We start from the raw sequence: 144,179 nt of genomic DNA on the forward strand, positions 1-144,179 counted from the left end.
CGCTCACTAAGTGACTCAACATTTTTGCTGGTGCCCCCCCCCCACAATGCCATGACCCACGGTACGCCACTGAGTCCAACCATAGGATACACACATATTTTACATGCTTAAACATGATAAGAAATATAATAACATGATTATATATATATATATAATTTTGAAACTTCACTTTCCCACAATATATTCGTGAAAAGTGGTATACAAAAACATTCGAGTGCTTTAATTGCATTGATGAAGTAATTTCATATTGGGGTAAATAATGGTATCAATATAATACAATGTCGGTAAATTATATACTTTCATGTTATGAACTACAATTTCATTATAATCGCATTACTGTTTATTTCTACTCGCTCATGTCATTACATTGTCGTCGAGTATACATTTTAGTGTAAATACGTTGTTGAATTTAGTCCATTTACCATTTCGTCTAATTAGACTAAGGGGGTGTTTGCAAGAAAATATTTGCAATTAATTGCAAATATTCTGTTGCAATTTTTACAATGATTGATCACTTTAACTGTAGCAAATGAGATTACACTCCTTGTTCCAAAGAGTAGATTAGCAATCAATCACGAATTCGCCATTAATTGCAAGATATAAGATTGATATAGAGACCAAAAATAGACTTGCAATTGATCACAAGTTCCTTGCACTACACCATAATTGTTAATTGGGCAAAATGAATGAAATTAAAACGAATATTAGACCAACTGGTTATGAGACGAAATGGTAAAAGGATGAAATGGTGATTAGACGAAGTGATGATTGGACCAAATGGTTACTGGACCAAGTGGTTTTTAGACAAAATGTTGATGGACGAAATGGCATTAGACTAAATGAAGGTAGACCATATGGTGAGTTGACGAGTTGGTATATAGTGGACGAATTGGCAATTTACCGTAGGAGACGAACAGAAGTGGGCGAAAACGAATCGAGATGTCGGGTTGTATTCCTTTTTACAAATCGTCATTTTTTCCACGGGGGCGGAAAGGGTATTGGGAGGGGAGACCACCTAAAAATCGCTTCATGTTCATTTTCCAAATTGAATCATAGAGTATCATAGAGTTACATGACTCGGGGTGTTTCACAAAGATTTTTTCTTTTTATATTATCCCTTCTTCTTTCTTCTCTCTGCTTCCTTTTTCTGCCTTTTCTCCTCTTACCCTCTTACGTTCACGCCTTGCAAAAATCATCCCAGCATGGTTAACCGCTTCGAAATGCAGTCTCGAAACGAAATGCATAGTCTCTAAAAAAAAGGAGAACCTGTCCCTGTTTTAGGGAACATTGAAAATACAATAATAAGCACTATAAGACAGTGGATAAGTCAGATTTTATGGGTAAAATGGGTATCATCATCGTCTTCTTTCTGATCCATCTACCGCATTCACCCCCCCAAAAAAAAAAAAAAAAAAAAAAAAAATATTTGATAAAGCCCACCAAACATGCCAAATAAAATCGTGTTTTTTTTTTTTTTTTTACTTTTCTATCTTCATTATGACATTATTGGAAGCTGAGGATATTCTCCATTGATATCCTTATGATATCAAATTACACTACAAAATGTTTGGGATGAAACATTCAAAATAATGCCCCCTCCACCATCTCTTCTCCCTTTTCATCTCCTCACCTCCTCTTCCCCGTTCTCCGTCTTTTTTTCTTCGCACACCAATATTTTATATTTCATTTCTTTAAAAAAATCTGAATGTGTCTCTCTTTCTACCCCTCCCTACCCCCTCTCTTCCCCTCCCTCTCCCTCTCTCTATCTCTCCCCCTCTCTCTCCCCCTCCCTCTCTCTCTCACCCTCTCTATGCAATTTCCCCCTCTCTCACACACTCTCTCCTTTTCAGCACCCCCCCCCCCCGCCTTGTTCCTCCGCACTCTCTTCTGACGATAAAATTAGACAAGCGCGCATGTACATGCGGGATGTGCTCAGCATCGCATTAAAAAAAAAAGACATCTCATTTTCCGCATCCTTACATCCATCCCTCAGACAACTTCCCATTATTTTCATTCCACAACGGAAATAGTACTTCCTGAAGGAGCACAGTTGTTTAGGGTTAGAATTCATTGTACATTTACCCTGACTTGATTTTCTCAAGCAACGTCATTTTTATATTATTATCATTTTATCTATAAAAAAAACCCCATTGGTACATGCATCTAATCCACGTTCAATACAAATTTTAATTTGTCGACGAATGTTGTTTCATAGAAAAAGTGAGTGATTACAATTTTATTTTTCAATCTAAAAGATGTTTTGCGTCTAGCAAAAATGGAGGGAAAGATATTACAATCTATTGTGATCGTCTGCTTGAGCGTCCCACTTTGGCCTTCCTATTCGGCAAGTTCGTCAACTATCATGGTCGGTAAGTTATTGCTGCTTTTTACGGAATTTACAGAATTTTGAAGACAGATAAATTTCCTCATAATTTGGTTTACAAAACACGAAACCAAAATAGTTATTGGGATGCCAGTCAGTTGCCTAATGTGAATTTCCATCCTTAAAAAAACTTCTGATCCCATTTCAAGACGGCATTATATATTTTTTTTCCTAGATGATTCACAATTATAATCAGTTAATGTACATGGAATTTTTAGCTTCTTCAAAAGGCATGAAACTATTCACATATCTCTTGCTACATATCACTATGACATATTTATTCATTAATTATATATAGCATTTACGAGGCGTCAAATATCTAGTTGCCTATTCAATGGTGCACTACATTACCAGGGCTTTAGGGCAATTCCATAAAATATGTACGTCCGACCCCCATGTATGTGAGACCTTCATGAAAGTTTCTTTTTTTTCCTTGTTCTTTTGGCTGTATAATGTATAAGGACCATGACTTGGTCAGTTTATGAAGTGATGTAAGACTTTAGAAAAATGGGGGTCGGACGTATAAAATGGTTGAATATTTTATGGAATTGCCCTCAAGTTTAGCTCCAGCTGCTAAAGGCGTTTGGAGCATTCAATGAATTAATCCTGCCCGGTACCCATGCATCACCTGTGTTGAGTGCAGCACAATATGGGTGAATTTCTTGCTGAAGGGAAACACGCCACGGTTAGGAATCGAACCCACGTTCTTCTGATTGAAAGACGAGAATTGTAACCACTTGACCACGACGCCCCCACACTGAATAGTATGTATCACTGGCGTTTAGATGGGGTGCTGTAAGTTCCATGACCAAGAAAAGGAAAGAGAAAGGAAAGGGTCGGAAGAGTGGCGAAATATGATATAATTTTCACATGTATTATGCCATAAAAAACAATAGACTGTTATTTGAAAAAGTTCAACATTTTCGCTCACTCGCGACTTTTTAGAAATGTTGCTCCACACGCTATGTTGTGGCCCCTCATTTTTGGCTCATCGCGCTACTGATACGTATCAAAAGTTACGTAACAAATTTTCATCCTGATAATATCACCGATATCATGAAAAGGAATAATATGATATGTAGATGATTAAGTCACAAATGAAGCCGTTTGCTTTGCCAAATTTCCCGAAAGTATAACTTGTATGAAATGCGATGTATAATTTTTTTTTAACCTCGGTAATTTTGTCACAAGCATGACAAGGGAGGAACTCAGTTATTATTTTTCAGCATGAAATTTATGTATTTGGGGATAAAATAAAACTTTTTTATGATTCATCTTCTTATTAACCATGCTTTTGTCTTATATTTATTCAACATACCATGTGGAATGAAATAAGCATTACCAATAAAAAACAAATAATTGAGGAGAAGATGAATATCCTTATAATCGCAGGCTAGTAATACCTTGAATATACTTTATTTGAAGAAAAAATGCTGACGTATTTTAAAAGTACAGTAATTGTCTAATTCCTGAACTAGCAGAGGGACATGCATGAACTTTTGAAGTTACTTATTTTCTTTTTCATACGCATATTCTAATTGAACTCTGTTGCTATCTTAATATAAATGTTATCATAACGGGGACATAACCAAATGTTTTTTTTAATTGTTATTATTATTTCAAGGTGGTGTTTTCGATAGATATCGTGACTTTGGTTTTGAACGTGGTATCATCGCTCACAATACCCAGAAGAATAAATCAAGTGCTTTTCAGTTCATGGCTTACGTACTGCCAGCTCTATTGGAAGATCCATTCAATGTTACCAGAAGGCGTGAGTATTATGGGATGTATTACACATTGTGCTGTGTGTTATAACCGGATTATAATGCAAGTAGTCACTATTTTAAATTGTGATATTTTGTTGATGATAACAGCGAATTTGGATGCATGAATTTATGCCTGTTTTACATGATAGTCGCGAAAATGATAAAATATATATGTCAAAACCTGCAAATATAAAAGGTGAAAATATTGTCCATAATATTTTTCGGTTTAATTTCTGTTTTTAAGATTGACTTGATCCCATATCGACTGACATGAACGAATTCGACCGTTGATTCCCCTTTGCTTCAAATTGCCACTATTTCTCTTTCTGTTTGTTCGTTTAATCTCTCTCTCTCTCTCTTTTAGGGGGGCGGATTGGGTTGATTTGTGTTCGTCTGAAGTCCCAATCCGTCTCTCTCACTACAGTGAACATTCTGTCAGTTTTCTTACTCAACCCCGATCGTCATACTTCTTTCCCCTTCTCTCCCTCTCTTGCCCCTCTTGACTCTTCATTCCAGTCTCCGTTTTGTCATAAATCATTTTCAAACTATGCATCCTAAGTCCCTCGTGATATTAGGGAGATGCGAAGCTTGCATGTCTGAGGCATGTATCTTTGATACAATCTTGTTAATATTTGATAACCGCCATAGCTCAACTCGGTCATATTGATTTCCCTTGCTACCCGACCCGGTGTCCGGATCACCGCGTTATGAAAATCCCGGATATTGATATTGATGGCGCTACATGTATAACGCTGTCTTTAACACCATTATCGGATGATAATCAGTCACAAAATAAAACAGGACATCAGCTAAAGAGCCAAAGAGATATGACGCTATGGATACAGTGTTTTATAAATTGAAGAGCCAATAAAAAATCAGCCTCGACCACGAGTGTGTAGAATCGGTCGACATTCAGTGTCAGAAAATCTAACATGCAACCCCGAAGACGCCATCAGGATCATTGGATATTTTCAAAAAAAGTCATATACCAACATTCAGGCATATAAAAGAGACTTCAATAAATCTGCAAAGTAACTCCAAACAGAAAACCTAAAATTTGCTCGCGCATGTTTTGGCATAACATGGGTACCTACTCCCCTTGTTCCTGCACATTTTCTTAAATAAATTGCACATTTTTGTTAATCTACTAAAATATTTCGTCACATTCCCTCGTTTACTTAACATGACATCATTAATGCGAGTTCTTTCTTAATGGTAGGTTCTTCTTTTTTAAGAAAATGCACGAGACATCATGTTTCATCATGTTCCTTTCTCAAAATATTTCCCTCTTCTCTTCGTTTTCTACGCAAAACTTGTAAGCGCTTCGGACTCTAGCTTGTGTCGGCGTGAATCCCAAGGGGGGGGGGGTGATCTTGCAAGGAGTCGAAGGCTTATATGAGATTTTAGAAATAATCTTGAACTCAAACTCTTGAGAGGGCAAATGACGTAATCAATCTGTTATTTATACATACATAGAGGTGACAACCTGTAAGATATTATTTTTTCATACCAAGACAGCGATCGAAATGTCAGTGGTGATGGTTAAAGCAACGTAGGGTTGTTCGACATGCAGGTTTATCGATGAAAGACAAAATGATCACTGTTTCTTACATAATCGGAGAACTGTCACAGAGTAACACAGGTGTGACGAAAATGACGTAATGGTTTTTTACAACGCACGGACTCCAACGATAGCGAAGTAACAAGAAAGGAAGTATAAAGTGTGTATCAATAAAAAATTTACCGTCTGAAAATTTTCGGGAAATTGAAAAAAAAAATATATGGAGATATTTTTAACGCGAATCACTGCTACGTACAGTTAAAAAATATATATCTCGCTGTTTAAACCCGTCACGCTAACAACAAGTTGTATAAACTTTTACACAATTGTTAAAACTTTTTCAACATCTTAAAAAATAAACAACTTGTTTCAAACTTTAAACAATTGATGCTAGAGTGACGGGCTTAAACAACCTGCTTGAAATTTTATACAGCGTTTTTTACAGTGTATAGGGCAGATAATTAATCGCGATGACCTATAAGTGTGTGGAGCGGGATGGGGGGGGGGGCAGTGGCGATTGAGGGGGTCCGTGTATGGGTGAGTAAATAAGTGAGAAAGGAAAAAAATATTGAAATCAATCTTCTGAGCTAAAGTCCATGTTCTTTTCATAATTGACGTCTCCTTTCATCTGGGTAACTATTTCCAATTTTTGCACAAATCACAATTTTTACGAAATTTCTAAAAGTGGTGCTCACTCAAGCAGAAAGAGTATCGTCATTCGCTTTAAAAAAGAGACCTGTTCCATTATATAAACGTGGAAAAGGCTTCAAGATATTTTTATTCTATATGATTATAGTCAGAGTGTAAATTCTTTTGGTACACACTGTACATTAATTACCACGAACACATTTGATATGATAAACACGTGTCCGTCGCCGAGCGAGTTGGAAGTGTTATCTGCATGAGCATTTATTAGAGTAGCATAGGCATGAACTCCATTTTCATGAAAATTATATCATTAGGTAAGTTGACCCAGCTACTGAAGATGGTAATTCAAGATTCATGTTGTGAAATAATTAAGCGAAAAATATGATGATGCTTGAGTGTTAGTTGACTCTTTGTAAAAGTGTCCTCCTGGAGTCATTTGAAGGAAGTGAAACTGTTAAAAACCCTGGATACATGTGTAAATCACACACTTGGGACTGATATGGCGTGATGGCGTTTATAATGCATGGATTATAACGCAAGCGAACTAAACGGGAATGGGGGGGGGGTAGATTGCCATGGTCGTATATATGCGAGATGATACATGATTTCTTTTGTGTCGCCGCTGAAATCGAGCTGGAAGTGTTTGGGGCATGAAAAGCTATTTTGGAGAAGAAAAAAACGTTTCTCGCTGATGGAAGTGCATAGATTACCTGGCAATTGAAGATGTTTTTATTTTTCAAAAGAACTATGTGCCCGTTTATAATTATATGAAATCATAAAGATGCTGCTTTAAATAAACGTTTCATTGTCATTTAACTTTTTTGCAGTGTTTTCCTGGAGCTATTTGAAGAAAGTTAGACAAATAGTCCTTTCAATTTTACTTTGAAAACCATGGAAAAATCTTATTTTTACTCCCCCTTTCTTTTACAGTTTTAGTCTCTTGCACACAACCACTCACACACACACACCCACTCATACCCACCTCTCTCTCCCTCTTTCGTTCTCTCTCTCTCGTCCAATTTCTTCGCAATATCCATCATAGCAACTCGAGAATTCAGACAGTTTTCGCCAAAAGTTCATAATGCCGTGGAACAACGAGTCATGTCAACTTCTTCTTCTTCTTCTTATGTTGGTTTGAGTGGCGATTAGTCATATTTGACTATTGTCGCCATTGACTCTATTAATAAAAAATCTCACTTCTCACATAATGATATTATTACCAATATGATGTATACATATATGAAATATTATTCTTGTGTATCCTTCTAATATGAAAAAGGATAATTATGGTATGTACAAAAGTTTGTCGTAACTCTTGTCAAAATGGCATATAAACAAATCTTCACCAAAAACAAACCGCTATCTTCAGCTCAGTTCCAACTAGTTGCGCTTGCCCTGCCCTTTCAAAGATGCAATCATACCGGTCAGCACGGTACATAAAATATGATGGAGAAAGAGAAAGACAAAGACAAAAGGAAATTGGAAATATTGAAATTGACTAATTGTGTTTTCGTTTTTTTCTTTGAAAAAAAAATCTCTAGTCTGCAAGCTCTACGATCAGAATACCCTAATCACTGGAGGCCATTCCAAACTGGTCTGTCTCCCGACCCTGCAGTCTTACGCCAACAACTTCCTCATCCCCTACGTAACTGCCAGCCAATCCAAATCAGATATGGGTCTGACCATCGGCAGCAGTGACTACCTGGTGTCCATGATGCCCTCTCTGGTCCCACCCGTAGAGGATTGTGTCAGGTACTTTGGTTGGGACAAGTTCGTCTATATCTACAGCTCGGCAGAAGGTAATGTGTTGTAGTGTTCTTCAGTCTTGTGCACGGACAGATCCATATAACATGATACCTCACTGAAACGAATCTTTAAAGCAGTTTACTTTAACTCTACTTTTCTTTTGTGCTTGGCGCCCTTTATCAATGACATCATTACATATTTCTGTAGATTTGATTAAAATACACATAAACAGACTGGTAAACCAGACTGAAGTGTTAAAAGTTAAACTATAATTAATTGGTTTTTATATTGACGTGTTTTTTTTCTTTGACTCAGTCACATGAAATTTTGCTGATATATTTTTTAGCAACAGACCGTTCCACTTACTTGTTTATTATTTACTCCTCTTATTTTGTATCTTTGTCAGGACTACAAAGGTACCATACCCTCTCAGCCCGGTTTCCCCCGGATAAATATGACATCCTGGTTCGTCGGGTCGGATCCGAAATCGAGACCCGAAATCTTCTGAAGAGATTTCGTGATTCTGGTCATCACCGTATCATCTTCGACACCACAGGAAACGCCACTCAACTCGTGCTGAAACAGGTATTTTACCACGCAATAGTGGGTCTGAATTTCATTAGCATATTTTTATTTCAAGAATAACCGCTTTGAAAATAATCACATTAGGCAGACGTCAACTTTGCCATTTTTTAATTATTGTAAAATTGTCTGCGTCAATCAATCTGTGTATAATGAATTAATGTAGACGTCAAAGTAATATTAAAGAAAATGACAACAAGTATTCAATTATATTTTTTACTAGACAAGCACATAGATGAAGATACAGCACTTATTTCTCATCCTTTGTTCCAATTATAAGGTAGATGCACTTGGCATGATTACGAAGTCGTTCCATTACATCTTTCTGGATCTGGTGAGTACGGAACATTTAAAATATAACTAAGAACAATTCAATACGCAACCGACTTTATTGTAAGGTTCAGAAGGAAAAAAAAGGTGCTTAGGAGATAAAGCTACATTGTCGTCTGCTGAAATAAAGGCAAATCCATGTCTGTGCCCAACGGAGAGGGCGTTTGTCAGCGGGACCAAGGACTGACACATTTAGGAGTTTAAGGATAAATTTTGCTGTTTTGCTCATATTGAAAGCTTTCCTAATTGGTCAGAGCGAGGATACAGTCACATTCTGTAATCTGAGAAGAAAATAGTAAATTTTTAGACAAATTTTCACTGCATCTTTCTATCATAAGTGACGCATATTTTAGCATGTTCTTTCTTCTTCAAAGATAGCAGCACATAATAAAATATAGTTGCTGTTTGTGCGAGGTAGTGGTCTTCAAGGAAGGGTTTCATCAGAATTTGTGTCCGACAAGTTGTCAGATCTGACAACTTTACTTGATTTTGATTGGCTGAAAAGCACTGTTGCTATGGTATTTGTCGGATGAGTTGGGATTTGTCGGATAAAACGTCCGACAAGTCCATTCATTAAACGCTCCCCAGGTCTACCGTTCGAAAAGACGTTTTAGTTTAAAACCAGTGTTAGCAGCGCCATAGAGTAGAAACAGTTGACTCGTCAGGGTTTTAATGATTCCATTCTTAAAATAATAGTTACTAGAAATCAAGAATTACATGTAAATACCAAGGGCTACTTTAAAATGGAGTTAGGGATTCGCAACAAACTAAAAAAAATTAAAAGATAGAAAGTGATCAAACTCATTTTTGTTTTTTATTTGCATCCGTCACATAACGATGTCAAATGGGACCGAGGTGATCTCTTGAAAGGATCCCTTTATAATCATGTGAGTATTTTCTTAAGCAAGTGTCACATGATTCTTTCTCTGGATGTCTGACTAAATCAGGATCTAGCTGATGTCAGCGTCGATGAATTTTTATTCGGAGGGATGAACATTACTGGTTTCCAGCTCGTTAACAAGACCGACCCCTACTACCAGAACATTGAGAACATATGGTACAAACGTCAGACATATCTCAGACAAGGCAACGTCACCTCAAACCCAAGTTCGGCTTTGGGTTACCTCCCATTAAAGGTGATGTAATTCATCATTATTCATTTATCAGTCAATTAAATCGATCATCCATTGTTCGTTTATTCATTTCATCCATCATACATCCCTTCAGAAATTGATAGTCAAATAGTATATACAAAATACAAACGTAATTCCGATGAAATTGCTGTTTTTCATTTAAAAAAAGGGTTTTGGAGGGGTGAATAAATTAAATTGTAGCAATCTCACTTATCATGATTATCATGGTTGTTTTTGTGTTACATTCGAGAACTGGAATGATTGGTCTTAATGATACATTAGCATTCAATGTGTCCGAATCAAGTTCCCCTCTTTCTTAGAGAGTCATGTTATCAACAACAATTCACCTTTTATTATTTTTTTCTTTCATTTTTATGGGGGTGGTCACTCCTAACAATTTCTGAATTCTGATTATCTCAACTTTGAAGAATGATTGTCTATCGCATAAAGATTGTCACTTCGTGCATATACAGACACCTTCGAGTAACCAGGTCCCGGGGAACGATTTTGAAAATGCGGGGGGTGAAAATATATACCATCACTATATCATGGTAATTTTTACGTGTTTGTAGATGATTATAAAATGAAATAATCAACTTTATTGTGTTGTAGACGTTGACGGCGTTGACCTACGACGTCACGCGTGTGTTCTGGGAAACAATCGTTATGCTCAAAACGACTGGTAGGTTACCTATCCTGACGGCCAGGCAACCAAGGTTGTGCTCTAGCGCAGGATTTTTAAAAATCCCACAGGACAGAGAAGTACTGGAGTACATCAAAAAGGTATGTGTCCCAAATGGTTCCATGGCATTTGCTCCCGCGACAATTGCTCCAATGGAAAATCTGCACTTTGAGCCAAACATTAAACCTAACCCAGTATGCCCCGCTCTGAGATATCAAGACCGGGGAGGTCTTTCATCAACATTTTGTCCGACAAGTTGTCAGATCTGACAACTTTCCTTGACTTTGGTTGGCTAAGAAGCACTATTACTATGGTAACTGTCGGATAAAATGGGACTTGTCGGATAAAACGTCCGACAAGTCTTTTCATGAGCAATTGTCGCAAGAGCAAATGTAGTGTCACCGTTGCAAATCACCCTAAAAAATTGAAAGTTGATAATTATGTAGTTTCTGGGAGCATTAACATCAATATTATACGTCTGACAAGTTGTCGGAACTGATAACTTTCCTAATGCCTCGTTCCCACCGTCGTGTGATCCGTTACGAACACCATGATTGCTACGATCTGATGCGGTCACTACGATTAAGACCACGATGTCAATCGTGCCACGGATCACGACAGTGGAAAAAAGTAATTAATTTGATTGGCTAAGAAGCACTGTTACTGTACAGTGTAACTTTAGGATTAAACTTTTAACAAGTCTTTTCATAAAACGCTCCCAGCTTATTATATTAGCCTTTATACATGCGACGTCATAATCTCACAGCGCCCTCCCTCAGAGGATATAGGAATACGCGTAAAAGGAGTTGTCAGAGATGAGCCAGCTGCAGCTCACCAACGCATGCAAGCCGATCGCACCGACTTCTAAGATGGCGGCGCGATGACGCCAAGGCATAGGGTCCATTGAGGAAAAGTCTCTTTCTATTGAGTCTCCCTAAAGTTAGAAGTAGTTCTCCCTTGACGCAATTTAATTTGTTCCGAATAAAGTAGGATAATTGCATGTTAATACTCCTTACAACACATTTGTTTGTGTTGTCTTCAATTGGGATTTTTGGATAGGTGCGGGAGAAAAAAAAACACGATTTGTACTCTACATTGTGGATGTGTCAAATTCAAATTCAACATTCTTTAAAAAAGAACCGTATTTTGCTATGCCGTAGTCGGCTGCATTCGAATGGAACATTCGAATTGAACATTGCAAACAGAAAATAATCGAAACATCAAAAATCAATATATCAACCAAAGGAAGTAGTAAAAACAATATGCAATGGATGTAGAGGATGGCAAAGGACAAAACCTATCGAGGCCAGTACCCCTAAGATCTTCGAATTGCTTGGAAAAAATGGTGATTAAACAACTGCATCGAAAACATAAACATACATAAAAAATAAAAAGGAACAAACAAAAACATTATTCTGTCTTTTTTACAAGTAGATAGAGAATTGACAAGATACTATTTATATTTATGTTTAAAAGACGGTATAATGATTGTCAAGTTTTGATTTCTTTTTGGCAAATCATTCCAGATGACAGGTTCTGCGTATCTCTAATATTCTAAAGCTGTCTCTATTGTTTGACTTTTAGCTGTCGTTCAAGAGTGCAACTGGTAACGTTGAGTTTGATGAAAACGGTGAGAGAAGCAATTACACACTCCGGGTACTTGGACTCAAACCTTCAGGGTTAAAAGAGGTTTGGACTAATATCATCATTTTTTATTTGAAATGTAGAACAATCTGCGCTGAAATTATTTCGTAATTCTCGTAATGCATCTTTATTTCTTGAAGTGCCCTGATAAAAACATCAATAACTTCATGCTTGATCTAGCTTCGACCTCCTTATTAATGTTTCTTTATGAAGCAAATTTACATTTGATTAGCATATTCTTTATTTGATATACTACCTGACAATAAGTGACAAAGCTTTTGGAAATTAAGATTTTCTATATTCCTCGCGTAATTCACCAGAAAGCTTCTATTACTGGACTTTACTAGTCTTATCTCTTTGTCACTGTTTGAAATCAGTTGAAATCACACCTTCGGAAATGTTGAGCATGAATGCAGGGGTGGCGCAAGTGTATTTTTATGGACCGTGGTGACGACATTTATTTTCTCTCGATCGAATTATACAGGGGTATTATAAACCTATACACTGCTATACGAATTATACAGTGCGTCCCAGAAAAAAAACGAAACCGAGATTAAGCGATGATTTATCATAACTTAATCACGAATACAATAGACAAATGACCTACCAATGTAAAGCTTAGAATCTCCTCTTTCATCTGATATTTCTTAGATTATTCCTCATTCACGCATGAGTGAGCAAAAACAATTTGAAGAAAGGATGCCAAAAACTCATTTGGCGGGGGGTATCTGAATTTCAAAAAGAAAATCACATGCCTAAAAAGTTCAATATCTGCTCTTTTATTTGATACCTTAATCACAAAAAATTGTCAAGAAGTAAAAAAGTTATGTTCCCTCGAAACAATGCTTGTATTTCCAAAATTTCATTAAATATAGTGTTTTCACCGGTTTCCCACAGAAGCTATCGCATGGTTAACAAAAGAATTAATGCATGGCTGATCGTCAACAAAACGGAGTGTCAAGTGAGTTTGAACGCTAGCCTGTAGAACCTCTTCATTTTATGAAATTATTGAAATTCAAGCCTTATTTCAAATAACCAGAACTTTGTTATTTCTTGACCATTTTCGGTAATTGAGGCATCAAATTAAAGAGCAGATATTGAACTTTTTTAAAATGTGGTTTTCTTTTTGAAACCCAGATACAGCCCGCCAAGTGGCTTTTTGGTATCCCCTCTTCAAATTGTTTTTGCTCACTCATGCGTGAATGAGAAATAATCTAAGTAATTTCAGATGAAAGAGGAGATTCTAAGCTTTACGTTGGTAGGTCATTTGTCTATTGTATTTGTGATTAAGTTATGATAAATCATCGATAAATCTCGGTTTCGTTTTTTGTGGGACGCACTGTATATGCCTTAATATATAATACCTTCCTTTTATGCAATTTTTCTTCTCTCTCCCATGTCATTCCTATTTTTCTTATTATTTTTCCTCGTCAGTTTTTGCAGTACTTGAAAGCTAAAAGGGGGCGGTCTTCCCTACCCCTCCCGTGACGATTCCCCCTACATTTTTATATAAATGCATCTTTCAATACCACGACAATCAAGCTTTTCTCCATACGCTAGCACATGATAGAAAATATTAACAAAATTATCTTACCTATTTTCCAGCCTGAGATGAGACGTGCATGGTTTAAGGAGCGCTTTCCCTTGGTATATTGTATCTGTAATCTAGATGTTTCAACAAGTTTTTCCTCAACATCCGATGTCATCATTCTTTCCCATTCCTCTGTCAATGCCATCATGATCCCGTGTCAATCTTGACCATTGCAATGGGTTCACCCTTGTCCATCTCAATTGAAAATGATTAACGTAGTTATCCCATCTTTTTACCTTCATGGTTGTACTATTCACTTTGTGCACTCTACCCTCCTCTGCTCTTTGTTATATGTTGTTCCCAGTTCATTCGAGATCATTATTAATACAATACCATCTCGGGGCCATATTGTTTTTGCAAGAATAGTTGGCCCCTCTTATCCGGCTCGATCCGGGCCCTCAGTCACAACGAGTCTGTTAGTGGGGGGGGGGGGGGAGGTTGAAAATTGAAAATTGTGATTGACTCTCTTAACTACTCAAATTCAACATTAAAAATATTATTTCACACTGTATTCCACACTGTGAACACACTATATGATTAAACACACCGTGTTCCACACTGAACGCATTGTGGAACTCACTGTGTGGCACGCTGTGGAACACACTGAACACACTTTGGGACACGCTGTGGAACACACTGGGAAGCACACTATACACACGGTAAACACACTGTGAAAGACATTGAGGGACACACTGAACACACTGGGAAACACTGTGAGACTCACTGTGTTCCGCGCTGTGAACACAATGTTCCACACACTTGTGGACACACTGTGGAACACTATGTTCTTTACAGAAGGGTTACTCATTTCTCGATCCACATCATGTTTTTTGTTTCCTTCCTCAGGTCGGTACCTGGCAGTCGAACAACAAAACCCGTCTCACCATCAACGAGGAGGACCCGAAACGCTTCTTGCAAGACATTAATAAGACTTTCATCATTACTTCTGTTTTCGTGAGTCATATCACTGCATGGGAGGTGTTTGACACTAGAGTAACGGTCAGAGTTGGCCATTGATGGTTGACTGACTGTCTGGAGTTTCTGAACGAAAATATTGAGTTCTTGTCTGTTCTATCGTTTACAAAGTCTACAGTATATTTTTTTGCAGGAGTTTCTGTATTTTATTCATAAATCAATAACAAATGAAAAAAACTTGATACAATAACAATGACATAAATGAGTACATTTTTTGCGTGACAATCGAAAAGATAAATAATGTATAAGACTGAAAACTGCATAAATAAAGCATGTAAAATAGTATAAGTGGAGCTCACTTATCATGGTCCACTACTGCTATAAGGCAACAATTTGGTCCTGAACGATGAAAGGGAGTTTCTTTTTTTCTCAGCGACGTACAGTGGGTTCAAGAACAGAGAGCGTGTATTGTCAATTGCCCTTCGTGACAATGAACAGCCTAGAAGCCTTTACCGAAAATTGGTGAATCAGAACCGCACTTTCCTCCTGGACTATGGTCATTATTTGCATCTTTTCGTCAGCTCTGAAACTTAAGGCGAAACTGTTGTTCCGGTACACCAATTTTCGACAAAAACCTATGCAGTTGTTCTTGGTCATATGACTGTTATTTTCAATTACATTTACTGTGTTTTATTAATCTCCCGTGCATCGAGGAGTGAAAATTCCCGAAAGACGATCAGGTTGAGCGTCGCTAAGAGTCCTGACCGACACTTGACTGTTACTCTAGCATGTATAGTGTGAACGTTAAAATACCATGCCGGGCTGCTGTTTCAGGTTACACTTCAATCTATTCGGCCATATTATTAACATCGACCTTTTACGGCATATTTCGTAATCCCTGATTTCACGTAAAACATCATCTTCAAATTTGATTTCGATCACATGCAGTTGTCAAGGGTTGGCCTTGGTTGCCATAAAAACTGTATAATTTCGCTTTGAAAATTTAATATTTGCAGTAATAAGTCATGATATGTTAGGTCGGAGCCGTGTTAGTTGCTCAAGGTAAACCCTTTCATTTCGACATACCATTGGGAACGGAATTACAATTAATTTCATTGTGTTGCTTATACATGTGTAATTGAGTTTTGTCCGACGTGCATTAATCAGATATGATTATTTACGTCTGAGACCGACCTTTAACGTCACCCTTCTAAAGCCATGACAAGGGCTCGAACCTCTGCATCACTTTGTAACTTCCCCAGGCGCAAGCCATAACACCCAGTTATATCAAAATAATGAAAAGGCACAACAATTATATTTCTTGCAAAAAACGTCATCCTGGTCATAGAGGTTGAATTTAACAATGTCATATGTCATTCTAATGTGAAAACTTAGAAGATTTAATACGTCAGGTATGTTTGGAAATATCAAAACACTTCTCTATAGATAGGCTACTAGTAATTAAACCAAGGTGACTCGTGACAAAATGAGAGATATTATCTTTTTATACAGGAGCCACCATTTATGATGCTGAAGGACGAGAAAGATCAAATCCCCGGCAATGGCCGGTATGAAGGATACTGTGTCGACCTCTTACACGCGATTAACGAACACCATCCCTTCAAATTTATTATCAGAGTGAGAAACGACAGCGCCTACGGAAACGCCGATGAGAATGGAACATGGGATGGCATGGTCAGCGACATAATGACCAAGGTCAGTTTATATCGGGCATTCGGGATCTGGGGTCCGTTTCTAAAAGATATACAACTATGGCAACTAGCCATTGTGGCAACTGCCATGCTAAAAGATAAAAGGGCTCAGCAGCTAATCAAAATAAAGGTTTCTGTGGTTGTTTCAATAATAAACAAATGTATAACTCTTTATGAAACGGTTAGAAGATATAAGTCGTCACATTTAGCAAGGGAGATTTTGCGAAGCACGGCCGGAAAAGCTTACATTTTTTTGTGTGCACAAAAGCGCTACAACATGTTCTTTTAATGACAGATGGCGTCTAAATTTATCACACGACAAAGGCCTTTCTCACCAAAGGAGACGCCTCCAACATACAATTTGTTTCGGCTTAACCACTGAGACATCTATGCGACATTCACAGACGTCTCCTGACAAGATGACAAGTACTTTGTCCGACAGTTGCGGGGATGTTGCTGCAGAGTCTCTAAGTAGTCATGGTAGTCGCTGCGTTGTCTCACAGACTTTGATTAGGTGCAGCGACGTCTCAAATGTGTTTCCGAGACGTCGTAGCGACTACATGGAGATTTTGCAGTGAGTGTCGTGCAAAGTGCTTACCTTGTCTGGAGACGTCTCTGAGATGTCACAAAGACTTCTCCTTGGTTAAGAAACTTTAATGTTGGAGAGGTCTCCTCGGCTGTAGCATCTGAGACGTCGCAGAGACTCAAAGAAGGTCATGCATGTCTCCGTGACGTCTTTGAGAGTTCCCTCTTACTTCGCCGAGCCATCAGAGACGCATCAGCAGTCGGGGGAATTCTCTGCAGCTGATGGAGATGTCTCGGAGACATCACCAAGACTGGAAAATTTCTATAAAAAACAAGCATGTTCTATTTTCTGAAACCCCTAATTCTTTAGCAAATGTCTCGTAGGCTTTGCGGAAACTTTTTTGCAACTAGCTTAATCTGGAGTCGCAAACTACACTCGCGAACTAGTTGCAAGCCGAGTGTGGTACCCCAGGGTGGTACCTCCTCAAGGGGAAAATGATGCACCCATAATGCAGGAGCGAAAGGTTGCTTAGAATTGAAACATAACCCCGTGATTTGCATAATTGCTCACGATTGATTACATAATTGAAACCGTTTTATAATATGGTTTGTTCTTGATAGGCATACATCGTATTTGTACGTCGATTTTTTTTAAGCAAATGCAATAAAACTACAGACGTGGTGCTATTGATAATGGTTACATCTTTTTATTTTTCAATACATGTTTAGAAGGCCGACATCGCCGTTGCACCGTTGACCATCAACTCTGAGCGCCAGCGGGTCATCGACTTCACCAAGCCTTACATGAGCTTAGGTATCAGCATCATGATCAAGAAACCCCAGCACACCCATCCCAGCGTATTCTCCTTCATGCACCCTCTGTCCTACGAGATATGGCTCTCCATCATCTTCACCTACCTTGGGGTCAGTGTGGTGATGTTCCTCATCAGCCGGTTTAGTCCTGACGAATGGTACCCTGTGGAAAAAGGTAATTGACCAAATGCTGACGTAACACTAATGAAGCCGACTCCAGACCGATCAAAGAAAATACCTTTTTTTGAATGGCTCATCATCGGTCGGTTTTGGGTCGGTCGTCTTAAGTATTACTGTAGCATAAAGATGGTCGAAAACCCAGAGACGCACCAAAGTTGTGCAATCTTTTAGGATACAGACCTATGCAGTTGTGTTGCCATAACACCCCCCCCCCCCGCAAAATAAAAATGAAACAACCTGCAAGAAGAGGTCATTGTGAAGTAGAATTGACTTCGTTTATCATGGTGTATATTGCCTAAGGCCTAAACGTTTACGGGCCTGAATAAGAGAACCGATAACATTCATGATGTCCTTGTCAATCATTAATCTTGCCTTTTAGTACAACAGTGTTGCAAATATATTGAGTTCACATAAGATAAGATCCCATGGTATCTTGCATGATGTATCACAACCTCTATGCATTTCTCCAACATAGTTCAGTCCCCGGGGGGGGGGGCACTCGACCAAAAAAGTGGTAGGGGTGTGCCGCGGGCGAGACAAAAAACGGGGGCCTTGGAGCGGGCTCATTGTAAAAAGGAGGGTCCTCGGAACGGGCTTCGGAACTACAAATGTTTGTGAAAACGGGGGTCCTTGGAACGGGTCGCCTGCGTGCGAGTGCGTATGCATCCCTATGGAACGTACTTGCAGCTAGCCCGGCGGCACGACTGACGGGCGCGCTAGCGCAGAGGCGATGTTCGGACAGCGAGCTGCGGCCGCTTTTCACCAAAATTGCGACCGGAACGGCGTAACAGAAAATATGCGAAGCCCTGGAGCGGTTTTTTTTTCTTCTTTTTTCTCGAGAAGAAGAAAATGCTATGCTCTGGAGCGGCTTTCTTTGTTCTTTTTTCAATAAGACAAAAATGCTATGCCTCGGAACGGAAATTTGAGTGTAAAAATGGGGGTCCCCTCCGCGGCACATACCCACTATGCATTACATACTGAGTGCCCCCCCCCCCCGGGGTTCAGTCGCTTCTGAAACCAGAAATCTTAGTATCAAGATAATCAAATATTATTCCTCTTCATCATCTGCAGGATCTTTAAAAAGTGCACCCTCTACGGAAGGTGATCTAGATCGTGTGGAACCAGGAGACAAGAAAGAGAACAACTTCGGAATTCAGAACAGCATGTGGTTCTCTCTGGGCGCCCTTATGCAGCAGGGCTGTGAGGTATCTCCAAGGTATGCGCAATAAAAGAGGGGTATTGTTGCATCAATCTCGTGTTTTCTCTTGTTTTATTGTTGGTTATTTAAAAGAAGAAATACAAATTAAGTATACTCTGGGTGTTGTCTCGAAGAAACTTTTGATGACGCTTGACAAAAGTTTTTCCAAGACCCTTTTTCGTAATACGACCTTTTATCTTTCCGACATTTTAATTAACCGTTCGAGATTATCATTGACAAATGCACTGCCTTACTAGAATCCTTGCATTTGACTAGGGGCAATTTTACCCGTAAAATTCAATAAAAAGACACTCTATCTTAGGATATCTCGTTTGCCAGTCATGTCTTATAACAAATTGCTTAAAAAAAGCTTCTCCCTATAACAAAAATGTGCAGAAATCTTTGAATTCTAACTTTTGATATCAAATGGTTGTCCTCCCCCCTCCAAAGCATATGCGTAAATGTATGTTTCATCCTGTTCTCTCGCATATCTTTGAAACAAGTTTAAACCCTCCATGGTTGCCCAAACACTGATAAATCCACTTTCTTTTCTTTCCTAGATGTCTTTCGGGCCGAATCGTTGGTGCAGTGTGGTGGCTCTTCACGCTCATCATCATATCGTCTTACACTGCAAATCTCGCTGCCTTCTTGACTGTCCAGAGAATGTCCACCCCTGTCAATTCGGCCGATGATCTCGTCAAACGCAAGGACATCTCCTATGGTATTCAGGGGGGCGGGTCCACCGAGAATTTCTTTTCCGTGAGTAGTATACTTTTCCAGAATCCGAAACACACAATTTTAGATGAGGTTGAAATACAACTCCCAATGCGGAGGAAAACTTTCCTCTCGGATTTTCAAATCGCACCATTTCAGTAGCATTTCAGGCAAACGGTATAACTTTATGATTTCAAGATCCTATAGCATTTTGCCACTTTCGGTTTAAATAAGTATTCGGTATAAGAGATAAATAATAATAAGAGTGCAGTTCTTGATAGACGCACAACACTTACACGTTTTGAAATTAAAATTAAACCTTATATGGCTACGAAACCTTGGTATACAGAGTGATAATTATTTCAAACATAGAATGATAAAGAAGATCCACTGAAGACATCGAGGAAAATGCCATCTACAACTTTATCAACGGTTTTCAACTAGCATAACTAATGCAATCATTTAGTTTGTGTTCCCTATGTGGCTATGATTACTACTTATATAGTGCTTGATCATAAATCGGTCGCTATTCTAACCCTAATGCTGACAAAATAGTTTTTGCTTGAAAAAAAACTGCAATTAACAGGTTTTCTATTTAAAAAAATGTTTTCCTCTTCGTTTTATATCTGGCTGCATGTATTACGAGATAGTCATCGAACATCCCACTATACATGACGATGTGGAAGTCAATGACCTCTGCCCAGCCGTCGCCGATCACGAATTCGTCCATACAGGGCATCGACCGCGTCCGCAACGCCAACGGCAAGTACGCCTTCCTGCTCGAGTCGACGATGAACGAGTATCAGAATCAGCAGAAACCTTGCGACACCATGAAAGTGGGATCGAACCTCGACTCGAAGAGCTACGGGATCGGGGTCGCCAGGGATCTCACCATGTTGAGGTAAATGGTGATTGTAAAACCCTAATATACCGGAGAGAGGGGAGGGGGCAGAGAGGGTGTATGAGAGAGGCTGGGGGTGAGAGATAGGGTGATGCTTACTTTGAAACGGACCGGCCGGTCAGTTGCACAATGTTTCAGACCATCTCTCAATTTGAAAAAAAAATAATTGTGTTTTATGATTATCAACAGAGAGAGAGAAAGAGAGAGAGAGAGAGAGAGAGGGGGGGGGGGTTGATCCCCCTATGACTGTACGAGAGACCTAAAATCACCCGCTGTAATATCCCGTCTATATCAACGAGAGTAGATGCACACTTGATTTATGCTTTAAAGTAGGTTAAACTACGTATTGGCCTACCGATATAATACAAAGAGCACGTATTCAACGGTATAAAAAAATGATGATGAATCTCATAAAACATTAATATGTGCACACTGGCAGATAATATGCAAATTATCTGGTTTCAATTGGATCCATTTGGGTAACTGGAAAATTTCCAATTGGAAATCATTTCCAGTTACCCAACTGGTAATTCCAGTTTTATTTCTAGTTACCCAAATGGTTCCAGTTTTTTTTCCAGTTACCCAACTTGTTCCAATTAGAATTCATTTCCAGTTTAATACCCACCTCTCCAGTTAGAAGTCATCTCCAGTTACCCAATTGGTTCAAGTTAGGATTTCCAGTTACCCAACTGGTTCAAGTTAGGATTTCCAGTTACCCAACTGGTTCCAGTTAGGATTCCCAGTTGCCCAACTGGTCCCAGTTACCCAACTGTTCCAGTTAGAAATCACTTCCAGTTGGAAGTCATTTCCAGTTACCCAACTGGTTCCAGTTAGAATTTCCAGTTGCCCAACTGGTTCCAGTTAGGATTTCCAGTTACCCAACTGGTTCCAGTTAGAAATCATTTCCAGTTGGAAGTCATTTCCAGTTACCCAACTGGTTCCAGTTAGGATTTCCAGTTGCCCAACTGGTTTCAATTGGTTTCAACTGGAAATTGTTAAATTCCAGTTAAAACCTATTAAAACCAGTTGAAACCATTTCCAGTTACCCAACTGGTTCCATTTAGGATTTCCAGTTCCCCAACTGGTTTCAATTGGTTTCAACTGGAAATTGTTAAAATCCAGTTAAAACCAATTGAAACCAGTTGGAAATCCAACTGGTTTCAATTGGATTTTGGTCCTGGATAGCACGTTAACTTGGAGCGCGTGATCTGGATGTGAGAGACGGTGGAGTGAGGATTAGAAGGTTCTGTCAATGGCCTTCTTGAATGAGTTTGTTTATGTTGAGTTGAGGACAGCGTCACTCAAGTGATTCCACTCAATGATAGTGATTTTGTAATAAGCTTTATTTCATGTGAAATTCCATTCTAAAATGTAAAATATGAATTTATTTCTTTCAAAAGTAGAGAAATGTCAGTATTACGTAATGTGTCGATGCTGTTTGAATAGAATTTGACTCTCATTGCAATATGATATTTCAATAGAGATGAATTGACTCTGGCTATACTGCAACTTAGCGAAGATGGCGTCCTTGATAATTTGATGAAGAAATGGTGGTACGACAAGGGAGAGTGTGAACCTGAATCAGAGTCAATAGTAAGATTTTAAATTTGATTTAATGTATCAATTTTAACTTAACTTGTTAAAAGATCTTCTCTGAGTGGGATACTAGCTGTCTTAATTTTGATGACATGTTGATTCTTTGTCTTGTCGTAGACCAAGATCTTATCAAACTCTCTAATAATATGTGTTATGGATCTTGCTTTAACTTTAAAATGACAAGATTATAATTCTTCTTCTTCTTTATCTTCTCCTTCTTCTTCTCCTCCTCCTCCTCCTCCTCCTCCTCATCATCATCATCACATCATGACGACGACGACGACGATGATGATGATATTACTATTATATATTATCATCAAAACTGTTCTTTAATTCAATTCAATTCAATCCTATCAAAATAGAATATTTTTAAGGCAGATGCTTGGGTTTGGTCGAAGCTCAGTCCTCTCAATCGGCGCCTTAACCATAAACATCATTATCATCGTCATTATTATGAATGCTTATACATAGTAGAGCGGATAAGCCGAACAATTGTGCAAATTATGACTAAAGCATGAAACTTTCACAAGTATTAGTATATGCCGTAAGATTTATTTTAAAGATGGGAGGTAAATTTATAAATGCCATTTTCGGCCGTTGCCATGGCAACGGATTAATTTCTCCAAAATCACATACATTCCCATGTAAATGGTAAATAAACATAATATAGATGACCAAAATGATAATTTTCAGGCTCCCAATTGAATACATATGAAATTTAGAAATATTCAAGATCATCAAGACAGTCTCAATTGGTCCGTTGCCATGGCAACGGCTTGTTTTTCCCCAGAAAAATAAAAATTTTGATTAAAAAAAAGTTGTAGAATATGATTTATCTTTAATTTCCTCTAATTCTACAGTGCTTAACAAAGATATTTTGGTTGCTAAATGGGTAAATTACATCTCAAGCCATTGCCATGGCAACCAAATAAAATCTAATTTACAAAAATAACATGGTTGACAAGACAATGGACAGGTGGAAAATACAAGTGGAATTGACTTAATCTGTCTGCTCATGTTTTGACCCCCTCATTTGAACAAAAAATACATAAATCGTTCTGCAGGAGTTCTTTATAAAGATAAAGAATTATGTTGCCTTGGTAAAGCTTGAATTAAATTAAAAAATTCAAAGAACCCGTTGCCATGGCAACAGCTTATTTCCCTCTAGAAAGGTAAAAATATTGATAAAAATGTAGAATACATGTATTATCATCATTCAATTTTCCCTAATTTTAAGGTACTAATCGAGATATGTTTGTGACTAAATTTATAAATATAACATCTTAAGCTATTGCCATGGCAACCAGTTAACATCTAATTTAAAAAAAAACATGGATGATAAGGTTATGGACAGGTGAACAATACAATGAAAATTAACATGTAAATGCGTAAGGATTGACCTACTCAATTAATTTAGGGGAAAATAATACAGTGAGTGTTCTGCATGAACTAATTAGAATGATAAACATTGATGTTGCCTTGGTAATACTTGAATTCAACGATAAATATTAATGTTCCAAATGGCCTGTTGCCATAGCAACGGATCATTTAGTACCAGTTTTGATTAAAAAAGGGACTGTAGAATCTGATTTTTCTTGCATTTCCCCTAATCTTAGTGTGCTAAACATCAATAAGTTTGATGCAAAATGTATAAATAACATCTGAAGCTATTGCCATGGCAACCAAATAATATCTAATTTACAAAAAAAAAAGATAATTTGGATGACAAGATTATTATGGACAGGTGGATAATACAATTACAAATAACTGAATATGCGAAAGGTTTGGCCAGTCATTTAATTTTGAAAAAAAAAATCAGTAAGAGTTCTGCATGAGTTCATTAGAATAATAAAATGATGTTGCCTTGGTAATACTTGAATTTAATGATAACTATTAGTGTTTCAAATGTCCCGTTGCCATGGCAACAGCTAATTTCCCCCCAGAAAAGTATCAACTTTGATAAACAAAAAATTGTAAAATCTTATTTTTATGATTTTTATTTCATTTGCCCCAATTTTAGGGTGCTAAGCATATATATGCTTCCTGTTAAAAAATAAATAACATCTTCAGCCATTGCCATGGCAACCAATTAAGATATAATTTTTAAAACAAAAATATAACACAGTTGAAATGACAATGGACATTTGGAATGTAAAGTAAAGATTTACGTAATCTACATAAGGTTTGACCAGTCATTAAGTTTTAAACAAAAATTGCAGTAAGTGTTCCGCATGAGTTCATTAGCATGATAAAAACTGATGTTGCCTTGGTAATGCTTGAATTTAATTATATCAATGTTTGCAAATGTGTGTTCTGTTGCCATGGCAACGGATCATTTTATTCCCCCCAAAATACAATCTTTGATTAAAAAAATACCTTGTAGAATCTAATTTTTTATTCATTTCCACTAAGTTTAGGGTGCCAAACTTACACGTATATCTTTGTTGTTAAATGTATAAATAGCATCTTAAGGCATCGCCATGGGCATAAAATAACATTTAATTTACTAAAAAATAACATGGCTGATAAGATAATGGACAGACGGAAAATACAATAAAATTAACTTAATATGCGTAAGGTTTGACCTACTCTTTTAATTTTAAACAAAAGTTACATTAAGTGTTATGCATGATTTCATTACGATGTTGATTTGGTAATGCTTGAACATAATGATAAATATCAATGTTGCCAATGGCCCCATAAAAGTACAAATTTTGATAAAAATATGTTTATTTTATTTACTTTTCCCTTATTTGAACATAAATATGCTAAATGATAAGCACAATCTTATTTCATTATACATGGCATCGAAATAAGACCTACAAAAATCATATCAGCATTTTTTGGGCTCAAATAAATTCCCGTAACTCTAATTTCGACGCTGGTCAATTTCATTCAAAGTATTCGCAGGCTGCCATTTTGAAGAAAGCGTCTTGGTGTGATTTGTGCTTTAAGGCTGTTCATCATATCAATATATAAGGGGATTATAGGCTTTGATAAATCAAAATCTTAAGTCTATTTGAGGAGTTGACATGGTCTTGAGCTCCTAATCAAAGTAAATACAGTAAATCAAGTTTTACATGGAAATCATTAAAATTATGCTTTGTCTGACTGTTTTAGCATACTTGGCTTGAAACTTGATGGCAAAGCATTATCAAGCATCATCTGCCAGGGTACGCCTTTCAATTCCTGCATATATCAGAAAATTTTTACTTTTTGAAAATTCCCATCATTTCTTGAAAATTGCCGAAAATTAAAGAAATTCCCACAAAATTCCCGTTTATTCCCATGAAAAGATTCCATCAAGAAAATTCCCGGGAATTTGGCAACCCTACTCCCCCCAAAAAAAAAAAATCATTACCAAGAAAAAATAAAGAGAAAGTGAAAGAGAGATGGATGAAATATGATTATTTTACGAATACTATACCCAAAATCTTTTACAAAATTTTATTTTTGTAAAAACAATTAGAAAAATTTCGAAAGTTTCACTCTTTGGCTGGGTTCGCTGACCACTTTTTAAAATAAATTTTACTCGATACGTCATATCTGGCCCCCTTAAAATTACACTACTGATTTTGACGAAGAAACTTTTGAAATACTGTGATAATTTTTAAAGTAACATAATTATGAATCTATTCAACATATAGTGTAATCTATTCACTGGTTTATTTTACATGATAAGTAGACTTATTGAAATATTTAAATTTTTTAAATTTAGTTAAATACCCTTACTGGTTGAAAGGTTGAAAAGAAAAATTAAGCACTCCAGGGTAACAGGAAAATCCAAGATGGTGCCCTCACTGGCTGCCGTAGGCTAAAAATTCACAATTCACCCATTACTTGATAAAATGGCGTTAATTTAGTTTTTATTCATCGGTTTTAAGGATCACGTAGTACATAGGGCCAAGTTACAGGGACAGCCATTCAGAAAAAAACTAACACAATTTCGTTTTCGTTCTTTGTAGGACATGCAGGCCAGTGCTCTAAGCCTCAGCAGTGTTGCTGGAATCTTCTATATCTTGGTGGCAGGCATGGGCCTGGCCATTGGCGTTGCTCTTATCGAGTTTTACTGGCGTAACCGATCTCAATCAAATAAAGAGAAGGTGGGATATATGTATAAATAAAGGTCAAGTCCACCCCAGAAAAATATTGATTTAAATGAAATAGAGATGAATTAAACAAGCACGGTACTGAAAATTTCACCAAAATCGGATAAAATAAGAAAGTTATGGCATTTTTAAAGTTTCGCTTATTTTTCGCAAAACAATTATAAATTATGCACAACTCAGTAATATGCAAATTAGAGAGTCAATGATGTCCCTCACTCACTATTTCTTTTGTTTCTTATTGTTTGAATTATACATTATTTCAATTTTTAACGATGTGACAGTAAGGACCCACTTAGCCGAATCATAAAAATGTTGAACAATGGTAATTCTACACTGTTCTGAGAGAAACAAAACTTTCACAGGATAATGAGGAGAAAATTAGAATATTTCATATTTTATATCATAAAATGCAAAAGAATCAGTGAGTGGGTGGCGTCATCAATCACCTCATTCGCATACTGACCAGGATGTGCATATAACTGTTTTGTGAAATTAAGCAAAACTTCAAAATGTCATAACTTTCTTATTTCACATCCGATCCGATTTTCATGAAATTTTCAGTGTTACGCCTGCTGGATTTTTCTCTTTTTATTCAAATCAACTTTTTGAGGGGTGTGGACTTGTCCTTTAAGATAGACCTAACTCTTTTCTTTGCACCTTCTCCATCTCTGATGAAACTGATTATTTTTTTTTTGTCAAGGTTTGCAATCTTTTATTTTAAATAATATACAACATGCAATGCAACATACTGAAAATGTAATCAGACACTTGCGCAATTTGCATTCTTGTTAATTTCCTCTGATCATGCTGATAGTTAATGTTTTTTTTCTTCAAAACTATAACTGAAAAGGGTAACATCAGGGCCCCATACAACATAGCTACTTGAAATTAATTAAATGACCAATCAAGATCATCGTTGCATTTGCTCAGTACACTATAGGAACCAATCAGAATTGTTCTTTAAAATTAACGATTAATCGCTAGCCTTTGTGTTACGAGGACCTGACAGATAAGCTTAATAGAATATTCATGATGTACTTGAAAAAATTAGGATCACCTTTGCTTTAGCTGTACGAGATTCATAGCTTTTTTGACACTATAACTTTGGAAATGTAGTTGTTTTTATGACTTGATATATTTAAATAAAAGTAGAGACTATACACTTTCGACACTTTTAGCCATTTCCTCTTCTTAAGGGCAAAATGCACGCATTATTTATTTTCAATAAAAATAAATACCACGAATTTAGTTCAAATGGGGAAAGGAGGATTTAACAAGCCCTGGTCTTAGTGGATATATTCCATCAAAACACCGGTAGGGAGTGGATATCAAGTATTTCAGAGATTAAAATATGTAACCATGGTAACTGTTTATAAATTGAGGATTATTATTTTAAAATTCTCTTGCAGACATCACTATCTTTGGCTTTGAAAGCTAAGATTCGTATGTCAGTGACGGGTGAGAAAGGAATCCCGACGTATCCCATCATGAGAGAGGTGAATGCGATGGCGTGTGAAAAAGCGGTAGGTATAATGGAAACATTAAAAAATTTATGTGAAATATATAACCATAACATAACGGATGATTCTAATTGTTCGACCACCTATTGTAAAAATTATAAAACAGACCTGCCTAATGTTGTCCTGTATGCTGCCTTTTTGAGCGATGACACTATACATGTATGTGGCAAAATATCTAAGTTTTATTTTTAACAATGGTAATTTTAAATCTGCGTGATTTGAATTTACATTTCTTCTCGTAATAAAGTATTGAATTGAATATTGCATAATAATAAAACTAAACCTCAATTATACTTAATGAATAATGCTTGCAGAATTTGGAATATTGTTTCTATTTCCAAAGAAATTTAATATTTGGAAATGATTTGATTTGTAACATAGTTAAATGTAAAAGGTATAGTTAATTTAACCGTCCCTTATTCTCTCTTGGTAGCTCTTGTCGAAGGACCGGGAATCTCCGTCGGCTATCCGAAGAGGGCAGACATCGGTTTGAAAGATATCCGTCGAAGGGCTCGCTATCACCTGGTTGTCAGAAAGAGAGAGGAGTTTTTGCAACTGTTGCATTATTGCAACGAAATTCACTTCAGATTCAAAGAAACAATATGACAATGGACACATTGGAAAAATTGAACAAAATGTATTGTTGTTGATCATGATTCCTAATCATTGTTGTTCGATAATGCCTATATTAAGGATTTTTTTTTTTTTTTGGGGGGGGGAAATTAATAGTTGGTGGAGTGGGAGTTTGTACCAAAATCGATGTCACATTTTTGTTTGGATTCAGAAATAGTGGAAACGGTGCAAAAATTGTATAAAGCGCTGAAAGACATTTTTGTGATGTATTGAGCGCTACTATAAAAGAAATATTATTCTTATAATGAAATAGAATGTTTCGGTACGCCCATCATTCCATACATGAAAAGGAGGCGCGATGGTTCAGGCGGTAGAGTCGTAGCGGTCTTGGTTGCAATCCCACGACCTTGCATTCAAAGCTATGTTATTGGCATTATTATTCTACATAGCCACTGATTTATATATTTTTTTAATCTCACAGTCTACCAAGTGAGTAAAATCTATTACTGCCAATATAATGACAGTCTTTGACATTATAGTATATCTTTAAAGAGTAGTTAAATGGTAAGTTTTTATTGATATTATGTTTACCCTTGTATTATCAGGAAAAAAAATATTTGCTATGTAATGAATGAATCAAGTTTACCATTCCACGCTGGCTTACAGGGGGGCTTGGACCCCCAAAATTTTCATGACCAAGAAAAGAACAGATGGAAAACAGAAAGGGGGTGAACTATGTTTTTGTCTGAGTAATAAGTCAAAATCTATCACAAAAAATAGTTTTTAATTAAAAGGGGTCAACATTCTAGTCGCTCGTTTCGCTCACTCGCAGCTTTTTATATATAAATTTTGCCCCGTACGACAGGTTTGGCCCCCTCAAAGTTTTTGGCTCATTACGCTCCTGCCATTCCATGAAAGTTATCAGCAATGACAATTTTTTACTACCGACAGTTATCAAAGTCAGTGGTGCATTCAGTCAAACATTCTGTAGAGAGTATACAGAACGCGGCGTACCGGCTAGCCTATACTCTAGGCGGAGGCTGCAGTTATTGTCTTTGCTGTAATGCTGAACGTAAGCGATAGTCTGATCTGTCGAAGACTACGCATTGTTAGCAGCCATCGGACAACAGTGCTTCTCAGACGGTCAGACCTAGTAGGGTTGTAATTTTTGAAAATTCTCCTTTGATTTCCATGAAGTCATAATCATGCAGTAAATTTCATTGTTGAATACCACGAATACCGTTTCAATTAAGTTAATATAGAGTAATAGAGAAATGATCCAAATAAGAACGTTTCATTACACTTGTTGTAATCACAAATTTGCAATTACAGTTTTTAATGCTACTCAAATAATTCAATGGCGTGTGATTCATTATCACATAATTTCAAGCCAGAAGGACCCGAAAGATATGATTAGTCACTTAAATCTATATTTTATTTTTCTTGATTTACCAGAAATGAAATACCATGGATTTGGCAAATCTTCATGCTCAATTGATACTTTTCAAAGTTTACAAGAGACATCTTTATGCGCCTCGGAAAAAAAATTATAACTAGATAGATGGCGCTAACAATAACAATGCCGATTAATATCATTTAGAGATTTCATTTTTTTCTGTATTCTTACCGTCTTACAAACATGACATGAATATATTCTTTTTTTTAGAATAATGGTATAACCTCTCTACATCTCTCCCTATTTAAAAAAATATTTTATATATCGATTTTATTAACTGCTCTGAAATTTAAAAAAGGCTTATGTCTTGGAAAAGTTTTCACCAAACGGTAAATACGAGTTAAATTGATTGCTCTCTGTTTGAATTTATGGGTAATTATAATTTTTGTTCAAGAAATTTATATCAAGATGTATATCATTTTCCTTTGTTATATTGCTGTATTCTTCATTTTGTATAAGTACTTTATTTACTATATTTGAAATATGTAATATTATTATCTGAATAAAAGCTAAAAATCATTTAAAATAAATACATTACTGTTAATACAAAAATGCCAGTTTTTTTTTAACGAAATCTGCATTCATTATTATGAACAAGTGATCAGGGGCCTGTTGCAGAAAGAGTTGCGATCAAACGCAACTCAAAAAATCAAGCGCAACTTGATCTTCAGCCAATGAAGCACCCATAATTGGGACTTGCGCTTGATATTTTGACTTGCGTTTAAACGCAACTCTTTCTGCAACAGGCCCCAGGGGCCTGAAGGGTTAACATCGGAAGTTTTCCCTTCAAACTACTTTCAACAATTTTTGTCTTTTTCATTGAAAAATAGGTCTATTTTATTCGAGGTAAACTTTTTTGTGTGATAAGTTCAGAAAATAAGTCATGACGAAATATCAAGCCATGCTGTTAATGATTATTATTGATTGTAACTTTGGGTATTTCACAGATGCATTTATTTTAACGTGCACTTTCCTCTACCAATTTCCCTCCAATTCATATTATATGATATTTCAATACTAAGTACTTCAAATTCCTATTTCAATGAAACTTTGAAATATCCCATTATGTGAGAAATGTTCACAATAATAACACAATATTACCGTTTGATTGTACAGTGAATTGTCGGTAAATAAATGATTGTGACAGTACACAGACATAACAGTGTATTGTGTTGAGATTTCTTATTTAATGCGTACACATAACCATCAAATTATTATTATAATTTATGATATTATGAAAGGATGAAATGTCACGGTGGAATCAGTTCCGAGCAACAGCAAAAGGTATAATGGAAATTTATGGTAAATATGGTCCGCCCCGATATAGAAATATATTTTTCCGTATTTTTTCAGATTTCATTATTTTGTAAAATTTTTTGAAAGAAAAACAGGCCGAAATATATAACTTGATATATCAAATACGAAACTGAATTGAAAAAAAGGGGAAACAAATTGAAATGTTGATGAATTAATTCTAAAGGATGCACTGACATGCGTTTTTCTTATTCTTTTTTAATTCAAACTGTTTGAGTTGATTAACTCCCATGCATGGCCCTGGAAAGCGAGGGTGCTGTGTGTACTGAAGCCCCCCCCCCCACAAGATTTTCCTGGGGGTGCTGCGTGTATTATTCTCCATTGGCAGCGCCCCTGGAATTCTAGTAGGTGTGAGAAAATTGATAAATGTAACACAAAATTGCCCCCTCCCCCTTTTTTTTTGCTTGTCGAATTTCTCGGGACCAAAATAACCCTCAGTTTTTAGTGATTTTTTAACGGTTTTTTTCTTTTTTGTTTTGCTTGTCAAATTTACATCAGCACCCCCAGTTAAAATACCTTTCCCAGAGACCTATACCCAACCCCGTGTATATTTACCAATGATCTCTACTCCTATATATAGGGAGGGCACAACCTTGCCATAGGCACAACCATCTCATGATAGATTCTGAGCTCAAGAACCAGTGACTAAATAGATATTTCTTTATTCGGATCGAATATTTTCACAGAATGTTCTCGATGGCATAATGCTAATCCAGGGGCCTGTTGCAGAAAGAGTTGCGTTAAAAAAAAACTAAAAATCAATCGCATGTCACTAACCGTGCATCCCATTGGTTTAAAGTCAAGTTTTTATGAGTTACGTTTGATTGCAAGTCTTTCTGCAACGGCCCCAGATACCGAAGGGGTCACGTGCCTCGACATTTCCACCAATGAGGAGGAAGGAGCGAGGTAAGGGCCACGCCCATGTTGTCTGCCCAGTTTCTTCTCCGTGTTTCTTATTGGTTTAATTTACTTTAACAATCTTTCCATTTTCACGTGTTTTTTTTTGTATGTCTTTATTTTTCGATGGGGGGGGGGGGGGGGGAGGTTGTAGCATTTCCCTGCTATCCCCATGATCCCTGTAGACAGGCTACCCTTCTGCCCTCTAGTGTTGTAAAATCAATCGGTGTCAGGAGAATCACACACCCTCAGGTTTAAAGTGATTGGTTAACATTGGTTTGACTTTAAAAAAATCTGAGCTAGAAGGTCACACTTGTCACCTGTGTCTGTGATATGTTACAAAAATGAAGCCCAGAAAAAATTGCGTTCGAAAATAATTATTTAGTGCTTCAAAAATTGAAATATAAAGTGACCGAAAACACCATCTTAATTTCATCCCATACACTTATGTGTACTATTTAGGCGTCTATAAGACGCCTATTTACAAAATCGGGGTTTGCCTTGTAGTTTTAGCTTTTCATTCTCAATAATGGTTGTTTTCAGGGTTTATTAGTTCTAATACATGCACTTGTACACATGTTTCATCTTAGTTTGAGAATTTTTTTAATCGGCTGCTCACAAAGTTAAATAATACCTTTAATTTGCACCACGGAGTTTGATCGTGACACTAAATGGGCCGGCCTAGTGTTAAAGTATCAAATGGAACGTGCTTATAGTACGCCAGTGGTATTGACCCAAAACCATGAATTTTATACTTCAGCTGTCCCACGAAAAATGTTAAGGGCGCTCTCGATGAGTATAACATTATAATTGCAACATTATATTGTTTATATTCTTTACGCCCGTAAACTACAATTCATTTCCTACAACTGGATTAAGTTAAATATGACATGATTCAATCATAACAAAGACATGAGCATTTGTTCATTACACATCAGGAAACATCTCCATCCAAATTTTGTATTAAGTAGTATGTGAAGTCAGGTTCAGCTAACAAGATTGTTATCTATTTACGCATGTTAAGTAGTGTAAATTATATTTATTCAAGTTCAGCCATGGGCGTCAATCTGCAAAGATTTCCATTTTCAGGATTTGGGGATGACCTCTTCATTCGTCCCCTATTTTGATGAGATCAAGATGAGATCAAGGATTAAAAAATATTTATGTTAATTAATTTCCTCGTTGTCCTTTAGTTGGCCTTTAATCAACCAATCAATTAATCGATTTGATGTGTGATTAATCACGTTCAATTTAAGATATCATGCCAATCTTCTTACACCTTCAAATTCCTTTTAAATTTAGGTATCGGCCCGCTAGTTGTTGGCCGAAAATCTAAAAAGGAAATTAAAAAAATGAGTGAATGAAGACGTGATTGGATTGCGTATTTCATTCAACGCAATAACGAAACTTGGATTGAGAGGTTTTCTGGTGAGTTCAGAGAGAAGGCTCATAGCTTTGTGTTTAATGAATCGTATCGCATGAAATTCAAGACCATGAAGACAGTTGTATGAAAAAAGGCTAATGTGCGATTATAAAGATTATATACAATATAAGATTTAGTAATTTTTACATTATACTCAATTAAAGTGCCATTAACATTTTGTGGGATACGCTGTACGGTACAATGCTTGGTGCGGCCATCGTCTCTTTAAACACCGGCGGTGTAGTTTTAACGTTAACTCTTGTAACTCTTTTTTTAAAGAATACACAAACAAAATAATTCTTGTTGTGGCCGTATGCTCATAATTGACAACACTCCAAATCTGAAGAACGGAAAGTGGTTGTAAACAAAGTCCTAGATCAGTGTGAAAACCGATTCAGTTAAATCCGCTTTTTTATAAATATTAACAGTACAATGCACAAAAAATTCAAAAGTTCATATATATAGCTAAATATTATAACATCATTGGTGTCTGAGTTTACAATCGAAGCAAAGGGTAGTTGTAATTGTTCAGTTTTCCCGAGATTGAGAATTGCGATTAAGTAATTGCAGAAGACATGGTAGAACAAGGCATATATGATATTCCAATATGTAACCTAGGGGGGGGGGGGCAAATATATTGCTGTACACATGCGGGACCAAAAAAAAACGTTTAAAGGGGTGTTTTTCAGTTTTGGACGAGGGCTGCGCGTGCATTCGTTAAGGGTATCAAAAAACCGATTTTCAAGAAAAAGGGTGGTTTTGAAAGACTGGCCAATGGTCAATCGCAGGGTCAAACGTATTTAGGGTATGTTTTTTCCCCAATCTTTTTCCCCGGAGTCATATTCTGGCGACAACTTGTTTAGCGGCCAAAATGTGTAAATGAAGCCCGTGAAAAACTTGTTTAGGGAGTTATTTTGCACACAGAGAAAAAAACTCGTTTAGGGGTGTTTGGAAATAATTTGGTCACGCATGTGTACAGCAATACATTTTGACTACCCCCCCCCCCCCGCAAGTAACGTCAAAGAAGCTATTCGGTATGCGTGTGACGAGATCTTTTCACAGGCACACTTGTTTAATTTTAGAGCGATACCGAACAATGTATACTGACAATATCCACGGTATTTTCGGGTAAACAGTTATATTTTCCATAAAAATGTAAAGATGGCCAATGAAAACGTATAAATTCATTCACTAGACACTTTAGATAATATATATTTTTTAATGGTTAAAATTTTTTCTGCACTGATACACCGGAAACCTTTTTCCGACTCAACTATTTCGGAATCGTCTGTAAATATTTGAAGATCATTATATTTCACTTTGTTTATATTTTTTGGAACTTTTCTCTTGCAGTGGGTTGAATGTTTTACTTACACGACTAGGCCAAGCTAGGTTCTGTCAACCAATGGAACAATATCCCTTTTCAGGTGTAATTGTCAAAATTCATAGCTCTGTATGCTCGCATTTTATGTAAACTTCTATATACATTCTAATTAAGTACTTAAAATCCCCCTTTCATTAAAAAAAATCGGCTCGCGCTTCGCGCACGCATTAATATTTAAAAATATTCATTAACATGCGCATCCTGTTTACGATTACAAAAGGTGCTTAAAATTAATGTCCCATTTTCAGGCCTGAATACATATTAAAAGATCGCACTCTCATTATAGGCCAATTAATTGATGAGATTATCTTTTTCATGAATTCCTACGAATAGTCCTAGATCAGAAATCAAATAATTCCAGATAGCAGCCACTTCAAGCTCGCATCATTGAAAAGATGTGATCTATTTTTTGTTAAATTTTCCCCTTTTCAGATCGGAATATCAACATTTTTCAGCTCGTGCTCACATAATTTATCTAGGAAGATATACTTATCCTTTATCATGATTACGGAGGGAAATGCAGATAAAGTTATTTTTCCGCCCCTCCCTATTGGTGATTGTTATATAAAAACATTAAATGATTTCAATTTCATGCAACAGAAAAGGGAATGTGTGAACATGACTTCATGAGCCCACCTATATATTATGACGGCGTACGTATAACCATTTTCACAATGTGAATTAAAAATTATGTCAGTTTTTATGACACGGCGTTTTGCGCAGTGAAAATCTATTTTTTGTTTACTTTATTTGCTTGTAAAATTTCTCAGGAGCAAAATGACCTTCATTTTTCAATGTACCCTTTCTATCTATCTATCTATCTATATAATTTTTTTGCTTGTCAAATTTACGTCAGCACCCCCAGTCAAAAAATCGTTCCCAGGGCCCTCTTAACTCCTTTATATTTGGTATTCTAATTGTTTGTAATAAGAGCGGAAAGATTTTTTTTTCAGCTTCAAAGTCTTCGTCAAGATTGCTAAGTTCGACTGCTAGTCTTGTTGGATTTTAATAAGTAGCTTAAGGTCTCGTGATATTAGCGTGAAGATGGGCACACGAGCGTCATTCAGGCTTTGAGCTTCAGCAAACAGGTAAACACAAATTAGATGTATCAATTAGTTTAAAGATCAAGTTCAGTTTTGGAGCTAAGATTTAAATGGGCGGGAGATGTGATTTGGGAAGTATTTATTACAATTATTATTCGAATAGATGTGCATTTTTAACCATGTATAGTCTCTTTAATCGCCAACGTGACAACCAAATTATATTTACTGATGTGATGGAACGTGAAGCAAATGTAGATTCGAATAAAACGAGAATTAAAAAAAAGCAAAATAATTATGAAAATGTCATTAAAATCAAATTTGACATTAACGAAGCATTTCGGTTTCAATAATTGCAATTCTGTCCGTTTTCATGAAAAAATAATAAATATGAACTTGTCGGACCCCCCTACCCCCCACACACAAAAAAAACTGGCAAAACTAATCCAAACTTTTCTATGGCTATAGAATATATTATACCAAACTATTGGTTTATTTTTATAATTTTACTTCCGGTCAGGCACGCATTCATTTTTAATTTCTTTAATTTGACTATACCCGTTGAGTTTATATCACTAGTGGGGATCCCTGGTTCGGGGCGGGAGCGTGTCCCCCTTCGTGGGACTAAGAATTTCATGACATCGGCCCCAATGGTTTTGATACAATTGGCGATATTATTCTGCATGACGACAAATAGACTAATTGTGATACGTATTATGTAGTCGAAAAAAATAAAAATAAATAAATTATGATGCAATGCAGCTGAGGAGTTGTCCATTTTTGATGTCTTATATACAGCATTCGTCACAAGACAACGGATGGCCGTCACAATTACGGATCGACGGCCACGGAATATCAGGCAATGCTCTTTTTCCTTCAAGGTCCTTGAATTATTCATTTTTCAGAAAAATGTTTTCAGGCATAAATTGCATTTTCAAAAGACGTACAAAATCAATAAATGAAGATAACCTAATAATAGGGATATTTTGGTATTTAATTTTTTCATTCTCTCTGATTCTCTCCGATTTTATTTGCAACTGCAAAACTAAACAAGTTTGCAAACTTTGGAATAGAATGGGGGGGGGGGGCGGGGGAATGGCCGTTCAAAGTCACAAGGGGAGCTTGTTTGCTGATGATTCTAATCTTTTTCTGTATCACCGTGACCCACATACACTACTTAATCTTTTAAATACAGAACTTCAATCAGTTCAGTCTTGGATTATAGAGCTAACAAGTTGTCACTTAATGTTAAGAAAACCAATTTTATGATTTTTTAGTAATTCTCTTAAAAGTTTACCTGGTGAAGTAGTCATTGATAATGTAAATTTATTACAGGTTGAATCTACCAAATTTCTTGGGCTCTATATCGATCATATTTGCCTTGGACAGTGTTGGAAGTGTCACATTAATTACTTGTGTAAATTGACTTCTAGAAGTATCGGTATCTTAAGCAAGCTAAAAAAAAATTTCCTGATTATATACTATTAAACTTAAATATGACTCTCATTTCATCCCGACTAAATTATGGTATATTGGCTTGGGTCAATACAAACAAGACATTATTAGAAATGTTATTTAAATTGCAAAAGCGGGCTACTGGTATTAGGTTGATTAACCAATCTGACTTTTATGCACACACAAATCCATTATTTATATATAAAAAAATAGAATCCTGAAAATTCATGATCTATACGAATTTCATTTGGGTACATTCATGTTTCAACTCTCAAAAGATAATCTACCGGAAATTTTCTCTTCCTTGTTTCAAAGAAACAACCTCATCCATTCTTATCTTACCCGCCAAAGGGACTCATTTCACCTGCCACGTACTCGTACGCTATTTGCTCAAAGAACAATTGTATTTGAAGGACCAAGGTTTTGGAATCATCTTCCAAACGAAATAACTAGCTGTTTATCCTTAAGTATTTTTAAATGTAAACTGAAATCATTTCTTTTGTCCAGTTATGGACCCCGTTAAGACGCACTGGCTGAATATATATGAAAAATTATATTTGCTTTGTACCTTTTAAAGGTATACTGCGGTATGGTTTTGATTTTTTTCATTCTTCGCTCACCCCCCCCCCCCCCCCCCTCTATTTCACTTTTGTCCACTATCCCTCTCATTCTTTACCCTGCGATTTATACGCTAATCTTTGGCTTTGGCTTTCCCTTTGTAGTCTGATTTTTTTTAGTGTCCGATCTCCTTGATTACTGATTTCATAATTACTCAATGTAACCTGCAGACATTACAAGCTCTGCTTTTTATGCAGGTTCCTTCATATTTCACTTAATTTACTGCCATTATATTTTGTATGTAATCAAATGTATTTCTTGTATTATGTCATTATTTTGCTATCGTGTGAAGTATGAAAATAAATTAAATTCAATTAAATCATAAAAAATGGGCGACACGAAAGACGGTCCTTGCAAAAACCCTTTCGTACAATCGGCCCCAGGTGCGAATCCAGGCAGGGGCGGATCCAGGATTTTTGGAAAGGGGGGGGGGGCACATTTTCCCGAGGAAAAATTTGACAAGCAAAAAAAAAAAAAAAGGGTTTCAACCAAAAATTAAGGGGATTTCGTCCACAAAAAGGTCTTCACTTTAAAAAGGGGGAGGGCACACTTCTGTCATAACGGCATTTTTACATTACAAATTTTAACCCAGGACCAAAATCCAATTGAAACCAGTTGGATTTCCAACTGGTTTCAATTGGTTTCAATTGGTTTCAATTGGTTTCAACTGGTTTCAATTGGTTTTAACTGGAATATAACAATTTCCAGTTGAAACCAATTGAAACCAGTTGGGCAACTGGAAATCCTAACTGGAACCAGTTGGGTAACTGGAAATGACTTCCAACTGGAAATGATTTCTAACTGGAACCAGTTGGGTAACTGGAAATCCTAACTGGAACCAGTTGGGTAACTGGAAATCCTAACTGTAACCAGTTGGGTAACTGGAAATGACTTCTAACTGGAAATGATTTCTAACTGGAACCAGTTGGGTAACTGGAAATCCTAACTGGAACCAGTTGGGTAACTGGAAATGACTTCCAACTGGAAATGATTTCTAACTGGAACCAGTTGGGTAACTGGAAATCCTAACTGGAACCAGTTGGGTAACTGGAAATGACTTCTAACTGGAAATGATTTCTAACTGGAACCAGTTGGGTAACTGGAAATCCTAACTGAAACCAGTTGGGTAACTGGAAATGACTTCCAACTGGAAATGATTTCTAATTGGAACCAGTTGGGTAACTGGAAATCCTAACTGGAACCAATTGGGTAACTGGAGATGACTTCTAACTGGAAAGGTGATTAAGTGGAAATTAATTCTAATTGGAACCTGTTGGGTAACTGGAAATCCTAACTGGATCCAGTTGGGTAACTGGAAATGACTTCCAATTAGTTTCCAATTGGAAATTTTCCAGTTACCCAACTGGTTCCAATTGAAACCAGTTAATTTGCATATTATCTGCCAGTGTGCACAGATTAATGTTTTATGTGATTCATCATCATTTAAAATGTATCTATTTAATTCTTTTCTAATTCAAGTACCATACTTGTTTCAGATAAGTGTTTAGAATGGTTAGCAGTGAAAACCATGTTCATAAATGTTATAGATTATAATTAAAACAGATTATAAGATAATAAGTACACCACTAACTGTTACCAAATTACATCAAATACAAATACATACATTTGAAGATCTTTCATATAAATATATATACATGAAGAAAGTCTATTTTATCAATGCCCTTTACATTGGTATTAATAAACATATAGCACTGCTTCTTTGTTGGCATGAGCAATAGTTAGTGCAAATTCTAATTAATTTGTCATTAATTAAGTCATTCCAACTGGAATTTCCAATTGGATCCAGTTGGAAACCAATTAGTTTCAACTGGATCCAGTTGCCTCCAATTGGTTTCAACTGGAACCAATTGAAACCAGTTGCCAACTGGTTGCTTAAATTGGTTTCAACTGGAACCAATTGAAACCAATTGCCAACTGGTTCCAGTTGCCCAATTGGTTTTAACTGGAACCAGTTGGCAACTGGTTTCAATTGATTCCAGTTGTTGGATTTTGGTCCTGGGAATTATGCCTCTCAAAGGGGGGGGGGGCACGGGCCGGCTTTGCCCCCCCCCCCTGGATCCGCCAGTGATCCAGGGGAGGGGTGGACTGAAAGGAGGGGGTGCACCACGTAAAATTGCCATCAAATGAAAGTAATTACCTCGAACGCTTCATCTGTGAGTGATGACCCCCCCCCCCCACCCCCCTTTTTTGGACCTCGGCCTCCTTTAGAAAAATAAAAATCTTAGATCCGCGGCTAGGCTGAGTATAATAAACGTATCGTAGAGGGCAGCATGCGGCACGGATATTTTACGACCGAATTTTTATCGAAGCTACACGTACATTAAGTCAGGACGGAAAAAAGCCACATGAATCACATCATTTGGAGAGCAATATATTAAAATTGTTTGGAGAATATCACGTTTTATACACAAACAGAAAATGGGCCTACGATCTAGGGGAAAATTGTTACTATTGATGACTGTCTTTGGATCATTTTCGCTCTTGTTTTTGCAGTCTCGAACCGGTAAGTGAAGTAGACCTGCAAGTTCAATGCTTATCACCGGTTCGTGGGATATGAACGTGCGGGGAGTTCCCCGCGATGTTATGGCAGCGCTTCGCTGTGGCTGTAGCTATTGGTTTCAAGGTTTCAAGCTACAATACATGCACTGACTGGGTGATTTCAAGTTCGGTGTTCGGTGTTGGTGTTGAGAGAGTAAAAAGGCCGCTGAACCATGGACCTATTACGAATGGACATTCAACGAGAGCATTTTATGACCACCACCTGTTTCCAGCTGTCAAAATTGCTGTCTAACAACATGTCTAACCCTGGCTTAACTTTCTCTTTACCATGGACCTATTACGAATGGACATTCAACGAGAGCATTTTATGACCACCACCTGTTTCCAGCTGTCAAAATTGCTGTCTAACCCTTAACTTTCTCTTTACGCGGTTTTTACGACGACCGCCCGGAGCGATTGTTTACACAAGCTCCTTTCGGCCGATGATCGTCACCGATCGATCACTGGCCCTCTTTCGACCAAAGACGGTCATGTTGTAGCCCCGATTGCCAATAGGGAAAGTCCCTACATTACCTAGAATGCAATGTGCAATTCATATTCGGTTTTTCAGTACATTATTTTAGGCTGTCTATAATGTGCGATTGTCGTCTGTCCATCAAAAAAAATCCCGTTAAATTTCATCAATCCTGTGGAATTTTATGCCCAAATGAAAATCAACTTCTGACCGAAGGTAAGCGCTACTATCGACATCAATACTGTCCGAAAAAGATGAAATTTTAACGTTTTTCCACAGATTTTTTCGTCAAATTTCAACTGCTTTTTTGCTGTAGATATACGGATTTGCAAGGTGATGTCAATGCATTTCATTTCCGGTTGTTAGCGATGTACGTAAAAAATACGTTTATGCACACCTGTTTTCTAGTTTCTGCTATCATTTTCATAGCGCTAACGTTCGCTGCTGTGCGTTGCTTTTGATAAAGTGAACGAACAACATCGCAATGGGTAGGAGCAGCGTACAATTGATTTCCGCTGTCCATCAGTGAGAGCGTGTTTTACGACCGGCTTGATGGGTGTCAGCTGCCAGCGCTCTGTTTATAAAAGGATTAGCGGCGACGGTCTTTGGGTCAAAGGAGGGGATTCGTTGAATGTCCATTCGTAATAGGTCCATGGCTGAACTGAGCTCCAGCTCCAACACCGAGCTGGGTTCAGAGGAATGATACCGATTGCATTATCGATAGCACATGACGTCACGCCTCTGTGCGGGCGGGAGCCCAGGGGCTTACCGTGTATTTTACCATACTCACGGGACTAGGGTGATTTATGGTCTAAATATTTCTCCAAATGAATTGTGAAAACAGAAATTATGCACTTACCACGATTATATGGATGAAGGTCTAACGAGTGGCAGTTTCCTGACATCTTCTACCCCAGTCTCGATCGGCCATTTTGTTACAATTCATAACAAAAATGGCCGATCGAGACGGGGGTAGAAGGAGAGAACTTTTCGTTTTTTGAGGTTCCAGTCTGTGCCCAGATGTCAGGAAACTGCCACTCGTTAGACCTTCATCCATATAATCGTGGTAAGTGCATAATTTTTGTTTTCACAATTCATTTGGAATTGGAGAAATATTTAGACCATAAATCACCCTAGTCCCGTGAGTGTGGTCAAATACACGGTAAGCCCCTGGGCTCCCTGGGTTAGCCTCTGCGCTGCGCTGCTAAATCATCTCAACTTCACGCGAGAAGTCCGAGAAGTCTCGACGACGAAAATGAAATCGGAGAGAAATGCATTAAATTCTCATCGTACAGAATACCAATGTTTTAATTAATTCAAGAATTCGAAAGAGTGAACATTATTCTTCATCAAAATATATACAGCTCAAAATGAGTCAAATGATTTGTACTCATCTTAACTGGAAAAGCTAATTTTACGGGGATGTTTCATCGTGTTCGCCTCCTGTTCACGAGCTTGAGATTGCCAACCCCAACACCGAACTTGAAATCATGATTTTCCCAATCCCTGGGGGTTGGGGTTGGTGAATGGGGAAATTGCACGTAGATCGTCAACACCAGCCGCAGTGCGGGGTTCAGCAGACGACATTCAACACCAGCATTCAACACGAACTGCCGGAAATACGTCATATTTTCCGAGGTCAATCCCAACACCAGCCTGATTTCAAGTACGGTGTTGTGGCTGGTGTTGGTGTTGTCACAACACCAGCACCAGATTTCAACACCGTACTTGAAATCACCCACTGCTGCCTCCTTCAATCCTGAAGATTCTTGCAGTATTGTAGTACCGGGGACCGGCAGGTGCAATACACCGGGTGAACACCCTACTCTTTGACGAATAGTGTATTGGTTTTAACGTGCTTAGCCATAGGTTGTGACTCTCCTAGGCTATACACGGGACCAACATTTGCGTCCTTTCCGATGGACAGAGTGTTTTCCAACTGCATTCACACCTGCACTGAATACAGTGGTGAGGCACGCTTACACACAACGCTATAGCATCATATTTTTTGTTAGACGCATTTCGGCATGAGCGGGACTAGAACCCCTCACGTTGAGATCTACGATCTTATCCGAAACATGCGCTCTAAGTCTAACCGACTGAGCTACGCTGCCTCCTCTATTATAAATTATAAATGATGGGGGGGACATAAAGCTTGTTTACAAACGATAAAACTATGCTAATTTTAATATTTTAACAAATTATTTTTCACTAATCTGTGGTTGATATTCTAAAGATTCAGAAAGAGTTCCATATGCACCTCCACCAAAAATAAAAGATTGTTGAGACTTGCATTCCGGTTCGTTCACTTCAGATTTTTCTATCATTTTTTTACTGTTGTGTTGCTTACCTCAGTTGGGACTCGAACTGACCTTATTTATCTGCAGTCACAGGGGCGGATCCAGGATTTTCCAAAAGAAAAAAAAAATTGTCAACCACAAATTAATGATATTGCGTACCCGAAAAAAAAAGGTCTTCGATTTCATTCAATTTCAAAAGAGGGGGCACACCTCTGTTTTAATGGCATTTTTACATTACAAATTTTCATTTTGCTTCTCAAAGGGGGGGGGGGGCACATCAGGGACTCAGTTTTATAATTATGAGGGGAGCTATAAAAAGCTCTCCTAGAACTCTTAAGGAGAACGGTAGAGGAGCACTGCAAAAAGCTCTTCTTCAACATACAAGGGGAGCTTTTTGTCCAGTTAACAAAACGGATGGAGGAAATATATGTACTAAGTTACAATCAACAACCAAAGGAAGGAAACAATCGAATATGCAATGCTGTACCTCATTGAACTTGTTATTGTAATTCTTGAAATATGATTGTTTTACAATGTATTGTAATTAGATTGTGTGTTATAAAACCTGTTTGAGTGAGGTTTTGACTTTGGCTAAAAGTTAAGTCACTGACAATTTTTTTTTTTCAGGGGTACTTTTTGCATTTTGGGGGCTTTTTTAAAATGCTACTTTTTTGTATTTTGAGGAATACCTGTTCCCTTATTAATGAATTATTACTTTTTGTTTAATATTGTATGATTTTTTAAGTTACTTTTTTTCATGCTTAGAATATTGGATGTGGGTGTGTGTGGCCTGCCAGTGTGGGTGTGTGTGTGTGTGGCTGTGAGTTGGACTTGGATATAAATGAATTCAATATCTAATTTCTACTCCATCTATTCCAGTACAGTACCCTATACTCGGCCATGTACATACAAAGTCCCACATACCCTAACTTTTCCTGAAGTTCTTTGAAAACGCAGATCTCCATGAAAATTGCATTTCTCTATGGGGGAGTCTAAATTCGGTGAGAATGTATTCATTAAGAACTTAAATATACATGACAATGAAGAAATCATCAAACTTTATTTGCAGTTTTGAATAATTAATATACATGAAATGTAAACTCTGTCTGAAACAGAAAATCACCATCATTGAGGCCTTTACTGAGCGAATTGTCCCCCAGGGGCCCGTTTCTCAACACCGCCATAAGTCTAACTTCTTGACTAAATCGGAGATAGTGAGCTACATGTCCGCTAACCGTTTCACGAAGCCCACTTTACCAAGATCGGGTACAACAACCTCACTAAATATTTATGACACCTCCGAACCTGTCATAACTTCTTTCTTAAATGACGTAGTGGCATCACGTGGGTAGACTATGACATGCAAAAGTGCCTAGAAATTTTAAAATTATAATCTTACGTAATCAATCATAGAGGTTGAAATTACATCACAAAACAAGTGGGATAATGCATTCAATGATAATTGTAATACAAAGAAACTATAAAAACTGTTGGTAAAACGCCACAAAACCATTAATTTTGAAATAGTAAAATGATTTAATCGATAAAGATTCTACCACGTCAGGCCATCCATAACTGAACTCGTATTTGTTGTTTTCAGACCCCTATTAAAAGTTGGATAATTCTATCTCTAATTTATGCATATAATTTGTCCAATATCGTATATTTCGGTATCAATGATTAAAAATGTTTTGTTAAACTATATTTTGATGACGTTTGGAATCGTAAAAGTCCGTATAATTATCATCATTTTACAAAGAAAACCGTTATGGTTTACTGTTGTAAACTATAAAAATCGGGTCTCCCGGGGGTACCCATCTCAATGTCCACAAGTGATTTTTTGGTCATGAAATGAATTATTCATAATTTAATTTTCTCTGCAATTGAATGCTCCAGTCTTCATGGTCTAGGTATGTATGATGCATAATTCACATGTGCTATTATTTTTGAAAAGATTTATTTCCCAATTCATCATAATATTTGCAATTTTGTCATAATTTTTCTTTTTGAAAATTATGCTATTTTGTGACTAAGGTTACGTCTCGTCTGCTTTTTTTACCGATAGTATCGATATCAAGGTATTCTAGTTAGGAAGCCTTTCGATAAACAGGTTTAGTAAGATTGGAACTAACTCCGTGGTTGGTGGATAAAGATATGACTAACTTGTCCATGTGTTGAGAAACGGGCCCCAGAGCTCTGGCAGAGAGACAGAGCTCCGACTGGCTACAAGCGCCAATGCTTGTGTGCGTGAGCCTGCCACTGGCCTTGTAAAATAGATGGAGCTTTGTTTGATGATTTATTGTCTGATATTTACCTCATCCCCTAGAAAAAGAAAACAAATTATTTTTTAGTTATAATTAATAAATAAGGTAACTTATTTTGGATGTTAATAGGCCGTTTTGAAAAGCAAAGCTGAATGACAACTCACCAATGCTTGGTTACTAGATTCTGAGATTTATTTCCTGTGTAATTCGAATTATTTTATCACAGAATTGTGATATCTGTAGGGGAAACATGTGCATTCGAAATTGCACATGGTGGTAGTCATAATGGACCCCTATACATGCAACTGTTTCCCGACCGTTGCGTTGATTTTTTTCCATACCTGGTACCATGTGTATAGAAATACGTGGTACAGAAAAAAAGACGCAACTTCGGAATTTGAAACTGCGCTCCTTGCTATTTTCAAGGCTTATTCATGATTTTGAGTGTGGATTTTGGATGATTTTTAAATGGTAAGCGGAGCTCGAGCATATGGCGCTAGTGGGCCGTTGAGTTGTTCTCACTCGGCAATTATTTCGGGGGCGACATTCAGATTTTATGTTGCCCCCGAAAGTATGATTTCGAGGGCGACTTTAGGCATTTCCGCACAGCTCAGCGATCGCGAGGCGCGCTATTAATCGCGCTACCTAAAATGGATTAAGGCGCGCATGTAGCGCGCGATCGCTCTCGCACGCCTTAAAATCAAGTCCCTGGGGCACATGCCCACTGTGCCCTGTCCTGGATCAGCTAATACAGTAACTACTTCCTAGTTCCGCGCAAATCATTTTTCACAAATTAAAATTTTTTTACAAAAAGTAAGTGGTGCTCACTCAAGCCGAAAGATTTTTCAACAGTTATATCATCATTTGCTTCAAGAGATCTGTACTATTGTTTAAATGTGGAAAAAAATCAGGATATTACAAATATATTACAGGATTATTTTTAAGTGTAAACTTTTTTTTATACACACTGTATATTAGGGCTCACTCAAGGCTCCAATTCGGGCGTCGTGCACAGGAAAGTACAAGGCACAACACCCGCAAAACTTCCATGGAATTTTTTATTATTTAGACACTTGATTATGAACTGTTATAAACTTTAATGTTTGCTATGAAACTTACTGAACGATATGAAGCCACAATTTCCCTGGTGTTTGTCTTTGTATAGAAATGGTAATTATTTTTATCTTGATGCCGAAGAAGATTTGAAACACACATGTGGCGTTCGATGGCGTATCCGGATTTATCGCATATGATCAGGTAGAGCTGAGCTGCGAGAGGGCGAGCGATATTATTTATTAATATTATTATTTTTTTTTTTTACATTGGGAGCTTGTATTGCTGGTTGCATTCTAGGCGCTCAGCATTTTTTTCCTCTTGCCCTTTCATCATCTTGTCAAAAGATGGCGTACTTAACCGGGCGGGTACCGGGTACCCGAAAATCATGTCGCATGAAAAAGACTGGTGGTACAACCTCCATAACACAGTGGCATAGGTAACATCATCCAGCCACTGCCGCAAGCCAATTTATTTATGAATGAAAATATAGTAAGCATTCAAAAAAAAAAAATGAGGTGTAACCTGTTGAGTTTTTGTACAATTTCCTATTAAATGCCGACGACTTGAATCAAGCCTGTTAGTTTAATAATTCGTTAAAAGTGCATGTCACTAATTCCATTTTATTACTAGATTGTATTAATGCATCTGCCCCAAAACGGTTTTGATGTGAATGATATCAAGTAAAAAGTATGTCTAATTGGACGAATTTACTGATTGTACGTCATCAATACAGTTCCCAATCAAAATAGAACATCTGCTTATTTTTGTCTTATTAATTATTTAACGCTTCAAGCATGGAATGGGCTGAAAATTTCAGGATATAATCAGTGTCAGTACCTTTCTAATATACAATCACTATGTACAGAAAAGCAAGCGCTCAAATTGATAATTTCAAATAAAAATGCAAACATTACAGAGAGAGAGGGCACTCGATTGAAATCTTTACGGCCTGAAAAATGCCATATTTAAATTCTAATGGGCATTCTATGACTACTACGCTCTAACATTAATTAGATGATACTTGACTAATTCTTCACATTTACAGGTCCTTTACCAAAGCTTCAGACAGGTTTTAAAATACCATCCAGTTTTTCTTATTTTTCTCCTTTCACTCAATGTTATCGTTATTTACCTTTTTTTTTCTCCAGGTGAAATGGATGGTAGTTTGCCGTCCTATGAGGGTCGCCTTGAAGAACTGCGGAACAGACTTCAGAGTACAGAGAGACAGAACCAAGCAAGAGCCGTTGAATTACACCATCTTCAACAACAGTTGAGAAGGTTTGCTGAGGACTCCAAAAATGGCTCATCTCAAAAAGGTAAAGATTTTTTTCCTTCCATAGCAAATTAAAAAAACAACACCAGTGTATTTAACTATTATTATTAATCAAGTTTTTTGACCTCTTATTATTTAATCTTCAACATGACTCAGACTCATATTTTTCTGATTTTCCTGGAAAACACCTACAGGTATGGAAAAAACCAGAGAATGAACAAGTTATGTGCTCATTTACTATAGTATTTTCAACCACTGTTGTCTACTGTTTGCTATGCACAAGGGATTATTACTCATAAATTCTTTAAACATACATGTACATATACATATAAGAATAAGTTTGTAATTTTTCTCTTCTGGTTTAAATAGGTTGTTCTCTGCATATTTGCCTTTGATAAAGAATATATTTAATGTATCAACATTTCTGCAAAGTACTATATTGTAGTTTTGGCCTCTTTACGAGTGTACAAATCATGAAACTCACTTTTAGAGAATGTAGAGCAGGGCAGGGATTCCCCAAATGGTGGCGCACCGAGCCTTGCGGAGTGGCGCGTGGGAGCCAGTATAGAAAAAGAAAAAAACATGAGAAAATAAAAGTTTGATCTACTATTAATCTGGAAATGAAGTTTGATCATTTTATTACAAAGGGAAAATAAAAACTCAGCTCTTTTTTAAATCTAAATGCTTATTGATTTCCTCTGATTTTATGTAATCTAGCATTCGATAACCCTATTATGGAGGATCCATGGTGTTCTTCTTATTTATTCTATTCTTGATGTATTCATTTACGATTGGTACAAAGACTATGTACAGTATATGTGAACATAGATCTGTGAACAGTGCTTTTAATAATAATAACAATCATAATTACGTTTTATTTGCTCAGGGTAGCCATTTCGGTTAGGGAACTGCAGCGGGCCCTGCATTTCCATGCATGTTTTTACTACCCTTCTCCAATCTAAATGCTGAGCGCCAAGCAAGAAGGCAGAAGGTTCCATTCCTATATTTTTTTTGTATGACTCTGTTGGGGATCGAACCCACGGCCTCTCGTTCATGAGACTGGCGCTCTACCACTGATCACCATACCCGGTTTGCTTTTCAAACATTGACCTCATCAAAAACAAAATTTAATACAGATACATAATAATAAGCATTAATTTGAGCAAGTCACTTATCATTTTTGTCTCACCTGCATAGCAGAGTGAGACTATAGGCGCCGCTTTTCCGACGGCGGCGGCGGCGTCAACACCAAATCTTAACCTGAGGTTAAGTTTTTGAAATGACAGCATAACTTAGAAAGTATATGGACCTAGTTCATGAAACTTGGCCATAAGGTTAATCAAGTATTACTGAACATCCTGCCTGAGTTTCATGTCACATGACCAAGGTCAAAGGTCATTTAGGGTCAATGAACTTAGACCATGTTGGGGGAATCAACATCAAAATCTTAACCTAAGGTTAAGTTTTTGAAATGTCATCATAACTTAGAAAATATATGGACCTAGTTCATGAAACTTATACATAAGGTTAATCAAGTATCACTGAACATCCTGCTTGAGTTTCACATCACATGACCAAGGTCAAAGGTCATTTAGGGTCAATGAACTTTGGCCGAATTGGGGGTATCTGTTGAATTACCATCATAACTTTGAAAGTTTATGGATCTGATTCATGAAACTTGGACATAATAGTAATCAAGTATTACTGAACATCCTGTGCAAGTTTCAGGTCACATGATCAAGGTCAAAGGTCATTTAGGGTCAATGAACTTTGGCCAAATTGGGGTATTTGTTGAATTACAGCCATAAATTTGAAAGTGTGTTGGTCTAGTTCATAAAACTTGGACATAATAGTAATCCAAGTATCACTGAACATCCTGTGCGAGTTTCAGGTCACATGATCAAGGTCAAAGGTCATGTAAGGTCAAAGAACTTTGGCCACGTTGGGGGTATTTGTTGAATTGCCATCATATCTCTATAAGTGTATTGGTCTAGTTCATAAAACGTGGAAATAAGAGTAACCAAGTATCACTGAACATCTTGTGCGAGTTATAGTAGTTTTCAAAATCAGCACTGCTGCTATATTGAATCGCGTGATGCAGGTGAGACGGCCAGAGGCATTCCACTTGTTAAGAATAAATTGTGTAGTAACTAGTATGTTGGTATTTTTATATCTTCTGTTGATTTAGAACCCCCTCGGCCATTTAAAAGGCTTCCTACTCAAGCTGTTCAGGGGGTTCTGCACCCCCCCACACCACAATATTTCGCTCGTTCGTGTGTTGGATAGTGCAGCAGTCCAGATTCTCAACAAGAAATTTGGAACTTCAACAAAATTAATTGAGAATGGCTGATGTAAAGTATAACATTGTGAGCAGTACAGTACACCAAGAGAAATTGAGAGCAACTTTTAAAAAAGATGTGATTGTCTCATGACTGATTTCTTAGGGTTATAGTAAAATGAAATTTTCTGTATGAGATGCCTCTAGTAGTGAGGAACAATACATTATTTAATACCAACACTGTTCAGTAAAAAAAAAATACTGACTGGAATAACCTCAACTTCACCTCAACATCAGTCAGAGTAGCGCCGGGTCACTGTAAGTCCTGTCAGGATGCCCTTGAGGAGTATGTTCATCTGAATCAGCTGGCAATTACAGCAATGACTCATCAAGAGCTAAAAAAAAACCACTTGAAATCCACTTGTTTTTCTGCAGCCTTCCACAGCGATGTGACCAGATTTGATGGTTTTATGATACGTGTATATTATGATAAAAATTTATTTTTTCCCCATCAGATGAGAATCTGCACCCTTTGCTGTCTCAGCTCAACATCTTAAACCTCAATACTTCTAACTTCCTCCATCTCCCGTCCGTACTTGAATACATGCCGCACCTAAAGAAGAACCCTGTGGGACTCCAGCCTGCCTTCCAGCTTTCCCAGGGCAACACTGGAGGTAAGTGATCACTTCCCTTCCTTCTGAATGGGTGTAGTTTGCCTCAAACATGCATTGATGATCTTCAGTGCAGTCATTTACACCAGGAAATATTTGCAGTATATTGTGACCATAATAGTATGAATTTGTGTAGCACTCCAGCTGTGCTGGGTAAGAGCTCTTAGAATTAATTAATTCTTTGATAATTAATTAACTTTAATTTTATAGAGTTTTGTATGTTTCTTGCACAATCTTATGAGGGGTTTTTTGTTTTTGTTTTACAATAATAATAATAATATGCATTTATACAGCACAAAAACTATTTCTATATATTCTATTGTATTTTTGTGAAATCATGAAATTGTAGCGTAAAACTGACAACACTTCTAATCACTAACACAGAAAACATGTACATGTATGTGGGACAGTGGATTAACATTGCTTGGAAAAAATACATGTACCTAACATTTAATAACAGAATCCCGTGTTCATTTTGCTCACTTCTCAGCAAACTGCAATTACATATTTTCTTCCAGAGCCATTTGGCACATACATACAGTACCTACACTTGGTTAGTAATTTTATTGTATTCTGTTCAAACTCATTTTCTCATTTTAAGATCGTTTCCACAACCAGCGTTTCTTTTCAAATGCTGATATGGATCTTGATATGTATGAATTTTTTCCCTAGACTCAATAGCCCAATTATACCCCTTTCATAAACCCAATAAAACACAATTATGCGGCTAATAGCAGCATAATTTGGTCGTAAAATCAGAGGAGGACAAGAGTTATCCGCATTATTCTGATGCTACTATTATCCGCATAATAGCGGCATCGGGACAAGATTTTGAGTTTATGAACGTATTTCCAAATAATGCGGATAATTGCCATGGTGCGTCACAAGGTCACCCTTTTCCAACACAACCGCATTGGAGGGGGCGTGTCCAGTTGTCATGACGATTATCCGCCTTTTTCAGGACGGGCGCTCGTAAAAATAATTTATGGAGTTTGTGAACGCAATTTTTATTGAATTATCCGCATTACTCTTAGGCGGCTAATTGGAGGATATGTTTTATTGGGTTTATGAAAGGGGTATATGGAACAGCAGCTTTCAATTTACCATTAAAGGTAAAAAACAGTAGTTGTAGCAAGAAATTATTCCATGAGAAAGTCTTTTAAATCAAGTCTATTTGTAAAAATATTATGTGTACATCTAGATATGGTACAATGTAAACCTATCTTTGTAAATTCATGAAATCTTAGCTCAAAATCAATAATTCTGATGATTACTAATATTTACCGAAAAGCATATGTGGGAGTAGTGGGATAGTGTATAATTGATATTGATTCTAAAAATACCTGACATTTGATGGAATTCTGTGCTTATTTTGCTCATTTCTCAGCAATTACGCATTTCCTTCCAGAGCTATTTGGCACAAATTTTTATACGTACATACAAACACTTTGGTGGTAATTTCATTGGATTCTATTCGAACTTATTTTGAGATCGTTACCATAACTTTTATTTATCTTTAAATTCAAAATGCAACATCTGAATTTCTTCTTTATTTTTCAAGTGAAAATTCATTGAATTTCCCTTTGCAAAATAGAAAGTGTCTTTTGCTGTGTACATGTACGTTTTCTGTGGCAAACAGAAAATTTCCATTTTAGATCAAGGTTGAAATGGAATTGCAGGTTTTTAGAATCAGAAAAGATTTTATTTCAAATTTGATTAAAACAGTTGCTGGGACAGTGAGTTTATTTTTAACTGCCTTTAAAGACTCGTGCTGCAACTGCAGTTTCCCGAGATATCAGGATTATATTGTCTGTCAGTCAGCCTTGACTCTGAACACATAACCTCCGACAAACAGTGATCAAAGGTCATCTGCAAAATGTGTTTCACAGACCAGTATATGCTCTTGTCACATTATGACTGGTTATTCACTCTACTATAGCTTTTCTTTATAGATCTATATGGGAAAACAAAGTTGGAGAGCAACTATTGCAGTGCAACTCCCAAACCAAACTACTGTATCAATATTTCATGTATTTTGGTTCAGCTAGCGATTATAAAAGAGCACAAACCCAGTGTTGGGAGATAATTTGTTGGGTTTCACCATATTATACTGTACTGTACACATTATGTATGTACATGTACTTGTTCATACACATGCACATGTAAGACCCTATTCTCATCTACTTTCTTAAACCAGTTTAATGTGTAGTGGGAAGGCTCAAAGTGGTCATGGAAGCGATCTTTTAGTTTTAATAACTGTTTTTCCAAACCAGTTTGGAAATCCACCATGTGATGTGTGGTTTTCAAGATCACTTTGCCTCGTTAAAAAAATAAGCGTAGATTACCGTTCTTCATAAAACAATCCTCAAACTAGTTCAGGAGATTGTGATGAGAATGGTAGCGAAGCGATCTTCTGAACTGGTTTTCCAAAGTGAAAATTAAAGAAAAGCCGTTCAAGAAAGTACATGAAGGTGAGAACGGAGTCATAGGCTGCGTAAATGCGGCCTCAAGCTAGAATCACAAAAATGAATCATGATTAAAAATACAAACATATATCATAGTAACTGCAAAATCACGATTTACAGTGTTAGTCAAACCTCTCTCCAGTGCCGTTTCACTCCCACTTCAAGCCTACATTGTAGCCAGTGCCTGTCACAGTGCCCAGTTTGACCAGGTGAACTTCAATGCGGGTTTAATTGCAAAAAATATATGTACAACTTCCATTTTCAATACATGTGTATGGCCACTTTGTGAAGCGAAAGCAAAGAATACGGTGTGCAGTATGGCATGAATATGGAAGAAGGTCAACACAATGACGCCAAAGAATCATGATTCAAATCACTAATAATTGACCTTTTTTTAACATCATTCTGCAGAATGTCTTTCCAAATGCCCCCTTTTCTGCATTACATGTTTGTGATTTGAACACATTAATATACTTTTACTTAAATTGACCATAAAATGCAACCGTGATTCTGCAGAAACATCTTTCTAAACGTGTTTCGAATCATGATTCTAGGGTTTAAAAAAGCGGCGCATAAAAATATGAAATTTGTTGCCTACATGCATGTACATGTAGTATTATTGACCATTTGATTTTAAAAAATCATTTGAGTTGGTAAGCAGTATTGTGCAATTTATTCTGTATTGTTGATCCATTTTATAAAACAGATACTGCCCAGGTTTACACTGTAAGTTCATGGTGTATATACAGTTATTTGTATATTGTACGCAGGCATTTAAGTTATTTTTAAAGGGGAATCCAACCGAAATAAAAACTTGTTTTTATAAGGAAAAGAAAAATCAGACAAGTTGATAGGTGAAAGTTTGAACAATATTGGACAAACAACAAGAAAGTTATGAATTTTTAAAAGTTGTAAATATTGGTAATCACTATACCCATGGAGACTTCAAATTGGCCGCATATGGGATGTCATAGTGATGTAAGGCAAGGACTACTCTTCCATGTACTCCAATACATATTATGGCTAAAATGTCATTTTTCCTAAAAGTTTTATTTCAAATGATATTTTTCTTTCATGAGGACATAAAACAATATACTACCTGGGTTATATTTAGATTACTGCCCCAGGGGAATTGGTACTTAGGAGAAAACCACAAATCCCTGATAATAAAGTACATGGCCTATGGAAATTGGCCGCATATGGGATGTCATAGTGATGTAAGGCAAGGACTACTCTTCCATGTACTCCAATACATATTATGGCTAAAATGTCATTTTTCCTAAAAGTTTTATTTCAAATGATATTTTTCTTTCATGAGGACATAAAACAATATACTACCTGGGTTATATTTAGATTACTGCCCCAGGGGAATTGGTACTTAGGAGAAAACCACAAATCCCTGATAATAAAGTACATGGCCTATGGAAAAGTTGTCCTTGCCCCTTGTCATAATTTACTTACCTAGTTGCCAATTTGAAATCTACATAGTATTAGTGATCTCGATTTTAAAGCAGCTATAACTTTCTTATAGCTTGTCCGATTTCTTTCAAACTTTCACCATTCTGTTTAATCTATTTTTCTCTTTCCCAACACAACATTTAATGGCCAAGGCTGGATTCCCCTTTAATGTTGTGCAAAAACTCTTTGCAAGCCTTGTGCTTTTTGCACCATTGCAAATATTTATGCATGCACCCTTAATCGCCCAGTATTCATCACAAACACCTCATTTGTAAACAACAACTCAAGTGTTCTACATCTACTTTATGAGCACTAGATTTTTCAGTATCCGCTTTTAATGATAATTATATGAAACACTACAGGTTTTCAATTTCAAAGTTTTTGCTGGTATTAAGAATAAAATTTACTTCCCTTGAGCATCTATGTGGTATTAGGGGAGAGTCCATCCCCAAAAATGTTGATTTTAATATAAAAAAAAGAGAAAATAACACAAACTATTATAGGAGTATCAATCAGTTTTAAATCTTTTACTGGAAATTTGTGAAAATTGTAAAGTTGAAACTCACAATTCTCTGCAGTTGCGACATTTCACCAACCACTGTTGGCTTTATCAGGCGTTCAAGTCTATACTGTGTGAATCATAATATTCACGGATTTATTAAAGGAGTACTCCAGGCTGAAAATTAGGTGATTTGAACAGATATTCATTCATTCATTCATTAAAAATGGTTGATTTGGATAAAAACTTGAAACACAGCATATAGCCAAGTTACAAAAGTTTAGACATTATAAAAGATATTTTAGTGTACAATACTTGTATAACACAACAAAACATGAAACAACAAAGCAACAATTATTACATAACATATAAAGCTAAACAAAGTTATCACAGAATAAAACATGAACAATACAACATAAATGCCAATAACAATATAAATCACAGAACTGAATCAGAATTGCTATCATATTACAAAATTATAGAATCAATATGAATCAAGAGGATTGAGAAATACAAATTAGGCAAAATAACAACAGCAACAAAAAAAGAGAAAAAAGAAACACAGATGAGCTACATGTACATGTATGTACATGCATCTACAGTTATGTGTGTCCACTCTTCTTTCCATATTGATAGGGCAAGTACAATATTAACACTCTAATAATGTACAGTGTAATTGTTTGTACAATGTAAATGCCATATGAGATTGATTTTTATAGGTAGACCTACAAGTACTTGTACATGTAATGCTGTCTTTTATCTCTATTTATGAAGAGATGTGTGGACTTCTATCCACTACTGTATGTGAAAGGCCATGTAGGAATTTACAGCTGATGCCAAAGACCCTGTTTATTTTGCAAGAAATTCACTTTCACTCCAAGTGATACAGCAAGCCATCTTATAAAGGAGAATGAAACTCTTGGAACAAGTTAGCTTACAAGTATGAAAACAGAAAATCACAAAATGGGATTAACAAAAGTTTGAGAACATTTGGACAAACAATATTTGGGTATTCGAATGTCAAAGTCAAGTATGGAAATTGTCCTATTGGCAACAGGATCAAGAATTAAGGTGTCACTCAAGTACAACTGACCCCTTTGTACACTCACTGAAAATATACCCAAAACTCAAATTTTTACTCATTATAAAAACTCTGTAAGTCTTTATCCATGTTACATTTTATGAAACCTATTACTGTCCCCATTAACCCTAAAATGGCCGGGGGGGGGGTTGAATCAACCCCCCCTCAACATTTTCTGCGATCATTCCGCCGCGCGAAATTTTTTGACCGCGCCACTCGCAGAGTTTATACTTTTAAGTCTCGCGCATCTTTTGAGACCAAATTTACGACGCCCGGGTACGCGGTTCCGAAATTACGCAACATTTTGTAAGTGCATGTCAGACCAAAAATTGTTCCAAAACGTGATTTTGTGTACAAAGTCAATGCAAATTGAGCTTTCTCATCTTATTCATAAAGATATGATTATTTTTACTTTAAACAGCTGAAAGCAATTGATTTTAGCATAATTATGCTTTAAAAAGGTTGTGCAATAAATCTGGTGAAAAAAACAAAGAAAAACAAAAGGTTGAAAAACAAAGAAATACATAAGAAATTCATAAAACAATAAAATACATAAGAAATTGATTTCCAAACCAAAGTTTTTTCAATCACCATTGTTAAGAATGCTACAAAGAATGTTTTTACCAAAAATTAGCATTCTAGGAGCTTTATTTAGTGAATTAGAGCAAAAAGTATGATTTATGCATAAATTAGCATAATTAATTCATACAAAATAAAATCTCATTATTTTGTAAAATTTTACCATACAGCCTTGTAGATTACATCGCACACTACCAGCGTGCAAATTTTTGCGGCGCTCCCGCGATCTGCGGCCGAGATCTCAGGGGGGGGGGTTGAATCAACCCCCCCCCCGGCCACAGAACAGCCAAAAAAGCCCGGCCTAGTTAGGGTTAAGAATCAATAAAACCAGGCTATGGATAGGCTTGAAAGGGACAAGACTATTTGATTAAAATATGTAGTCGTAGAGAAGGAGCAGGGGGGGGGGGGGTCTCTTCTAGCATTTTCTTTGCCTCTTGGAGCTGCTTTGAAAGTCTGCAACACTAGCTTCCCATCTCGGGGCGGCGTATAGGGTTCCTAACGAGATGCCTTTGAGACTCCCTACCACTCTGTGTAACCCAAGACAGCTGTTACCATACAGGGGTCCGGATGATCAGCTAATGACAAATCAATATCACCCGAATAGCAGCTGAACATCTCCCCATATTTCTTTCCTCTATTACTTTTGAGATGGTGTAAAAATGGGGGTAGTCACGGACCTTTGGTTTTTGCAAAGTGATTTTGAGTCTGAATTAGTGAGACCAGATTCACGCATACATGGCTGCTTCAGCATTAGACAGTAATTTTGGAGTCTAGTCTTCATTCTAGTCATGTCGGCCCGAAATCACAAAGGTGGTGTTTAAAACCATCGGTCGAACCCATGGTTTATGCAGATTTCCTGTAAAAATTATGCTTACATGTATTTACCAAGTATATTTAAAAATGTCCAATGCTGATGTGCACTTTTGTCACAGTGCGCCAAATTGACGCCTGTTGCCTTGGTTGTTCACGCTGTTTTATTCATGAGTCCACTGTTTTGAATTAATGAGTCCACTCTTCAAACAGTGGACTCATGAATAAAATAGCATACATGTACTTAACCATGGCAACAGGCGTCAATTGGTGCACTGTGACAAAAGCGCATCAGCATTGGACATTTTTTAAGGTAAGGTTTAAAGGTATAACATGTACATGTATAGTGTTATAAAGTTCAGGGTCAAAGTTGGTCATTCCATTAAGGTGTGGAATTTAGAGCGGAGCAACTGTCCCTGGAGCAAATGCCATGGAACCCTTAGTATGATTGTTTTTCAGCTTAAATTTCATTACCGTATTTCACAAAGTTTGGTTTATATACAGACTTTCTATAAATGGAATCTAGGTTTACTGCAACTAAATTCATTTGTATCTTTATTTTATAGATTTGGTCATTACCTGAGTTGTATATTCTAGTTCTTGAAAAATATTTTCTGACATAATTTTTTCTAGAATAGAATTTCTTTTCAGAAATTTGTAACACTGTCTGTGTGCAGCTATGAACAGGAAGTTGAAGTACATGTATATTGAACGGCCTTACACGATACAATACCATGTACAAGCATCTATTTAGAATGGGGGGGGGGGGGTCAGATGAAGGTAGGGAGTTTGGGTTAAGCCATCAACTTGACACACATATCCTGCTTCCTCTTCATCTTGTCAATGTTCTGTAATGTTGTTTAAACGAAACAAAGTCGGAACACTTGTTCCATATATGAGACCTCTCAGCTGTTCCTTCCACCTACGAGTTTACGTGACAATCCGACATGTCTTTTTTGGCAGCATTCTATCAACACTGTTTATTAACCCAAGGAACATGGTTTTCAAAGACATTTAGAGTGCATACTATATAAGCCCCTTTCACAATTGGTGGTGCGACTGCTTACAACCGTTGCAATTCTGTGCAACATATATTGTGACCAAACGATCGCACAAGCAATTGTGAAAGCCCCTATACATACATGTATTCATTGCCATGCGTATCAGTTCATAACATGCAATGTTGTCAGAAATATACTCTTGGCTTTTGTTTTTTCCCATTCATTACAACTTCACTTAAGGGCCGTCTGCACCATCCCGAGTTTTCAAATTAGCACGCTATTTCTGATCTGGCAAATTATCCCGATCTGAACAATCTCAAGATTATTTGCAATGGAGATGCAATTATCGCACTAGTTTGTAGGATTAATCTCGAGATTGCAAAATAGCGCGCTATTTTACGAATTACATGTATAACGCTAATTTGTAGGTGCAGACGCACTCGGGATTATTTATTCACGGCGTCAGACCATAAAGAATCGATGCCTCGCTCAAGCAGGAATCGCTCTTCTTGCGATGGTGGAGACGGGGTTTCTTGAATCTCGAGATTAATCGCGAAGAGGGCCAATCGGGCTAAAATCTCGAGATTGAGCAAACTCGGTATAGTGCAGCACCGCCTATAGAAGCTTAGATGAGATTCAGAGAATCAAGTGCTACAGTGTATTTACATGTACATGTAATCTTTGATAGTTGAGATAGTTATATATTGTATGAAGATCTCTTTTTATAGTTGGTGATATAGGGGCTGAAGTGATGTTTACAGTGCAGTTTACTTGTGTGGATTGAAAACCTCAAAACAAACTCTGTGACACACCCACTTGACCAACTGCAGGCTTGTAGCAGGCTCCCCGGCTACGCTGATTACAGGCGTATGACCTGGGCCCTGTCTTACAAAGAGTCACGATTGATCCAATCAATTGTAACTCTATGGAAATCCATCACTGTCATGATTTTTTCTACAGGAAATTGGCACAATGTCCTTTGTAAACAAAGAGAAGCACAGTGAATTTTCAAGAAAACAATGAATGCATGAGTATACGTCATAGTAAGAAAATATTTTGAACAAATGTGCATGTTACATGTTGATGTTGCTGGCCGTCCTTAGTTGCGATTGATTGGATCAATCGTAACTCTTTGTAAGACGGGGCCCTGATCAAGATCACTGCTTCTGGGCTCCTGTTTGGCATGTCAATATGTTTCATAAAGGGGTGGGGGGGGGGGGGGGCTGAGCAGCGTCTGAGCAGATTTAGGTACAGATTCTAGAGAACTGAAATTAAAGGAAAACAAAATACAAGGAAAGAATCAAATATCAGAAAGAATTAAATGAGAGGAGCAATCTAAAACTTGTTTCATCAAAATTGGTTATAGAATATGGAAGTTTGAGTCTTCTTGTACTCTCTCTATGGGATCCACAAATTGGCAAACATGCTTCAAAATGGCTGATTTTGTGGATAATTCTCCATTTGTTTCATTCACTTTGATCAATTGGAGGATCCCAATAGAAAGTACAACATACTTTTCAAACGTTCATAACTTGCTTTGATACTTGTACTTGTATTTCATAACCGATTTTGATGAAACTTGTTTTGAATTGATCCTCTCATTAATACTCTTTTCAATATTAAAGATTGCTTCTCTTCTTGTGTTTTTTTTTAAAGTCTGAAAAAAGGTTTGTCAGAGTGGCAAATTCCACATACATATACATGTACATGAGTGCCCCCCCCCCATCCATCTCATTGCACTTCACATCAGCTGGTTTGCAGCTCATGAGTGTCGGCTATCCAAATCAGACCCTAAACAGTGGATAGCGTAGAAAAAATGAAAGATGCGAGGGTGAAAGAAGCACCCAAAATGTCCCCCAAAAGAGCCTTGGAAATTCCTGTAGGGTTCAATGAAAATCATTTTGTGATTTATACAAAGTTTGGCTGATGAGCTCAAATGTAGCCCCATATTTTTTTTTTGTTAAATTAATTTTCTCCTTGTGAATTATATTGGAAATAATATATGCCAATTTGATTCATGATCTAGCCAGTTAATACCTTGGTAATGTTTCATATTGAAATACTTACACATGACTTTGGTTTACAGCTGTGCATTATGGGTCCCTTGTCTATTTTTTGATGTCAATTTTCATGAAAGTGAGCTTATTAATACAATATTCAGCATATGCATACAAGACATTTCAATGAAAACCATTAATATAGTCAGTATTGTAATAATGATTGCTGCTATTAATGTACGGCCTGCCTTGGAGTAGTGGTTCTAACTCTCGCCTTGTAATCAGAGGGTCGTGTGTTCTAATCCCCCCATGGCCTAGCGTCCTTTGGCAAGGCGTCAATCCACACTTTGCCACTCTCACCTAGGTGCTTATTGGGTACCAGTAGGAAACAATTGTCATTATGGTTGGTTTAGCAAGTGTGCGCCTAACAGGCTGCTAAAAAGTGACAGGGTTTTGTGAAGCTCATTGAGCAGTCGTAGATTGGTAAAGCACTAGATATATAAAAGCCAATATATATATCATTTCCAACAGTATCCATTGTGATAGGAGTGCCTACAATCAAGAGAGACGTGCAGAGCTACTTGATGGAAACTCTTCATTCTCTCGTCAGCGGGCTGTCACAAGAAGAGAAACTTGAGTGTCTTATTGTAGTCTTCATCGCAGAGGTAAGAACAATCTCTGTTTCTGTTGTATTTGTTCCTGTTGAAGTTACTCCAGTAGGAACTCGTCAAAGCAGCTTTCAGCCAAGTCAACGCCAAGCTGTTGGTATATAACAAAATATAGCCATAGGAATCATTTTACAGTACGTCAAAGTTAATAAGGCATAGTGGCTTACCATTGTAGTCGACAAAAATTACTCTCAGGCGTTTTCGGTTAAAGTTGAGATACTAATGGCCGAGCTGGGATTCAAACTCACAACCTTTCAATCATATTAAGTCCAATGCTCTAACCACTAGACCGCACGACCCGTTAATTTACATTACATGTATATCTGTCATAATAATAATAATCTAGACAGATGATTGGTCTAAACCCTGTCAAGTGACCAAAGATAGCTCCAACCAATGTCACGAAATTGGCAAAAATGCCATGAATCCCGGCATCTGACGTCACAACCCGGGAATAGTACTCCAAGCTGTGACATAGACGTACATGTGAATAGTTAAACTATTTATGGGTGGGCGGGGCTTAACCCAAACTCATGTGCATGTACTATGCACGTATGTGATCAAGCCAGGGGCCTCATCAAAGCTAATAAAAAGTATTAATGAATTCTCTCTCAAAGATTGCTATTCATTCAGTTACATCTACATTCCTATCTGATGTATTTAATTCTGATGACGGATATAAATCAAATATATACTGCCTTCGATCGGAGGTTTGGTGAAACTATGATCCCCTCAGTGACACGAATGCAACCATTTACCGCCCCTCAGGAAAACAGTCGCATTCCAGCGTCACTTCGGGAACCATAGTTCCAACCACCTCCTCTGGCGGCCGTACATATTTGTTCACTATCATCCAGTCAGAGGGAAGGAGAACAGATGGTGTGTCAATCACATCATATGTTCAAGGTAGATTAGCATCCTGCTCAATTTAATTAGTTGTAAATGATTGATAATTCACACTTATTTAAAAAATATTCTAATAATAATTCAGTTATTTTATGTGCTTTAAATATCAGAAATAAAATTGGGTCTTTTCATGAAGTTTGGCATAAATTGTGACAGACATGTATCAGCATGAGTCAATACTATTACTCTATACATTTATTGTTTGTTGGCTTTACACTTGCATTAATTTTCGGCCATTTAGACTATTAAAACTTTTTTATCAAGTTATTGAGCGTAACAATGTATACTATTGGCAGTAGCTTAAGGAGCATCAGGATATTTACATTTGTTCCCAAAATTCCAATTATGGCAACTACGTGTACACTGTACATGTACATGTAGGTTGACAAAACTTGATACAATACTCCAAGCACATTGTTGGTAGCTTAATATTTCATATTTCCTATGCATAGTTCTATTCTTAAAAGAAAATTTTAGAATTGTATTAATACTACACTGTATGCTACTCGGTATCCACCGAATGTCTTAAACTCGTGTCTTGAGGGGAATTCCCCCCCCTCCCACAAAAAAAGTTGATGAAAAGAGAAAAATCAAAGAAGCATACCCGGTAATGCTTAAAATATCAAAATCAAATTTTGAATAAAGTTATGACATTCTAAACCTGTACAGTGATGAAAGACTTTACATGTACATGTATGACGTCAAGAAATAAAATCATTACTGTCATTGTGAACCATTGTCATTGTGACTCTTTTGTACATTTACTTCACTATACATGTATACATAATCAGTATTTGCAGTTTTGACAATGAGGTGACTTTTCACCGAATTGCAACAGATTACCAAGAGCTTATATTCTAATCTTAATTTCATAACACATGTAATTGTTTTTTTTATAATACTTCAAGTCATCTAAGTGTTTTCAATAATATAATTTATGAATGTACATGTACATGTAGTCAATAATGATTTTGTACGTTTTCTAACTCGGCTTTACTATCTGATAATAGTATAACGTTGTTATTTAAATGCATAAACATTTCATATTGACTGGATATTGTAATTGCACATGGAAACAAACACACTTATAATTAAGTTCTTTGTTTTAATAAGTACATGTATTGCATCTAAACATTTATTGCCATTTTATACCGATTTTATTTTTTAATATTTTAAAACCCCGACTAGTGAGGAGAGTTTCATATAAACAGAAACTAGTTTTTCTTTAATTCAGTCCTCCTCAGGCACTAGTTGGTGGTAATTTTTTCCTCTTGTACGTAGTCTTGTTGTCTTTTGCCTGGAAATAAAGTGAATAAAAAAACACAGCAATGCCACATGTTCAGGGAGGAATCAAGCTTTGTTTCACATTATCAAGGAGAAAATTAAAACATTTCATATTGTAATAAACCACAAACGAAACAAAGAGCGGATGATGTCATCCGTTACCTATGTGTATACAGACCAGGATGTCAATAACTGTTTGTGGAATCAAGGGATGAAAATGTTATCAATTTCTTATTTTACATCCGAATTCGATGAAATTTTCATTGTTGAGCTTGTTTGGATTGTTCTCATTTTCATATTCAAGTCAACTTTTTGTAGGGGTTTACATCCCCTTTAAAAGTGTTTTCAATTTTATGCTGGTCAGAGACATATTTTTCACCCAACCATCCACTAAATTCCCAGATTATTCTTTTTATAAAAGCAAGGTTTATCTCACTAATTAATGCCTACTAGTACTAATCATATATTTCAACAATTGTCTATGTTTTTACAGGCAGACAAAGATTATGTCACAAAGGAAGCAGCAAAAATACAAAAAGAGTAAGTAAATTTATACAGGTTTCTTCGCACCAATGCACACTTGGTGCCTCTCGAACTTCGCATTTTCATGAACTCAACCAAAAGCCGTTCAATCGACCGCTAAAAGCATAAATGTTTTCGATTTTGACTACCGTTTAATCATTTTTTTGGAGGGGGACAAAACAAATAAAAAGCCTTCCCCCCCAAAGAGTTGCTGAAATTTCACATTAATAGATCCAAGAAATTGTCATCTATTTTCTATGTTTTAATTTAGTTGGAAATTTATCAAGAAAATGAAAATGAAGAATATTCCCATTTTCTAGACTGTCTTTGAACATTTCGATGTAGGACTAGAATTGGCAACTTTTCATTAAATATCACCCTAATCATAATTTGTTCTGATGTTATTTCCCTATGTATTTATTTTTTTAAATTTGAAAAATAAATGTAAAAAAATTAATGTTGCCGATTTGAGGAGCATAATAAGATTAATTTTGACTTCATGAAAGCTGTGTGCCTCTATGAGGTAATCTAGACCTCGGCTACATCTACAGTGTGTCAAGAATATTATTTCACTGTGCGATGATGACTAACCTAATGACATTTGAAATGGATCAATATACGACTCTGAGGATGAAGATTGAACCATCTGACTGTCTCATTTTAGTCCCATATAATTGCAAAGAAGCATTAATTTGCAATTATCTCTGATGGCATGTACATATATATTGCACACTTATCTGTTTTGGGGTTCTGTATTCAAAGCTGAATCAGGGGCCTGCATGGTGTTCAGTTGAGCATAGAGAGTTGTGCTGGCATTACAAAATTTTTATTTCAGAAATACATGTATGCATTATATTAGACATTTGTATCACTTTTCAAGTTAATTTGACTAATTCAAGTTGTCTGTATTCCGAATGTATTGTGAAGTCATAAATCATGCGATTTGAAAACTGCAAGTGATTTTAAGGATTCATTGGCGCTGCTACTTTAGGGCTTTTGGTGATTATTTTAATTCAATGTATTTACACTGAATGGAAGAAACTAAAGAAACTATTAAATGTAAAAAAAAAATCAGTTCGTTTTCTTGTTATGTCTTACTGGCTATATCCACTGTAGTTTGTTGCCAAAGGCATATTGTATTTTTGGGTTGTCTGTCCATCTGTCTGTCTGTCCTTCCATCGTCTGTCCCTTTCATGTTCCCCTATTAAACCATAACAGAAACTTTCAAAGTGTCTGGTGAGTGTTTTATGAAAGGACTTGCCGGATGTTTTATCTGAAAAAGTGTGTTTTATCCAAATGTTACAATAGTAAACGTGGTCTCTCAGTCAATCAAAATCCAGAAAGATCTTGTTGGACAACAAATGTTGATGAAATCATTCCCAGGTATTTTCTAGTCTGCTGTACAAACCTTTCACTCGAGTAAAGGGTCTGAATTGCAGCCTACTCATGCGTTGTGTACTGAAGGCCCTAAACAGCAAGTTTTGTATGTTTGTGCTCGTTTTTGCGTGGAGACACACTTGTTGATCAAAGTTTCAATCGGGGTCTGTGCCTGCAGACTAGGTATTTTCTGTGATGGGATGGGGGTGAATTCAGTATCAACAAACAGGAATAAGCCTCTTGAATGTTTGTCATGAACTTGGACTTTTGATTTCATTTTTTAAATGGTATACATGTTTCTGTGTTATCAAAGGTCGACACTCCAGGAATTATGGGAAGGAAGGTACAGGGGGTCATGGCAAATTCCAGCTTCCTGTTCAGTTATATACCAACCAAGGTTTTTATCTGCCTTTGAATAAACTGCCTATCCACAAGAGCTGGTAGTTTAATGAACTGGCAGGTCATCCATCTACATTTTATTATTGTTTGAAATAGACCATAGAAATGAAATACGCTGAAAATTTGTTTTGCCCAATTGATCGTATTCCAGCTAGGTCAGCTAGTATTCCAGAGCATAAACTGTGTAGAGATAGATAATGAAATTGTCTGCATCAGTAAAAGTATGGAACATGTAGGCCTGCATACTTTGTACATAGTGTTGGGCTGCTTTAAGTGACAACATAATATTCACGTAGAATTACAAACATGAATCAAACATGATAACTGCGGATTCTTAATCAGGGTCTATACCAATGTGGTATCTCCTTCACTTTGCACCCAGTCAGCGCACATTGTAGTGAGCAGTTTGACCCAGGAACTGTACCGAACATGTAGGTCAACGTTGACACCGTTCTCACTGCCTTCCTAAAACTAGTTTACTGGAAACTAGTTTAACGTGTAATGAGAACGGTCGAAGCGAGTTTGGAAGCGATCTTCCAAACCGGTTCATAAAACCATCTCGCGATTTAGTTTTCAAGATGGCTTTGCCTCGTTAAACTGGTTTCAGCGCAAGTGAGGACACAACCTTGTCACCCCACTGAGAGCATTTCTATAGCAACAAGATCGTTTTACGTGAAGTGATTTTGAAAACCACTTTCGTGTGATCGAATGGGAACGCTAGCAAAGTGATCTTCCAAACTGGTTTCCTGAACAGGTTTCCAGTAAATTACATGTAGTTTTAGAAAGCGTAATGAAACAGTGTCTTCTATGCAGGGTTTTAATTGCAAAAGACACACAACGTTGATTTTCAGTACATGTGAACAGCTACTGTGTGAAGCGAAAGCGAAGAATACACCTGGCAGCGCGCAGTTTGGCATGAGCGCAGAAGTACTAGTAGGCCGACACAATGACATCATAATTGACACAATGACATCATAGAATCATTATTCAAATCACCAATTTGTTTGATTCACCCTTTTTGTGATTCTGGAGAAACGTCTTTCGAACACCCTTTTCCCCATTTCTTGTTTCATTAGAAAAATGTTTACATTTAATTTCGATTTACTACATAACCGTGATTCATCAGAAATGTTTTTCAATGTCTGTCATCGTGATTCTAGGGTAAAAAAATTGGTGATAAAAATGCACCCTAATGCTCTTACCAATTTAAAAAGACTCACTAATCCATGTACATGTACACCTGTATGAACCTTCATCCAATCCTAAAAGAATGCTACAGGGGGTATTAATGAGAAAAAGAAGGATGTAATTCATGGTAATTACAGACCACCTTGTTTTTGCCGTAATTAATACCACTTATATTACTTTTTTTCTTCATAAAATTTGTAACTGAAAAAGAGAGGGAAAAAAAAATCAGCTTTAGGTAGGTAATTGGATGAATGTAATTTCAGGTAACTAGACCAAAGGTCAAAGGTCATTTGCAGGTCATTATTTCAAAATACAGTTTTGGGGATCACTGAAAACCGTTTCTCATCCCCAGAGTTCGACACAACTTTTTTCCAAAAACTGTATTTTTATTTCACTTTTATCTGTGTGAATTTTGGAGTGTCATTGATACCGTGACAAATGCTAAATTTATCTGGGGAATAATGTTTTGTATAGTGACATACATGTATGTATGGTCAGGATTACACAGAGTAAACAGAGATTTTGTTTTTTCTGATCGCTCTCTCTAATTGAATATTTGCAAGCAAGTTTACATTTGCAGCTTACGGTCCACTGAGCAAAAACCCTCATTGCTCCTGTGTATTACGTTTGCTACCACAATGCAAAATGGTGTTTGAATTAAAACCAATCTTTCTCGTTGATGTGAATGGTAAATGACTTAATGGTACATTTTTCAATGATAAAATATTAAATTGAACAGATGAAAATATATACCTTTCATTCATTCTCTCTAGATTTTCAGCAGAAGTGGATTCCGGATTGATAGAGGTGATATCCCCCCCTGCCGAATATTATCCTGATCTCAACAGTATAAAAGAAACATTTGGTGACACAGCTGAAAGAGTCAAGTAAGTAAAATACACTGTAGGCCTTTACTCAGTATTAAACTCAGATAAAACTTAAAGGGGAAGTTATATATCGTCGAGGGTTTGAAAAAAATCCATCAAAGAATAAAAAAGTTATCAGAATTTTAAATATTTGTTGATTTGTGATGTCATATGCGAGCAACTTTAGTACATGTCCTGTGGCAAAAAATCAATGAAATGTCATTTTATAAGAAAATTGAGAATGGTTTTACTGTACCTACGGTATATCAATAGACAAATCATTTCACACACATTTTTCAAAAGAAAACAAAAATAAGTCATCACCAACCAATACAAAATTTAAATTTATGCATTTTATATTACATTATATATGGGACAGCTGCTCTTTTATGATGTCACAAATTCAAAAACTTAGAATATTAATAACTTTCTTAATCTTTAATGGATGTTCCTCAAACCTTCTCCAATATTTTTCTAATTTTTTCTGCTATTTTTACAACAATCTTTTCTTCCGGGTGAACTTCCCTTTAACTCCCAAATAATTGCCAATTTAATGACCGTTCTAATATCATGATCACATATGTCCCAAAAGATTATTTTCTCCTACATGTATATGGAACATACTCCCTCTTTGTATTTCTATTACAAGAGTGAGATCTCTTCTCTCGTATTAAGCCAAGATAGTGATGCATGTAGCTTTGATGAAGATGGTGCTTTTCTCATCAACCTTAAATTATTAACATGATTAATTAATGCAAGAAGGGTAATTGTCTCTCTGAAGTAATCGAATCAATTAAGGAAAGTGACAAGATTACAGTAAATCCATACGTGAACTAGATATGGCTGCATACTTTATTCTACCATGATGGCTTTTTAATTCATGCCTTAAAGGGGAAGTTCACCCTGACCTTGAAGGTAAAAGAACGTAGTTGCAGCAAACAGTTTTATGAGAAAGTCTGAATTATCAAGGTTAACTGTCACCATATTATTATCATATATCTAGATCTGGGCCCCGTCTTACAAAGAGTTGTGATTGATCCGATCAGTGCAACTATGGACAGCCAGCAACGTCAACATATAAAATGCATGTGTGTTCAAAAAAAAATCTAGATATAAATGTATATCCATAATTTCATTGATTTCTTGACAATTTGGTGTGTTCTCCTTAGTTTACAAAAGACATTATGCAAATTTTCGGTAGAAAAAATTATGTCACTGATGGATTTCCATAGAGTTACGATTGATTGGTTCAATCGTAACTCTTTGTAAGACGGAGCCCTGGTACATACATGTAAAACTGATCTTTGTGATATCATGAAATCTTAGCTCAAAACCAATAATTCTGATGATCACTATCACAGAAAAGCATATGTGGGACAGTGTATTAATATTGCATGGAAAAATACCAGACATTTGTTGGAATTTCATGCTTATTTTGCTCATTTCTCATCAATTACCCATTTTCTTTGATTCTGTTCGAACTCATTTTGAGATTGTTACCACAGCTATTACATGTGTATTTATCTTAAAATTGGTTTAAGTAATAAAAGCAGAAAAAATATTGAAAAATTTGTGACATGACATACAGTGTAGCCTGTGCGAGGAGCTCCCCCCCCCCCCATCCATAAATTCTGAAAATTCTAATCATGATGAATTTAGATATTCTTATAGAAGGGGGCAAGATATTATTTGCCTGATGATGTATCCCCAGCAAAAATAATCTCTTTCATATTTTGGAAAAAAAAAACAAGCTGACATTTTAGGGAAATCAATGACATGACATACATGTATGGAGGAGCTGTTTGTCTTATATTTTTTTATTTCTCGTTTTACTTGTATTTTGCTCTTTTTATTCATATGACTTTATTTACGGGATGGATGTAGTTCCCACTTTAAAGGGATTGTTTATTCATTCAGGATCCAAAAATATCTGTTTATATTGCAGCTGTAATCACAATCCTTCAAGCCAGATAGGAATCGCTTGAGATTTCCAAGTTAATCGGTCACTTAATTGCTGCGATAATGATAATTACAGTAGTGAGCGTTTATATTGATGCTAAAGATAATACCTGTAGGCTATTGAGGGACAATAATCACTTGTTTACTTATTACGAAGCATGTAGTGATGCTAATATGAAATAATATTTTTAGGGTTTCCTCTTGAAACATTATTGCATGCATTGACAGCACGTTGGGTCCCCACAACACAAATTTTTGCAAACCTCCACAAAGTTTTTTGATCCCTCTATAGAGTACTTTAATTGATTTTATTATATTTATCATGATAATTTCAGGTGGAGAACGAAACAAAATTTGGATTTCTCCTTTTTAATGATGTATGGGAGAATAAGAGGAAAATACTACTGTCAGGTGAGTCACAATAATATGAATTCTTTATTTTAAACATATTAGACATATTTATGTTTTATTTTAAATCTGTCTGACCCAGATAAAGTTCTGGGGCCCATCTTACAAAGAGTTGCGATTGATCCGATCAATTGCAACTATGGAAAGCCGGCAAAGCCATCATACATGTACAAAATGCATGTTTGTTCAAAAAAATTTCTAGAGATGATTTATATTCATAAATTCATTGATTTCTTGACAATTTGGTGTGTTCTCCTTTGTTTACAAAGGACATTTTGCAAATTTCCTGTAGAAAAATTTATGACACTGATGGTTTTCCATAGACTTACGATTGATTGGATCAATCGTAATTCTTTGTAAGACTGGCCCCTGGTGTGTTATAAATGAGCCTGGAAAAAGATTCTCACATTCCTGTGGTAACTGATTTGCATTCTACTTGCCTAGCTCACATGGAGGCTGTTCACACCGCAAGGGGGGACCGTGGGCGGACCGTGGATCGCGCTATCGTAGCGCGATCCACGGTCCACCCATTGGCATTCGCCGGATTCACACCGCAGTGAGATAGCGCGGTCTATCGTAGCACCCCCTTTTTTGAGAGGTCCTGTTGCCATGACGCGTGACCTCATGAGGTCAGAGCGGTCAAAGATTTCGCGCGCTATTACGAACCCGTACTAGTTAGTTGAGAGCTCGATATCGCTGTGCCTATTACGTAGCCGGCCTACGTTTATTTCATGGCGTTGTATACATTGTGCATGTATTTCTAATTTGATTAATCTAGATTCTAGACTCTTGTATTTTAACTGTGTTTGATGACTTCCGGCGTGCTATCGTAGCTCGAGTTCACACCGGCAGAGATAGCGCGATCTAGAGCGCGCTAGACCGCGCTATCTCTCGTGGACCACCCCCAAGAGGTGCTCCAGTGGCACGCCGTTTTGGCTCGCCGTGGCTCGCTGTTGGGCGGACCGAAACGACGTTGTACCTTCCACACCGCAGAGATAGCGCGATCTAGCGCGCGCTAGATCGCGCTATCTCTGCCAGTCTGAACAGGCTCATGGATTGCTTGCACGGATTAAATTACACAGGGTCTCGTGGAAATTTTGCCCTAGAAATGGTCAAAAGGTTAAAAAAGAGCCCATGAAAACACCCATTCACTGCAGTGCTGCAGATTTACACAGTAAGTTGTGAAAAGTAGATCCCGAAAATGTAAAAAAAATCAATCAATGTTTTGCCTGATTGCTTGTTATTTATAGTGCAAATACATACTTTAATGACATGGATGAAATCACTGCTAAAGCATCAACAATATAATCCTCTTTAAGAACACGCCGTTTTCCCCATTTCACATTTGCATTTTGAAAGGCGTTTATTATCATGACTAACGGAAAATCAATTTTACTCAACTGTGAATAGAAAACAATCTCTCGCGGATGGAAAACAATCTCTCGCGGATGGAAAACTATTAATTAAACACAGCATCTTAAACATGTAAAAGCTGAGCTGAGATGTAGCTCCTGTGAATGCGCTTTTTTCATACAGAGTTCATACATGTACATGTATGTATATGCATTTCAAGATACTCCAAAATGGTTGAATTCATATCCTCATTCCAGTGAAAAAAATACACAGGAGCGCTGAGCGATTTTGCTCTCGTAAGCTTTGAAATCGCACTTGCAAACCCAATAGAGAGAGCGATCGTGAAAAAAAAAATCGTTCCCGTGATCTTGTGTACAGTAACTAGCTCGGCTATACGTCCGCTGTCTTCCCTTCGTGCGTGGGTTATAACGTGCACGTAATGTACCATTCACATTCACAACGCTCAAGGCAGTGAGCGCACTAGTACGGTACGTACGGTAGATGAAAAAATGGCAGCCGTGTGTTGCTGCCCTCTACGTTCAATGAGGTGTGCTTTTATCACTGATCTCGAGATCAGTGGCTTTTATCAAGGCTTTCCGATTAGAATTTTCGATATCCTGGCGAATCAATGGGAGCGACAAGTTCCGAACGCACGGACGTAGATTACAAGCGCAAAGCAGCGGCACAAATCGCGATATATAGCGACTGGTAAATACGTCTGTAAGGATGATGACGTCATCCAAGATGGCAACTTACGTTGACCAACAAAAAGATCGAAGATGAAGATGTTTCGATATCATTTGAAAGGAATTAGCGGTAACTGCGGCCTAAGGTACGATACTTCTGAATTTTATACATTTTTTCGTAAATATGGATGTAATTTCTTTTCATAATGTGACATTTTATGTTCAAAAAACGATCAGAAAATCGGGTTTCCGAATATTAGATCTAACGTTACTGCTAATACGTTGTCTGTACGTACGGGCCTCCAAGGTCTTCAGTCTATGCATGGTCTATGTATTGGTGAGTGAGCCAACGCAGTTCAGCGGAACAACCAAAATACAGAGACTGAAGCTTTTGGTCTACTGCCAGGCCTGTCGTGCGTATGCTGCTCGCTCCAGTCCCCATCGGAAAGGGGGTAGTTGTGAGCTTTGGTGATCAGTTCATTTCAGGCTCTAGTCACGTGAAAAAGCATTCAGCTATGAGGCATACCACGTTCCTCATTTATTATGAGCATTAAGCATTTGTTCCTAAGGAAACTGCACACCAAATTTTACTAATCAAAATCCATGAGAAGTGTACTCTATTCTATTGGATACTGTACAAAACATTGAATACCAGCCTTTAATGTATTATTTTTTCAGTTGTATAGTAACCTCTCTTTATCTCTTTCAAAGTTTCAGGATCACTCACACAGCCACATTAAAAATTTGATTATCAGATTTTTCTACAATAGCACTGAATAAAGACAAATGGCAATATATATCTATTAAAGTAAATCATTCATTACTTTTATAAGTAAAGCAAATTGTAGAGATGGCACATTAAATCAAATGGCATTATTGCAATCATTACTTTTGTTGGTAAAAGAAATAGTACGGATGGCACATTAAAATACAACAAACAATACTTCAAATTTAACATGTCTAAAATGATAATAATTACAAATGATATGTTTCCTTTTTTTATTTTAAAAATGACTCTAGCAAATTAAAAAATGGCTCTTGGAAATTGAAAAATGGCTCCCATAAATTTGTGACCAGTGAGAAAAATGGCTCCTGTAAAAAAAAGTATTTTTTTCCCTGGTACATATGGCAATATTTCAGTATGTTCAGTCTGTAATATATATGTATTCAAATATGTAAATGTTGTTTTAACCATGGTGTACATGTAAACTTTATTCATGAGTCAGCAGTGAGCTTCAACATGTCAATAACACCTGATAATATCAACACCATATGTTCACAATACATATTATCATTTTAATACAAGCATGCTTGGCACTTCTATACAAAAGAAATCAATAGTAACTTTGAAGGGTAAAATAAAATATGTTTCAGTTTCACACAAATCAATACAATATGTTCATTCAATTCAATACAGATCTTACACAAAATCATTATAACTGCTTTCCATTGAATCTAGTAATAAAAAAAAACAAAAAAACAATACAATTTGTGTGTGTGTGAAATTTGCAAGCTAATCAAGGCACAATGTTCATCGATAAAATAAAGATCTATAATTGTGAACATTTTAGATTTTTCCAAAATAAAGCCCATTTGGATATTACACTGAAACTGGTTAAAGACATAATTGCCTTTATTTACATGCATTTTGTCGTTTAAATCAAGATTTACTTTTAGATTTTAAAGAGGTTTCATATTCTTTATTTTTAAAGGTCAAGTCCACCCCAGAAAAATGTTAATTTGAATCAATAGAAAAAAATCCAACAAGCATAACGCTGAAAATTTAATCAAAATCGGATGTAAAATAAGAAAATTATGGCATTTTAAAGTTTCGCTTATTTTTCACAAAATAGTTACATGAACAAGTCAGCAACATGCAAATGAGAGAGTCGATGATGTCCCTCACTCACTATTTCTTTTGTTTTTTATTGTTTGAATTACACAATATTTCAATTTTTACAAATTTGACAATAGGGACCAACTTGATTGAACCATAAAATGTTAAAACAATGGTAATTCCACATGTTCAGAGAGGAACAAAACTTTCTTTCGCATGACAAAAAGGGGAAAATTAGAATAATTCATATTTCATATAATAAAATACAAAAGAAATAGTGAGTGGATGACATCATCTGTTCCCTCATTTGCATACAGACCAGGATGTGCATATAACAATTTTGTGAAATTAAATCATTCATTACTTTTTTTATATATAGTAGAGATGGCACATTAAATCAAATGGCATTATTGCAATCATTACTTTTGTTGGTAAAAGAAATAAAGAAATAGTACGGATGGCACATTAAAATACAACAAACAATACTTCAAATTTAACATTTCTAAAATGATAATAATTACAAATGATATGTTTCCTTTTTTTATTTTAAAAATGGCTCTAACAAAAAAAAGTATTTTTTTCCCTGCCTCATTCTATATTTTTTATACATTGAAATTAACAACTGAATACAAATTTGAGCAAAATGAAAGGTCCTTAAAGGGTACACGGTGGTATTCACAGTTTCAAACAACGATGAGATGTCACTCGGCATTCAGCTTCTTCAGTTGTATTAAGAATTCATGAATGGATCCTTGTTATAAAGGTATCCCGCTGGAATGGTGTCAAGTTCATTTGTTTGCAGATGTCTGAGGAAGCATTCACCTTGGTTTGGGTTATTTTGCAAGGTGCATTCTTTTGTGAATGAAGATATGAAGGAACCTTGCTGCCAATGTCATCAACATATAAATTAAAAAACAGAATTTTTAAAGCTGTATGCATAGTTGAAAGAGGACCTTAGAAGGTGGAAGTGTCTGAGCGCAGTTCAGGTTCAGCATGTATACCCAAGGTTGGATTTCAGCAAACTCATTGGGAGTTTTACAGTTGTCTCGGCCAATTATGGAAATTAGCAAGATGTCACGACTGAGTCAGCTTTAGCATAATTCCAAGCAAGTGATTCAGGTCTTTTGCATTCCAGCCCTCGCGGCTCTACGGGGAACAGACAATGGGTGGTTTAATACTTTCCTCATCACAAACTACCCGCCGCTATCCCCCCCCCCCCACTTTAAATCCTACCCCGTCAGAAAATAAATAAAGGTTGAGTGTTGCTACAAAATGCCCGTAATATCCCCAATACAAAATACTTGCAAATGTCTGAAATTGTCCTAATTACAAACAACTTTGCAGGGATTTATATTTGTAGCATCAAATTAAATGACAATTACTTTTGATATGGGACTAGAAGAACGTGTGTCTATGAATCTTGCAACTACAAGAACCTTTGATTAGAGCCTGTGTGAAAGTGTGCAAAATGAATTGTCAGGTGTACGTTTGAGGAAGTCTGCAGGCACAGACTTGTGGTTTTCCCCCATAATGCCTGAAGCTTTGTCTGAAGTAGTGAGCCTAGAATATGTACTGTGGCTGCTTCTAGCAACTCATTGAACACACAGGTGATTTGAAGTCTAGTCTATACCCAAGACATGGTATAATTTGTTAAAGTGTCAACTTTGAGTCTGCGCCTGTAGACTACTTACGAGGCACGAATGAATTCTCATGCTTAATGGGTATTTGGGTATTTTCCTATTCTGGCCGGTGTGAGCGTGTGCAGTGTGAGGTTCTGAAAGACGAGTGCCCAGCGCATGTAATAGGTAGAAGGCACGGCGTCTCAAGTTGCCAATTTGGAGATAGTGATTGTATTGGTTTCTGTTTTAATACAATATTACTTGTCAGGAATGGTGTGGATGAGCTGTTTGTTCTTCATCAGGGCTCCTCCCGAGGTGTTTTCGCCCTGATGTCCAGAAATCAGAGATTTCATTTCATTCTCGGTATCTGATACTTAGAAAGCTTGTTGTCATGGCGATACACCTCCAGCATCGGCATGTTTGCCGGTAGATGTGTATTTTAGTTGATCTTTAAACTTTGTTTTAATCAAAAGGAGTGTTTGCCATCCAAGCTGACAATGCCCGCGCAAACTAAAATTGAATAAATCTTTTTGAATAATAAAATGAGAATTCCCAGTAGGGACAAGTGTAGGATTTTAGCAGTGAACTTTAAAAAGCTAACACCCATTGCATTGTAACCACTGTCATGCCATGAGTCGTTCATCCCTCCTAAAGATTTTAGCGTTGATATTTTTACTAATTTCACCTGTAAGATACTTTGGACATTCTTCTCCCAGGCCCAGCAGAGCTGTTAGTTTGAAGAATTGATCGTTTAAGAGATATTTTCAATATTGTTTACAATCATTAGCTCAGATTTTCACTAAATATGCATTCCAAAATAATAATGATAATGATATAAGGTATAAGATATTCGCCTTCATGTGCTCAAGGCACTTTACCCCAGCTAAGCTCGGCTACCGATTCTGGTGCTCACCTACCGATTCTGGTGCTCACAGCTCTTTTGAGGAATTACATGTACATGTACTTCATGCTTGTACCCATTTACCTTACATTACGTGGGTTGAGTGCAGCACATTGTGGATAGATACCTTGCTGAAGAAAATTATGTCATGGCTGGGATTCGAATCCACAACCCTCTGTTTCAAAGTCCAAAGGCTAGGCCACAATGATCCGCATTGATGGGGAAATTCCCCCTGGCAATTCATGCATTATACTTCTTTTTTTTTCCCTTTTTTTTGTGACGTCATATGCAAGCAGCATTGTCTGAAATTATACTCAATTTTACATTACAAGAATATTGCATTTCATTGAATTTATATCATATGACCAGTAGGGGAGCAGCTTGCTTGTGACATCTTTTGGTTGCCTGTTTTTATTAAAACCAATTTCCCTGTGAAGATGCGTACATGTATCGTCAAGTTTTTTCATCACTTAAAGGACAAGTCCACCCCAACAAAAGGTTATTTTGAATAAAAAGAGAAAAATCCAACAAGCACAACGCTGAAAATTTCATCAAAATCGGATGTAAAATAAGAAAGTTATGACATTTTTTAATTTCGCTTAATTTCACAAAATTGTTATATGCACATCCTGGTCTGTATGCAAATGAGGGAACAGATGATGTCATCCACTCACTATTTCTTTTGTATTTTATTATATGAAATATGAATTATTCTAATTTTCCCCTTTTTGTCATGCGAAAGAAAGTTTTGTTCCTCTCTGAACATGTGGAATTACCATTGTTTTAACATTTTATGGTTCAATCAAGTTGGTCCCTATTGTCAAATTTGTAAAAATTGAAATATTGTGTAATTCAAACAATAAAAAACAAAAGAAATAGTGAGTGAGGGACAGCATCGACTCTCTCATTTGCATGTTGCGGACTTGTTCATGTAACTATTTTGTGAAAAATAAGCGAAACTTTAAAATGCCATAATTTTCTTATTTTACATCCGATTTTGATGAAATTTTCAGCGTTATGCTTGTTGGATTTTTTTCTATTGATTCAAATTAACATTTTTCTGGGGTGGACTTGACCTTTAAAAATAAAGAATATGAAACCTCTTTAAAATCTAAAAGTAAATCTTGATTTAAACGACAAAATGCATGTAAATAAAGGCAATTATGTCTTTAACCAGTTTCAGTGTAATATCCAAATGGGCTTTATTTTGGAAAAATCTAAAATGTTCACAATTATAGATCTTTATTTTATCGATGAACATTGTGCCTTGATTAGCTTGCAAATTTCACACACACACAAATTGTATTTTTTTTTTTTTTTTTTTTTATTACTAGATTCAATGGAAAGCAGTTATAATGATTTTGTGTAAGATCTGTATTGAATTGAATGAACATATTGTATTGATTTGTGTGAAACTGAAACATATTTTATTTTACCCTTCAAAGTTACTATTGATTTCTTTTGTATAGAAGTGCCAAGCATGCTTGTATTAAAATGATAATATGTATTGTGAACATATGGTGTTGATATTATCAGGTGTTATTGACATGTTGAAGCTCACTGCTGACTCATGAATAAAGTTTACATGTACACCATGGTTAAAACAACATTTACATATTTGAATACATATATATTACAGACTGAACATACTGAAATATTGCCATATGTACCAGGGAAAAAAATACTTTTTTTTTTACAGGAGCCATTTTTCTCACTGGTCACAAATTTATGGGAGCCATTTTTCAATTTCCAAGAGCCATTTTTTAATTTGCTAGAGTCATTTTTAAAATAAAAAAAGGAAACATATCATTTGTAATTATTATCATTTTAGACATGTTAAATTTGAAGTATTGTTTGTTGTATTTTAATGTGCCATCCGTACTATTTCTTTTACCAACAAAAGTAATGATTGCAATAATGCCATTTGATTTAATGTGCCATCTCTACAATTTGTTTTACTTATACAAGTAATGAATGATTTACTTTAATAGATATACATGTATATTGCCATTTGTCTTTATTCAGTGCTATTGTAGAAAAATCTGATTATCAAATTTTTAATGTGGCTGTGTGAGTGATCCTGAAACTTTGAAAGAGATAAAGAGAGGTTACTATACAACTGTAAAATAATACATGAAAGGCTGGTATTCAATATGTTTTGTACAGTATCCAATAGAATAGAGTACACTTCTCATGGATTTTGATTAGTAAATAAGCAAAATTTGGTGTGCAGTTTCCTTAGGAACAAATGCTTAATGCTCATAATAAATGAGGAACGTGGTATGCCTCATAGCTGAATGCTTTTTTACGTGACTAGAGCCTGAAATGAACTGATCACCAAAGCTCACAACTACCCCTTTCCGATGGGGACCGGAGCGAGCAGCATACGCACGACAGGTCTGGCAGTAGACCAAAAGCTTCAGTCTCTGTATTTACAGACAACGTATTAGCAGTAACGTTAGATCTAATATTCGGAAATCCGATTTTCCGATCGTTTTTTTGTACATAAAATGTCACATTATGAAAAAGAAATTACATCCATATTCACGAAGAAATGTATAAAATTCAGAAGTATCGTACCTTAGGCCGCAGTTACCGCTAATTCCTTTCAAATGATATCGAAACATCGTCATCTTCGATCTTTTTGTTGGTCAACGTAAGTTGCCATCTTGGATGACGTCATCATCCTTACAGACGTATTTACCAGTCGCTATATATCGCGATTTGTGCCGCTGCTTTGCCCTTGTAATCTACGTGCGTGCGTTCGGAACTTGTCGCTCGCATTGATTCGCCAGGATATCGAAAATTCTAATCGGAAAGCCTTGATAAAAGCACACCTCATTGAACGTAGAGGGCAGCAACACATGGCTGCCATTTTTTCATCTACCGTATGTACGTACCGTACTAGTGTGCTCACTGTGCTGAGCTTTGTGAATGTGAATGGTACATTACGTGCACGTTATAACCCACGCACGAAGGGAAGACAGCGGACGTATGGCCGAGCTAGTTCCTGTACACAAGATCACGGGAGTGATTTTTTTTCTAAGATCGCTCTCTCTATTGGGTTTGCAAGGGCGATTTCAAAGCTTACGAGAGCGAAATCGCTCAGCGCTCCCGTGTATTTTTTTGAATGATATGTACACAGTTTTAACTTTGATATGGTATTAAAGATGTTGATATGCGAGTTTTTTTTTTTTTGAAGTAACAGAAAAGTAATACTCAGGGGCTTATATATAAAGTCACCCCTGAAATGCCCCCAGGAGCCCTGGAAAAATATCCAAAAGAGAGCCCCTGAAATTCACATAGGGTCCAGTGAAAACTGTAGTACAAAGGAGCAAATTCGGCTGGTGACGGAAAAAATTTCACAGGGGCTCTCCGCTCTGGGCGATTTCACCCCCAAAATGCTCTTCAAAAGAACCTTGAAAAATAAAATTAGCCCGGGAAAACCCCACTTTCTTTTAGCTTTGCTATTGTTGCAGATTTAGCCAGTAGGTTGTGAAAGTAGCGCCCCCTAATATTTTTTATTATTTTTTGCCTGGCTTTTGAGCTCATCAATTAGCCCCTCCCCTGTCCCCCCTGCAAAGGACCACGCACTGCAGCCCTTCACTATGTGTGAACAATCTGATCAAACTACAGATTCCTGCATTTGTCAAGTAAAAAAAAAAGTGAACTATTTCATAATTCATTAACACAAATTATGTTGCTTGCTGAGTATACATTATTTTCTGATCCGCTTTTGGTTCGGACTATTTGAGGGTGAATTAATAAAAAGGGTAGTCTCCGGGGGCGGGACTGGGTGTGACGCGTAAGAAATTAAAAAAAAACTCAAATGTGAGAGAGTGAGGCGACTGAGCTTGTCATTGTGGCACTTTTGCATTTTATAAAGTGAAATTGAAGGATATTTGTGTACATTTTTTATGAATATTCTGATTTTTTCCCCCTCAAATTTCTGGGGGGGGGGGGGGGCAACTGCCCCACCCCCTTCTGCATATGACCATGTATTGCATCATCTTCACATGGAAGATGACATCAGTAGTTCACTCAAGAGAAAATTGGAAAGGGAAAAATAAATCCTGAAGGCTTTCTTCACACCTTCAACACAGCTTGGTGAGGAAAGAGAAACATTTTAGATGAAACCGCAAGGATAATGATGGAACTCAGAGGAAGCTTGGGCTCTGTTCTGGGTACATAATCAGTCAAGGGTATTAATCAACATGGCAGTCCTGTCACTGCTCATAGGCAAGAAGGGCCTGCAATTGCTGACGTTATAGGATCCCAATTTTCATTTGCTACCCCCCGAAAAAAAAAAAATAATAATAATAATAAAGTCATAATTTTGCTAAAATTAGATTGCTTGAGAGTGGAGAAACATCGATAGTGAAGATATTTTTTTTCTTTTTAATACTGAGTTATAATAAAGGAATAGGATTTTTTTTCAGAGTTAAAGTTTGAAAATGCTAGTAGTTCACTTGAATGTGCATTGGAGCATGGTGTGAAATTTATGGCAGAACTCAGAAGAATATGAAGTGTGGCAACAAATTTCCAGGATACAGTGTGTGAGTGTATTAATTGTTTTGTGTATGAGATTGATTTTTCTTATCCCCTCCAGTTATGATATGAATAGACATATACAGTAGACCTCAAACTTAAAATGTCATACGTGTAGGATCATCAAATCTGCTCTTTGTTTGAGTTATTGTTAATTTTTGTTGAAAAATCACACTTGATTGTTTATTCTTTTATAAGATATATTTGCTTGAAGAAAAAAAATTGAACAGAATTGCACCCTTTTCAGCTGTAATACATCTATAGGCCTAATTTTGCTGTCCATCAGATCACATAGAGAATATTGTCATGCACAGATGTTGCTTTATTTATGATATTAAATGAAGTCAGGCCTGTTTGGTACATGTAATATTCTGTTTAATCAGTTTTTACCCATGTATACAAGATATAGTGTGAAAAAGGCGTGATGAGTATGAGAGAGCTATGTGTAGGTGTAGACAGCCTTCATCGCAATCTTGGATGTCCCAGTTACGAGATGAGGCAATTTAATGCGGGGGTTGCTCTAGCGTTACCTCAACATTTGATAAACGTTGGCCGATTCGGTGTCATTTTAATTTCACCTTTCGATCTCGTCCCTGTTCATTCTGCTTCTGAGAATGATTGGTATTCCGTGGTATCTTGTAATCATTGGATTGGTATTTTTCAGGAGGTACTTTCATACCCTCCCCAATCACAAGAATATCCATATATTATGTACAAGAACTGGACCTAAAAATACCCAATCTGCCTAATACAAAGTTCCCGAGGGGGGGGGGGGGGGCAGTCAAATGTATTGCTGTACACACGCATGGCCAAATTATTTCCAAACACCCCCTTAACAAGTTTTTCGTGGGCTTTATTTACACATTTTGGCCCCTTAACAAGTTGTTGCCAGATTATGACCCTGGGGAAAAAGCTTGGGGAAAAAAAACATACCCTAAACACGTTTGGCTAGTCTTAAAAAAAGGCTTTGGAAAAAAAACATACCCTAAATATGTTTGACCCTGCGATTGACCGTTGACCAGTCTTTCAACTACCCCTTTTTTTAAAATCGGTGATTTGATACCCTTAACGAGTGCACGCACGGCCCGCGTCCAAAACTGAAAAAACACCCCTTTAAACGCATTTTTTTTGTCAAGCGTGTGTACAGCTATATATTTGACTGGCCCCCCCCCCGGGCAAAGTTCTTGTACTGTTGGGCCAGCTACAGGATTCTCACATTCTTATAGAAATAGTGCACACTCAGAAGTGGTCGGACTAGGTGTAGCATTCTGCTTTGCCTTTTAAAAGTAAAATGTTAAACAGTTTTCTTAATAGACAATCAGTGCTCTGAATTACAGGCCAAGGTATTTTCAGTGAGTGGATGGGTATGAAAACACATTGTATTGGGTAGTACTACAGTACATGTAGTAGGAGGATCCTATAAACACAATTTATGCTGCTAATTGTAATGACATCTCCCTGATTGGCACTATTTTTGTCTTAAATCAGATTTCAGAATTTGACTTTCATCTCTAGAAGCTTATTGTCAATCGACGACGTCAGCAAGAAAAATTAACTATTTCATGGCAAACGTTTTTGTCTCACCTGCATAGCAGAGTGAGACTATAGGCGCCGCTTTTCCGATGGTGGCGTCAACACCAAATCTTAACCGAAGGTTAAGTTTTTTAAATGACAGCATAACTTAGAAAGTATATGGACCTAGTTCATGAAACTTGGCCATAAGGTTAATCAAGTATTACTGAACATCCTGCCTAAGTTTCATGTCACATGACCAAGGTCAAAGGTCATTTAGGGTCAATGAACTTAGACCATGTTGGGGTAATCAACATCAAAATCATAACCTAAGGTTAAGTTTTTGAAATGTCATCATAACTTAGAAAATATATGGACCTAGTTCATGAAACTTGGACATAAGGTTAATCAAGTATCCCTGAACATCCTGCATGAGTTTCACGTCACATGACCAAGGTCAAAGGTCATTTAGGGTCAATGAACTTTGGCCGAATGGGGGTAGCTGTTTAATTACCATCATAACTTTGAATGTTTATGGATCTAATTCGTGAAACTTTGACATAATAGTAATCAAGTATCACTTAACATCCTGTGCAAGTTTCAGGTCACATGATTAAGGTCAAAGGTCATTTAGGGTCAATGAACTTTGGCCAAATTGGGGGTATTTGTTGAATTACCATCATAACTTTGAAAGTATATTGGTCTAGTTCATAAAACGTGGACATAAGAGTAACCAAGTATCACTGAACATCTTGTGCGAGTTATAGTAGTTTTCAAAGTCAGCACTGCTGCTATATTGAATTACGTGATGCAGGTGAGGCATTCCACTTGTTCATAGTAAAACTATTCTTTTTTTTCTTGCGTACACTCTCAATGCAACAATTTTAAAGCAGATACAAACCAATAGCGCCATCTCGAGTCCTCAACTACTCATACCTGGCCAGTTTCCTGACCCATAATGCTAGTGTAGTCAAGTAATATAGACCTACTTGAATGATAACATGCTAATTGACTACTCAATACATTTGTACAGCAATAAGTATGTTACCAAGTAGCAAAACAATTACTTTTCCTCTCAAAACATTTTAGTTTTTCTATACAAATACAATTATAGGTCAATTTATTCTCTGTAGTATCTGAAAACGTATATTTTAAGACTATATATTTATAACACACAGTCAATGAGAGACCACAAACAGTTCACTCCCCCTTTTAATAAGTAAGGGATATAAACTAAAATATGAAAGTTGATTCGTGAGTTGCCCTCCCAATCCCCCCCCCCCAGCTCCATCTCTTGATATCACAATGTGAATGTTGCCTGTCATGTCTCAATTATCGTATTACTCTTTTAAGTAGGGCTGAGTCAATAAATTCCTGAAATGTTACAATTTACACGTGAATGCCCATCTATTGTCCATATTGCTTGAAAGTAATCGATTGGAAACTAACATTAACAAGATTAGAGTGTATGTCGTCTGTTTAGCAAAAAGTGGGATATTTATAATACTTCATCAATTGTAGAATTGTGTTACGAAAAGAGTCCTAGATATTACATGTACTACATTTTAGTGTTTTGATGATTGTATAATTAAAAGTTACTCAATACACATGCTTGAAATGTCTTTTCTGACTCTTGAGTTATATCCTGTCTCATGAATTGCCAAACATGTAATGTTTTCACAGTTACCCACTCGATTGATTTCATCATTCATGTATGATTAAATTGCGATTAGAGTTAACCATGCTTTCATTGAGTCTTCATGAATTTGCGTCACTAGGAATTCCGATGACATCCAATCTGTAAATTTAGATTACCCACAGAGCATTAATTATGTTATAAGTAATTAAATGTTTATTGCCATTGTAGATTAGCTCAAATCCTTGTGATATTAATGTATGTACTTCATCTGCATGAATTACATCAATATAAAATAAAAACTCAACCACCAGTCATCTGCTACATTAAAAAAATTATTTCTATTGCCAGTGTAGCTCGACTGATTCAAACAGATGGTATTTGTTGAACAAATTGTCAATGTTTCGCCGTAGGCAGGTAAAAAAAAAAAAAAAAATCAATATTTGGGGGCTACATGTACATGTTACTTCATCACAACTTACAGCCTGAATCTGCAACATTGGATAAGGTTAACATTGTAACAAATGGGGATTTTTCCAGGGCTCATTTTTGTTAAATTTCCTGGGACCTGTTTCATAAAGAGTTACAACTGTTGTAACTTTGCCATTATGGCAACTACCATGACAACGGGGCTCAGCAGCCAATCAAATTCAGGTTGCAATGCTGGTAATGGTACTGTACATGTAGTTGCCATAATGGCAAAGTTACAACAGTTGCAACTCTTTATGAAACAGGCCCCAGGTCTCTTTTGAGCATTTTAGGGGCAAAATCACCAAAAGTTCCCCCCCCCCCCCCATAATTTTTTCCCCTCGCTGCAGGGGTTCTCATTACTCAACAATATACCCCCTCATGAATTCCTGGATGGGGCTCCGCTGCAGATCACATGAAGCTTATTCCAATAATTCATTAAAGGTCAAGAACCAGAAAAAGCCACATTATTTGAGCCTCACTTGATCTGCATTCAGTCTCATCTTTGGATTCATGAATGGCATGAATTCTAAAAAATGGTGTGACTTGTTGTGCGGTCGAATGCAGTGTTGCCAACCGTTCAGTTTTTTAAGTTTTTATTTTCCGTAAAAAAATGAACGTTCAGATATGTGGACTTTCTGAGAATGGATTTGGATGCATATACTGTACATGTACAGGGGTGTATTAGTGTGTCAATTGATAATTTGTTATTATTGTTTTTTTTAATATATATCCAGTTATCCATTTCTGTATTCTGGTTGAGCAAATAACACACCCAGATACAGTCATTCTTGAGGCTGAATTTTCTCTCAAGGTATGCACCAGATTGCACTGTTGGAAGTCGAAAATTGCAAAGGCTCCCTACCGTGGGGGGGGGGGGGGGGCACCCACCTCCCTCGGTCGCTCCGCCCCCTCACAATAATTGGTTCCGTTTTCTGCATTTCAAATGTTGGCAAGTCTGCGAATGTCTTCATGCACTGCACTGACTGTACTAACCAGCCATGATGATACCCCACACTATTTTATTTACTGTAGCTCTACTTATTGAAATTAAGACAGACTTTTTCTGACTTCATGAATGCAGTATTTGTTGCCACATTACTCTGATCCGCATCCAATCCAAACTATTTGAGGGTGAATTAATGAAAGGGAAAAAATACCTTGTCCATAGTTGACCTTGGTTTAATACTATCGTTTCTCCCCATATTCAACATTTATGCATCTCTCTTCCCCATGTATACCCATGATGCAAGTTGTAAATCGCTTCTTTGCCGTTGACTTTGATCCATCAAGCAACGATTATGACATTTATCAGATCGTACACTCCTCTCTTTCACAGAAAGTTAACATCATCATACAGTACATGTATGGAAATCTCATTAGTTATAATGAGCTTTGAATTGTATCACCACTATGCTTTTGCTTCCGCAGGGAGGGGAATTCCCCTCCAATCATGTAATCTGAACCCTATGAACTTAAAGCTTAGCGATTGATTGTGGGAATGATTTCTGCAATTGATGGCATTGATCATTGTTTATGATCAATCGTAAGAATCAGCTCCACTATCAATCGCTGAGCTTTATGTTTTGGGACCCTGACTGGCCATGAAGAACCCTCCCAATTTTTTAATAGAAGGGTTAGGCGACAACCTTTGGAGGAGAGAGTGATATTTGGTGCAGAATTGGTGGGGCACACCTGTTTTAATTGAATCCATGCATACAGTACCTACAGAAATGGCATGCCATTCACTGCATTATTATAACACTTGTGACCCACCAAGAACCTCCTTGGACCCAAGTACAGTAAGCCTGCGCATTATTTGCGCATTCTCTCCGGAGCTCAGTGAATCCAAGCCTGGAGACAAGTAACATCTACAGCATTTAAAAATATTTATTGAAAAAAAAACATTGTAGGTTATTGTCTTCTTTCCCTTGATATTGAATATAGATCCAGTGTGAACCTAGATTATAAAATTCAAATATGTCTTTTAAAAAAATCTCACAGCTTGAAGATGACATAGTTGCAGTTCCTGGCTACCTGACAACAATGAAGAACTTTGCCATGCAACAGAGCACCAAAGACTGGCTTTTACTTGAGTTCTCTTCGCTAGGATTCATCGGTAAGATCTTTTTTTTTCTAAATTTTATTGAATTTTCAGGATTTTGTGATATCAAATCACAGATAATCGAGAAATTGAAAAAAAAGAAAGGAAAACCACCTCTTGTATGACTGAGCTATCACCCCCCCAATCTCTCTGCATACAAAATTTTTGGTAAGTTCTGTATCATAATGCTTTGTTTGTAGACCTTTATGATCTATTATACAGAAGGATAATCACTTTCATGACAAAAAAATTTAATCATTCTGATTGTTTGATTGATTGATTGAATTCATTCTTCTTCATTTCAAACAAATTGACAAAGTAAGTAGGAACAAATCAGAATATGAATGATAGAAATGAAACAACGGAACTCACTGGAAAGCATCGCTTGTTTATGTGAGTCCCCTGAAATAAATCTATCCAGCTCAATCAGAGCATCACCCTGAATTTTCAAGAGAATGATGAATATATGCATATACATCATATTGAGAAAATATTTTGAACAAACTTGCATTTTAGATGTTGACGTTGCTGGCCGTTCATAGTTGCGATTGATCGGATCAATCGCAACTCTTTGTAAGATGGGGCCCCGGTGGATGTTTCATAAAGCTGTTCGTAAGTTAAGAGCGACTTTAAGAACAACAGGTGAACCTTTCTTGTAGCAAATGGTATATTCATTGGCGATGGTTAAGCGCGTAAGAAAGGATCACCAGTCGTTCTTAAAGTCGCTCTTAACTTACGAACAGCTTTATGAAACGGATCCCTGGTATTGCACCAAGTGGACTTGAACCCAGGCCACTGAATTATGACACCATTGCTCTTCCAATTAAGCTACATGTATCTCCCTTCCACCAACTCCCTGGGCCCCGTCTTGCAAAGAGTTATGATTGATCCGATCAATCTCAAGTATATGGAAATCCATCAATGTCATAATTTTTTTTGGTGCAAATTTGCTCAATGTCCTTTAGAAACAAAGAGAAGCATACTGAATTGTCAAGAAAACAGTTAGTGTTTGAATATATCTCATTTCTAGAAAATATTTTGAACAAACATGTATTTCAGATGTTGACGTTGCTGGCTTTCCATAGTTGCGATTGATCGGATCAATCGCAACTCTTTGTAAGACGGGCCCCTGATCTCTCTGTCAATGGATAGTTTTTAATTAGCTTGAGTTAATCTCAAGATTCTAGCCAATCTGGGACCTGTTTTTTATGAAACTTGTTACAAACAAATTCACAATATTAAACAGTTTCAAACTACTGAAATCATTCATTCTAATTGGCTAATAATAGCAAGCTTGTTATGAAAATTGTGCATTTGTTATTATTATAATGCTCAATAAGTCACCAAATACCTTGCTATTTCCCCCCCCCCCCCAAAAAAAAAAATGCCCTAATTTGTCTCAGGATCTTAATGTGAATCCCAATATACAATAGACTACTTCTTCATGAGTCCTGACTACATGTATCTTGAAATTGTGTTGATTGGGATACCTTAGCCGATGCAGGGCAACCCTTCACTCGAGTTACGGTTCTGAATGTGCAGCCTACTCATGCCTTGTGTACTGAAGGCCAGAATTGAAACAGCAAGTTTTGTATGTGCTAGTCTTTGCGTGGAGACACACTTGTTGATCAAAGTTTCAATCAGGGTCTGTGCCTGCGGACTCATCAGAACCAGTGAGATAACTTGGGCTGATGAAAATAGACGAATATTGTGGCTGTCAGTGCTTGTGTTTCTACTACGTTCTCTTCCTGCTTTTATGGATCCCATGGGTGTCATGAAATGATGGCATCAACCAGCAATTATTCTCCATCTTTTTATATTGGAAATTGTTTCCTCACGATGAGTATCGCCAGTATACACACAGGCCTATGCATACTTGATTTTCATCATATTTTATTCTATATTGGATACTAGATTATTTAAATTCCTATTTGAGAAAAAAATTATTTGTGAATTTGGTTACCTTTATTTATTCTTCAGTGCTGTATTTTCTTTTATAGCTTATGATTCAGAAAGTAGGATCATCATTACACTATGTTTGATAAAAATTTCAGGCATTAAAAATAATCAAATTTGTGTAACCCCCCCAAAAAAAAAACCCGCACTCATTTTGACAATTCCATTGCATTTACCAACTTTATAAGGATTTAATGAATTCATGTTTTCTTTTAAAGTAGGGGTCTTCCCTATTTTGGATCTGAAATCAGATGTGCAATAAGACAGTTCATTTCAAATTTTTGCTTGATTTCACAAACAGATATGCTCTAAATATCACAGATTTAAAATGAATTCTGATCAGCTGTGGTGGATTCAGATTAAATTACCATAAAACTGTTAAGGATTATTAATAAAAAAGAAATTCATAGTTTGACTGGCCACTGTTATAGAATATGGGTAATATCCAAACGAGAGAGTTAATGATTACGGTGCTTTGGCTCGATAATACAGCGCGCGACACTGGCGCTGGTCCGACGGTCTCAGACCGGCAAAAATTGCTGCCAGGCCAGTAACTTTTCAGAAATAGCCAGATTTACTGGTCCGACATGACCAGTAAGATTATATCTCACTGATACAAAATATATTTTCTTCTCTTTTGTAAATTATAAAAATGGCACTGCAATGGCAATGGCAATGGCACGAAGATTTGATGATAAAGAAACTTGTGTGATTGAATCATGAGAAATATCAGACAATTAACATCATGTACATTTGTAATATCATCAGAAAAAGCAAGGTGGTGAATTAACAATCAGCCAACCTATTGCATAATAGCATGCAAACTGTTTTCACAAATTATTGTGAAACTTTGAATTTTAAATATAAAGTTTCTTTTATTTGTTATCAAATTTGGATGAAAGTTTCATTGTTTTGCTTGTTGAATTTCATTCCATTAGATATATATTTTTTTTCAGTCTGGAGTACAATACAGCCACTCATGCACCTGTCTATGAGTTTGCCAAAAGTGCTTTCTCATTTCTGCATGACAAAAAAAAATCCAACAACTTCTTTCATTTATCACATTATTTATTTTTGAAGGTAAACAGGGCAAAATGGTGAATTAAAATGGTGAGGACAGGAAATTTGAAGTAGGTTCATCGACAACAAAACTTCCCAATATTTATATTCATTATTTTATAGACCCTACCTAAATAAAAGTGATGTGCTGGAGAGAATTACAGAGAGAAATGTGTGAGAATTGGTACATTGGAAAGCCTATTGAGAAAAATGATTTCCACGGGATAAACAGAGTAAAGTGAACCGGTTGTGTAATATAGCGAGAACAAAAGGGCTTGTCGGGGGGGGGGGGGGGGGGGGTTACATTCATGTAGCATACCCTACTTGATTTGAGTTGAACATTTAGAGGTCCCCATATTGAGCATGTTTTGGCGACCTCGGTCCCTTGCAGTGTTTTTACTGATGTTGGAAAGCGATTGTTGCCTCCTAAGCCAACGCTCCATGAGCACCATCTGCCCCTCAATCTTGTTCCCCTATCACTCCAATAGCAGTTGAAGCAGGGGGTAAATTATACATGCATCCACCCCCTTGGCGAAGGCTTTTAGCAAGTCGGCTGTCTACTGTCATGAAGCTTACAAGTGCGACATGAACCTACCGGGTGGAATTCATTGGCGCAGTGGGAAAAAAAAAGATGTTGGGTTCATTGTGTGGATATCTTTGTTGTGCATCCAGTAGAAAATATGAAGCAAGTGATGCAGTTGTTAATGGCCCAGCATTTGTAGCAATTGCATAATTATTACTGTAATGTACAGGATATAAGAGAGACATGTGGTTGATTAGAGTAGAACAAAAGATATTTTCACAGCATTGGGGAATTCAATGAAACAAAAAAGCTAGAGAAACCCGATATTAAAATCATTCAACCATTTTAATGTTAACAGATATAAAAGTATCAATGCCTCATTTGTAACAACAGCAAGCTGTAATTTGACAAATTATTAGAGATAAAAAAAAGAAATAATGAATGTATGGACAGATATATTAAGTATCTGTATTTGAAGTTGAGTACTATGAAAGTGAATATTGAAAGTTATTTATTTTATATTGTGGTCAGTCTTTGATTCTAGTCTTAGAATCCCTATAATTTTATTGCAAAATCATAGAAAGTTTTCATTTCCTTAATTATTCATGAACACCTTTAAAAATTCCTTGAAACTCCTGGGCGCTGTGACTTTTTGGAATAATAAATGCACAATTTTTTTTATAATACTATATAATTCAGTACTTAGCTTTTAAGTGTCATTGCAAATTCGTTATTAAAAAAGATATATGTGACAGGGCCCTGGGTCCCATTTCATAAAAAAATGATATGGTAGCAAGTCTTATTACTGGAACATCAACTACCATGACAACAGTGGAAATTCAGCTTTTTAATTGGCTCTTTCTATGAAAAGTGATGTTCCAGGAAGAGTTTCTATCACAGCAACTTTTTATTAATGAAATGGGGACCAGGAAATGAGAAGCACCGGCCAAATTACCTGTAATTCTTTCAAAAATGTCTCATAGAATCGACCTTATTAAGACACTTACAACCAAGTTCTGTAATTTCTATAGACTTTACAGTGACCATCTTTTTCGGGTAGCAGTGGGTAATAATGTACATGTATGAAGATTAAAATCAAATGCCCCTGTGTTCAATCTGTCAAAATGAACTACTTTTAACGAGATCAATCACTTTTCAAGAGGGATTTTGCTATAGAGAGAACGGCGATGAAAATATCTGATATCTCATAAATTACATTGACATTTTATAGATTTCTTGATTATAGAGGTTCAAATAGTGATGAAAAATATACAGTGTATGTTGTATGATACATGGTGTTGATGTTGAAATAACAGCCCCCCCCCTCCATTTCTCAATTTGTTTTATCAGTACTTGACCTTGGTGTGTATACTGAACAAGTTATGAATATGCTGGTCATCTCATAAGTTGAACTTGCTACGGTAATTGGCTTGTACACTTGAGTTTCATAGTATGACAACCATGCAGGGTCGGTGGGGGGATTAAAGAAAAAGGAAATGAATGGATACTCCAGCTGTTTCTGAACAAGCCTCTTGTTGTTCACTTGATTGCCGACATCCATCCCGGCAAAAGCAGTTAACACTTAAGGGGTGATCACACATTGCCCATAATAGATAGGGGTTCATGGCAGTTTACCCCGGGGCCCTGTCTTACAAAGAGTTACGATTGATCCGATCAATCATAACTATGGACGGCCAGCAACGTCATTATCTATTTTGCATGTTTGTTCAAAATATTTTCTAGCTATGATGTATATTCATGCATTCATTGTTTTCTTGAAAATTCACTGTGCTTCTCTTTGTATATACAGAGGACATTGTGCAAGTATTTTGTAGAAAAAAATTATGACACTGATGGATTTCCATAGAGTTACTATGATCGGATCAATTTTAACTCTTTGTAAGACGGGGCCCAGAATTTTCAATGACAGCCCTGGGTTGTACAGGGTTTGGCCAATTATTTTTCAGTGGGTCACAACAAGGGGGTGGGGGGGGGGGGGTGAGGCGTTCATCATGAACCGCTTTCTAAACTGATGGTATGTGATAACCACCTTTAACAGGACTTGGAGAAGGCTTCTTGTTTAATGAAATCCCAAATAGTATAAAGAAGGAATAAATTTGTTATTCATTCATTATTATTCATTTATAAATTTATAGATAAATTTATGAATAAATGAATTATTCTTAAAGAGTCATTAATTTTGTGCTTCCCCATTCATGACACTAGTCATCAATCAATATTTTGAACATTTTGAAGAGGGAAGGGTATACGTAGGTCTAATGCAAGGGTGGAAATATCTCCCCAAAGGTAGGGGGACCAGGGGCTGGAAAATTTGACAAGCAAAAAAAAAAATAATAATAAAAAAAGGTTATCACCCCAAATGTAAGGTCATTTTGACCAAAAAAAAATTGACAACCAAAAAGTAAGGTCACCTCGTACAAAATACATGTTTTATTTCGATTTTAAATGATGTATTTCTTTCCATCATAAAAAACCAAAAATAGTAGGGGGGACATTTGATTTTGTGTCCCCCCCAACTATTATGGGTAGGGGGGACGCGTCCCCCTGTCCCCCCTGTGATTTCCGCCCATGGTCTAATGTATGCGTACTGTTTTTAGCTGATCAGTCAGTCCATTTCAAATTTGCAGATTGAACTCCTTCCTCAGTTTGCGCGCAAGATGCCTTTTATAGGGGAAGTTCACCCTGATGAAAATTTTGTTAAATGCAAAGCTGAAAAAGTAATAAAAACATTTGTTAAGGTTTGAACAAAAAACCAAAGATTTAACAAGTTTTTAGAATTTTAATAGTATTTTGTTATTTGTGACGTACATGTATGGGAGCAGCTTCCATAGGGAAGCTACTATTGGGTAATGAAAATATCAATGGAATGTAATTTTCTCAAAAATTGTGAATGTTTTTTATTGTTTATCAACAGACTAATCATTGCACATCTGCTCCTGAAAGAAACAAAAAATAGTCATCATTTACTATCAAGAAATTGAAATACATGCATTTTATATTACGCAACAAAAAGAGCAGCTAGAAATGATGTCACGAATCAAAAAGTAAAAATTGTAATTTAACCTTTGATGGAGCTTCCTCAAACTTTCACCGATTTATTATTTTTCTGGTATTTAACATTAAACCATTCATCAGGGTGAACTTCCCCTTTAAGATTTGGAACAATCATTGGTATTGGAATGAAGTGACATGCAAAGTCACATTTTTAGAATGTGTCAGGTACTGTGTTGTCATGGTTACACCATTGCAAATAATCAGGATAAATGGTAATTTCTCATTTTTCCCTTTTTTTCTAACTTGATAATCGTATAAGGTCCTCTCTGTGATATTCTGTATCACATCAGTAGGTGGTATCAGACCACCTCGAAGTTCGTCAGCCCAGGTATTTTCTGATCGGGAAATTTACCCCTATCAGAAAATATGGGGTAAATTTGGCAGTGTGAAAGCAAATCGTGCATAATCTCCCGAAAGAAAATAAATCATAGTAGGAACTTGTCAAAATTACAAGAACTTTTGCATGGATTTTTCAAGGTCACAGGTATTTTGGCAGTGTGAAAGCAAATTACGGGAACTTTTAGCCTGTCATTTAGTTGGTCGCGGGCGCCGTGGGTGGATCTGAGCTCGCAATTTTTAAATCTCTCGCCTTGCTTCCTTATCAGACCATACTGCGCATGCTTGTAACTTCAGGAACTTATCCCAAAGGGTATGTTTTGGGGCGGTGTGAATGCATATTAATTAACAGGTATTTTTTAGCCTGAAAAAGTTCTTGTAATTGAACTGGGATTCGTGTGGTCGAGACAGTTTGAAACCATCTACATGTAATATACATGTGTGGTGTGTGTATATCTAATATACATATACAGTCCGACCTCTCTTATCCGGACACGTTGGGACCACCACCAATCCGGATCTGGGAGACCCAATATTAAATACACGCAGCTGCTGCCTCGATCTCCGCAACGGCGGTAGCTACACGTTATCTACTGTAGTGGGCATACAGACAGTATTCACTGCAGTGTCAGTGCAAATTATAGGCGGTATTTTTACGGAAATGAAATCGAACGATGGCCAAAACTGTTGGATAATTTACCTGCTAAAATGATTGAGGTATACATATCGAGCATACCTCGAAAGAAAGAGAATGAATTACTTGATGAAACTAAGTTTTACAAGTAGATCATCGCGGTGGGTATCGCAGCTTCGCAATGTCAGCCATTGTTATACCGACTGTAGGCTCAAACATGAAAGATGGCGCTGTCCGTATTGAGGCCTAGCGTGAGCTAGTGAGACATGTGTTGTTTTTCCCGGGAAACAAAAAGAGAACGTGATGAAATGTTTGCACTGCGCCCCGATTTACTGGAAAATTATCCTGCCTAAGTTCTTTCGGTGATTTGGGTGAGATATTTTCATGAAACATAATGTTGTTTTAGGTAGACTATATTGGAAAATATATTTAATCAAAGTGAGTTTGCGTATAGAATTGAGTTTAGATTGCAATCTCATTTCCTCACGTACTAGATTTGATTGAATTGAAAAAAAAAAAAATCTTGGCAAGTGTGCGTGCGGATAATAGAGAGATCCGGATAAGGGGAGGCCGGATAAGAGAGGTCGGACTGTACATATAAACGATCTAATATACATGTGTGTGTGTGTATTTATATATATATATATATGTACAGTGTATGTATATATATATAACTTATCTACATTTTCATTCCAGGGGTTTTGGTGATCTATAGATAATCCATCCTCTTGCTATTAATCCTATTATGCAAAATGCAAACCTTGTGAATAATTCTGTGTTTTAGTTGTTGTGCCAAGGTTCCACGTATTAGAATACTGGTAGATTTAATTTTCATGTACCTGTATTATTCTACAAGGTATTAAATTTTCCATATGTATTAAGTTTCAAGGTGATTTTTACCTCTGAGGAAGTCCCACTTTTTTGTTTAAAAAAAGCAAAACAAGGTTTTCTGTTTACATTGTGTGATGTGGATGATTGAACCAAATATTGATTGAATACTTTCAGTTTGTTTATGTCAAGTGATTTTTAGTGAGAAAACCCATGTACCCAGTTCATGAAAAACCATGGAAAGGTTTTTTTTTTCATTACGGTGGCTATTTTTGTCTCGCCTGCATAGCAGAGCAGGACTATAGGCGCCGCTTTTCCGACGGTGGTGTCATCAACATTGAAATCTTAACCTCCGTTAAGTTTTTGAAATGTCATCATAACTTTTATAACATTATTCTGAACAAAAACTCTGTTACAACCCTAACTCAATTAAACCCTATGCCCTCTGAGATATCAAGACCGGAGCATATCTTGCAGGAGCAAATGTGTCACCTTGACACTGTTCTCACTACCTTCCTAAAACTAGCTTACTGGAAACTAGTTTAGTGGAAACTAGTTTAACATGTAGTGAGAATGGTCAAAGCGGTTTTGGAGGCGATCTTCCAAACCGGTTCAAAAAACCACCTCGCAATGTAGTTATCAAGATGTAGTTATCAAGATCGCTTTGCCTTGTTAAACTGGTTTTAGCGTAAGTGAGGACACAACCGTTCGCGCAAAATGTGTCACCCTACTGAGAGCGTTTCCATAGCAACAAGATCGCTTTACGTGAACTTGATTTTGAAAACCACTTTCGTGTGATCAAATGGGAACGCTAGTAAAGCGATCTTCCAAACTGGTTTCCTGAATCAGTTTCCAGGAAACTAGTTTTAGAAAGAGTAATGAGAGCGGCCTCCTTCTCATCGGCACTACCATCTCCGGTCAAACATAATACAGCTGTATAGTGACAAGGTTGGTTTTCAGACTGTTTGATTAGTTGGTAAAAGCAACTCTTTTCAAAGGCATTAATTTGGAAAGGCATTTTGAAACGATGTTTTGAAATGCGTTTCTAACTGGGAAAAATTGATAAACGCAGCCTACATGTAGGTTTATATAGCTACAGTTATTATTATTGTTATTATTATCATTATCATTATCATTTTTAGGTGGTCTGTCAACGACAGATCACCTATTAGTTTTGTCAGAATTTTCTTTCTTCTTTATTATTATTATTATTTATTTATTTTTATTTATTTCCGCCAATTTTTCGTTCCAAGGATAACTCCAGATCGGTTTTGTCAATTTCTTTCAATTTTGGCACAGTTAAAGGTCATTGTCATAAGACGTGACAATAACATTTTCAAGGTCATCAGGTCATGATGACGTCATCTAGACGCCATTTTGTAAAATCACATTATCAATCATATCTCCATTATCAATTATCAAAAATTAACAATATTTACATCACATTAACTTCAGGTCAAGGGTCAACAGTTCATGTCATCAAAGGTCACCTGGTGGTCACGACGCGCGCGTACGCGCTCGTCAAAATTTCAAATTGCTCAAAATCACTTTTTGACCAAAGTAGAGTACGTTTCAGGTCATTTTAAGCATTTCAAAAATTTGCGCATGCACACGTATGCACGCGCGTTTCCGTGCGTAACGCCTTCAACGCAACGCAGAAACGCCGTTTTTTTTTATATCATTGCATTGATAATATAATTCTGAGCAATTTGATACCTTCATCAACCTTCTACGACCATTAATAACGAAATTAACACCCGTTAAAGTTTGCAGCACGTGTGCGCGCTAGCTCTTACTATAGGCCATATATGGGCAAAAACATGCCTATTAAAAATTCACTGTAGCTCTTTAAATAGTGCGTTGACCCCCATTTTTTTTTCATATATCGATAGAGTATGAGTTGTAGATTTGATTTCATGTCACCATTGTCCCTCAATTTGATCATGACGTCATCATAATGGCGTCGGAAGTTAAAATATCCATTTTCCTTGTTATGACGTCATAATAATTATGCAAATTAGGCTTTAACTCTGTGAATATTGGTCAATTTTCGCCCAATTTTCGATATGTTGTAGTTTAGAATGTACTCATTCTCCTCAGTTAACATGAATTTTCATTTTGAAAAACGCATCATGGCGTAAAATAGCGATCAAAAGAGGCATGTCATTTTTCCTCATTTTGCGTGTAATCTCTATGGGACATGACTTTTTCTCAAAACTAGATTCTACATTCCTCTATTTCGTGAGCTATATCTCCACTTTTTCTTGTCAGTTGTCTCTGAGCTTTTAATATGTTGTAGCTGAGATTCTCAGCTTTCGGAAGTGTGCCCTCCATTTTTTTATCAGATGCCGGGATCATGCCCGTTTTTCGCTTGCAAAATTGGATTTGCAATTCTCAAATTTGCTTACGTGTAATCTCTATGGGGAATGTCGTGGCTCAATGGATAACGCACTTGACTTGCGTTCTCGGGGGCGCAGGTTCGAGTCCTGGGGTAAACAAGATGATTTTTTTTTTTTTTTTTTTTTTTTTTTTACCACCTCGTACATGATCCTTTATGATAATTAAAAGGTATAAAAGTTAAAATTTAGCAAGATAAAACAGACTATAATTACTTTTTTCATATCACATGTATTGTCATATATCAAAGAGACCATTTTCACAGTGCTTTATCATCTCCCGTCTTTCACAAGTATTCCATCCATAATGAACATTCCGTTGTCATCATGAAGATCATATTGATCTGCTGGAACATGGTAATGGTGATCATGATGGCGAGAATAAGGACAGACCACCTAATTCGTCCGCATGACGAATTAAAATCTAGTTATTATTATTATTATTGTAAGTATTATTGCTATTATTATTATTATTCTAATTATTATTATTATTATTATAATCTTTATTATCATTATTATTATCATTATCATTGATTTGGCATTTCAAACTTTTAATACAATATAAAATTCATCATGTTTACAAAGAATTAAAGAATTTAGGAAGAAAACAAGACATTTGACATTCCTATTTTCTGTATGTCCCTTCTTCTGACTCCAGAAAATGCCGCAGGGAATTCCAAAACATCATTTGATGCTTAAAAACAAGCAAAGTACTTTCTGTATTCTTAAAATCATTAACTACAAAGACATTGTCCCAGGTGTCAATGATGTGTCTGTCAAGAAATAGCAGACATTTTAATTTAATAATAGCTGGGTATTATGTGTTAGTTGCGCTTCTAAAAAAATCTATAATTAGACTTAAGTTTAAAAGATGTGATAAGCAGAAAAAAACAAGGGAAATGCTTATTAATGAATTTGTTCCCCCCCCCCCCAAAAAAAAAGGAGCTGTTTGTCAATGTCATGAACTATAAATATAACAGGTATGTGTGTAAAACACAGAGATGTTGCTGTAGACTTGTCATAGATATATTTTCTATTGTTTTTATAATCTGGGCAATACAATATTATCTAAATATGAATGATTACATGAAGTTCATTTTGCTTGTTTTCAGTAAGGCCTACTCTATTTCAGGATTAAACCCTTGGTTTGTATAATTCAAGAAGCCTCTTGACTTTACAGATTCGAGGAGCTTGATAGAGACATGTAGCTCATGTGTAAAAATAATATCAAACATAACACAACCATTTTATAAGATGTGATGTAAAAATGATAAACTTACATGTACATGCACAACACAGGGCACAGCTTGTATATACAGGTAAATGATTGATGACTTCATTTCGTGTTTTAAGTGGAATTTCAAATATTTCAATATTTTCTCATGTTATAATGTCATGATGTCTAATACTTAAATGGATACAATTTTCAGCAAATACACACACACAAAACAGAAATACTAAGTGTAATTTACATTATCAATTCCCTCATTTTAATTGATCAGGAATATTTTATATTATATATGCAAAAAAAAAACGAAAAAAAAAACCATTGACCCTTGATCCACTGATACAGTGTCATGACTATTTAAACCTGTTTTCTTCTTTCATCCAACTTTCTTGATGATTAGACAGGATTTTAGTAGTCTAATGCAAAAATTATGGTTTGTGTGAAAGGCCCCTAGGGTGTCATGATGAAGGGAAATATGAATGTACATTTTTTGGGGGCCTTTGAAGAGGTGACAATAATCATATTTAGAAAGCTCGGAATCTAATCAGTCTGATAATATTTGAAAACACAATGACACACTTCACACTCTCTCGTATGACGAATCCATTCAGATTTTTAAAATGAGATTTGCCCCCCATCCAAGCTGTCTTTATCATATACATTCTATATTATGTTGCTCTGCGCTTGAGAAAAAAAATGAAAGCATTTATGTAGGTTAATGGATTGTTTCTGCGTTCATAAAAGAAGATTATTAGATTATTATGATATTTTTCTATTTAATATGATGATTTAGTGTACATGTACCCATGATATCATCTCTAAAACAGGGGATGGGGGGGCTGGACCTCACTAAAATAAAAACTGAAATTCTTAACTAATATTTTTCAATGATTTTTTTCCCAGCCTTCATAAATATTTTAAAGATTATTGTTTTTTTTAAACTTTAATAAGGTCAGGTTGAATTATCCCTTTAAATGGAGTAATGATATACATCCATCCTGTCAGGAAACTCCTGGTACTTAACAAACAAACAAAAAAAGGGATGAACATGAAACTAGAAACCTTTAGAATATTCGATACTAATCATCAACTGATAATTAAGTGCAAAGTACATCATTGTTTTAATAATAAATGCAATTCTATCACATCATGTAATTTACGCTTTTATTGTTATACATGTAGTCATTTTGCTTATCTGCACCTGGCCATCGATATATGAAAGTTGAATTTTTTTGAATTACTGAAAGGGTTGGGCCAACAGGAGCAAGGGTCCCGTTTCATAGAGACTTGTTCTAATAACTTATAAGGCACAATTTCTTCAGCAAGCTTCCTATTAGCGAAACAAATGGAATGATTTCAGTCGCTTTAAATTGTAATTGCAAATTTGTTATATAACAAGTTTTATGAAACGGACCCCGGGTCCCATTTCACAAAGAGTTGTTATAATGACAAAGACCCAAATTGATTGATTTCAGTAGTTGTATAAAAACTGTTAGTGCAAATTTGGTTAATTGTATAACAGGTTTTATGAAACGGACCTCGGGGCCCCATTTCGCCAAGAGTTATTATAATGACAAATGCACAATTTCTCTAATAACAAGTTTAAGATCAACCTATCGAATTGAAAAATTAGTTATTGTAGTTTTACTGTTATTGCAAATTCGTTATTGTAACAGGTTTTATGAAACAGACCCCAGGTCCAGATCAGTCACAGAGAATTACTGAATGGGAGTTGTGCTAACTTAAAGCAAAATTCATCCCTCATACTGTCGAAGTTCATTTGTCGAGTACCAGTTAAACTAAAGCTTCGCCCATCCTATCCTGTCGGGTCTAATATAGTCATATATGCAGTTACCATGACAACTGGCTCCCTTTCGGACTGATTTATTGAAAAGGGTTCCGGTCAAAGAAGCATGGTCTGCTGTGAATGATTTAATTTGGAAAGACAGAAGATGGAAAACCATCATGAGTGTTTTAAAGGGATGGTCCAGGCTGGAGATATTTATATCTCAATAAATAGAGTAAAATTCACAGAGCAAAATGCTGAAAATTTGATCAAAATCGGATAACAAATAACAAAGTTATTGAATTTTAAAGATTTGCATTATTCCGGTGAAACAGTTCTAGGCATGTCTTTATGAATATTCATTTGGTGGGCTGATGATGTCATATCCCCACTTGTTCTTTTGTATTTTATCGTATGAAACTAGGTTTATTCAACATTTTTCTACCAAGAACTAAAAAAATTGGATTGACAACTGATTAATTGCATTAGTTATGTATTGCCCCTACTTATTTCATCATAATTGACATCATTTATACATGTATGAAAAAAATGACACATTTATGATTTTATATAATAACATAAGAAAAGGGAAAGTGGGGATGTGACATCATCAGCCCACCTAATGAATATTCATAACGATGTGCATACATTATAACAGTTTTCACAATATATTGCTAAACTTTAAAATTCAATAACTTTGCTATTTGTTTTTCCGATTTTGATGAAATTTTCAGCATTTTGCGCTGTGAATTTTACTCTATGTATTTAGATATAAATATTTTCAGCCTGGACCATCCCTTTAATAGTTATGATATTTCTCAGAGAATCATGTATTCTATACAATCACAAAAAAATCATATTTTCCTTCTATAAAGTGGATTTAAACAAAGAGAAGTGATTTCCCAATCACAAGTTTAGTAATGAATAAGCTTGCTTTCTGAATGCCTTCTCCGTGAATCTCAACATTTAGAACCCATATCATCATATGGCTGGGTGGACTGACCGGTAGGTCGGCCTACATGTATCTAATCAACGGATTGGTGTCATGTCATCTTGTGCTTCATGCTCATGTTTCAATTTTAGTGAGATATGTATACTGTCCATGAATTCCCACAGTCTGTTTTCTGGTCTGAATTTAGACAATTCAGTGCACGTATGCGTTGTTTGTCTAATGAAATAGGCCTATATCATTCAGAATGTGTTTAAAATCTCCCATTCAGACAGGCCAGTTTACATTTTTAAAGAAAAATCAGCTCAAATACATGTAGCTCAGATTTTCACTTTAAACATGCTTCTTTTGGATCTTATAATGAAAAAATAAAAACAATTGGGCAATATTCTGAAACCATACAAATATGTGGAGGTCATTACATGGGAATATAGAGTATTATATTTTGACAATTTCTTGGTATCAGAGTGAGAATTTTTGAAATGTAATGATATTTCTCTGTCATTTGAGGTATTTGAAATTTTATTTTGGCAGTAGACAATATAAACTGCAATGAAAAGTATAAAATGTAATGGATTCCACCTTGGTTGTCTATACATGTTTCGGAATGGAGAACGCATATATTAGGAATATTGGACTGACCAGAAAAGACCAATTTTGGTGATTGCTTTTTGCGGTAGTATGGCATTAGCGAAGATGCAAACGAGTATGCCACTTGCAAGAATTGGACCATTTGCAGAAATAGGAAGAATTGAAAATCACCAATGTGGATGATCTTCTGACACCATATTGCAATGTGGCGGTCATGGTGTGACAGATGGGAAAATAGAATGCTCAAATGGAAGAAAAAGAAAAGATAAAGAGAGAGAATGAGAGATGGAGAGAATTAGAATCTAAGAGATGGAAGGAGGGAGGGGGGAGCGAGGGAAGAAAGGGAAGGGAAGGAAGGGAAAAGGAAGAAGAATGTAAGCCTGAATCCTTTTGGGTCACCTGTAAATTACAAGAACTTGTCCGAATCTTAAGGCCCTGTCGCAATGTTCCGTGCAAGTGTTCCGTATAACTTGTTGGTGATTTTTTTTTGCTACCATTGACAGTATTTTGCAGGCAGCAGGAGCGCACCCAAGTCTGATTTGCCCGCAGGAAAGTTTTGAACTTGCATAAAACTTTGTCGCAGGTTAGTTGCAGGGGATTGCCCACAACTCACCTGCAAGGTTTGCATGGACTGATGTGACAGGGCCGTTAGAAAGGCCTCACACTGAAAGTGCTCCTTATAGTTTGTTTTTTTCATGCTCCCTGCAACTATTCTTGTCATTTTTTTTTTACCTGCTAACTTACAGGTATTTTCTTTCAGGGCCGTTTATAAGTCCTTTGCTTTCACACTTAAAAAATACCTGGTATTTCTGATCTGGGTAGATTTTTTTTATCAGAAAATACAAAAGTATATTCACTGATTGGATGGATATGGTAGACCTTGTATTATTTTTCAAAAACATGTTTTTATGGATTTCCTTTTCCTGTTATCTTCAAATTCCACAAAAGATCTGCTTGTATTTCCTGTTATTCACGATTATTAACAATATCAATATCTGATAAATCCCATAAAATCAGTAATTTTAGCATGAATACTACATGTACATGTAGGCCTTTGCTTGAAATTTAGCATGAAAACTGCATTTTTTTCAAATTTTATCTGCAACCCTGTTTTATGCACTACTGTAAATGGTTGATATACATTTACAAATGAGAGAGAGCTAATGATGATGGTGAGGAGGAGGAGGAGGAGGAGGAGGAGGAGGAGGAGGAGGAGGAGGAGGAGGAGGAGGAGGAGGAGGAGGAGGAGGAGGAGGAGGAGGAGGAGGAGGAGGAGGAGGAGGAGGAGGAGGAGGAGGAGGAGGAGGAGGAGGAGGAGGAGGAGGAGGAGGAGGAGGAGGAGGAGGAGGAGGAGGAGGAGGAGGAGGAGGGGGAGGAGGAGGGGGAGGAGGAGGGGGAGGAGGAGGGGGAGGAGGAGGGGGAGGAGGATTTATTAACGTGTTATGAATCAACAACTATCCTGTCAATTTCTTACAGGTAAACTCTTCAAGTCAAGTGATCTGAACTTGGTTGCTGAATTCTTCTTGATGTTTCACATGGATAAGCCCATAGATTGGCTCCTTGATCACATCCTCTATGTCAAGGTCTGCAACCCAGAGAAAGATCCTGTAAGTATATAAACTGACCCTGACATAAGGATTTTTAGTAAAAACATTGAAACTACAGAAAATCAGGTTTAAGAGAAATCCTTAAAAATTTAAATAATGAGGATATTTCCTAGTTTGATTTTGTGATATCACATTGGAGTCTCCTTCATATCAATATAAATTCCATACATGGTTTAAGATTACTTAAAGGAGAATGAAACCCTTGAAACCAGCTGAATCCATATCAAAGAGAAAAATCAAAGAAACATATTGTTGAACGTTTGAGGAAGATTGAATGAATAATAAGAAAGTTATGAGCATTTGAATATTGAGATCACTCATGCCATGTAGATCCTCCCATTGGCAATGCGACCAAGATCTGTGATGTCACACACGTACATGTACAACTCCCTCATTGCTTTAGTACTTATTTCACTTATATTCTCACTTTTATAGAATCTATCACAAGGTGAGGTGTTCTCTTTATGAGAGGACAAGTACAGAGGTTTCAGAACATTATATCATTGATGAATCGTTTGTCATATGATTAGAATGAGCAAAAAGAGATGTTTTGGGCCTTGGGGTATATTTTCAGTGTCCAAACGGGGAAAGTTGTTCATCTGTGATATCATAGATCTTGGTTGCGTTGCCAATGGGAGGATCTCCATAGCATTAGTGATCTCGACATTCAAATGCTCATAACTCTTCTATTGCTAGTCCTATTTTACTCAAACTTTTGTTGATCTTATTCTTTGATTTTTCTGCTTTCGCAAAAGCTAACTTGCTCTAAGAGTTTCATTCTCCTTTAATATATCAGTGCCATCAGCATCAACTTTCTGAGACATATATATCACACGATATGTAGGGTGGTGCTTGCATGTGACGTCACAGAATTTAACTTCCAAAATGTTTTGATTTTTGCCAAATATTCTTTAATTTGTTAATTTCTGTGCTTTTATTAGAATTAAACTAGATGTCAGTGTGGACTTCCTCTTCAAATATAAACAAAAATTTGTAGGAAAGATGGGAATTATCATTGTGAGCTTGACATTTTTTCCCATGATATTTAGGAAGGAAATTAAGAACTTTGCTGTGGGTCAAAAAATTCCAATCTGGTTATTGTAAATTCTAATGAATTGTATATCCTATGGAAAAGAAAAATATAGCTTTTGTCTTTCACCTAGTTGCAAATTGTAGTCAGTCTGGCATGAATGATTTAATACAATTCATTTAGTGTGATAATGCATATGAGACCTTCCTTTGATCAGTAAAGCGTAACTTACAATGCTTCATTGATAATGACTTTCTTTCTTTATTGAGAGAGCTGAGACGGTATGCTTTCATTTCATATGAAATTTTTCATTTGTTTTATTTATTTGGACAGGAAATTAAATCAGAAAAATTAATCTAATTGTAACCTTGTACAAATGTCAAGGTAACTGCAGTCAAATATCAATGTAGCTGCCTAACTTAGACTACACGTGGAAATTCTTAATTGCTTAGTTCGAACACGCTAATTGAAGACTCAAACAGCTTTACAGTTACTTGTCTGTTTATTCCTTCTTCAACTTCTTCCGTAATAATGACGACACATAAATCAACAACTTGACATCAAATACGGCCTTGTAATGAAGTTTCTAGGTCGACATAACCAACGACCAGCGAAGAAACCTTTAACCAGCATCAACTGTCAACAACCAGTACTTCAACAATTGCACGACGATTGAGCGATTGAGCGGTAATTGAGCGGTAATTGAGCGGTTCGCTGAATAAACAAATAAACATATAAACACAGTGTTAATATTAATTTGCCAACAGTAACATAATTCAAACATGACTGAATAACTTGTAAATAACTTCTTATATACCCACAGGGAATAAGTCTCAATGATACTAATGCAATATACAACGGTCAAGGATATTAACGTGATTAAAGGAAACCTCAATAATTGATCATATTATTTGAGTTGAATAATTGTTGTTTGGTAAACAATAATAAATTGGTAATCAATAACTGTAATCAATATCAGATTAAATCTGAATATGTGCAATATAAACTTATTATCTTGTTGGCCTAATAATTGTAATTATAGTTAATAAACATCTTCATCCCTTTAATGCCCTTATTACCTTAAAGCAAATAATACTGAAATTAATATAGGCGAACAGAAAATATATAACAGACACTTACTAATAACTGGTTAAATAATAATAAACCATGATGAATCATAATATATGTGATTCTTAAACTAAACCAAACAGTACTTAGATATGTTTATAATAACATAATATAGTAATAGAGTAATAACCCAATGATCTCATGCCTAAGCTATGAGACCCTACCACCCTACACAATATATAACACCAGTTGACTACTTACAACTAAATGAAGTGAGCATTATATATCACTCTCAGAAAATAAATGCAATATAATCTTCTTGTGTAATCAAATTAAGAATAAGTTCATGTGAACATAATAGCACACAATAATACGAAGCATAATTATCTCTTTATAACATATTAATAGTAATTAAATCTGACTGAACACCAATCACCTTCTATTGGTTTGTGTGTACATGTATACATTATGCATACCTGCCAACCATTCCGATTTTGGCGGAATTATACCGATTTTTTAGCCTCCATTCCGAATTCCGAATTTTTAAACCGAAATTCCGATTTTTGGGTCAATCAATATAGTGTTGAAATTATTGAAACGGCTGTATGATGCGACTAACGCATAAGCGGCTGTAACATACGACTAACGCATAAACAACTGGAGCGCACGGCTAAGTGCTAAGTGCACAGTTCCATTGCAATTGCATGTGAAAATTACGAGCAGCGCGCGGCCGATATTAGCGTTGACTTCCAGAACAAAATGGCGGCTGACATCGGCTCGCGAAAGTGCCAGTTTTCAGTGAGGACACGTTTTCAAAATCCACGAACATCGGAAAAACCGTGAAAAATTCACTTTTTTAGACCCCTTGTTTCCTAACTACGATGTATAGAATTAACGATGGTGATATTTTTGACGCGAAATATGGTGATTTAGTAAGAAAATTTCACTTTTTATTCGAGGTTTTGCCCTTTTCGCCGGATGATTTTGTATTGTGGAATGAGTTAGTGAATGAGTCGTGTTTTGGTGTCTAGAGTGTGTTGGTAATATCATTGATGAGTCTGCTGACCGGCTGCTTAAATTACCCGGCCGCTTGGCCGGCCGCGCCGTGCACATGGGGAGGCTCTGCTGCAGTTACTCAAGTTAGATCTATCCCTACGCAATGTTAAAATTGATCTGTACTTTATTTTTTCGAATAATTGTCAAATTTGTGAGAAAGAAAGGAAATTATCAACTTTCGAGTCAAGTTGAGCCATCGGAGCTGAACGCCAAATCTACTTGCTTCGCTTGCCTAAACTCCCGGCGCCCGAGTTGCTGCGCCTCAGCCTCCCAGTCTCACCGGCGCACCGCAAGTGCAGTGGTGGTTGCGGGTCGGGCGTATGCCGCCGTAAGCTTCGGCTCCGTTTTTGTCATGGCTGAAAATCTGCTTTCTTATGCCAACAAGCACTTATCTAATAAAGTTTATGATATAACCTTGTCCTCAGTCACTACTCCTGTGTGGTGAAATATAAACATGAATAAGATGACAATGTTTGGCTTATTTTGATGCATATGATAGACTTGATATAAATGATAAATAAATGTTAGATTTTTTTGCACTCAGTTTTTAATACAGTAGGCCAACTTGAATCTGAATTAATGATACAAAATATCCCTTGGCCCAAAACTCAATTGTATTCTTGAAATTATTTTTTTTCTGATTAAAAAGAGAATCTTTCCAGAAACTTTCCAACAATAGAGGGCCTCACAATTTATTAAAAAATTAAATTATTCCTAAGTCTATATAGATTTCAATGAAAACAAATCACACCTGAATGAAACTGGGTGTATTTTTTGTCACAAACGTGATATCTTCAAGACCTTTGTTTTAATGTTTAATTGACAAATGATATTATATTACATATAAGTAGACTAACGTTACATGTAGGTCATCCTGTGGTATGGTAAATAGGGTAAATTTGCTTTAAAAGGGGTAGAGAAATGCTAATTTTACATGCAGAAAATGCAGAGTCCCTACCATGGGAGGGGGAAACCATCTCGCGCGCGACCCGTTCGGGGCCCTCGTGGCTTTGATACTGATTTTTTATTATCAAAGGTTGGCAGGTATGCATTATGAAGTAATGCTCGATAGAGAGCAAAATGCCAAATTCCATCACTCAAATTTGAGCCAAAATTACATAAATGTGAATGACTTATGAAACCCAGTATTATGGTATAATTGACAGCACATATATAAACTTTGATAATAATGCAATTTAAACTTACCAACTGTTTGCAATCCTGGAGAATTTCACAATTTATTTAGGAATAAATATAATTTCTTGACTATCTTCTTCTGAATCTTTGCAACTTCTGAATCTTACTTTCTTTGTTCTATACTTTGGGTGATGCTTCACCCACATGACTCATCTTCTCCTGGACTTCTTGGAATCAAGGAGCACAATAAGCAATGCGCTGTGTACAATCTTGCATTGACGTTTTTTACTTTCTTTTTCCACTGACTCTGTATACAAGATACATGCATGTAAACAGTACATGATAATGGCAAATATACCAAATTATATTCATGCCGCTACAATCAAGTTGTTTGAATTCTTTTGTGAAATGTTTAATACCAATTTAAATACTAAGAATTGTATATCAAATAAAAGCATATCATCTCATCTCTCAGAAAAAATATGAAATTATCATGATCATTCATTGAAGCGCTTCTTGCCACTCTTCAATGATCACAGCAAGGTCCGAAATTCGCATTATTGCGAAATATAATGATTCATAATCATTCATACATGACTGATCGCAATTTGGAATTAGGTGCAAAACATACTAGGCTATACTTTCCACTTTCATACATGTAGGATAAATCGTTCATTAGATTATAGCCAAGTTAGTATTTTTTTTAATTGTACAAATAATTCCTTGAGACACTGCACATGAAAGCAGGACTGTAAGAGTCATGTGATATGAAATGCATAGTTTTGTGTGAGAGAAATTTAAAGTGAACCAGATGGCATGACTCTAATCCATTGTTATTTGAAGTGCTATTAATTGCATATCTGTCACAGTCTCATTAATCATTACGAATGCTACCTGATGTGCAATTTAGCCTTATTCTCTATCAAGGTCATACATGTACATGTACATGAAGATCATGATAGGGAGATATATGGGGTGTTGCAAGAAAATATTTGAAATCAATTGCAAATATTCTGTTCCAATTATACGATTGATAGACCTAATTCAACTGTAGCAAATCATATTACACTGCTTGTTTCAAGAAGTAGATTAGCAATCAAAATGTGCAATTAATTTCAAAACTTATGATTGATTTAGTGACCAAAAATAGACTTGGAATTGATCGCAAGTTTCTTGCAACGCTCCAATAGACTTCACAACCTACATGTAGCTCATGGCACAGTATGACTAAATATCGACACATAATCAAAATTCTGTATTATGGATGAGTAATTCGAAGCTCACATTTGTGCAGTATTGAGTGATTATGCTGTCAAAATTATAAAATACTAAAATAATATAAAATAATAATAGTTAATACTACTATTTTCATTTTTTTCAAAGAGGAGATACATGTAAGAGGCAAAAGCCGAGAAAAAGTGTTGCCTATATTTCTAGGGAGCATTTCATTAGCAGTTTTTGTCAAACAAATCGTTAGATCTGACAACTTCCTTGATTTTAACTGGTTGAGAAGCACTGTTTCTATGGCAATTGTGGGATTAAATGGGACTTGTTGGATAAAATATCTGACAACACCTTTCATGAAATGCTCCTATCTACAAGGTGATCTTGAGCTACATGTATGATGTGTTTGTTTTTCCTTGAAATCATTTTGAACCAGTAAATCACATTTTTTGAGAGAGAGGATATCTTTGAAAATTGCTTTGAAGAAAGGGCTCTACATGAAATTGATAACTTGTGATGACCGAATGACATAGAAAGTCATCAATATGGTTGACCCTGTCACCTTGTTTTATGGCCGTAGGCCTAACACATCAATTGAGGGTGTATTCAATCCATTTTATTTTTCAACGTTAAGAGTCACAAATCAAACTGCAATAGGCAAAAAACATGGTTATGTCGGGCGAAAGCCTATGTAGTATGCCTAGCAATGGGGCCTTTGAACTGCTCCCCAGGGAATGGAAGAAGTGCATACATTGTGTGCAGGCAAACATGGTTATGTCAGGCGAAAGCCTATGGAGTATGTCTAGCAATGGAGTCTTTTAACTCTCATTGGGATGCTCCCCAGGGAGTGGAGAAAGTGCATACATTGTGTGCAGGCATGCTAGGATTCAATGACTGGGGTAATAACACTTCGGTAAAACGCTTTGTAGGGACGTTGTTCTGATGAATGCAGAGTTAATATATAAAAGCAGAGTCTCTTGAGTTTGACACAGGAAGAAAAGGTCAACTTGGGATACATAATCAAACCGTTTAAAGGTAAAATAAAGTGGTTGCAGCAAACAATTATTTTATGAGAAAGTCTTTAAAGTCAAGGTTAAATGCCACCATATTATCATATTGTAGATCTACATTAGTTCTGGTAATTTGAAATAAACTTTTATTTGTGAAATCATGAAATCTTAGCTTGAAAATCAATAATTTTGATGATCACTTATACAAAAAGACATATGTGGGAAAGTGTATTAATATTGTTTGGATAAATACCCGACATTTTGTCAAATTCCGTGCTTATTTTTCTCATTTCTCAGCAATTGCACTTTTTTCTAGAGCCATTTGGCATATATTTTCTTAATTATAACTGGACATACAAACACTTGGGTAGTCATTTTATTAGATTCTATTTGAGATCATTACCACAACTGGTATTTTATATCTTTAATGAAATATCGCCTGAATGCACACTCATTTTTTTGTTTCAAAAAGGTCTTACGAAATATGTTTTTGAAGGGTGAAAGAAAAGTTGAACACAGCCTAATCTGGCAAGGGCAGTGACTCTTATCACCATTGGATGTCACTGTACATCCATCAAATGAAGACCCAGATTACTCCCTTTCTTTCCCCAGTGGCATGGAGGAGGTGTTAAGGGGTATAGCCTAACACTGTAAAAAAATGAGGTGCTTAGAGGTATAGCCTAACACTCTAAAGAGAGGGGTGTTTAGGGGTATAGTCTTATCACTTTAAAGAGAGTGGATGTTTAGGGGTATAGCCTATCACTTTAAAGAGAAGGGGTGTTTCAAGGTACTAACAGCCTAATACTTTAAAGAGAGGGAGTGTTAAGGGTATAGCCTTACACTTTAAAGAGAGGGGTGTGTAAGTTTGTAGCTTAATACTTTAGAGAGAGGGAATGTGTAGGGGTACGACCTATCACTTTAAAGAGAGGGGGTGTGTAGGGTTATAGCTTTACACTTCACCACAGTGTGCTTTGGACCTTTTTTGTGAAAGGCATGCTACATGTATAAGTAATACAAGGAGCCAATTGAAAGGATTTACAGTGTGGATCTCCAAACATGTAGCAATAATCTGAATACGAATTGTTTCTTTCTCATACTTTTTCTCTTTTTAGAAACATTGTGGAAGACAGAAAGCTGCTTACAGGATACGCTACAAGCCTTCTCTCTTTCAACATATAGGACTGCATTCATCACTCAAAGGAAAGCTACAAAAATTAAAAGTAAGCCACTCTTAAAGGACAAGTCCACCCCAACAAAAAGTTGATTTGAATAAAAAGAGAAAAATCGAACAAGCATAACACTGAACATTTCATCAAAATCGGATGTAAAATAAGAAAGTTATGACATTTTTAAGTTTTGCTTAATATCACAAAACAGTTATATGCACATCCTAGTCGGTATGCAAATGAGGAGACTGATTTTGATCAAATTTTCAGCATTATGCTTATTTGATTTTTCTATATTTATTCAAATCAACATTTTTCTGGGGTGGACTTGACCTTTAACTTTCACTTTTAAATGGGAAAATCACTCTGATGTCGAGTTGGTTTAAGAAAAAAAAGCAGAAAGAAGTATAGAAAAATGTTGGCGAAGGTTTGAAGAAAATCTATCGAAGAATTCTCGTAAAATCTATGAAAATGTTTGATATTCCATGCAGATGCTCGTAAAAAAAAGAGATTTTTTAATCTACTAAGATGGGCCCTATCTTAGAGAGAGAGTTGTGATTGTTTCGATCAATTTCAACTGTATGAAAATCCATCATTGTCATAATTTTGTTCGTACCGGAAGTTTACACATGATTTTGTAACTGACAGAGGAGCACACTGAATTGTAAAGACAACAATGAATGTATGAGAATACATTTTATAATCTAGAAAACATTTTGAATAAAATCCTCATTTTCGATGTTGGCGTTGCTGGATTTTCATAGTTATGGGTAATCGGATCAGTCGCAACTCGTAAGACGGGGCCCAGATATCCGCTGAAAATCTGATTTGGCACCCAGGAGCCCATTTCACAAACACTTGCAACTATTGTAACTTTGTGCCATTATTGTAACTTCAGTGGAATTCTTGATTGTGATTGGCTGCTGAGCTCATTACCATGGTACATGTAGTTGCCATAATGGCAAAGCTACCATAGTTGTAACTCTTTATGAAACGGGCCCCAGGAAAGGGTCACTAAGGATTAGGTGCCTGTTTCATAAAGCTTGTTGTAATAACAATTTACAATCACAGTTTAAAGCTACTGAAATCAATTGATCAGATTGGCTGATAGTAAACTTGCAATAGAAATTATGTATTTGTTATTAAAACACGTCTTTATGAAACAGGACCCAAGTTTGTGAAAAACCACCCATTAAGTTACACTAATAACGTAGTTGAGCTTCCTTGAAACCCGCAGGATAGAGATTTTAAGAAAGGCATGAAGCTACCGCAGCACACCAACCCTCCAGCTGAGGTGTCGTCGACCATCAGGCATTACCTACGCTACACGTTAGACAAGGCCTACACCGGCCAGGACATCTTCTGGGGAAATACACCAGGGGCGGGGGACCAGGTCAAGTTCCATTTCAATACCCCTATTGTTATAGAACAGTGAGTATTTCTTTCATGAGATAGTTCTCCACCATCATCAATGTTAAGCCTTGTTCAGAAGTACATGTAATAAGCCAAAGCTTATCATTATTTTTTTCATTTTATTACATTACATTACGTGGGCCCGTTGTGGTCTAGTGTGGGCGAGTCGTGGTCTAGTGGTTCTGACTCTTGCCTTTCAAAAAGAGGGTTGTAGGTTCGGATCCTAGCAATTGCGTGTTTTCCTTCAGCAAGAAATTTATCCACACTGCTGCACTCAACCCAGGTGAGATGAATGGGTACGCGGTAGGATTTATTCCTTGACGCTTTAGCGCCAATATGGCGGCTCAGCTACGGCCAGGGTAATAATATGATACCACGTATCAAAGCGGAGTTGAGTATATGCACATAGTAACAGCGCTATATAAATAGACATTATTATTACAGGATGAGACAAAACCTTATGCTGGTAAACATGTAGCATGTGAGTTAAATCTTAATGATAAATGGTCAAGTGCTGCATGTCAAGCCGATAACATCTAATCAGAATAATGATTTCGATGGTTTTTAACATGTCATCATAACTTCAAAATGGACCATTTTAGTAAGGTAACTTGGACATACATGTAGCTGGGTAATCATGTGTCACTAATGATCATTGGGCTTGAATTTGAGGTGTATAATCTAGTTCTTGTTTATTTGGGTTCAATGGACTTTTGACCATGTCATGGTATCACCATAATAGAAAAATGTAACCAAAGGTCACATGTTGCATAATATGTATAAACATGTTCTCACCTGGAACTCGGATCAAATTGCATGCCTTTGGGGGAAGGCCAATTTGCTTTAGGGCACATCTCTTTAATAATACAGTTATTACAGAAGGGAAGAATGAAAAGGACACCTGGGTCCCGTAACACAAAGGATAGCGATTAATCGTATGCTTGATTTTCATTTTGATTGTTTGTACATTGTAGTCAATGGAATCGATCGTAGAAACATGTTCTACGATCATTGCTAAGTTTTGTGTTACGGGCTCCAGAAGTGTCCTAGGCGAGGACGAGGGGCATTGAGGCCAGTAAACAGAGCATCCACAGCCTTGGTCCTTGGATCATTACATTTATTCCATGGATGAATAATTTCAAAAATGAAAAAATTATGAGCCATCATAATTCTGAAAGTGTATGGATCGAGTTCATAAAACTTGGACATAACAGTAATCAAGTATCACTGAACATCTCATGCGAGTTTCAGGTCACATGGCCAAAGTCAAAGGTCATTTAAGGTCAACGAACTTTGGCCATTTTGGAGGTAATTATTACATTGCTGTCATAACTTTCAAAGTTAATAGATATAATTTATAAAATGTAGATAGGGGTAATCAAGCATCACTGACAAGTATTAGGTCGCATGATCAAGGTCAAATGTCATTTATTGTCAATGAACATGGTATTGTATCATTATATAAATGGTGTTTTTTGTGAATAATTATTTTATAGTAGTTTTCAAAGTCAGCACTGCTGCTATATTGAATCGCGTGACGCAGGTGAGACTGCCAGAGGCGCTCCACTTGTAACAAAATTTTCAGTGTTATGCTTGTTTTAATATTTGCACATCCCACTTTATGTTCATTGATCAGGGGCCCGTTTCATAAAGAGTTGCAACTGTTGTAACTCTGCCATTATGGCAGCTACCATGGTAACCTTGATTTTGATTGGTTGCTTAGCCCTGTTACCATGGTAGTTGCCATAATGGCAAAGTTGCAACAGTTGTAACTCTTTATGAAATCGGCCCCTGAACTTTTGTTATTATCTCTACCACTAATTTTTTAATGCTTCACCAGCAATGCCATGTTATTGTGCAGCAAATGGGTTTAGCTCATATGTCATCACACGTATCCTAACACTGCCAAAAAGGAAGTACATGTACTTATGACACAGCTTTTGGAACTGTTATGGATGTTTTTAAATACAGCTTTCTTTCTAATCCCAATTCTTAAAACCGATGACTGATTCAAATTAGTGCTTTCCTCGAAGCGAAAGTGGAGCTTGTTCGAAGTGTTGCCAGAGGTATGCTTTCCAAAGACAAAATTAATTTGACTTGATGATTCAGTAATGAGTAGCCTTTAAAGGCATGAAACTGGAGTCTGAAGCAGTCTTGCTATAGAAAAATTCACATGGAATTTGTTGCAGAAAGTGCCGTGCTTAAGCTTAACTAAAAAAATCCAAAAAAATCAGTATATATTAAAGTCCAAAAATCGTTATGCCGTACTACACTATGCATTTAGTGAAAAGATAAATAAAATTGCCAAACTCAGCAGAAATGGGTGAATATTTTCAAGAGTCTGGATGTGCTAAAGGTATATTTTTCACTCCATCTTAAAAAAAAGTATTTAGAGCATATTTAGATGAGGGAAAACATGAAAATATACTTGTTAAAGGCTTATATTTCACCAAAGGAGACTTACTTAGTAAGTATGGCGCTGATCTGATTGGATCAAATACCATCTCATTTTATTCTACAATGTAAGACTGGTGTTGCTTTTGCCATGAAAATGACAGCAAATTTGGGCCCCGAGAAGGGCATACAATGTACAATACTGCCTTGCCTTTCAGCAGGTTCCCTTGGCCCCGTAACACAAAGTTTATGAAAGAACAATTCTGATTGGTTCCTGGTTAGTCTCTTGTCCAAAATGCGCATTCTACAGTGATTTTGATTGGTCATTTAGATTTTGACTACAAAGTTATGTGTTAAAAGGGCCTTTGCTCAGTATCTTGTCTAAAAAGCAAATTATAAGAAAATCTGAGTTAATTCATTGCGTACTGGAACGGGGTGACCCCTGTACAAAGCCTATGGGAGTGATGTAATTAAGTGGTCAACAGGTTAACATGATGGTACAATGGTGAAACCTGTCTATGTAGACTGCCCAAGGGAGAAAATAAAGACAGTCTTCATGAAGAGGGGAGCATTTCATGAAAGCAGTTACCATAGTAACGGTGCTTCTCAGCCAATTGAAAGCAAGGAGAGATGTCAGATCTGACTTGTCAGACAAACATGTTGATGAAACGCTCCCGTTTGAACAGCTCCTTGTAATACATGTTTCAATGGGGAATTCTATTCATGGGAAACGACACTGGTGGTCTTTATGGAAAGGGTGTCCTTGTATACAGGTGGTTGCTAATTAAAACAGATTTGACTGTACCTTATCTTTGATGTAGAGGTGTTGTGGCTCAGTGGATATGTCTCCAGACTTTGAACCACAAAGTTAGGGGTTCGAATCCCACTGCAACGCTGGCGTCCTTTGGCAAGGCGTTTATCTACATTTGCCACTCTCCACTAAGGTGCAGTATGTAGGGACCTGGTAGGATGAAATGCCTTGAATGCTTGAGCACCTGATCAGAGTAGCTATGCTAAAGCGGGGGTATTAATATGCAGTGCTTAATAACATTGTATTAGGCGCTATGTAAATGTTGCATATTATCATTACTAGTAGTAGTAGTAGTGGTGGTTGTGGTGGTGGTAGTGGCACTGATGGCGGTGTTGTTGGTGGTGGTGTTGTTATTCTTGTTCTTGCTGTTATTATCATTATAATTACTATTATTATTATGTCTATGTCATATTTTGTTTTGCAGGTATCGGTTTATAAGTAGCAATACGGAGAACCCGGGCGATAAATTTTACAATACCTCTGTGGAAGTATTACCAAGCTATCACCAAGAAAAGAAAGAAGGCATCTTAGAAGCAGGCAATGGGGCCGAGCTGAATCTGCCCAGAACAGAAGATGGCTTCATTCAAATTGGTAAGAATTCAACATATTTCTAAACAGAAATAATAATATATTGGACTTATATGGTGCCATATCCACACTGTAGAGTCCTCAAGGGGCTATTCAAGAATTATGAAAGAAATTAATTGAAAAGAAATGTTTTTAGGTGTGAAATATTATGAAATGTGTACGTCTGACCCAATATGGAAGAGAGGAGGGGGATTCTGTGAGTGCGAACTGAATCCGGCCTTCCTCCCTAGTCAGGAACTAAACTGGATTCAAAACCTGGATTAATACTTACTTCCTGAAATGATTAGTCTCTGTTTTCTGGGGGGTGTTTCATAAAGCTGTTTGTAAGTTAAGAACGACTGGTGAACCTTTCCTATGTGCTAAACCATCGCCAATGAACATTTTGGTGGAAACCATTTACCACAAGAAAGGATCGCCAATCGTTCTTAAAGTCGCCCTTAACTTACGAACAGCTTTATGAAACACACACCGTGTCCATATGGAAAATTGTGCTGCTCTCGAAATGTCATGGCTTGAGTACTGTAGATCATGAAGTGAAGTACATGTAAACAAAAGAGAAAGTGAGTTTTTAACTTACAAAAAGTTCTATCATTTTATGAAAGTGCCTGTTACAGTGCATGTTGAGACACACACACCCAAAGTCACTTTTGGAAAAACCTGTCAAAATTATATTTTTAAAATATGAATTGATTATGTAGTGTTGATAGATACTGTAAAAGTCTCCTCGACTAAACGGCTCCACAGTCCAAATATTTGTGCCTGCCTGACCAAACGTTGGCAATGACAATTCTTGCCCAGTGTCATACATGTACATGGCTTTGTGCCAAAATAAAGGGGGGAAAATGGCAGCACTTGAGGAGTAGTCTGAATCGAGTACTCCCAATTAAATGGTTTGCTATTTGCATTCATTTATGATAAAAGAAAAATATTTTTGAAGGTTTGATGAAACTCGTCATCAAAGAATTTCTTTAAAATGTTAATTGTGATGTCATATGTGAGCAGTTCCTCCATATTATCATGTATTATAATTTCCATAAATTTTTTTTTTTTTCCTCAATGGAACATGATGTATAAAAGTATTTTTCTTTTGGCAGGGGGTATTAAATTCTATGTCTATACTGATATATCCTGGCATTTGGGGGAATTCTGAGTAATATATGTTTCCTACACCATATGGCCATCATTTTAGCTACATTTAAAAGGAAACCAAAATGCAAATACAAAGAGGGAATCAATCTTATCAGAAGAATAAAATGAGAGGAGCAATCAAAGACGTGTGTCATCAAAATCGGTTGTAGAATAGGCGAATTATGGAGATTTGTAAAGTCTTGTTGTATTTTCTATGGGAGCCTCAAAAAGGCAAACATGCTTTAAACTAGCTGATTTTGTGGAAAACTCTCCATTTGTTTTGTACACAAATTTTCAGATTTTTCCCTTTTTATTTTTTTACATGATCTCCTCCTGACCTTGACATATGTGGTGTGAATTACATTTTCTCATGACATACATGTACACGTGTGTTATGCTCAGAAGGAGGCAAGATGCAATTTGAAAGATAATGTGGGGAAATCTGAAAATTTGTGTGCAAAACAAATGGAGAGTTGTCCACAAAATCAGCTATTCTGAAGCATGTTTATAGCCAATTTGAGAATCCCTGTAAAAAGTACAAAAAGACTTGCTTATTTCAAATCCGATTTTGATGAAACTTGTTTTAAATTCTTCCTCTCATTTTACTCTTTCCAATAAGATTGCTTCTCTTCTTAAGATGTGGTTTCCTTTGACTCTTTCAGCGCTGATGTCAAGCATATGGTTGAATTTAATCAAAATGAATTTATTCCCGCAAGAAATTTGTAAATGTTGAGGCAGATTTATTGAATTTTAAAAGCCAAGACAACCAAACAACTTCATTTAAATGAATAAGAGAAAAATCGAACGAGTGTAGAACTAACATTGTTATTGAAAGAGGGTATAGAATGATTAAGTTGATATTTCATTTTTTCTCTCATTTTCACAAAAACCTTTGATATGCAAATTATGAGTGATATGCACTGAGAGACGAGCGTTTCATCAAAATTTTCATGCGACAAGTTGTCGGATCTGACAACTTTCCTTGATTCTGATTGGCTCAGAAGCACTGTTGGTATGGTAACTGTAAGATAAAACAGGCATTGTCAGATGAAACATCTGACAAGTCCTTTCATGAAACCCTCCCCTGGTGATGGATGATGTCAGACACTCACTTGTTCTAATTTTATTATATATGAAATCTCAAATAAATCGTTTGTTTGGATTCTTACACTATTTCTGTTGTTGCAATTGCAGGTAAATTTGAAGATGGCCGTGCTATAGGAAATGTAGATAGCAAGATAGGAGCGGTGCAAGAGATAAGATTACATGTATTATCAGAAGCCAAGAACTGGGTTATATTGTCAGAGGTAAGTGTGCTACAGCATCATTGTATATAGAGGGTTGTGATTCAGATTTGGGCCTGCTGGCTATTGCTTATTATGGGTATTATCACAATATCACAAAGCAATATGTATACCCCCACACACACATACACACACACATATAAAAATTGTCAAAGAATTATCACACATCGCTTTTTCTTCAGCTAAGGCTTATGGATTTAATAAATGTAGTGTAGAGGATTTGGGACAAAATAGTTGACCCTTTTTTACTTGGACCCGAGTGATTTTGATTAGGGCAATTTGGAAAATTCAGGGGTTTATGGCAATTTCCAAATGATTTATGGCAGTTTAGAGGAAGGTTTATTTTCTTCTGAAAACATTCAAATCTCTAATTTTTACTTGGGTTGTAGATACACTTGGAGACCTGTGTGTAATGCTGCCATTAGAGGTATCATTGTAAGGTGAAGGTCATTTGAAGTCAGACATTTAAGTTAACCTGCAAGACTTTCTTGTGACGTCAACTTGGTTAGAGATGTACTTGAGGAAACCTTCATGTTATGTAGTCACGGGTCGGCAAGACACAATCTAGCTGCTGCCTTGCTTTATCTTTTGTTTGTTAAAAGGAAATTTTTTATATGTATTCCTATTTTTTATAAGATTTATTTTTAGGAATGTATTTGTGTATAAATATATATACAGTGCGTCCCAGAAAAAACGAAACCGAGATTTAGCGATGATTTATCATAACTTAATCATAAATAAAATACATGTAGACAAATGACCTACATGTACCAATGTAAAGCTTAGAATCTCCTCTTTCATCTGGTATTACTTAGATTATTCCTCATTCACGCATGATTGAGCAAAAACAATTCGAAGAAAGGATGCCAAAAACTCATTTGGCGGGGGGTATCTGAATTTCAAAAAGAAAATCACATGACTAAAAAGTTCAATATCTAAATCACAGAAAATGGTCAAGTAGTAAAAAAGTTATGATCGCTCGAAACAATGCTTGTATTTCCATAATTTCATTAAATAAACGTGTTTTCACCGGTTTCCCACTGAAGCTATCGCACGGTAACAAAAGACTTAATGCATGGCTGATCGTCAACAAAACAGAGTGTCGAGTGAGTTTGAACGCTAGCCTGTAAAACCTCTTCATTTTATGAAATTATTGAAATTCAAGCCTTATTTCAAATAACCAGAACTTTGTTATTTCTTGACCATTTTCTGTGATTGAGGTATCAAATTAAAGAGCAGATATTGAACTTTTTAAAAATGTGGTTTTCTTTTTAAAACCCAGATACGGCCTGCCAAGTGACTTTTTGGTATCCCCTTTTCAAATTGTTTTTGCTCACTCATGCGTGAATGAGAAATAATCTAAGTAATTTCAGATGAAAGAGGAGATTCTAAGCTTTAAAATGGTAGGTCATTTGTCTATTGTATTTGCGATTAAGTTATGATAAATCATCGATAAATCTCGGTTTCGTTTTTTGTGGGATGCACTGTATATATATATATATATATAATAGTAATAATAATTATGAATTTATTATATCTTTCACTCTTTCTTTCTTCCACCACTATAAATTTTCTCTCTTACACCATTTTTCTCTCAAATAATTACATTTAACATTGTTTCATATCATACATGTATTGCCCACTTGCTCTATTTGTCCCTATCTTCTGTCTACCTTTCTTCCCCATCCACATATTATTGTATATATCTGCTTTGCATTTCATGAATTATTAATAAATTGAAATTGAAATTTTATCCTTGATTTCTCTCATGTTTCAGATTTATATTGTTGAGAAGAAGAAGAGGTGACGACAGCTTTGATTCTTGTCAGAACTCCCCTCCGGCCAACAGTTATTTTTAAGAGTATCTAAGCAAAGCATACTGTGACATTATTTATATGTGCTTAGAAGAAGTGTGTATTGTGTATCACATGAAATGTGAATGACCCTCGTGGCTATCCAGTGCAACTCATAGAGAGGACAGTCCAATATGATGTATTATATCCTACATACATGTAGATTAAATCCTGTATAGTGATTGGTTCAAATACCATCATGTGACCAAATATATTTCAACTACGATGTTGTGTGACGTCAGACCTTGATATATTTTTCGCTATACCGATGTTCTGACGTCATTATTTCAGAAAACTGGATGTTTAGCTAAACTCTCGGGTGCACCGGTCAGCGAGCTCTCTGTCCCGGGTATGCGTCGGCACAGGCACAATCCGCGTTCCGCTGAGCGCGGTGGCTTGGAGAAAAATAGGTCATTCAACGCAATTAACCAGATTCTTCAAGCTCAACGCATAGATTTTGGTTCTGAATTATCAAAAGTAGGAAATAAAACAAATATATCAGGTGTTTCCTTCGAAAGCATAGTGGGAATTATTAATCCTCGGTTGGACTGGCAAAACTACTATATTTCCCTCGAAGCTTCACCCCTCGGGGGAAAAATAGTAATTGCCAGACCAACCTCGGATAAATAATTCCATTATACTTTTTCAAAGCCTGATATATTTGTTTACTGTATGTTGGTCCAGTGGTCAGAGCATTGGACTCATAATCGCAAGGTTGTGAGTTGGAATCCCCACTCTGCCATTGTCTCCACTTTGATTAAAAAAAGCGAGAGTAGTATCTGTCATCAGCCACTATAACTGATTAACCTGAAGTAAAATATCTTCGAGCGCTTTGTATCCTCTGGAAAAAGCGCTATATAAATCCAATTTTTATTATTATTATTATTAATTGGTTGTATACCAGCTTGGCGTTTACCAGCAAAAGCTGTTCTGTCAAGTTCCTACAGGAGTTACCATCAACAGAAACTTGATATTTAAGTTTGAATGTCTGTGTAATACAAGTTTCAGAAACAACCCTTGAATGACATGTTTATCGCAGGCCTCTTTCGTAAATTGGAATAATAATTTTCAAAGTATCTGATGACGTGAAAACCATGTAATTTACCACTTACAGGGGCATTTTCACCTGTTCCCAGTAAAGCAGAGTCGGTGCCAAATAAATGAGTCTACAGGAGTTGTAGAATATTTATATTTGTGAACAAATTTTAGCCTGATGGGTATTTTTCATATGTCCGCAAAGTTTGGAAACCCCATCATATATTGGATCACATTAAAGGACAAGTTTACCCCAACAAAAAGTTTATTTGAATGAGAGAGAAAAATTCCTCATGCCCGTTTTTTTTTCTTTATCAAGTATCTCCTCTATCTGTTCTATAACTTTTAGTCTCCTGAGAAAAAGCATAACGAAGTCCCATCGTGACATTAAAGTTTCTAAATTAATTTTTGAAAATGATTGCATTGGTTATTAAAAATATGTGTATGTGGCAGAGGTGTGGTTCTCAACCCTGACTTATTTTGCCATACACTACATTTACCTTTCAAGTTCCTCTCAAGTCTTTTTTTAAGTGTTTGACGTCCCATTCGATGCTTCACATACATGTGTGTAATGGACTTGAAGTTTATGTATGGCCTAAGTTATTTTGTAATCTTTGTTCTTGAAAAAATCAGGGTATATATTCATTGCAAAGATGTCAATTAATGCTCATTTGATTATCGTGCATAATGTTCCATATGTTACAGAAAATACTGTTATCACGTTGGATTAAAATCTTATTCCCTCTGTCCTTCTTTGTCTTTTGTTTTTGCTTTCATAAAACATATATTACATTTCCTATACAAAGCTTATGGGAATTTCAGAATTCATTAGTCCATTTTTCTGCATGTGCATTCATCTCCTTTGAAACAACACATGCATGTACCATGCACTCTTTTCAATGTGTCAACTGTATCGCAACATGTACCATAGATAAAGATGGATGTGTCAGGTACAGAAATGAATAAACCTAAATTTAAATATAGTAAAGGGACAATCACATGGTTTATGTCACGGTTCACAGCGGTTGCCCCCCGAAGTTGCATTCAATCAGAGCCTGTTATGATACAGTTTGGCTAATTTTCTTTCATTAGGTTAGACCAACTCACAATATCTTTTGAACTGTGTTTGCCTAACAAAGCAATACGCAACCATGTTGTAACCCTTTGGAAACAAATTGGCAAACTCCGTCATAGAGGGCTCCGACTGAACTTCAGGAGTAAACCGCCGTGAACTGCCGTCTAAAATGGCAATTTGTGTATGCCCCTTTATATGGATTGACCGAGTGTATTTATTTTGTGATTGTCCCAGAGTTGGGAAGTGTTAGCTTTCCGTTAGGTAGATGTGTTTGACGATTAGATGAAAATACCTATAGACAATGCAGGTAGTGTTGTGGGTTTCGTCCATATCCTTTCTTCCTACAAGGTGACATATTTCGTGAAAGGGTCAAATTGAAGTGCCTTGTCCGGGTTTTGACTGTATTGATCATTCACCGTTCATCTTCGTATTGAGCATGTAGTGTTTCTGGACCAAGATTGATTTTACATGGAGTAGTTTTGCTATACTATACATATATGCATCCAAGAAAAAATAGGAAACTTGTTTTTAATATGTTTTGATCACAAATTTGACACTAATAGTATTGAGTCAAGTCTCTTCTGCGATTTGAGATCAAATCCTTCTTGAATCGTTCACACACAGTAGATTGCAAACATACTTAGGCATCTCAGTAATGATTTGTGCACAAACTAATGAGTGAATCTGTATCTAGCCTGCCCTCATGTAGAGATTTAGTAAAGGGAAACATAACAAAGATCACAAGAGAAATTCTAATCTATTCCTTTCTAATGCAAGGTCATCGTGGCCCTGACTATCAAAGAGTTAAGATTGATTAGGGCCCCGTTTCATAAAGGACTTGCAACTGTTGTAACTTTGCCATAATGGCAACTCCCATGGTACATGTAACCTTGATTTTGATTGGCTGCTGAGCCCTGTTGCCATGGTAGTTGCCATTATGGCAAAGTTACAACAGTTGCAAGTCCTTTATGAAACGGGCCCCTGATCAACCACAACTATGGAAAGCCAGCAACATCTACATGTACACTGCATGTTTGTTCAAAATATTTTCTAGATATGAATATGTGTATTTATACATTTATTGTTCTCTTGAAGATTCAGTGTTAAGGAGATTGTACAAGTTTCCTGGAGTAATAATAATGATATTGGATGGATTTCCATCTCTATGGAAATCCATCAGTGTCATAATTTGTTCTACAGGAAGTGTGAAAATGCCCTTTGTAAACAAAGGAGAACACACCGAACTGTCAAAAAATCAATAAATTTATGGATATATATTCATATTTAGAAAAAAAATTGAGCAAACATGCATTTTATATGTTGACTTTGCTGGCTTTCCATAGTTGTGATTGATCGGATCAATCGCAAGTCTTTGTAAGACGGGCCCCTGATCTAATAAACAAATCTTGATATATCTTTCTGTGGAACTTGATTTTGATAATTTAGTAGGAACACTGGGCTTGACAATTTGTCATGTTGGTGCAACAACACCCTTAACACCACACTTTTGCACATCGCGTGTGCTAAAAAAAAAACACCCCGTAGCAGCACGCTTAAGTGCATTGCATAAGGGCGTTTCTGCACCGATTAAATGCTAAAAAAATGTTTTGATAAGGGTGTTCTTTTTTTCTTCTTTGATAAAGGTTTTCTTGCACCGACATGACAAATTCATCCGGCTTAAGCTGAATGCTACACAGCTTAGAGACATATTGTTCTCCCAAATGCAGCATCTAGGCTAGTCCTGTGACACTCAAATTAGTACTAATAATAATAGATTTTGACATTGATATTATTGGGCCTTCTTGCTCAACTTTGTGTGAACTTTTCATAATGGCTATTAAAAAAGAAATCTAGATGACTTGAATAGAATATACTGGAGAAAAAACAGTGAAACCCGGTTTCCTGCTTTCCGTTAAGCACCTAGACTGTAAGAAATCCATGTTGATAATATGTAGTCATTACCCATACAGTGTGTTATGTACTGGTTCATAAATGTATTTATCCTATCCAAATTTCTGTTGGGCAGTACACAGATGATATTGTATTGTATATGTGTGAATCTCAATGTTGCTGTGTGATGAAATTAATTGTACCTTTTGATAAAAAGTATTATCTGTATGTGTTATTGATTATTCATTAATTATTCTTGATCCTTGCAATGCCTGATTGAGATTCTTGGTTGTTTTGAGTGTAAAATTGTTAATATTCTAAATAAATCATAAGTATTTGTCTATCCACCTGTTTGAAAATTCAAGGTTGTAATTGTGAAGTTGTAGAAGATTAAGATCATGTAGTCTCAAATCTACAGTACTTTTCTCTGAAGTTCATCCTGTCATCTTTCTGTTAATGATCTTAAATGAATGATGTGCAATGATCGTTCTTTAGCTTTCTGCTAGTTCTTTCTTTTCTTTTTTCTTTTAACGGAAGCTGATAATTTTATACAATTTGAATTTTTGTAGATATAATTGTTAAATTATATTAGTATAATTTGTAATGAATGGTTCATTGTTAATTTATTTGCTTGTGTGTTTGATTAGTTTAGTTGATTTACAATTTTAACAAATCTCATTCTTTCTCTCCCTTATCTTCTCTTTCTCTTTAAGCTAACTTTTGAATATAATCAGATAGTCTAACACCGTAAAGCCCTTTTAACCCTGTTCATAAGGTGTCAACATATTAAGGCTTAGCAGTCTGATATACAGTATGCTCTTTATTCAACATACACAAAACATTAAACCATAAAGCCCTTTCAACCCTGTACATTTGGTGTCCACGTACAGTGTATTGAGGTTTAGCAGTCTAATATACAGTATGCTCTATAGTCAGCATACACAATACATTACACTGTAAAGACATTTTAACCCTGTACATAAGGTGTCAACATATTAAAGGTTTAGCAGTCTTGATATACAGTATGCTCTTAGTCAACATACATGTACACATTACATTACACCGTAAAGCCCTTTTAACCCTGTACATTACAGTGTAGGTGTCAAGGTATTAAGGTTTAGCAGTCTGGGGTGTTAATACTGACACCAGTTGGTGTCCCTATAGGACCACACCCAAAGGTATTTAAAATTACACCCTTGAGTTTGAACATAACACCAAAGAGAACTACAGTACCAATTAATGGTTTTGTAATACCACCCAAAGGTGTTTGACTAACACCAAATAATCAACACAAGATTAAAATGACTGTGTGGTTCTCTATGTACAGTACACCAATCAACACCGCATCTTTTGCTGTGAAGGTTTCGATATGTGTTTGATAACAAAAAAGAATAATGTACCGAATAGCAATCCTTTATGACAAGGGCTGCGTTCGTTGACCTGTCCAGAGTTGCAGTCGATTGAACTATGATGTCACTCAATATCACTGATGATGTAAAAAAAATATAATCATTATGACATCAGTCGTGACCCTGATGACATCATAATGGGATTTCTGTAATGTCATGAGTTTGTGGGGTTTTCCTTTTTTTCTTTTTCTTTTTGCTTCAGATAAGAAGCTTACGGTACATGTTCTTTACCTTGGGGTTGCTGCGTGTATTATTCGCCATAAGCAGCACCCCTTGAAAATCTAGTACATGTACAGTCAGTCGGCAGGTCCCAAGAAAGTGGCTTCTTTCATCCAAGTGATATTCATGACTTGAGATGTTTTGCATATTTAATGAGCTTGATGCGGACCAAAACACCTTTTCATTCGGTTATTGCTGCTCTAATTGTGCATCAAATTTCATGATTTTGGTATCATTGTAAAGGAGAAGAATCATTCTTTCAGGCCATGTGTTTGAATTTATTCAAAGATTTTGTAATGTAGGTTTAAATTTTGATCTAATATATGCTACAAAATAATTATTTTCACCTGACAAAAGCTGCTATTTTCACACTTTATTTTTGTTTGAGCCCAAATGATTTTTAGATCATGATGAAGCTGAATATGTATGCTTTAAAATGGTATAGGTTTCAAAATAAGAATTGGTTTTATTAGGGTCAAGATCACACTTTTCATTGGCCAAGTACATAAAGCAGCTTGAAAACAAGAATACTGCACTCTGATTGGTCAAAGAGACCACACACTGGCAAATTCCAACGGTTCCAGTGCCTGGGTTCATGGGAAGGTCACACTTCCCATGTGGTAATCTCCTCAAATTACCCGTGCCTGTTGTTCTGTGAACCTTATCCAGCCAATCAGAACTCTGGATTTCATGCAAGTACAAAATTTCAGAAATCTTGTATTGTACCTTTGTGGGAAAAGTGTGATCTTGACCCGATAAAAAGGTGCCACATATCAAGAGTGACATTGTGAGAAAGTACAGAAGTTCAGCTTCATGGTGATATATATATCATTGAGGCTTATAATAAAAAGTTTTGCACAATTTGCAAAAGAAAACAGAGGAAGAAAATTCAGTTTTGAGGAACATTTTCAGGCCAGAAATTTAATTATTTATCAAAATATTGTATACAAAATAAATGACCTATATGAAAGAGTAACATTTACTCTATCTGATGGTGCAATAATGTTTCATTTAACTTGAGGTTAAAACAGGTAAATTCTTAGAGAAAGAAAATCCCACGAATCACGAGATTTTGCAAGGAGGATTCAGCCACGAGATGATTTGGATGAATCTGGCCTTTTTTATCATAAGCATAGGGACCTGCGGTCTGACTGTGTAGGCATGCTTCATTTTGAAGCAAATCTTTTTTTTCTTGTCAAATTTTCCTGGGCCAAAATAATCATTATTTTGTAGCAAAACGTTTTTTCATTCCTTCTTCTTTTCAAAGTTCTCTTGTCCACAATGAGATACATTTTGTATTGAAGTGCTTTTTTTTTTAACTTGTAAAATTCAAACCAGCATCCCCATGAAAAAATCATTCCCAGGGCTTTCTGTGGGGGAGGAGCCGTGGTGTAGTGGTTCTGACTCTCGCCTTGTAAACAGAGGGTCATGTGTTCGAATCCCATCGCGGTCTGGCGTCCTTTGGCAAGGCGTTAATCCACACTTTGCTAAATGGGTACCCGGTAGGATGGGAAAGTCATTGTAGCTTGTCCAGTACTGTGTGCGCCTCACCGGCGACCGACTGGAATACTCCCCAGGGAGTGGAGGATGTGCACACATTGTGTGCGGGAATGACTGCTTGAATCTGATGACCGGGGTAATAATATATCTGTAAAGTTGGAATGTATTAAGCGCTATGTAAAAGTGGATTATTATTAAATGAATTGATTTTTTTCCCCAACATGTATTTTTAATGATAAAAGGGATTTTTGTGAAAATTTCTAATGAAAACGGCTGATAGAATATAACTTAAATTGCACAATCATGAATATTAATTCTCTATGATATTTATTTTACTTTTATATTTATTGTAATTGTTTTAGACAAAAAGTTGATGTATTGAATTTAAGGTTTGAAAAAGGAAAGTTTAATTGAGTTTAATTCTGTTTTCTGATATTAAATCAATATTTTGTTTTTTTCTTATTGTATATAGATATAAACATATGGTATTGATTTGTTCCCATCATAGCCAAACGCACAATTTATTGTTTCTGTGTAGGTTAATTTATACTTGTCATGTGGCTTATAATCTAAACCAAAAGAGAACTGATTTTTATTGATCCATTAAAGCATTAATGAATGTTATTACAACATGTAATCAAATCGTCCTTCGTCTTTCATTACAGTTTGAGATTAATGTTTCGAAGGAACATCAAGTTATACTCTTTGTATTATTGATATTCCCGAGGCGCATAGTATTCTCATGATCATTAACCCCCCCAAAAAAAATTAAAAAATAAAAAATAAATAAATGAATAAATAAATAAAAAGGAAACAAAAATAATAAAAAAATCCTGTTTCATGCAGTGATGTTTTTAAAGTGAAAATTTTAGCTTAATTCTTGTTGACCTGGTTGTTTGATGAGACTATCATCTGACCAATCTACATGTAGACTTACCAGTGTGGAACATGTAACGATGCTTTAGACTTCGTCTGAGAGTATAGTGTGATTGCTTTTCATGAAGTTTTGCTGTTTGATCGACCTCTCACAGTGCAGAATTTTGAACCTACTGTAGGGCAAGAAATCCTATCACTTTGCGAAGATTATTCTTGTACCGAATCCAATCCAAGCAATGCCCGCTTCCCTCATGACTTCTAGTGTGTCGGCTGCTTTAAATTTTATGTATACAATATTGAAATAAATAAAAATTGCTGGATCCCTGAACAAAAGAACTTTTTCTCTCTCTCATATACTTCCATTCCCCAAGAATGGAAATCTGTAAATATTTTCAGGGTGAAATCTTCATATTTCATCGATAAGACAAAATTCTCAAGATACAGTTGTGTTTAAATGGTACTACTTACATGCACTTAGAAATTTAAAATACGTGTACTATAAAATTATGTGATCAACGGAAAAATTGTAATTTTCATAAAGGTCTAGAAAGGGGATACCATTGCAATGTTATGATAAATTGTTATTAAAAAAGTGCTTCATATACCCCTTTCATAAAGCCAATAAAACCTATCCTCCAATTAGCCGCCTAAGAGTAATGCGGATAATTCAATAAAAATTGCGTTCACAAACTCCGAAAATTATCCGCATTATTTTTACGAGCGCCCGTCCTGAAAAAGGTGGATAATCGTCATGACAACTGGACACGCCCCCTCCGATGCGGTTGTGTTGGAAAAGGGTGACCTTGTGACCGCACCATGGCAATTATCCGCATTATTTGGAAATACGTTCATAAACTCAAACTCTTGTCCCGATGCCGCTATTATGCGGATAATAGCAGCATCAGAATAATGCGGATAACTCTTGTCCTCCTCTGATTTTACGACCAAATTATGCTGCTATTAGCCGCATAATTTGGGTTTATGAAAGGGGTAATAATTTACATTATTGAATCTTTGCCGAAACTGTAGACATACTTTAATGGGTCCTAATATTAAGAGTATCACAGCACTTAATTATAATTAAAACACTAAAGGAAAATGTGATGAAAAAGAACAAGCAATCTTTCCTGCCTTCCCCTTCCCTTTTCATTATCACATGCTGACAAACACACATATTTTAATAGTCTGCAAGCACAGACTCCAATATGACACTTCAACCAATAACAGGTCTAGAATAAAGAGAAACACCAAAGGCTCTGTCTATGTCGTCCACAGTACATAGTTGAATGTAGACTCACTACGTCAGACTCTGCATTATGCGAATTATGGAGGTGCCATGGCCGAGTGGTTTAAGGCGCCTGGCTGTACATGTAAAGTCCGGGGTTCGATCCCCGGCGGCGGCACCTATGCCCGTGAGCAAGGCATTTAATCTACATTGCTCTTTTATCCTGCTTTCAAGTAAATGGAAATGCTATGTGCATTATTGGTAACTAGGTGTGCACTTGTTTAAAAAGAAAATTAAAACAAATTATGCGAATTGCGAAAACCAAGGGTCTTAGCCTGCAGACTACACATATTCTGCCCCTCCCTCTCTCTCTCTCTCTCCTTTATCTTTCTCCTATTCCCTCTTCTCTCTTTCTAGTCTTTCCCTTTTCATCTCTCTCCGCTTTCCTTTTCTTCTGTATTTCCCCCTGTCCCTATCTACCTGTGCATCTATCTCTTACCCTTCTCTCAACCTCATACTGATATTTTCAGCTTGCTTATCACTTCATAAAAAGCATCAGAATACAAAATGAATCATTGTATCTCCATACATGTTTTATTTTCTATATAAGAAAATGGTCTCAAAATATCTGTAGTATAAAAATATGAATTTGTGCATTAAAACCCCTTTTCTCTATAAAAACGAATGTGCAATCAACAAAAATACCTTCATGCAATAACTATCACATACATCTACACCTTTAAAAGTCTGATGCAGCATACAGTACATGTACATCTACGCCTATATGTAGTCCAATAATATAAAGTAGAAATATGACAGATTCTATTTGATCTATTTAAGCATTTTTAACTCAATCCTGCAAACCAGAGACTTGGGGGAAAGAGGGAATGTCATTTTTGTATACGCCTTTCATTAATTCATGGATGCAGCTGATTTCAAATCATGAAAGGTTAATTAAAAAACAGAATAAGCAGGCCTGGGTTTTTTGTTTATGGTACGAGCCGCACTCCATCTCAAATTCAAATTCATGATCTGGTTTCTAAAAACAATTCTGCTCTATTCTGCAGTCGAAGGTCTTGTTTCCCATGCGCTATAAGCCACACTATTTCCTTGCTGCACTCGTAACAAATGGTTCCAAGATATTTGCTCCAGTCACAATTGCTTCGCTGTAAATTCCGCACACTAATCAAATGAATTACTCCATCCCTGGATTTGCATTGTCATACTATACCCTACCATAAACATAAATCCCTATTGCAATCCTAACCCTACATTTTAGACAAAATTAAGCCTAATCTATTTCTACTCTGAATGAACAGCATGCTGCTATTTCAATGTACTTGGCCACCTGCTAAATACCAGTTGCTAATGTACGCATTTTTTTTTCTTGTGGATCGAATGAAAAGCAAAATTCAGAAGAATATATATGAATAATCAAGACATCAAAGTTGGTGTTTATCTCATTGAATATTAAACCACCATGCCATTTGAGTTCAAACGACCTTCTTCTAATCATGCGCAGACTGGCACTACAAACTGGCTTTATATTACAGTTTACTTCAAATAGTCATTCTATTCCTGTACAGGTACATCCTCAAATACTATTCTAAAATTATTGCAACAAATAAACAGTTCTCACATTTAAGACACTTAAGTAAAAAGTATAGTTTTATACATATTACACTGATGTTACTATACAAATTTCAGATATAGGTGACTTATATTATTTTGATTAAAAATCAGCTGCTTTTACGCTTCATCTGCCACCACTGTGCTATCCATTGGTTGATATTCTCCCTCTCTTGGTTTCTAATGGCTATCACCGAGGGAGGATCTAACTTGTTCTTCCCTCTGAGATCAAGATGGTGGGCCCCGTCGGGTATGATTCCAGCGACGAGGGTATCGGTCAGATTGGTGAGCACCCCGCCCTCATGCCAGGGGTCCAAAAGTCCATTGCTGGGGGGAGGGGCAAGGGAATGAAAAAATAGGATTTATCATTAAAGTCTGACCAATGCCAAACAGAACTCGATTATTCCAACAACTAGGGTATCGGATAGGTCATTGAGGACCCCACCCTAATGCCAGGGGTCCAGGAGCCCATTGCTGGTGGGAAGGGAATGAAAAAATATGATTTATCATTAAAGTCTGACCAATGCCAAACAGAACTCGATTATTCCAACAACTAGGGTATTGGCTGGGTTCTTGAGGACCCCACCCTACATGTAATTCATGCCAGGGGTCCAGGAGTTCATTGCTGGTGAGAAGGGAATGAAAAAAATTGGATTTATTATTAAAGTCTGACCAATGCCAAACACTACTAGATTATTCCAGCAACTAGGGTAATGGCTGGGTTCTTGAGGACCCCACCCTAATACCAGGAGTCCATTGCTGGTGGGAGGGGGGAAATGGAATGAAAAAGTGATTTATTTTTAAGTCTAAGTAATGCCAAACAGATAATTCTAGCAACTAGGGTATCGGCTAGGGAATGGAAAAATGATTTATCATTCAAGTCTAAAGATTACAGTAGTTCTATTGACAAGTCATGGTTATAAGAGGATGGTTATCCAATAATAAGGGTCCACATCACTTACTTACTAAAGCAAATTATACACATCATTTTACTAGGGCATTATAATAATTACACACAGGGGCGGATCCAGGATTTTCCAAAGGGGCAAAATTTGACAAGCCAGAAGAAAAGGTTTTCAACCAAAAATGAAGGATGTTTTGTCCCAGAACAAAAAATGACAAGCAGAAAAAAAATGACAAGCAAAAAAAAGGTCTTCACTTGCAAAAGGGGGGGGGGGCCTTCCATTTCAAAGGCATTTTTGTCTCACCTGCATAGCAGAGTGAGACTATAGGCCCCGCTTTTCCGACGGCGGCGGCGTCAACACCAAATCTTAACCGAAGGTTAAGTTTTTGAAATGTCATCATAACTTAAAAAATATATGGATCTAGTTCATGAAACTTAGCCATAAGGTTAATCAAGTATTACTGAACATCCTGCTTGAGTTTCACATCACATGACCAAGGTCAAAGGTCATTTAGGGTCAATGAACTTTGGCCAAATTGGGGGCATTTTTTCAATTACATGTACCATCATAACTTTGAAATTTTATGGATCTTATTCATGAAACTTGGACATAAGAGTAATCAAGTATCACTGAATAGCTTGTGCGCATTTCAGGTCACATGACCAAGGTCAAAGGTCAATGAACTTTGGCCATAATGGGGGTATCTGTTGAATTACCATCATAACCTTGAAAGTTTAAGATCTGATTCATGAAACTTGGACATAAGAGTAATCAAGTATCTGTGAACATCCCGTCCGAGTTTCAGGTCACATGACCAAGGTCAAAGGTCATTTAAGGTCAATGAACTTTGGCCATATGGGGGTATTTGTTGAATTACGATCATATCTCTGTAAGTGTATTGGTCTACATGTAGTTCATAAAACGTGGACATAAGAGTAACCAAGTATCACTGAACATCTTGTCCAAATTTCAGGTCACATGACCAAGGTCAAAGGTCAATGGACTTTGGCCATGTTGGGGGTATTTGTTGAATTACCATCATAACTCTGTAAGTATATTGGTCTAGTTCATAAAACTTGGACATACGAGTCATCAAGTATCACTAAATATCTCATGCGAATTACAGGTCACATGACCAAAGTCAAAGGTCATTTAAGGTCATTGAACTTTGGCCATTTTAGAGGTAATCATTAGATTGCTGTCATAACTTTCAAATTTTATAGATATAGTGTATAAAATGTGGATGTACATGTAGGGGTAATCAAGTATCACTGACAAGTTTTAGGTCACATGATCAAGGTCAAATGTCAATGAACGTAGTATTGTATCATGATATGAATGGTGTTTTTTGTGAATAATTATTTTATAGTAGTTTTCAAAGTCAGCATTGCTGCTATATTGAATCGCGTGATGCAGGTGAAACCGCCAGAGGCATTCCACTTGTTACATTACAAATTTTAATTTTGCTTCTCAAAAGGGGGCACGGTCCGGCAGTGCCCCCCCCCCCCCCTGGATCCGCCAGTGATTACACATACTTGTAACATTTGAATCAGTCAAAATGTTCAAAAGGTACCTGGAGCGTGTAATTTTTCGCCCGCCCTCAGTCATGTGTGTTATTTGTATGACATACATGTACATCCTAACCTCCTCTAAAATTCACCTCGTAAGTTATGTAGCTAGACAACAAAGTATATTGGAATAGAAGCATACTCACCTGAAAAATATATTACTAGAAGCAGTGATGTTCTTCCCCCCGAACTGAGTAATGATCCAATATGGGCGTGGCGTTACGTTCCACTGTGCTTTGCAGGCGGCAACCTGTGCATCATAATCCCAAGGCATGGAGTAAAACATGTCATTGATTCCATCTGCACAAGATGGCATTATCATTTCGGTACAGAACTGCAACAGAGAATTAGGAACAGAAAGAATAGCATGTTCAACATTTTGTATAATTGTGAATTAAATGGATGAAATGATTCAAAACATGAAATTATCTGTAGAAAGGACCCCAAATAATCCTTCCTGATTTCGGGAAGAATCGATTGTAAAGCCACATCATATCTTGTGACATCACAGGAGGCAGGCCACCAATATTGATGCACAAAGATTATGGGATGAGATCGAAACAACAATGTGTTCTTGTCGTCTTCAGGAGCACACCTGTTGAGACGTCGAGTTTGGGTGGTCCTTTTCACGACAACACATGCTAACAATAGAAAACAACACGGTGCACCCTTAAACCTCTACACTCACTCTTTTGTTTGTCATGGAAACCTTCAGAAGTTATTTTGAAACTTCTGTTTTTTTTTAGAATTTCTCTATTTACATGTACGATTGCTCAATCATACATGTATATTACACATATGTCACCAAAGAACACTGAATGTGATATTTAGAACACCTAAGAACACGGAATTGGCATTTAAGAAGGAAAATAGAGATCTCTAATTAATAGTAATACTTATTTACACAGGGTAGCCATTTTAGCTCTTATGAACTGTTCTTCCAGCAGGCCCTGCATAACATACATGTAATATTATAATTACCCTTCTCCATTCTAATATGTCGAGCACCTGAAAAGATGGCAGAAAGTCCCATTTTTTGAAGTCTTTGTAATGCCTCGGCCAGGGATTGAACCCATGACATCCCATTCATGAGGCGGACACTCAACCACTGAGCCACCATATCTGGTCTCTCCGAATCAAGGTAAGGGAAATTCGAAACTTACCTGGAAACTCCACCCCAGTTCTCCAAGACTTGCTGTGGCATCTTGACTGAGATTAAAACACTGGATGTTACCGGTGTAGTTATAGTAGAGACCAAGAGCTCCAGTCAGCTCCTCCAGGAGCTGATCGTCGGTTGGAGAGGGAGTCTTGAAGTATGAACACACCTCCTGTGATAAGTGACATAATGAATATCGCATTTATCGTCGTTGTCAGCATCCATTCGTCTCGAAAAGCTATGGTGAAGCGCTATATAGGTCTTACATTTTCTAGAGTGGCTGTAGATCCCCACTCTAGAGTGGCAGTCACGAGAGCAATTTGTACAGATGAAGGAGGATGGCGCACAGAGAGAGCTTTTTCTATTTGCACTTAATAAATCGATCTTTATTATTATCATTATTATGGCGCCGAGATAAGTGACATAATAATTATATTGCATTCATCGTCATCGTTGGATAAAGATGCTGCCCTCACCTTCCTCCAAGCATTTATGAGACAGCAATTATCTAGTGGCCTATTCAATGGCTCATTATCTATTACCACGGCTTTAATTCCAGCTGCTAAAGCACTTGGTACATTCATGGAATTAATCCTTCCAACTAGCTATTCACCTCACTGGGTTGAGTGCAGCACAATATGGATCAATGTCATGCTAAAGGAAATTGCAACATGCTTGGGATTTGAACCCACAACTCTGTTTCAGAGTCTTGAGCCAATCCCCTAGGCAACAATGCTCCACATTTAAAATCTGCATGTAAGTGTGATTTGGATCAATGTGGATCAATTTTGTGCCAAAGGAAATTACAACATGCTTGGGATTTGAACCCACAACCCTCTGTTTCAGAGTCTTGAGCCAATCCACTAGGCCACAATGCTCCACATTTAAATCTTAGTGTGATTTCACAAAGATGCTCCTAATTCAATGATTACAATTTTGGAGGATTGTATTGCTTTATGGTGAACCAAATATCTTGACACCTCAAAAATCACTCATTTAATGAAAAAATATGTCATGAACACAAATCTATTATATATCCCCTGGAATTTGATACCATTGTTATGTGGTATGTGTTTACGCTTGGATATGCAGGCGTATTCTGTGCTGTGATATAAAAAATATGATTTGTGCCATTGTAAGGCATGGCTGCAATTAATCAAATCTGGGCCCAGTCTTACAAAGAGTTACGATTGATCCAATCAATCGTAACTCTATGGAAATCCATCAGCATCGGCGGATCCAGGGGGGTGGCGCAGGGGGCGCGCGCCCCCCCTAATATCTGAGCGGCGCCGCTCAAAAAAAAAAAAGTAAAAGAAAGAAAAGGCGCCGCTTGAAAAAATAAAAATAAAGGAAAGAAAAGAAAACTACCCTTTTTCCAACAGCTTCGCCGGTAGTAGTGCGCTGCCTGCATATAACTGGTGCCAATTAAGAATAATAAGCGCCACCTAAATCTAAATCGGTGCCGGACAAGAATAATCAGCGCTATTTGGTTATAAATCGGCGCAAGTCAAGAAAAATTGACACTGCCAGAGTCTTAACCGGCGCCAATCAAGGATAATCAGCGCCACCTAAATCTAAATCGGCGCCGGACAATAATAATCGGCGCTGCCAGAGGCTTAACCGGCGCAGATCAAGAATAATCAGCCCCACATCTAAATCGGCGCCGGGCAAGAATAATCAGCGCTATTTGGTTATAAATCGGCGCAAGTCAAGAAAAATTGACACTGCCAGAGTCTTAACCGGCGCCAATCAAGGATAATCAGCGCCACCTAAATCTAAATCGGCGTCGGACAAGAATAATCGGCGCCATCTGGTTATAAATCGGCGCCGGTAAAGAAAAAAAATCGACGCTGCCTGAGTTCTTAACCGGCGCCGATCAAGAATAATCAGCTCCACCTAAATCCAAATCGGCGCCAGTCAAGAATAATCGGCGCCTCCTGGTTCTAAATCGGCGCCAGTCGATTATGAATTGCCGCTGCCTGAATCTTACGTGACGTCTGTAAAAATAATCAGCACTACTTGTTTAAATCGGCGCCGGTCAAGACAAATCGGCGCTGACTTTGTCTTAACCGGCGCCACCTAAATTTAAATCGGCGCCGGTCAAGAATGATCAGCGTCCCCTGGTTCCAATAAATAGGCGCCGGCAGAATAATGAAGAAGGGCCTATTGCCAACCAAATCTAGATCGGCGCGGGTCAAGAATGATCAGCGGCACCTAGCTGGTTATACATTTTATTGTTGAATGGTCATAACGAATAACAAAGCTTATCGCATGCCCTTACAGAGTGGACTGGGGCGGGACAGTTGCCCACAGATGTCATGAACTATTTAATTTGTTATTTTAAGAAATCCCAGAATCATACAAAAGTGTAGAGCAAATCCTTTAATTTTGATCTTATTTTCCAATGCTTTAGTAAAAAAAGGTCAGCCACTTTTCTTCTTTACACATCCACATCGTGCCACCTCTATGGCCTTTAGTGTAAGACAGCTACTCTAGTGTTTTATGAAGATGATTCGATATTTTAGTCCAAAACGTTGCTTATACCGGGAGTGTATAATTACGCAACCATGCAGACTATATTCGTTAGACCTTAATCAAACCACTAAATTTCATTTTCAATGTATAAATACAGTTTGTCAATACCTTTGTTTTAACGTTTAAGTGTTTACGCCACAAAATTTGATTTATTTTCATCTTCCATTAAGTTAAATATTATTCATCTGATCACTCAGGAAGAAGTTTAAAACAAAGATAACGATACCTATAAAACTGGAGAACTTTTTCCAAAGCTCTGTCTTGAAAGATCTCGTTCTGAATTCAGCTCATAAGCATTATATCCAGTTTCATCAAAGTAATTCGATAAAAATTACTCATCATTACAAATTGCCTTAGAAATAGTGAAAAACATCACAATATATAATTCTGTATATTCTGTATATAGGCCTAAACATCATGTACATGAAAATTGAATGATAATATAAAAATCTGGATTGGTGATGTATTACAAATGATTCATGATGACTTGTAGTATCATTGTATATGCAGTGGCGTCGATCCGGGGGGGGGGGCAGGGGGCGATAACCCACCAATGAAAATATTGGGTTAGGGGAGCAAACATATCGTCTTAATCATTGGTACCAAAATGCTTAGAATATAAACCTTTCTGGTCAGAATATAAAGAAATTTAAGCTCGCCCTCGGCACTCGCATTATCTGTGTAGTGAGATATGTATCCTCCTCATGAGTTACTACAAACAGTCCTAAACAGGCACCTTTTTCCTTTTTTCAGGTCAGTATACTATAAAAATTTAAGCTCGCGCTTCGCGCTAGCATTAATTTGTTGTGAGATATGTGTCTCTATCATGAGTCATAAAGATATATATGTATATATATATATATATATATGTATATATATATATATATATATACACACACACCTTTTTCAACATTTTCTTTTATGGCGCCGGTGAAGTGCAAAAGTTTGTGCGCCGCTCGGCAGTGCGCCCCCCCTTTCGCAAAAAGCTGGATCCGCCTATGATCAGTGTCATATTTTTTTCTACAGGGAATTCGCACAATCTCCTTAAATCAAAGAGAATCACACTGAATCTCAGGGCCTCGTCTTACAAAGAGTTACGATCGATCCGATCAATCACAACTATGGACGGCCAGCAACGTCAACACCTAAAAATGCCAATTTGTTCAAAATATTTTCTAGATATGATGTACATTCATACATTTATCGTTCTCTTGAAGATTCAGTGTGATTCTCTTTGATTTAAGGAGATTGTGTGAATTCCCTGGAGAAAAAATTATGACACTGATGGATTTCCATAGAGTTACGATTGATTGGATCAATCGTAACTCTTTGTAAGATGGGGCCCAGATTTCATTCAAGTCATTATTCTATGTGCATTCCATTAATTATCATTGTTAACCCATTCTTTTTAAATAAAATCAACATAAGACTTTGATACTGTGTTTATCAATCAATCCTCATTTAATTATTGAAAAAGGTGCTTTGCAATGGATTTTACTGCAACTCTTGTAGCATTACAGTACATGACTTCATTTATTATACTACATTCAAATCAAACTCAAATTTCGATAGATCTAAATTTATGTCGTTAAAATGAGAGGACTTTTAGATCAATCGCAATTTGAATTGATTTGAATCAATCTTAATATATCAGTAAGAAAGGTCCCAGCAGGATTCATTCAATGCAGACATGCCTTACTTGGCACAAATCAAAATTTACATCACAGCAAAGAATACCTACTGATTATCCAAACACAAACCTACGTTCCATAAATACATGTATGGTAGAAAATCGTTTGAGAGAAAATACTCTTTCAGGATACATACCATATATGCTTGGTGACACGACATTTGCTCCTGCGACGATTACTCCAGGCTTTACCTCATCTATTTTATAGGGTTGCGGTTGTAATACAGTTTTCAGTTAAATTTGGGTTTAGGGTTAAAATAGGGGTTACTGTTAAAGTTGGTCATTTGATTATTAGTTGGAATTCATAGCGGAGCAATAGCCCCAGGAGCAAATGTCACGAAACCACAAAACTTATGTATTCATGATCATTTCCTGTAATTAAAATTGGTGAATTGTTAAGGTTATTTATTTTTCAGGACTCATTCGGTGCAATTCATTTCAAGAAACCTTTAATACCGAAAGATTTATATGGGCTTTTAAAGATAGATGAATGCATCGATTGTCAAAGCAAAGAACAAACCTTAATTGGGAAAGCGGGAAGTGGTTCCAGGAAGTTGGCAGGGTAAGGATAGTCAACCATCGCTAGATTGAACCAGGTATCCGTTAACCATGATATTAAACCATCCACATCAGATGTTGTCTTCAGAGGGTTACAGAGTCTCATGATTCCTGCGAGTTTGGTACGACCAGATACTGTAAGGGAGAGATAAAGGTAAATGTCTGATGACAAAAGCAGTTGAAAGAAAAACATTGATTGAACACTGTCGTGATGAATCAGTGATCTTTAAAGGCCTGGTCCCACTGGCCGACAGACAAAAAACGTATTCATAACGGATACAGCGGACAAGCAAAATTCGGGGTGGCTACATCCGTTTTCATCTGCTCCAGGCAATGGACAAATGGGCGAACAATGAAATCACAGTGGACGGATGCTTGACGGATATAAAGCGTATGACACATGTATGCTAAGTGTACACAAAGGATACATAACGTATTCCAACGAATGGCAAGATATTTTCCGTTTACATCCTCTCTGCAATCCGTAAGTGCAGTGGGACCAAGCCTTAAGCATTTTCTTTTTACCATCATCAACTTCACTGTCACTTTAAATTCAAACATCCTCATTCTTGCCACTGGAATAATTGTTATCATTATAATTATCATCACCCTCAATCATCATGATCATCATCATCCTCATCATTGTCATCATCGCTATCATCATTATCACCCTCAATCATAATCATCATCACCCTCAATCACCATCATCATCACCCTCAATCATCATCATCATCATCGTCACCATCAGCATCAACATCATCTTAATTCTTCCCTTATCACCAATACCAACATCATCAGCCTCATCATCAACAAAATGATCTCTTCTGTCCACACCATCATCATCTCCATTTAATAGTCATTATTCCTGTCACCACCGCAACCTCTAGGCACCACCACACCACAACAAATGATATTTTTGACCAGGCGTGGCAAAACCCACAAAACCTGCTCTATCACTTTGAAATTTTCAGTAAGAGGACATCAAAAAAAGGTTTGGGTCAGAATGATCAAATTTCATTTTTTTGTATTTTTCTGAAGAGTACTGGTATAACAAACCCATAATTATTTTTAGACAGTTTTAATTATACACATATTTTGCCTTTTCTGCTGTTCTGTTGCAATTCATTCATCTTCCAGAGAACCAAAGCATTCTCCTTATTTTGAACAAAAATAAATTAAACACTTGATAAGCACTTGCATTAATCCTCTGTAATCATTAACAGGATATGCCTAATTAGTGTCACAGCTTTGGAGGTAGTTCATTGACCCTCTTTTAGGGAAATTTCAATGGTATATAATCCTCTTTTTTGTTACCTTTGGACAATAGCATGAGGGTAAGTGTGCTTCTAAGGTCAAAACTAACATTCCGTGGTGTCGAATGTTCTTCTCTTTGAATGAGGGTTAGGATTATCTTATAGTAGTGACTAAAATATCATTTTAAAGTGAAAAATTTCCTCTTTCAGTAGGAATAATTATCTGAAAATTTGTTTCTGGCGACTCTTGGGGGTTTGCCATGCCTTGTCAGATTTATAGTGTATATCCACTTATGCTTCATTCTCATCATGTAACCACCATTAACAATCAACCTTCCTACATCAAAACACCCCTCCAAAGTTGTGATGAGACAGACGATAGGAGGGGCAAAAATGATTCATCTCTTTAACATACAATGGCATGCCCCTCCAGCATTTTTGGATCAGAACTATCTGGAGCTACTACAATCTTCAATAACTCACCAGATTGGCCAAGTCGCTTGATAACATCCCAGCTCTTGTGGACAGAATCATAACAAAGTTGACTGGCAGCCTGGAAATCCTTACTGATCGTAACATATTGTGAGTTGCATGGAGTCAGGCCGGTAAACTGCCATATTGGGGCCGACGCAGCTATCGCTCTGGTTGAAAGTTCAAATGAAATTGGAATGAAAGGGAATCACAGATGATGAAGAGAGGGACATACATGTACAGTTTTGCTCAAAATTTTAAGTGAACCCACCACTCAATGCACTCCTTCATGCTGAGTGTTGAATGCAGACAACAACATTACCATGCTCGGCAAACACACAGTTCTAAACAAACTTTATTGAATATATTTTATCACCTGTCTTCACAATTAAGTATCTAAAACTTGGCAGAACTTAAAACACTTTAAATATGTTCATTTTCTGGTTGGGTTCACTAACTTTTGAGCACCACCAGGGGTGTGAGTGGTCACTAATAAAAAGATCTGAAAAAAGCTGAAACTTGTAGAAAAAGTCTGAAATAGAAAGAGCTCCCATACTTTTTGTACAGAGGAAAGCCAAAAATAAGCTGAAAATAAAAACAAAAAAAATCTGAAATCAGATAAAAATCTGAACTCTCACACCCCTGAGCACCACTGTATACTGAATATTTCATTAAAGCATTTCATCATTTTCGTCACAGTTAGGCCTACTCCCTGTGGGTCAACTACTTTTTCCTAAATAGCAAGCACCACAAATGAGAATTGAAGAATTAAGAAATATTTGAGTGAACCATGAATGAGCGCGGGGAAGAATTATAATGCTCGTCTAATTACAGACAGAGCTCTGCACAACAAAAACCCCACTCACCCTGCGATGGCATTAGGATACTTCATACGCATCCAGGCGGCCAGCATCCCTCCGTACGAGCCTCCGAACGCGATAACGGGAGAGCCTGAGACATCACCTAGCGAGTTGGCCTTGTACCAGTCAAGAAAGACTGCAAAGTCTGCAAGGGCTTGCTCAGACGTCAGGTAACCAAGGTGGGCAGCATCCTCAACACACAAAAGAAAGAAATTGTGATTAAAATTCAATTTTTCAATTCAAATTTGTGTTCAAACCTGTCATAAAAAACATATAATACATTTCATATACATACGCATATTACTACACATTATAGATAAATAGAAATAATTCAGCATTATAAATAACAGCAAAAAAATAATTGCACAGAAATGTTTGTACCTTGTACGAATCATTCCCGTATGGCAGGGATTTCCCATAGTAACGATGCTCAGCAAATATGACGATAGCCTTGTATTCAACAGCCAAATCCCATACAAGACCCTACAAGATGGAAGAACAAGAATACATCATCATCATCTATTATTATTATTATTATTATTATTAATATCATCACCATCATCATCATCATCATCATCATTAGTAGTAGTAGTATAGTATTATCATTATTATTATTTGCAAAACATTAAACACACACAAAGGAAAATATAATTTAAACTTACACTATTTTCACAAAACATGTTAATGTCTCCCTCGTTGCCTGTGTACAGGAATATTGGTCCACCTTTCATCCAGAATTCATCTGAAACCAGATAACGC

At 36.6% G+C, this 144,179-nt stretch overlaps 5 protein-coding genes across 5 annotated transcripts in view; 4 read left to right on the forward strand and 1 right to left on the reverse strand.

Annotated features, from left to right (window-relative positions):
• Window positions 1–1,913: 1,913 nt before the first annotated feature.
• LOC129261385 (glutamate receptor 4-like) lies at window positions 1,914–31,432 on the forward strand. Its single transcript, XM_064099054.1, has 18 exons — window positions 1,914–2,369; window positions 4,008–4,154; window positions 7,900–8,157; window positions 8,511–8,689; window positions 8,967–9,020; window positions 9,964–10,152; window positions 10,762–10,932; window positions 12,416–12,520; window positions 14,913–15,020; window positions 16,494–16,697; window positions 17,948–18,206; window positions 19,283–19,427; window positions 19,970–20,168; window positions 20,774–21,024; window positions 22,506–22,617; window positions 26,586–26,723; window positions 28,139–28,252; window positions 28,683–31,432. Exons 1-18 carry the CDS (start codon window positions 2,276–2,278, stop codon window positions 28,740–28,742), a joined length of 2,787 nt encoding a protein of 928 aa, XP_063955124.1. The 5' UTR covers window positions 1,914–2,275; the 3' UTR covers window positions 28,743–31,432.
• Window positions 31,433–40,713: 9,281 nt separating this feature from the next.
• Window positions 40,714–55,678, forward strand: LOC129260191 (alpha-1,3-mannosyl-glycoprotein 4-beta-N-acetylglucosaminyltransferase B-like). The gene is made up of 3 exons (XM_054898219.2): window positions 40,714–40,933; window positions 48,212–48,379; window positions 51,130–55,678. The coding sequence occupies exons 1-3, from the start codon at window positions 40,849–40,851 to the stop codon at window positions 51,294–51,296; spliced, it is 420 nt and encodes a 139-aa protein (XP_054754194.1). The 5' UTR covers window positions 40,714–40,848; the 3' UTR covers window positions 51,297–55,678.
• Window positions 55,679–61,710: 6,032 nt separating this feature from the next.
• On the forward strand, window positions 61,711–81,446 carry LOC129261383 (alpha-1,3-mannosyl-glycoprotein 4-beta-N-acetylglucosaminyltransferase A-like). The gene is made up of 6 exons (XM_054899448.2): window positions 61,711–61,840; window positions 64,527–64,573; window positions 68,293–68,406; window positions 70,680–71,195; window positions 71,800–72,045; window positions 80,258–81,446. The coding sequence occupies exons 1-4, from the start codon at window positions 61,760–61,762 to the stop codon at window positions 70,786–70,788; spliced, it is 351 nt and encodes a 116-aa protein (XP_054755423.1). The 5' UTR covers window positions 61,711–61,759; the 3' UTR covers window positions 70,789–71,195; window positions 71,800–72,045; window positions 80,258–81,446.
• A 21,578-nt stretch (window positions 81,447–103,024) lies between these two features.
• On the forward strand, window positions 103,025–125,909 carry LOC135154195 (alpha-1,3-mannosyl-glycoprotein 4-beta-N-acetylglucosaminyltransferase B-like). Its single transcript, XM_064099515.1, has 7 exons — window positions 103,025–103,151; window positions 104,254–104,384; window positions 112,022–112,129; window positions 113,313–113,506; window positions 117,118–117,284; window positions 119,604–119,716; window positions 121,491–125,909. Exons 1-7 carry the CDS (start codon window positions 103,025–103,027, stop codon window positions 121,518–121,520), a joined length of 870 nt encoding a protein of 289 aa, XP_063955585.1. The 3' UTR covers window positions 121,521–125,909.
• Window positions 125,910–131,367: 5,458 nt separating this feature from the next.
• The window catches only part of LOC129261381 (lysosomal Pro-X carboxypeptidase-like), a 14,679-nt gene continuing 1,867 nt past the window's right edge, over window positions 131,368–144,179 (reverse strand). The window contains exons 2-9 of the mRNA XM_064099055.1: window positions 144,083–144,179; window positions 143,802–143,903; window positions 143,427–143,611; window positions 142,573–142,730; window positions 140,799–140,971; window positions 136,061–136,225; window positions 135,044–135,231; window positions 131,368–132,751 (exon numbers count right to left, since the gene is read on the reverse strand). The exon at window positions 144,083–144,179 is cut by the window's right edge and continues 41 nt beyond it. Coding sequence (XP_063955125.1) covers window positions 132,535–132,751; window positions 135,044–135,231; window positions 136,061–136,225; window positions 140,799–140,971; window positions 142,573–142,730; window positions 143,427–143,611; window positions 143,802–143,903; window positions 144,083–144,179 — 1,285 coding nt within the window. The 3' untranslated portion in view covers window positions 131,368–132,534. The remainder of the gene's footprint in view (window positions 132,752–135,043; window positions 135,232–136,060; window positions 136,226–140,798; window positions 140,972–142,572; window positions 142,731–143,426; window positions 143,612–143,801; window positions 143,904–144,082) is intronic.

Source organism: Lytechinus pictus, chromosome 5 (genome assembly GCF_037042905.1).
Source record: "Lytechinus pictus isolate F3 Inbred chromosome 5, Lp3.0, whole genome shotgun sequence".
Lineage (NCBI taxonomy): Eukaryota > Metazoa > Echinodermata > Echinoidea > Temnopleuroida > Toxopneustidae > Lytechinus > Lytechinus pictus.

Bases quoted from the DNA above. Each gene is read 5' to 3' on its own strand.
- LOC129260191 (XM_054898219.2), top strand. From the start codon at position 40,849: ATGGGCCTACGATCTAGGGGAAAATTGTTACTATTGATGACTGTCTTT. The intron at 40,934-48,211 runs GTAAGTGAAGTA...TTTTTTCTCCAG, and splicing joins GTTTTTGCAGTCTCGAACCG to GTGAAATGGATGGTAGTTTG. The intron at 48,380-51,129 runs GTAAAGATTTTT...TTTCCCCATCAG, and splicing joins AAATGGCTCATCTCAAAAAG to ATGAGAATCTGCACCCTTTG.
- LOC129261385 (XM_064099054.1), top strand. From the start codon at position 2,276: ATGGAGGGAAAGATATTACAATCTATTGTGATCGTCTGCTTGAGCGTC. The intron at 2,370-4,007 runs GTAAGTTATTGC...TATTATTTCAAG, and splicing joins TTCGTCAACTATCATGGTCG to GTGGTGTTTTCGATAGATAT. The intron at 15,021-16,493 runs GTGAGTCATATC...CTTTTTATACAG, and splicing joins TCATCATTACTTCTGTTTTC to GAGCCACCATTTATGATGCT.
- LOC135154195 (XM_064099515.1), top strand. From the start codon at position 103,025: ATGGAAGAAAAAGAAAAGATAAAGAGAGAGAATGAGAGATGGAGAGAA. The intron at 103,152-104,253 runs GTAAGCCTGAAT...AATTTCTTACAG, and splicing joins AAGGGAAAAGGAAGAAGAAT to GTAAACTCTTCAAGTCAAGT. The intron at 104,385-112,021 runs GTAAGTATATAA...TTCTCTTTTTAG, and splicing joins GCAACCCAGAGAAAGATCCT to AAACATTGTGGAAGACAGAA.
- LOC129261383 (XM_054899448.2), top strand. From the start codon at position 61,760: ATGGAAACTCTTCATTCTCTCGTCAGCGGGCTGTCACAAGAAGAGAAA. The intron at 61,841-64,526 runs GTAAGAACAATC...ATGTTTTTACAG, and splicing joins TTGTAGTCTTCATCGCAGAG to GCAGACAAAGATTATGTCAC. The intron at 68,407-70,679 runs GTAAGTAAAATA...TGATAATTTCAG, and splicing joins GACACAGCTGAAAGAGTCAA to GTGGAGAACGAAACAAAATT.